Source organism: Sorex araneus, chromosome 8 (genome assembly GCF_027595985.1).
Source record: "Sorex araneus isolate mSorAra2 chromosome 8, mSorAra2.pri, whole genome shotgun sequence".
In the NCBI taxonomy this organism is placed as follows: Eukaryota; Metazoa; Chordata; class Mammalia; order Eulipotyphla; family Soricidae; genus Sorex; species Sorex araneus.
Genome location: NC_073309.1, coordinates 39,362,549 through 39,505,728, shown reverse-complemented (window position 1 = coordinate 39,505,728; position 143,180 = coordinate 39,362,549). Strand labels below are relative to the sequence as shown.

General features: G+C 48.6%; 3 protein-coding genes across 8 annotated transcripts in view; all 3 read right to left on the bottom strand.

The window, feature by feature from the left end:
• Window positions 1–7,969, bottom strand: part of PDCD2L (programmed cell death 2 like) — an 8,451-nt gene extending 482 nt beyond the window's left edge. Inside the window, exons 1-6 of the mRNA XM_004600713.2 lie at window positions 7,841–7,969; window positions 7,594–7,751; window positions 7,206–7,266; window positions 4,116–4,486; window positions 2,245–2,355; window positions 1,502–1,650 (exon numbers count right to left, since the gene is read on the bottom strand). Of these exons, the coding sequence (XP_004600770.2) occupies window positions 1,502–1,650; window positions 2,245–2,355; window positions 4,116–4,486; window positions 7,206–7,266; window positions 7,594–7,751; window positions 7,841–7,948 (958 nt within the window). The 5' untranslated portion in view covers window positions 7,949–7,969. The remainder of the gene's footprint in view (window positions 1–1,501; window positions 1,651–2,244; window positions 2,356–4,115; window positions 4,487–7,205; window positions 7,267–7,593; window positions 7,752–7,840) is intronic.
• A 6,886-nt stretch (window positions 7,970–14,855) lies between these two features.
• Window positions 14,856–43,985, bottom strand: GPI (glucose-6-phosphate isomerase). The gene is made up of 18 exons (XM_004600712.2): window positions 43,805–43,985; window positions 42,852–42,942; window positions 42,451–42,519; window positions 40,687–40,806; window positions 34,449–34,532; window positions 34,177–34,323; window positions 33,339–33,410; window positions 32,597–32,641; window positions 31,348–31,401; window positions 21,687–21,747; window positions 20,230–20,273; window positions 19,958–20,110; window positions 17,998–18,127; window positions 17,826–17,902; window positions 15,876–16,004; window positions 15,648–15,723; window positions 15,477–15,543; window positions 14,856–15,284 (listed from the first exon to the last, which is right to left on the bottom strand). Exons 1-18 carry the CDS (start codon window positions 43,924–43,926, stop codon window positions 15,152–15,154), a joined length of 1,674 nt encoding a protein of 557 aa, XP_004600769.1. The 5' UTR covers window positions 43,927–43,985; the 3' UTR covers window positions 14,856–15,151.
• A 9,174-nt stretch (window positions 43,986–53,159) lies between these two features.
• GARRE1 (granule associated Rac and RHOG effector 1) lies at window positions 53,160–124,281 on the bottom strand. Of its 6 annotated transcripts, none has more exons than XM_055145234.1 (15): window positions 124,235–124,279; window positions 107,221–107,274; window positions 102,590–103,850; window positions 86,737–86,946; window positions 84,542–84,682; window positions 84,234–84,329; window positions 83,959–84,120; window positions 80,820–80,978; window positions 78,319–78,416; window positions 67,699–67,824; window positions 64,919–65,946; window positions 60,856–61,021; window positions 59,576–59,713; window positions 56,181–56,259; window positions 53,160–55,723 (listed from the first exon to the last, which is right to left on the bottom strand). In XM_055145234.1, the coding sequence occupies exons 3-15, from the start codon at window positions 103,073–103,075 to the stop codon at window positions 55,427–55,429; spliced, it is 3,186 nt and encodes a 1,061-aa protein (XP_055001209.1). In that variant the 5' UTR covers window positions 103,076–103,850; window positions 107,221–107,274; window positions 124,235–124,279; the 3' UTR covers window positions 53,160–55,426. The 6 variants fall into 6 exon arrangements, with proteins under 6 accessions (XP_055001209.1, XP_055001211.1, XP_055001212.1 ...); XM_055145236.1 differs by having other exon boundaries at window positions 107,098–107,274; window positions 124,235–124,265; XM_055145237.1 differs by lacking the exon at window positions 124,235–124,279 and adding an exon at window positions 124,080–124,165 and having other exon boundaries at window positions 107,098–107,274.
• Window positions 124,282–143,180: the final 18,899 nt, after the last annotated feature.

Below are 143,180 nucleotides of genomic sequence, written 5' to 3'. Positions count from 1 at the left end.
GAGAGGCCCCCGAGCACAGAGCAGGTGGCAGGCCCCAAACAAAACAAAACAAAACAGAAGATTACTGTGAAGGGGGAAAAAGAGCTAATCTCTGTGAGATACTTGAAACAGACTCGGGCACTGCTGAAAGTTCCCTGTAAAGCAGAGCTTGTTTGTTCGTTGGATGGGCCACACCTGGCAGTGCTCAGGAATGACCCCTGATGGGGCCACAGCTTCATGCAAGGCCAGTGCCTGACCTCCTGTGCCCTCTGGCCCCTCTGGTTCTTTTGTTTGCTTTTGGGGACACACCTGGTGATGTTCAGGGGCTCCTCTGTGGTGCTGATAGGAGTGATCCGTGAGCACAAAGCCAGGAGTATGTCCTGAGCACTGCAGGGTGTGGCTCAACCCCAACCTCCAATTAAAATAAATCATGACAGAGCTGAAGAGATAAAACAGCAGGTAGGGTGCTTGCCCTGTAATTCATAGCTAGTCTGAGTTCAACCCTCAGCAACCCATGTGGCCTCCGAAGCACTGCCAGGAGTGATCCCTGAGCACAGAGGCATGATTAAGCCCAGAGCACTGTCAGGTGTGGCTCACACCCTGCCATAAAACAAGAACATCTCACAATGCCCATGTAAAAGCTATTTTAAAAGGAGTTAATACATTTCAATCTAACGATATTTTAAACTTTACTAATTTTGTTTGGGGGGCCATACGCAGCTGTGCTCGGGGCTTACTCCTGGCTCTGTGGTCAGGGATCACTCCTGGTGGGGGCTGGGGAACCATGGGGTACCGGGGATCAGACCTGGGTTGGCTGCATGTGAGGTAAGTGCCTCAGCTGTTATACTCTCGCTCCAACCCTCTTAATATAATGAACGTTACTTTATTTCTTCGGGCAGGGAGAGGACTACCTCTCAAGCAATGCTCAGGACTCAAGTCACTCCAAGTAGCATTTCTGGCTTAGTGGTAATAGGTTTACCCAGTAACTGTATATGCATATACATGTGTGTATGTGTGTGTGGTGCCTTGAGGGCTGTAACTGGCGAGCCTGGGAGTTAGGCATCAAATTTGGGGCCACAAGCATGTCCGGAATGTGTTCCAGCCTTTGGATCGATCCCTTACTGCCTTGAATATAGAGACAAAAAAAAGTGTGGCCTTAAATCAACCAAAACAGTATCAGTTCTTATGTTGATAGTGTTTCCTTCAAATAATCTCAATTCGGACATAAGTTTCCTTCAAATAATTTCAATCCCTAAATCTGTCTTTCGGTTTTGTGTTTGTCACTACTGCAGGAGGTCAGAGGGTGGGGGGTGGGGGGCCATTCCCAGCAGTGCTCAGGGACTCAATTCGATGCAGTTCCGTGGACTGAACCCAGAACCTCGCAGGTGCTGACTACCTGTGTATGGACTACCTCAGGCACATCCAGAGACTCCAACTTTGGTTCCCAGGGAACAGAATAGAAAGACAGCGCTACCAAGAGTGTCAGGAATGGGCAAACTCAAGCTAGTAAAGGGCGAGTTACCTGAATGGGCACCACTGAGTACGCTGACCAGGGCAGGCATGAGCTGGAACTCAAATGTCCTTTGACCCCCACAGTGGCTGCAGGCAGGAAGGTCAGAGACAACTGAGGGAGGGCACGTCAGAAACAGAGGTTCTCCGCTCCAGGAATACCTAGGTTCCGGGACAAGGTGCCTTCAGTCAGAGCTGTATCTCCCAGCCCCCAAATACATTAAAAAAAAAAAAAAAGATACACACACACACACAATATTTACATAAGCATCCAAATACACACACAAAAAATTAGGTGCATATGATATACTAAAATCTGAACAATGGAGCCGGAGCAATAGCACAGCAGGGAGGGCCTGCACACAGCCGACTGGATTTAATCCCTGGCATTTACATTGAGGGCTGTAACTGGCAGTAAATGCCAGTTACAGCCCTCAAGGCACCACACACCCATATGGTGCCCCAAGTACTGCCAGGAGTCATTCCTGAACCGGGAGTAACCCCTGAGCATCACAGGGTTGTGACCCAAAAAGCAATAAATAAATAAATAAATAAAATAATATCTGAACAATGGCTTGGGGAAAGCTGTGGACACAGCTGTATCTTGCTATGCCTCCCTATGTCCCAACTTCCTATCAATTAGGGCCGGCTGTGACTCGGCAGCAGAGGAACGGTCTCATTTATGTGAGGGTTCATCCATAGCACTGTCCCAAACAAACAAGCAAAACGCCAAAACAATGCAAGGGACACCTTTACCTTAAAATCTGCTCCTGACAGACAGAAATTCTCTTCATGAATTTATAAAATATCTTGTCTCCACTTTTGATTGTGGTCTTCTCATATTTTTCATTATCTTTACTAGAAAAACTGAGAAGCAGAAAATACTTTTTCATTGCCTCTAGCCAAAGAGTTACATATTTAGAAGAACAATTTCCTTCAGAAGATTTTATCAAAGTAACATAAGCATGCAATTCAAATATTAAAACATATTCACATCTTGTAAAGCGTATCAGTAATGCCCTGCCCCACCCTTCTCTCAAGCCCTACTCCACAATCATTTACTTTTTCTTTTCTTCGGGAGAGGGGCACACCCAGCAGTGCTTAAGTGCTTAAGGCTTATCCCTGATGGGATTCAAGGACCTATGGGGTCTCGGCGATCAAACCTGTGACAGTCACATCCACAACATGTAATGCTGTACCATCTCTCTGGCCCCCTCCACAGCCATTTCAACCAGAGATAATACTTGCAATTTAGGGGTCAGAGAAATAACACAGTGATGTATCTGCTTATACATAGCCAAACCTGGTTCAAGCCTCAGCACTCACGGTCCCAGAGCACAGAACTAGGACTTGCCCCAAGCGTGAATGAGGACATCTCCCAAAAGGAAAACACGGTCAGAGACAGTACAAAGGTCAAGGCACTTGCCTTGTGTGTAACTGACCCCACTCTGACCCCCAGCATCTCATATGGTCCCTCAAACACTGCCAGGAATGGTATCTGAGCACAGAGCCAGGAATAAGCCCTGCGAACCACTAGATGTGCCCCCCCACCCAAAACAAAAACAAAACCAAATTTGTGAGGGTTGTTTTGTTACTCCTGGCTCAGGGATCACTCCTGGAGGTGTCTGGGGAACCATATGTGGTTTTGGGAAGCAAAATGGTGTCTGCTACCTGCAAGGCAAGCGCCTTAACCCCCGGACTCTCTCTCCAGCCTCAATTTGTGCTTTAAAGTCATTGGTCATTGTGTCCTGGGTCCTGGACACAGACCTAGGGAGAGTGTGTGTTTGTGTGTCCAACTCAAAACACACACAAAAGACTTTCTCTTCTTTTGAGAATTATGATTTATGAAGTCTTTTAAAACCTACTATTGTTGGAGCCGGAGAAACAGTCCAGTGGGTAGGGTGCTTGTCTTGTACGAGACTGAGCCAGGTTCGGTCCCCAGCATCTCATATGGTTCCGTAACCACCTCCAGGAGGGATCCCTGAGTACAGAGCAGGAAAGCAAGTGCTCTACTGCGGAGCCACAACCCCAGCCGCTGCTCATTCCCTAGAGCCAAGCATCATTTCTAAATTTTGGGTCGAAACCCCATGGGGTCATGTAACTGATCGCACGGGCTGCAAGAACGAACACCCAATGACCAAATTTTAATTTAAAATCAAATGTGTGAGGGGCTGGAGTGATAGCACAGCAGGAAGGGCATTTGTCTTGCACGCAGCCAACCCGGGTTCAATTCCCAGCATCCCATATGGTCCCCCAAGCACCGCCAGGGGTAATTCCTGAGTGCAGAGCCAGGAGTAACCCCTGTACATCGCCGGGTGTGACCCAAAAAGAAAAAATATATATATATATATATGGGGGGAGGAGGGTCAACTACACAAAAGGAGGGCCTTAACCCCTTAAAAGCCCTGTTTGGCCCAACAAGTGGGAAAAAAGCTTAATAAGCCCTGATCTAAAGGAATAATCTGTTCCCAAGGTTTGTAACTAAAATTACCTTATAACCTTATATTCATACTCTCCTTTCCTTCCTTCTTCTTTCTCTTCTTTTGTATTTTGTTGTTGTTGAAATTACACCTGGAAGTTTCCCCCACGGGAGACTTCCTGATCAAAATGGCGACACCCCTCCTCACCTCTGGGAAAGCAGCTCTTCCATGTCAATCCCTTCTCTCCGCTGATATTCCCGCAGGAGACTGTGAGCATGATCCAGAGCGCCCGAGTCTCTGTAATCATCCTCGTCCACCACGCAGATGTAATAGGGCAGGAACTGCGGCTCTGCTGAGGGCAAGGCCTTCCTTTCCCCGTGAGCAGCAGCGGGAAGAGCAGCTTCCGGGGCGGGATCGTGCAGGCGAAGGTGCTGGAGCTGGCCAGTCCAGTCTACATCGCTGGCACCATTGGAAGCACTTCCAGAACCCACAGTGAGCTGCGACGGAGACGCCTCCTCACTGTCACTTCCCCAGTCATCCGCACCTTCACACCAGTCCACAGCTGCAAGGCCCTTTTCCTGTTTCGGGAACGACACTGGTGACTGAAGTGCCGACGCACCGAGACGTCTCCTCCGTCCCGTGGCTTCGGCCACCCATCCCTCCATCTTCCCGAGGGGGCCTTCACACAGGCCCCTTCTTGCCCTCTGGCACATTCAGATTCAACTTCCTGCACCCAATTTTCTCAAAAGCGTGCTGAAGGTGACAGATACTCTCTTGGGAGGCTGTGTGGCAAATAAAGTATGGATTCTTCTTCAACCATCCGTTCCAAACAATTTCAATTGTGCTGCCACGTTTTGCAGAAATGGACAGGAGTGAGGTGTTTTTCCCAGACTATTTCGCAGTTAGGGTTCAAGATAGGATCAGGAGTCTGCTAATCAGGCCATCTGAGAGAGAAGCACAAACTTAAAGACATAAATGTGACAGAGACCATGGGACAGTCTATAGATGGGGACAGAGCAATGCTCTGGGGTCACAGTTCTGACAGCTCAGTGTTTCTCGACAGCCACTCAATTTCCTGACTGCTGGGCAAAGGGAGAGCAGCTCAGAGCCCAGCCAGTTCTTAGCCGTTTTTCTGGCTCGCTGTTGGGGCAGGGGCCATACCCAGCTATGTTAAGGGCTTATTAACCTGGTTTTGGGCCCAGGGATCACTCCTGGGTTATATGTGGTGCAGGAGATCAAACCTGGGTCGACAGGTACCTTGAGCTCTGAACTATCTCTCCAGTGCTCAGTTGTGCTTATGAAAATCAACCCTGTACATACCCCAGCCAGTCTACCCAATAAATTCACTGTCACTGTCATCCCGTTGCTCATCGATTTGTTTGAGCGGGCACCAGTAACGTCTCTCGTTGAGACTTATTGTTACTGTTTTTGGCATATCCAATATGCACGGGTAGCTTGCCAGGCTCTGCCGTGCGGGCTCCATACTCTCAGTAGCTTGCCGGGCTCTCCGAGAGGGGTGGAGGAATCGAACACGGGTTGGCCATGTGAAAGGCGAAAGCCCAACCGCTGTGCTATCGCTCCAGCCCACCCAATAAATTAGTAAAAGTATATTCCTAAGTCTTTCTGGGCAAAAAAAAAAGGTGCTGGGGCCAGTGTGACAGTATAGCAGGCAGGGCATTTGCCTTGTATGTGGCCAACCTGAGTTCCATCCCCAACATTCCATACGGTACCCTGAACACTGCTGGGAATAATTCCTGAGTGCAGAGCCAGGATTAACCCCGAAGTATTGCCAGGTGTGACCCCAAAAGCAAATAAATAAATAATAAAAAAGAAGGTGCATTATGATTATTTATAATAGAACCTTGATGAAGATAGGCAGACCTATCTCCATCATTCCTGGCCATCAAGAACAGAATATAAATTCAGTTAAGGAGTCTGAGGAGATAGTAGTGCAGGTCAAGTCCTTGCCTTGTACTCAGATGATCTGGGTACCACATATGGTCCCCTAAGCCCTACCAGGAGTGATCCCTAGGCACAGAGTCAGGACTTTAAGTCCTGATGAAACTGTATTCTGTAGCTACCAATCTATCTGAATTTTTTTTTTTAAATTTTGGCAGCAGGGGAGGGGTGTGTGTGTCCCACCCAGCCATGCTCCGGGATTACTCCTGGCTCTGCACTCAGAAATTACTTCTGGTGGTGTTTGAGGGATGATATGGGATGCTGATGGCTGAATCTGGGTAATCTGAGTGCTAGATAAGGGCTTACTGTACTATATCTGCTATACTATATCTCCAGCCTGTGAATTTGCAATTCCATAAATTCAGACTTTATATCTAAAGTATGATATATCCATATCCCAGTACACATTCTTACTATAAATTCAAATACATGTATATATAGAATGCATGTAGAAGATATACCCATACTTTTTCCCAATTAAAAATAAGAGGTAGGGGGGCGGGGCTGGAGCAATAGCACAGCGGGTAGGGCATTTGCCTTGCACGCAGCCGACATGGGTTCGATTCCCAGTATCCCATATGGTCCCTTGAGCACTGCCAGGAGTAATTCCTGAGTGCAGAGCTAGGAGCAACCCCTGTGCATTGCCAGGTGTGACCCAAAAAGCAAGCAAAAAAAAAAAAAGGTAGGGGCTGGAGCTATAGTATAGCGGGCAGAGCATTTGCCTTGCATGCAGACAATGTAGGTTCGATCCCTGGCATCCCATATGGTTCCCTGAGCAGCGCCAGTAGGTAGTGATTCCTGAGCGCAGAGCCAGGGGTAACCCTGCTTCCGGTGGGTGTGACCCAAAGAGAAAAAAAAAAAGAAAGAAAAAGAGGTAAAGGGTTCAAGCAATAGTACTGTGTGTAGGGCACTTGCCTTGCAGCACCCGACCTGAGTTTCAAGTCCTGCACTCCATATAGTTCCCCTGATCTCCGCCAGGAATGATCTCTGAGTGCAGAACAAGCCCCTGAACCCAATCGGGTGTGACTCCTTCCCCAGACAAAGCAATAACAAAAAATACATCATAGATCTCAGAGACCTTCAGGTATACTAAAAACTCCAAAGCCCTGGGGGAAACCACCTTCTATGACTGGGAGACTAGCAAATCCACTTGAACACGGCTTAAAGTTTGTCTTCGAGGTGGAGGCTTAAAGCACTCCAGCCAAAGCCAGAGCTCCAAGACCCAATGGCCTTCTCTCCCCGCCCCTGCACCGCTGGTGTGCTCTGCTTCCCCCCAAAAGTCTGAATCGAAGAGCCTGATTCAAAAACATCCTCTGGTTAAGGTGCCAGCCACATTACCTGCGGGTCCAGCGCTGCCTTCTCTCGCACCGGCAGGCTCTGGGAACGGAACACCTTCCAGCTTCGGGGTCAGAGACAAAGGGCAGGGGCCAGAGGGATAGCACAGTGGGTAGGGCATTTGCTTTGCACGTGGCCGGCCCGGGTTCGATCCCCAGCATCCCATAGGGTCCCCCGAGCACCGCCAGGAGTAGTTCCTGAGTGCAGAGCTAGGGCCAGGTGTAATCCCTTGAGCATCACTAGGTGTGACCCAAGAAAAAGACCAAGGGCCGTGAGGGCTCCCGAGCCGCCGCCGCCTGCTCCCCGCCCGCCCCGTTCCCGCGCGCCCGGGGCTGCCCCCTCTGCCCACTCGGTATCATACCCCGGGGGGGGGGGGCAGCTCCCGGCCTACCTGCGCGCCCCGCAGCCCGCGCGGGCACACGCGAACACGTGCAGCAGCCGGTGGAACGGGGAGCCTTCCAGCGGGCAGTACACCTGCACGACCAGGGCCAGCGGCTGCCCGCACGCCGCACACTCGGGCCCGGGCGCGGCCACGGCGGGCAGGGCGTCCTGCGGGGAGGGGCGGCCGTCACACCCCGCTCTGCTCGCCCCGCTCCCCCCACCCCGCGCCGCCGAGCCCGGCTTCCCACCCCCCTCACCGGAACGCCGCCCAGTTTGCTTGCCGTCCAAGCGCTCGGCCCCGAGGGGCGGCCCGACACGGCGGCATCGCGGAGCCCCAGCAGCACCGGTTTCCGCGGGGCCGCCATGATGGACGGCCACGTGACGAGCCCAACTACGGCGGCCGGGAGGGGCGCGGCGCATGCGCACCGCTGCCCGGCCTGATAACCCTCATCTAAGCTCCCTCATCTAAACCCGGCGCTTGAGGATGCGGCCCGCGCTTTGTGCCGACAGCAGCACCTTCGCGGGTGGGTGGGTAACGCGCCGGGAGCCTAGAGGCCTTTTAACGCACTGCTATCTGGAGCACGCACCATCTGTCTTGTCAAGCGCGTGCCAAAGATGGAGTGAAAGCTTTGCATGGGGAATGCCCTCCCAGCCCCCTACCCCTGGCAAAGTCCCAGCATTAACAAGGAGTGTGATGAAAAAAGAAAACTAACCAGAAATAAAAGAGATACTATTCTTATCAAGGAAAAGAAACCCGGGGCTGAAGCGCCTAGGGCACTTGCCTTGCACGAGGCTGATTCCACCCCCCCAACACACACACACACACACACACACACACACACAGAGTCCCCGGAGCACTGTGCCAGATTACTCCTGATGGTGCTCCGCCATGTAGTAGTAGATACTTATGAGCTTAAGGGTTTATTTTTTTAAATGCTACGAGAAATAAACTAGTCCAAGGAGAGCACAAGGCTTAAGGTGTGTGTTGCGTATAGCCAACCCTGGTTCAATTCCTGGCACTACATTGTACTCTGAGCATTCCAGGGGCGGCCCTGGATTCCCCTGAGCACTGACCACTATGGACCTGGAGTCCCCTGAGCACTGCTGGGGCTGGGGAGGGGGCCTTGTGGTCCCTGTCACCTTAAGACCTGTGTAGCAATGCATCCTCAGGCTCTAGCACTGAATCATTAGCCCAATTGACCAAGAATCACTGGGAGGGGTCTCAGGTCCCCGGAACACTTCCTCCCCACCCCACACCCAAAAGGAAATAACAAACTTCCAAATTCTTAATATTCTGGGGCTAGTGATAGTACAGCTGGTAGAACGTGTGCCTTGCAGTTAGCTAACATGGGTTTGATCCCCACCATTCCATATGATTCCTCAATGTGCCAGGAGTGATTCCTAAGTGCAGAGCCAGTAGTAACCACTGGGCTCCCCCCAAACAAAACAAACCTTATAGGGGCCAGAGAGATAGTACAGCAGATAGAGCATTTGCCTTGCACTCCGACCTGGGTTTGATCCCGGGCATCCCATATAGTCCCCCAAGCACTGCCAGGAGTAATTCCTGAGTGGAGAACCAGGAGTAACTCCTGAGCATCGGGGGGGGGGGGGGCCGGTGACCCAGAAAAAAAAACCTATAAAAAAATCTCTCTCTCTCTCTCTCTCTCTCTCTCTCTCTCTCTCTCTCTCACACACACACACACACACACACAAATTTCTCTTTGTGTCACACCCAGCAGTGCTCCAGATTTTTTCTTGGCTCTGCACTCAGGGATCACTCTGGTGAGGAATGCGGGTCCATATGTAGGACCATATGAGGAGGTGCTGGGGACCAAACCAGGCTTGGCTGTATGCAAGCAAGTGCCCTGCCCTCTCTACTATCTTTCCAGCCCCGTATGTATGTATGTATGTATGTATGTATGTATGTATGTATGTATTTTGCTTTTTGGGTCACACCCGGCGATTCACAGGGGTTACTCCTGGCTCTGCACTCAGAGATTACTCCTGGCGGTGCTCGGGGGACCATATGGGATGCTGGGAATTGAATCCATGTGGGCCGCGTACAAGGCAAATGCCCTATCCGCTGTGCTATCACTCCAGCCCCCCGGCCCCTTATTCTTAATACTAGCACTGTAGCACTGTAGCACTGTTGTCCCGTTGTTCATCAATTTGCTCGAGCAGGCACCAGTAGCATCTCCATTGTGAGACTTGTTACTATTTTTGGCATATCAAATATGCCAGGAGTAGCTTGCCAGGCTCTGCCGTGTGGGTAACATACTCTCGGTAGCTTGACGGGCTTTCCGAGAGACAGAGGAATCGAACCCAGTTCAGCCGCATGCAAGACAAACACCCTACCCCCTGTTTTATCGCTCCAGTTCATTCTTAATGCTAAATAAAATAAAATAACCTTCAACAATTACTTTGATCTCTGCAATTGTGTCCATTTCCCTCAGATGCTACGTATTGGCCTAGCTCCTGTTTTTGATTTATCTGTATCATTCCCCCTGCCCTGCCCAGTATGGTTTGCTGTTGTGGTGGGCAGAGGCAGACAACACATGCCTGGCAGTGGTACTTGTCTAGGGCTGCATATCAGGTTGCGGAGCTTGCATGCTCAGCTGTGGTACTCGTAATGTGCTCATCAGGTTCCAACTCCCAGTTGATAGAGTGATGCTGTGGAGCTCATACCTAGGCTTGATATACAGTATCCCATAATGGTCCTCTAATCACTGCCAGGAGTAATTTCGGAATGCAGAGCCAGGAGTAATCACTGAGCACTGCTGGGTGTGTCCCCCCAAAACAAACAAATAAGTACCAAAAAATATGCTCACGGGAGCTTGTATTTCTTGCTAATGGGGCTGGCACATTTGTCTTTGCTTTTCAGCCATGGTGCTTGTCAGTAATGACACTCCTTCCTGAGGTATTCACACACACCTGAATGTCACTTTTGCCCTAAAACAGCAGAGCTGCCAAGGATCGTGCTGGGTGCATGTGATTCATCGGGATTTGAACTCAAGACCATACTTACAAGATTTGGCAGATTCTGTGAGCTCCTGCGCTGTTCCTTTGGGTGTCAAAATTTCTCTTGATCAAAATGTGATTGCAGGGGCTGGAGCAATAGCAGTGGATAGGGCGTTTGCCTTGCACGTGGCCAATGCAGGTTCGATTCCCAGCATCTCATATGGTCCCCTGAGCACCACCAGGGGTAATTCCTGAGTGCAGAGTCAGGAGTAATCCCTGTGCATCACCAAGTGTGACCCAAAAAGCAAAAAAAAAAAAAGTGATTGCAGCATACATGTCATTTACTGAGAATGAGTTTTATTATTTTGTTGTAGTTTTTGAACCACACTGGCGGTGCTCATGGTTTACTCCTGGTTCGGTGCTCAGGGATCATTCTAGGCAGTGCTCAGGGGTTCATATGGAATACTGAGGATCAAGCCAGGGTCAGCCACATGCAAGACAAGTGCCCTACTCTCTCTACTATCTGTGATACTTGTACTATCATTGCATACCCTGGGAATGAATTTTATTTTACTTATTTGTTTATATTTTTGCTTTTTGGGTCACACCCGGCGTTGCACAGGGGTTACTCCTGGCTCTGCACTCAGGAATTATTCCTGGTGGTGCTCAGGGGACCATAAGGGATGCTGGGAATCGAACCCGGGTCGGCCGTGTGCAAGGCAAATGCCCTATCCACTGTACTATCGATCCAGCCCCATGGGAATGAATTTTAAAGAAATTTCAAGATTTGGGACCAGAAAGATAGCCAATGGACTGGAGCACAGACCTGGGTTCAGTCAGGCCTGGTATACACAGTACCCTCAGCACCACCACCACTGACTGTGACCTGCAAACACCAAGTGGGAATATTCTCTAGCTTTCCTAGGAATGCAGCCCCTCCCAAAAAAAGTTTTAGGGCTAATAAGATGACAAATTGGGGGCTGGAGTGATAGCACAGCAGATAGGGCGTTTGCCTTGCATGCAGTTGACCCGGGCTCAATTCCCAGCATCCCATATGATCCCCTGAGCACCGCCAGGAGTAATTCCTGAGTGCAATGCCAGGAGTAATCCCGGTGCACTGCTGGGTGTGACCCAAAGAGAAAAAAAATGACAAATGGGCTTGAGTGCATGTTTCGCATGTATGAGACCCAAGTTTGATCCCTGGCACTGCATGGTCCCAAGAACAACCCTTGACCAAGCCGGGTGTTTGGACCACCGAACCAGCAGTCCAAACACTATTGGGTGTGCCCCACCTCCCGCCAAACACTACTGGGTGTATCCCCCTCCCACAGCCACATGGGGTCCCTTACCTCCAAAAACCAAGAATCTATTTTTTTTAATTAGTTTATTTTTAATTAGAGAGTCATTGTGAGGGTACAGTTACAGATCCATATATCTTTGTGCTCATGTTTCCCCCATACAAAGTTCGATAACCCATCCCTTCACCAGTGCCCATTCTCCACCACCAGTAAACCCAACATCCCTCCCCCCCTCCCCAGTCCCGTCTCCCCCCACCCCACCCTGCCACTATGGCAGGGAATTCCCTTTTGTTCTCTCTTTCTGATTAGGTGTTGTGGTTTGCAATAAAGGTGTTGAGTGGCCATTGTGTACAGTCTCTAGTCTGTATTCGGCCCGCATCACCCTTCCCCCACATGACCTCCAACCACATTTTACTTGGTGGTCCCTTCCCTGAGTTACCCAGAATGAGAGACCAGCCTCCAAGCCATGGAGACAATCTCCTGGTACTTATTTCTACTATTCTTGGGCGTTAGTCTTATAGTCTATTATTCTATATTCCACAGATGAGTGCAATCTTTCTATGTCTGTCTCTCTCTTTCTGACTCATTTCACTTAGCATGATACTTTCCATGTTGATCCACTTATATGCAACCAAGAATCTATTTTTTTCAGCCAGGGAGATAGCTCAATTTATAGGAGTCCAAGTGATTCCTGTCACCACAGGGTTATCTAAGCCCTGTGGGAATATCCAGTACCCAGCCAGGAGTAGTCCCCACTCCAGCACTGCCAAGGGTCCATGTGTGTGTGTGTGTGTGTGTGTGTGTGTGTGTGTGTGTGTGTGTGTGTGTGTGTGTGTGTGTGTATGTGTATGTGTGTGTGCATGCACATGCTATACCTGGCGGTTCTCAGGAGTTACTCCTAGTTCTGTGCTCAGAGATCACTCCTGGGGAACTGAGGACCATATGGAGTGGTGCTGGAGATGGAAGCTGGGTACCACTTCTCCAGCCCCTAAAACTTTTTTTCTTTTTTTTGGCATCCGTCATGAGGTAAGACTCTAGATTGGCCAGGAGAGGGCAGCAGATATCCTTGATGACATTCACAGGAAACGGAACCGTGCTTTCTCCTCCCCGTTTTTTTTTTTTTTCTTTTTGGGTTACACCCCACGATGCACAGGGGTTACTCCTGGCTCTGCACTCAGGAATTACTCCTGGAGGTACTCAGGGGGACTGGGATGCTGGGAATCTTACCCAGGTCGGCCACGTGCAAGTCGAACGCCCTACCAGCTATGCTATGCCTCGTTTCCTCCCCCACCCCACAGTTGTTTTTTGGGGGGCCTGGTGCAGCAGTGCTCAGAAATCCCTCCAGGTGGTCCATTGAGGGGATCACATCAGGGTTGGTCATGTGCAAAGCAAGCATCTTAACCCCTGTACTATCCCTCTGTTCCAGATGCAGTTTAGTAGCATTATTACTTGAGGGCACACCCAGTGGTGCTGATATTTCCCAGGGCTTACTTCCAAGGCACCTCATATGCGGCCAAGTGCTGAGATGAAACCAGGGTCAGCTGTGTGCACTTCTCCGCCCCTCCCCTCCATGCACTTTATAAAATACTTCTTTCACTCCACCTCCCTTTCCCTCAGTGGTGCTCGGAGGTTCGACTGTGTGCAAGCAAGTGTCCAACCGGCTGGACACCATCCTGGCTCTCACCCACCCCCAGGTGTCATGATGACACTCCTTGGTCGTGTCCTGCAAATCCAAATTCTGTTGGGCATCAGGAACCCCAAATAGCAGTGCCACTGGGATGGTGTTTGAAGCATGCAGAAGGGATCCACGAACTCGGTCGCATGCCTATAAGGTGGCTAATTTGCTGCTGGGACCCAGAGACACAGTTTTTTTTTTTTTGTTTTGGGGCCATAGCTGGCAATGTTCAAGGCTTACTCCTGCCTCTGAGACCAGGGATCACTGCTGACAGGGCTCCGGGGATCATATGGGGTGCTGAGGATGGAACTAGGGATGGTTACTGCAAGGCAAGCACCTTCACCCCTGTACTGTCTCTCTGGCCTATTGTCCTACCTAGTGAATAGAGAATATATAATTCCTCGAAAGTCACAGAGCTGAAGAGAAAATAGAGACTTTAATTTTTTTTTTTTTTTTTGCTTTTTGGGTCACACCCAGCAATGCTCAGAGGTTACTCCTGGCTTTGCACTCAGGAATTACTCCTGGCGGTGCTTGGGGGACCATATGGGATGCCGGGGATCGAACCTGGGTCGGCCGTGTGCAAGGCAAACGCCCTACCCGCTGTGCTTTCGTTCTGGCCCCGAGACTTTAATTTTTTTTAAAAAGTTGGGGTTTTTTTTGGGGGGGTGGGTTTTGGGCCACACCCAGCAGTGCTCAGGGCTTCCTCCTGGCTCTGCACTCAGGGATCACTCAAGGGCTCTGGGGACCACATGAGGTACTGGAGATTGAAGCTGGATCAGCTGTGTGCAAGGCAAGCGCCATACCTGTTGTACTATCTCTCTGGAACCCATAGCTAATTTTTTTTTTTAACACACCCAGAGGAGCTCAGGGCTTACTCCTGGTGCTGCACTCAGGGGTCACTCCTGGTGGACTTGAGGAACCACATGGGGTACTGGGGCCTGAACCCTGGTTGCCTGCATGCAAGGCAAGCACCTTTCCCACTGTATTTTATAGCTAACCAGGAGAGATTTTTCGTTTTTTGTTCTTTTTTGGGGGCCACACCAAATGATACTCAGGGTTTACTCCTGGGTCTGCACTCAAGGATCACTTCTGGCGAACTCAGGATAATATGTGGTGCTGGGGATCGAACTCAGGTCGGCCACGTGCCGTGCAAGGCAAAGGGTGGAGGGACTTGATTGGGGAACACGCGCACAGACCCGATCCCTCCCCCTCTCTCCCTTCAGTCCAGGACTGCAGACTTGCTTCCCTTATTATGGCACCACCTCAATGAAGGTGACCGCTCCCCCCGGCCCCCCCAATCCTGCCGAGAGCACCACCTTGGCAGACACACGGTCACGCCTCTCACATGGCCTGAGGCATCTTTATTTTTTTTTTTTCTAGCTGGTACAAGAACAGTGCGGACACAGGGCCAGAAAAGGTCAGTTGTACTAAAACCCTCCAGTGGATCGTAAAACAGCGGGAGCACGAACACAGAGCAGGGAGGAGGGGGGCCATTCCAGACCGGCCTCCCCCGCCAAGGGGCTTTGCGGCCCAAGCTGACCGCCAGACGGTGCTCTGGGCAGGACCATGCAGCGCGGCCTCTGGTGAGGAGGGACAAGGACCAGCGACAACAAGGGTGGCCTCTGAGCGTGGCTTTATTAGCTCTGAGCCTCCCGCTGCTGCTTGATGAAGCTGATGAGCCCATTGGTGGAAGAATCGTGCGTGGTCACCGGCGCGCTGCCCTCTAATTCAGGCTCGATCTTCTTTGCCAGCTGCTTTCCCAGCTCCACTCTGCCAGAAAGGAAAATAATTGCATGAGGAAGACGCCGGAGGAACTGCATGAAGAAGGTGCCCAAGGAACTGCATGAGGAAGGCACCCGAGGACCCGAGGAACTGTATGAGGAAGGCAGCAATTCACAAATTCTCCCCCTCCCCCCACTCCGCTGCCAACACCTCTCGCCCCTCCCCCAAGCAGCCACTTACCCCCACTGGTCATAGCTGTTGATGTCCCAGATGACACCCTGAACGAAGATCTTGTGCTCATACATGGCTGTGGGGACGGCACATGGGGAACATTAGGGGTCCCGTGGCCCAGATGATGGATACCTCCATCTCCCCGCAACTCCCCCTCTCCCGGTGCTGACCCGCACTCACCAATCAAGGCTCCAAGAATGAACGGGGTGAGCTTGGTGAAGACAATGGAGTTGGATGGACGGTTTCCTTCAAAGACCTGCAGAGAACAACCCGGGAAGTGGCACTGTGAGTCCTTCTGTCCATCTCGGGAGAGAAGGCCACCGTGCCCCCAAGGCCGCCCCGCACGTCCTCTCCGTGCCTTCAGCTTCCCCCTCTCGCACGTTGGCAGCCCGCCGGGGTGGTGCTGACCTTGTGGGGCAGGATCTTGTCCACCTCCTTGCTGCTCTTCCCCGCGTCCTGCAGCTCCTTCCGGGCCTCCTCTACGGACTTCCCCTTCATCAGGGCCTCGGTCTGGGCCAAGAAGTTGGCCAGGAGGATCTGGCGGGGAGAGGCATTCAGTCCCCAGTTCCGCTTGGAAACACTGAGCTCTGGGCTGAGGGCCCGGGCCGCCAGCCGCTGCCCTGCAGGACTGTTCCAGTCCCCAGTCTGGCTGCCGGCCCGATCCCAGAGAGCAAGGGGTGGTGCAGGACATCGGGTGACACCAAAAGTAGGTCACAACAGCAGCGCCACACACACACACACACACAATATACACCACATACATCACTTGCCAAAGACCCTTGAGAGAACTGTATCAACTTTTTTCTTCTCTTTTTCTTTTCTCTTGAGCGAGCAGGACTTACTCCTGGCTCTGCTCAGGGAATCGCTCCTGGTAAGCTCCAGGCACCACACGTGATGCTGAGGTTGAACTGGGCTGCACTGTGCACAAGGCGAGCATGTTACCTGCTGACCCTTCATCCCAGACCTTAGCAGCATCTTTCTTGGGGGTTTAGGTTTGCTTTGAGTTTTGGAGCCCCATCTGATGGGGTGTAGGTCATTCCCCACTACACTCAGGGGACCCAGCGGTGCCGGTGATCCACGCCGGGCCTCTTGCACGCAGAGCAGACGCTCAGCCCCTTTAAGCGAGCGCTCGGGCCTCCTCCTCCATCTCTCACGAGCTGGAGTGATACAGGTGTCACCTCTACTTTCTCACTGAGCCTCCTCCGCTCATTTCTGACCTACAGAAGCACAGAGAATTCAGAGCCCGGTCTCTGATGGCCTGGCCTGTACCAGTGTCCCATGCCACTCTGCACCGCTGGGCAGGGCACCCTTGTCAAGACCACCGGGAGCTTCACAACTAGGCGGCTTTGGTGTACGAAGCTGTGGGGAGCCCGAGTGACAGTATGGCAGAGAGGGTGCTTGTCTGCCTTGCATGCTTGTCTGCTGACTTGGGCTTGATCAGCCAGGCACCCAGATGTTCCCCAGCCCTGCCGGGAGTGAGCCCTGCGCATCGCCAGGTGTGTCACAAAAAACTAACACCTAATAAAGAAGCACCTGCATGCAGTCCTGTGGGCAGGACGCGGCTTTCCTGGCTTGCCCCTGGGGTAATGCCCATGGATGTTACCATCCAGGACAAAGGGGACGGGCACAGGCCTCAAGAAAGTTCATCCAGAGGGGCCCAATGCGATTTCAGAAAAAGTACAGTGAGTCCTCACATAAACTTTTTTGCAAGGTTATTTGGAAACTTTGGAAACTAAGTAAAAAAAGAAGGAAAACAGATACTTGGATAATACCACCTTGCTCAGGGGAAACCAGATCACCTCTGCTTCTGCCGGAGATCTGAAAGCACCTCTCTGCAAGCGAGGCAGAGACTTGTCGACAAAGAAAAGGCCAGAGAACCCGAAAACTTGCCAGGGCCTTAGGCAGCCGTCACTGGCCCTGACAGAAAGTTTTGGAGTCACAAAACTCTCTACTCCACATGCAGGAGGACTGGCTTCTGTCGTTGGCACCCTATGGTCCCCTGAGCATAGTGGGGAGTGACCCCCGCTTCCCTCCCCATCATATCTGGCTCCAAAACTCAAAACTCCAAAACTCACTGGCCTACTTTGGTTTGGAGCTATAGTGGCCCAGCTGAGAACAAGGAAACAGAAGGGCGGCCCCGCAACTTCGGCCAACAACCTAGGTGAGCGAGAGCAAGGATGCTGAGGGGCCTGGTCGGAACCAACAAAGATCAGGCACTGTGCGAAGCCACTGAGCTCGATTCACTTTATCAGGTCACGGACAGAAGACAAACTGCACTTCTGAGCCACACAGTGGGTTCCGTGGTTGGGGAGTGCCGTGACCCCCAGGGGGCCAGAGAGGTGTGGTCCAGGCACTTACCTTGTGATGCAGGCCTTTCCGGATGGGGTGCTGGGTCTGCACGGGGATGAGGAAGTCACACGGGATAATCTTGGTGCCTGGGGGGAGGGAGGGGCACTGGGTAAATTCCCCCCAGCCACTGGTGGCCACCCACGTGCCCCATGGGAGTGCCAGTCTGGCCGACAGTGGTTACCTTGGTGGATGAGCTGGTAGAAGGCATGCTGGCCATTGGTCCCTGGCTCGCCCCACACAATGGGGCCTGTCTGGTAGTTCACGCGGGCCCCGGATTTGGTGATGTACTTCCCATTGGACTCCATGTCACCCTACCCGGGGACAGAAATCCAGCCCTGTAGTTGACCTGAGCACGTCCTGCCCAGGACGCAGCAGACACGTCCATCCTGGCCTGGCCCCGTGGGGTGCCCACAGGCTCCTTCTACCTCCTCAAGCCCGTGGGCCCACAGGCACTTTGCTGGCCGGAAGCCAGCATGGAGGATGGGAGGGGAAGAGCAGCAGTTTTAGGGGCACACAGGTGTCACGTCTGGCCAATTCTTTGGTTTGGTTTTGGTTTTAGGGGCACATCGGGCAGCATTTGGGGCTTACTCCTAGCTCTGTGCTCGAGGATTACATGATATGCTACGGACAGAACTTGTGTCCGTCGTGTGTGAGACAAACACTCTATACCCACTATACCATCTCTCCAGTCCTGCTCCACAAGCTGATTTTATTTTTTGGGGGGAGGTCACACCCAGAGATGCTCAGGTGTTCCTCCTGGCTCTGCACTCAGGAATTACTCCTGGCAGTGCTTGGGGGATCGTATGGGATGCTGGGGATCGAACCCATACTGGTTGCATGCAAGGCAAATGCCCTACCCACTGTACTATCGCTCTGGCCCACAAGCTGATTTCTTTTTTTTTCCTTATTTTGGGTCACATCTGGCGATGCACAGGGGTCACTCCTGGCTCTGCACTCAGGAATTACTCCTGGTGGTGCTCAGAGGACCATATGGGATGCTGGGAATCGAACCTGGGTTGCCTGCATGCAAGGCAAACGCCCTACCCGCTGTGCTATTGCTTCAACCCCCACAAGCTGATTTCTTTCTTTCTTTCTTTCTTTCTTTCTTTCTTTCTTTCTTTCTTTCTTTCTTTCTTTCTTTCTTTCTTTCTTTCTTTCTTTCTTTCTTTCTTTCTTTCTTTCTCTCTCTCTCTCTCTCTCTCTCTCTCTCTCTCTCTCTCTTTCTTTCTTTCTTTCTTTCCTTCCTTCTTTCTTTCTCTCTCTGTCCCTCTTCCTTCCTTCCTTCCTTCCTTCCTTCCTTCCTTCCTTCCTTCCTTCCTTCCTTTCTTTCTTTCTTTCTTTCTTTCTTTCTTTCTTTCTTTCTTTCTTTCTTTCTTTCTTTCTTTCTTTCGTCACATCTGGCAATGCACAAGGGTTACTCCTGGCTCTGCACTCAGGAATCACCCTGGCGGTGCTCAGAGGACCATATGGGATGCTGGGAATCGAACCCGGGTCGGCCACGTGCAAGGCAAACGCCCTACCCGCTGTACTATTGCTCCAGCCCCACAAGCTGATTTCTTAAGGGCACAGACTAGGGGTCAGAGAGTACAGCCTTGAGGCTATTGCCTCTCCTAGACTAGGGGCCTTAGGCACCTGGACTCCCCACCTCACAATCCCAGGGTCCCTGTCACGGGGAGGGCAGCTTGCTGGGGTCCAGGGTCAGCAGGACGGGGGCTGTGTCTATGTTAACCAACCAGAGTGCGGTGGGCTGCCCAGAGCCCGTCTGGACCCGCTTAGGGGCTGCTGGTCTCCAGGGCCTTCTGGGGGCTCCAGGAAGCACCCCAGAATGGCAGTCTCCAACTTGCTTTTCTGGAGGGCCGAAGGCAGTGCAAGCCAGACAGGCCCTGGCCCTGGCATGGGTTCTGGCCCGTGACATCCAAGCAGAAACAACCTTGGCCTGGAGCCCAGCCCTACCAAGCTGGCCAGTCCTGTCCCTCCCACCGCTTGCTCCAAGCCAACAGACTGTGGTGGGGGAACGTTCGCCGTGAGAGGGGGAGCAGCGGCGGGCAATGAAAGAAGAGGCCCTGGCAGGGGCCAGAACCTGAGCTCCCCAGGTCCCCCTCCCTGCCTCAAGACCCCAGTCCGAGTTGAGCGGCAGGTACCTGCTGGAAGTAGGCGGCGAAGCGGTGCATGTACTGGTCATAGGGCAGCAGGGCCTGCGTCTCACAGCCGAAGCAGTTGATGTACCAGATGCCCAGGAGAGCCAGCAGCACAGGGGCGTTCTTCTCGAGGGGCGCCGTGCAGAAATGATTGTCCTGGAACCAGAGTGAGTGGGGGGAGTGAGCGGCCTGGAGGGAACAGGGAGGGAGAGACCCAGTCCCCCGCACAGGTCTCCGACCGGCCTGGCCAGAGAACACGGAGCCTCATCACTCACCATCCAGTGGGCCCCCGAGAGCAGCTGTTCAAAGTTGTCAAACCCTGCAACGCGAAAACAGTGTCAGGCTGGAGTACAGCAGGGAGGGCGCGTTGTACCCAGGGCTGACCCAGGTTCCATCCCCGGCACCATGTTTGGTGCCCTGAGGCCTGCCAGGGGCCAGGAGTGATCCCTGAGAGCACTGCCAGGAGTGAGTTGGTTTTTTTTTTTTTTTTTGCTTTTTTTGGGTCACATCCAGCATTGCTCAGGGGTTACTCCTGGCTCTGCACTCAGGAATCACTCCTGGCAGTGCTCAGGGGACCATATGGGATGCTGGGAGTCGAACCTGGGTTGGCTGCATGTAAAGCAAACGCCCTACCCGCTGTGCTATCACTCCAGCCCCAGGAGTGAGTTCTGAGCACTGCCAGGTGTGGCCCCCAAACAAACAAAACAACAAGCAGTGTCAGCAAAATGGTCAAGGGGCCGGAGCGACAGTACAGCAAGCAGGTAGGCCGTTTGTCTTGCAGGCGGTCGACCTGGGTTCAATCCCCAGCATTCCATATGATTCCCCCGAGTGCTGCCAGGAATAATTCCTGAGTGCACAGCCAGGAGCAACCCCTGAGCATCACCAGGTGTGACCTCCGCCCCCAACAGCGCCCCCCCCAGGCAAAAGAGAAAAAAAGAGAAAAAATACAAAAGAAAAATGGTCGGGGCTGGAGCGATAGCACAGCGGGTAGGGCGTTTGCCTTGCACGCGGCCAACCCGGGTTCAAATCCAAGCATCCCATATGGTCCCCTGAGCACCGCCAGGAGTAATTCCTGAGTGCAGAGCCAGGAGTAACCCCTGTGCATAGTCAGGTGTGACCCAAAAAGCAAAAAAAAAAAAAAAAAAAAAAGAAAGAAAAATGGTCAAGCCATCCAGTGGGGGGTGTACAGCCAAGTGAGAGAACGTTGCATTGGAGGATGGGACCACAGAGGCCTCCCAGCCACCAGCCTAGAGCCCTGAGGCTGAGGGGATGCAGCCAGCGGCTGTGAGACTAAGCTTTGAGGGATGCAGACAGGCTAACCCACTAACCCACAGACCCCAAGAAAAAGCCAAGCCCGCTCTGGGTAGCAAAGCCGGGCTCCAGGGCCTCCGGGCTGAGTTCATGGCTGGCTTGCTGGAGGCCTGAGTTCCAGCCCCTGCCACTGCAAGAGTCGGCCAGGTGTGGCCCCAAGACCCATCAGTGGGGGACAGTCCAGTGTGGAAGGTGCTCCATGTGGCTGACCCGGGTCCGGTCCCCGGCACCCATATGGGCGCCAGAGCCCGCCAGGACTGAACCCTGAGTGCAGAACCAGGAGTAAACCCTCAACACTGCTGGGTATGGCCCCAAACTAAAAAAAAAAATCAGTGGCAGAGAGGCCAGCAGCCTATTGGACAGGAGGGTGTCGGGGACACGGTGCCACCTCTGACCTGGAAACAAGGACGGGAACACTCACCCACGTGCAAGGCGATGGAGAGTCCGATGGCCGACCACAGCGAGTAGCGGCCTCCTACCCACTAGGAGAGACAGGAGAAGGGATTGGAGAAGGGTTGGTGTCCCCGCCCCCCTCCCTCCCCACCACCAGCGTGGCCCCCGACAGTAAAGCTCTTCCACAGGTGCAGTTCCGAGGACCGGGAACCAAGCCACACTCTCTGGGCTGCCTGATAGGGCCCCCCAGGGTGGCCCACCCCACCTCAGACCTGTGTCTAACCTCGAGCTGCCATTGCCGATGCTCCCACCTACAGACACAGACACAGACACACACACACACACACACACACACACACACACACACTCATGCCAACACTGAGCACTCCTACCTGTGGCAAGCCTCTCTGAGCACTGACAGACATGGCGCCCTGACCCGAGCTAGCCCACTTTCCTGGGCACTGACGGAGCAGAACCACATACCCCAGAGGGCCACAGTCCTGGGACACTGACAGACACCGGTGCCAGGCCAGCCGCCTCAGACCCTCAGATCCAGCCCCTCTCATCCGGGCCCCGCACTGCCTGGATGGAGTCAGACTCCGCACTGCCTTCCTGGCGAGGGCTGTGTCTCTGGGACTGTCCCAGAGTAAGAGGCCACGGATTTTATCCCACGTAGCTTATTTCCAGCACCACAGAAACGAAGAAACACTTCCTACCTGGGCTCGCCCCGTTCAAGATTCTGACAGGCTGGCTCCTTCGACACTGACAGACCCAGTACCTTACATCCGGGCTATTCCCGACACCTCAGACGGTATGACAGACCCAGTCTCATACCTGTGCCATTCCCGACTCCTCAGGCTGTATGACAGAACCCAGGACTCTGACCTGTGCCAATCCTGACGCCTCAGGCTGCACGACAGACCCAGTCTCATACCTGTGCCATTCCCGACTCCCCAGATGGTATGACAGAACCCAGGATTCTGACCTGATCCATTGACTCCTCAAGCTGTGTGACAGACATACAACCTAACTCTTCATACTTATGTGGTTACCTGGCTCCTGAGGTTGTATGACAGAACCAGCCTCTCACCTGTGCCATTCCTGACTCCTCGGACAGACAGACCCAGCATCTCCTATCTCCTCTGGGCCGTAACCTGACTCCTCAGGCTGCATAATAGACCTAGTCTCCTCCTGCCCTCTCAGGCCATTTAACAGAGCCAGCCTATTATACCTGTGTCATTATCTGACTCCTCGGGCTATGACAGACCCAGCCTCATACCTGGGCCATTTTTGACTCCTTCTGTTGTAGAACAGTCTTAGCTCTCCTACCTGTGCCATTACCTAGCTCCTGAGACCGTGTGCGACACACCCAGCTTCTTACCTGTGCTATTATCCGACTCCTGAGACTGTGACAGACCCAGACTCTTTATTTTTATTTTTATTTTTTTGGGTCACACCCAGCAATGCTTAGGGATTACTCCTGGCTCTGCACTCATAAATTAGTCCTGGGAGTACACGGGTGGAGCACATGGGATGCTGGGGATCGTACCCAGGTTGGCCACATGCAAGGCAAACGCTCTACCCACTGTGCTATCACTCCGGCCCAGACCCAGACTCTTACCTGTGCTTTTACCTGATTTCTGAGACTCTGTGACAGACCCAGACTCTTACCTGTGCTATTACCTAACTCCTGAGACTCTGTGACAGACCCAGACTCTTACCTGTGCTATTACCTGAATCCTGAGGCCCTGTGACAGACCCAGACTCTTACCTGTGCTATTACCTGAATCCTGAGACCCTGTGACAGACCCTGACTCTTACCTGTGCTATTACCTGAGTCCTGAGACTCTATGACAGACCCTGACTCTTACCTGTGCTATTACCTGAGTCCTGAGACTCTATGACAGACCCTGACTCTTACCTGTGCTATTCCTCACCGAAGACTATGTGACAGACCCAGACTCTTACCTGTGTCATTCCTTACTCCTCAGACTGTATGACAGACACAGTACCTCCCATTTAGGCCATTACCTTGACTCCTCAGGCTGCAGGATAGACCTGGCCTCTTACCTGGGCCATTCCCAACTTCTGATGTATGACAGTCCCAGAACCTCCTACCTGACTCCTCGGACTTGGAGAAAGACCCAGCACTTCCTACCTGTGCCATTCCCGATTCCTCTAGCTGTATGACAGACCTCAACTTCCTACCTGGACTATTCCTGACACCTCTCGCTGTATGACAGACCCAGCCTTCACATGTACGCCATTACCTGACACCTCAGGCTGTATAAAAGACCCAGACTCATACCTGTACTATGTCTGACTCTTCCGGCTGTTTGACAGACCCAGGCCTGCTACCTGTATTATCCCGACTCCTCAGGGTAAGTGGCAGACCCAGATCTCATACCTGTGCCATTCCTGACTCCTCCGGACACATGGCAGACCAAGTTCCCCATACCTGTGCCACTACCTGACTCCTCAGGCCATATGGCAGACCCTGCCTCATACCTGTGTCACTCCCGACTCTCCTGATGTCTGACAGACCCAGACTCCTACCTGTGCCATTCCTGACCTCTCAGGCCATGTGACAGACCCAGTCCGTTAGACCTGTGTCATTTACCTGACAACATGTGCCATTCTACCCCTCTCAGGCTGTGTGACAGATCCAGCCTCCTACTTGTGCCATTCTTGACACCGCAGACTATACAACAGAACCAGCCTTCACATCAAGGCCACTACCTGACTCTCAGGCTTTATATGACAGACCCAGACTCATACCTGTAGCATGCCTGACTCCACATTATGTATGACACACCCAGACTCATACCTGTGGCATGCCTGACTCCGCATTATGTATGACAGACCCAGACTTGTACCTGTGCCATGCCTGATTCCTCATCATGTATGACAGACCCAGACTCATACCGGTGCCATGCCTGACTCCTCATCATGTATGACAGACCCAGACTCATACCTGTGCCATGCCTGACTGCTCATGATGCATGACAGACCCAGGCTCGTACCTGTGCCATGCCTGAAATTCTCATCATGTATGACAGACCCAGACTCATACCTGTGCCATGCCTGACTCCTCATCATGTATGACAGACCCAGACTCATACCTGTGCCATGCCTGACTTCTCATCATGTATGACAGACCCAGACTCATACCTGTGCCATGCCTGACTCATCATGTATGACAGACCCAGACTCGTACCTGTGCCATGCCTGACTCCTCATCATGTATGACAGACCCAGACTCGTACCTGTGCCATGCCTGATTCCTCATCATGTATGACAGACCCAGGCTCGTACCTGTGCCATGCCTGACTCCTCATCATGTATGACAGACCCAGACTTGTACCTGTGCCATGCCTGACTCCTCATCATATATGACAGACCCAGACTCGTACCTGTGCCATGCCTGACTCATCATGTATGACAGACCCAGACTCATACCTGTGCCATGCCTGACTCCTCATCATGCATGACAGACCCAGACTCATACCTGTGCCATGCCTGACTTCTCATCATGTATGACAGACCCAGACTTGTACCTGTGCCATGCCTGACTCCTCATCATGTATGACAGACCCAGACTTGTACCTGTGCCATGCCTGACTCCTCATCATGTATGACAGACCCAGGCTTGTACCTGTGCCATGCCTGACTCCTCATCATGTATGACAGACCCAGACTCGTACCTGTGCCATGCCTGACTCCTCATCATGTATGACAGATCCAGACTTGTACCTGTGCCATGCCTGACTCCTCATCATGTATGACAGACCCAGACTCGTACCTGCGCCATGCCTGACTCCTCATCATGTATGACAGACCCAGGCTCGTACCTGTGCCATTTTTGATTCCTTGGGCTATCTTGACAGAGCCAACAGCTCTTTATGCCATTACTTGTCTCCTCAGGCTGTGTGGTGACAGACTCAGCCCCCACACCTGTGCCCTTCCTGGTTATTGAGTCTCTAGAATAACACCGCCAGCACGCCTAGACTTAGCACTGCTGCCTGTCTTCCGGGACACTGACAGACCCAGAAGCTCCTTCCCGGCCTGACCAATCTTCTTGTATCAGTTTCAAGACATATAGGACCACAAGGACTCGGTCCTTCACTTGCCACACTGGCAGTTTTCCCTTTGTATCAGAAGAATCTCAGAACTCCATCCAAAGCTTTCCAACAACTAGTTATTATGGAGCAACTACACAGAACATTCACTGGGAACAGTCCGTCGGGGAGGGAAAGAAGCAGAGCAGGAGTCCGGAAAACACTATGGGTGGGGCCCAGATTGAACAAAATATCCAAGCCCTCCTGTTTGGAAGACAGCGCTGAAACCATGGAAGGCCTGTGAGAGAGTCCTTGAGTTTGGATGTGCAGAGGGAGAGGAGGCTCTGGAGGAAGGCCAGAATGGCATGTGCAAAGGTCCAGGGCAAGAGTAACCTTTCTGGAAAGACAATGAGGCTCCACTGAAGATGCTTTGAGTGACTGAACTTCTCAAGTTTCCCAAGAATTGTGCAGAGGTGAAGGAAGGAGGGCGGGAAGGCAAAGGTGGGAGGCAAGTATGTAGGTGAGGAGAGAAGAGAAAACGGGAAGCACTGCAGGGAGTCTTAGAGGGATGAGGGTAGTGGGGCAGTGGGTGGCTGTCTCGGGAGGCCCAACCCCTCCAGATGATGAAGTGGGAGAGTAAGAATCAAGGGAAGCCCCAAGGTTGGCTGAATGAAGAACCATGAATGGAAGCCAGAGCCCTGCCTCTGGAAAGGGTTTAGGTTTGGGGGAACCTTTCCTGACAGAGCTCCCTGGCCACACTGGGCTGGACCCAGGCTGTCAGTCTCCAGGGGACAGATTCCAAGCTACTACTCTTCACAGACCTACTCGGGTTCAACTCCAGTCTCTCACGCCACAGGGCTACACAGTCTCTCACGCCACAGGGCTACACACTTCTCGGAGAAGGTTCCAGAAGGTTTGGCTAAGACACTTGTGTGGGACGGACCCCGCACATTGCAAACCCACAGCCCAGGATGTTCTTCCTGAGCCCTCGGACACCTCCTTGAGGTCCAGTCCTATTTACACGGGCTACTTCAACTCCCAGCTGCATCCTATATCTGCCTTGGCAGAGTCCGCCCTGCCGGGCCTTGCATCAGCACCTCACCCGGGAGCCACCGACCTCACCGCTCACAAACCCCTCCTGAGAGAGGTGGGTCTACCACCCGTGACCAACCCTTGCCCCCCAAATCCAGGTCTAAATTCTAAGATCTCAGTGGATCTCCAAGGAGGCCCAGGTGCACAGGCCTCTGGCCCCCAGGCCCTGACCCGCAAGAGCCCTGTCAACCCACTAAAGCCCAATGTGCAGCCTGCAGAACTGCGCCCCAGAGCTGTCGGCCTGTCAGCTCAGAAATCAGAGCCTCCGCTCTCACCACCAAGACCCAGGGCCAGGTGCTCTGCCTGATCCCAGCTGCCGAGGGAGCAGCTCTTCCGACATTCGGTCCTCAGCCCTAATCCTCCTCGGGACCGGACACCCGGAAGAGGATACAGAGGCAAAGGTGCTCGCCTTGCACACACCCTCGTTTGATCCCTGGCCCCCCCAAGCAACACCAGAAGTAATCCCTGCGCGCAGAATCAGGAGAGAGCACTGAGCACGGCTGGGTGTGGCCCCAAAACCTAACCAACCCTCCCACTGCAACTGCCCCCCTCCAGCTGGCGATGGGTTTTGCCTACCTGCCTCTGACACTGGGTCCTCGGCCCACACCTACCTGTAGATTGACCCCAGTCAGCCCTATCCTCCATGCTGACCCACGCTCCGCCCCCCACACTGCCTGGGCCGTGGCTCGGCGCAGACCTGAGGGGCCAGTTCTACCAACCTGCCTTAAGACAGTCCTGACTGGCTCCTTGGACTGGACTTAGCAGCCAGTGGGTCCTCCCTGGTCTGGACCTCAGCACCACAGACCTGACCTGGGGGGCCTGCTGTGCCTACCTGGGGCCGAAGGCTGGGTCCTTGGACCACTCCTGGTAGTTCAGCTCTGCCCACCTGTGCCTGGCGCTGGGCTCAGGTCCCCTCTGGACATCTTCACGCCCCGGGCTCTGCCTACCTGTGCTTAGCTTGAGCTCCTGAGGTCACACCTGGTGGGTCAGTTCTACCTACCTCTATTTCATCCTGGCTCCAAGAGCTCATCTGGCAAGTCCGTTTTAGCTACCTAGGTTTGACTTTTGCTGCCCAGATCACACCTGAGGACCAGGTCAGCAGTTCTCTGCTGGATTTGGTCCTCAGATCTCTCCCGGCCAGTTTTACCTGCCTGTGTTAGATGCCAGCTCCTTAGCTCACACCTGGTGGGGGAATTCTGCCTACCTTTCCTGGTTGCGGCTTCTCTTATCTAGATTGGTCAGCAATCTACCTACCCGTGCCCCTGGTGACTTCCATTAGGCCGGCAGGCCGAGGGCTGGAGGGACAGCCCAGGAGGTAAGACATCTGCATGCGCCATAAGGGCCGCGACCCTGGTTCCAAAACACCCGCTAAGCATTGCTGGGTGTGGCCCCCAAACCAACAGGCAAATAACTACAGTGCCCAGCTGGGCTCACCGCTCCTTGGCGACACCTGGAGGCCAGTACTTCCTACCTGTGCTGGGCCCTGACTTCTCCGACAACACTGGCAGGCAGCTCTGCCCACCTGTCCGTGACCTTGACCTCCGACCTCAACACTGCATTCCCTATGTTGGACTCTGGCTCCTACCACGCCTGGAGGGTCAACTTTTCTTACCAGTGGGTGGAAGGTACCTGGCCCATCAGCCCTCACCCGGCTGGACAGCTCAGCCTACCTGTGCTTGCTCCTGACAGGATCCGTCTGATGCTCACCTGGGTCTGACTAGAACCTTCTATGTCTCACCAGACTGTCCCTGTTCGGGGAAACTGATCCTCATCTCAGCATCTTACCTGAGAAGCCCTATGCTTGACAGCTAGACTGAGCCACCGGAGAGACACGGACACACACCTGTCAGAGCCTACACACCTGTCAGGCGTCGGCTCGCCAGACAGGGCCTGAGAACCTGGGGTCAGCCCCGACTCCTAACCTCCTGCGGAGAGGCCGCGGCACCCACTGACTCTGGGTGCTCCAGAGCTACTCACTGCGCCCCAGAGCTCCCCTGACACCCCCAGCTTGCCTCACACCCAGCTTCACTTCACCTTCTCAGGTCACCTGAGACAATCTGTTCTTTCTAGCAGAGCCAACCTCAGCCCCTCTGACCCCCTGACACGACGGTTCTCACCTCCTGTGCCCTGCTGCCAACGCGGGATGTAGCTTGGAGCCAGAGACTGGCTTAAATAGCATGCTGGGCATGCAGGAGCCCCGGGTTTGACCCTCACACCGTGCGGACCCCCAAAGCACTGTCGGGAGCAACCTGAAAAGAACCTCAGCGTGGCTTATCAGGCCGACCACCTCTCCTTGCCCTTCATTCCAAAGACAGGTGCTGAAAAACTCGACTCAACCCACCTGCCGATTCCAGCTCCACTGACTGCAACTGGGGCTTACCCGTCTGAGACCCCGAAGCACGGACGTGCACCTGAACTTCCTCTGGTCTCACCAGCGTCCCCAAGTCAGCTGGGCCAGCCTGGACCAAGTCAACCCTGAGGGTGCAGGCACCGCCCTCACGGCGCGGGGCTGTCTAGGGCCTCAGGTCCACTCTGGGACCCTGGATTTATGCGTCACCACAGCTGCCGAGGCACCACAGAGGACCTGGACCTGATACTGTGACTCTCACTTGTCACATCCAGCTGTCTCTGTTCAGCTTTGACACTTGCACCCTTACCTAAACTCACTTCCAGCTCCACCTGACTCGTCTTGGCTGGTCATCCTGGGTGCTGAGAAACCCAAGTCAGCACCCTGAAGGGTTCCGGACCCACCTTGGGTTGCAGCCAGGAGCCGCCACCACGGGCCAGAAGTCCCCTCCACGGGCCGACTTCTGGGTGCTCCCCCTCACCCTGGGGTGCCTGGGACAGGCCCCCCTACTGTTATCTGCCGTGACTGTTCAGGCCAGTCAGCTCACCGCTGTGTCCCCCACCGGCCCCAGCGAGTTCTCAGACGGAATCCAGTGAGTGTGAGGGACCCACTCGCAGTCTCTGGTGCTCCGGGGCCTTCCCTAACACCTGCATCACCTCTCTGGAGCGACGAGTCACTGCTGCTCGGCGCTGGCTTTTCCAAACCTGCCAGAGGCCCGTGGGCTGGGCCATGGCCACAGACTCACCCTCACCTCACAGAGCTGGGTGTGAGCACCCGTCCCCGACGTACTCGAGTCTGGACCAGTACCTGGGTACCAGTACCGGTACCTTCGTCCGGCACTCGCAGGGTTCTGGGCCTCCTCGCCTGCACCTTTGCTCTTCTGGCTGCGCCCCTGCTCCGAACTCACCTGCCCCCGTTCTGGCTCTCCACACCTCACAGACAGACGGCGCGCGCCGGGGGAGTGCCAACGGCTGCACCTCGTCTGGCGCCGACGCACCGCGCCTCATGCACCTACCTCTGCCTGACTGTCTCCCAGAGCCAGGGCGGTCTCCCTCCGACTGCCTGTCTCCTCTCTCTCACCTGTGGGCCCTGGCTCTCTATCTGTCCCTGCCCCTGGCTCCAGAGACGTCTCCTTCGCCACTCAGCCCCCACTGTGTGCCCCGGGGGGCCCGGAGGGACCCGCCCTCAGTCACCAAGGCCTTTGCGCTGGCCCATGGGCACAGACCTCCCCTGGGCCGGACCTGCCACTCAGGCCTCACTGACCTGTCACAGCCCGTGCATCCGCGCCCTGTTCTCAGCCTCACTTTCCCACCCCGGCCACTCCTTAGGGCTCACCCCTGTGTGCTGGGCAGTCTGGGTCCTGAGGGGTGGGGGGGAGGAGGCAGGTGCCCACCCCCCTTATGAGGAGCCACGTTTTGTTAGAAACTACACCCTCTGTCTCCAGAGCCTGTCGGGGGGGGGGCGGGGCAAACAGAGTGGCTCTCAGCAGCCCTTCCCAGGACGGTACTTAGCCAGACCCCTCCGAGGACACAGCTGACTCAGCACAGGGCAGAGGGCGCAGGGCCTCGGGGCTCCAAAGGTGACATTCTGGCTGTCCTCTCCCTTCCCCCAGCCCCAAGCAAACTGCTTCTGGATCTACTGGCCTGCAAAGAGCCCCAGTGGGAGAACTGCAATGGGACCAAGGCCTCCTGGGTGTGCCCTGCCACCCGGGCCACTGGGCGCACCCACCACCCCCAGCACTGCACCCCTGCACCCCAGCCGCAGCCTTCCTCATGCCACTGATGCCAGCAGCCGTGCATGTGGGTTTGCTGAGCAAGCTCCGGGCCAGGCCTGGGCCCTCCCTCGTGTCACCCTGCCCCTTGGCCTTTACAGATTGTGGCTTCGGTTTGGAGAAAGGTCATCACGGAAATAGCTCTGCCCAGGCCCGCGCAGAGTGAAGGGCGGGCTCAGTGACTCCACAAGGGCTGCGGCTGGCAGGCACCCCGGGAAGTGTCACTAGGGCCTGGCAGTCCTGGGGCAGGGGGAACCCTCGTCCTAACCTGCAGCCGCTCCACCCGCTGCCCTAAGGGCCTCAACTACCTCTCCCAAAGCTGGGCATGCAGCAGGGGCTGGGTTCTGACCTCGCCCTGGGGTCAGTGATCACCGGCCAAGGGCACCTAAGCCAGCCAGCACCGGCAGGTGTCTATACTTACATCCCAGAACTCGAACATGTTTTGGGGGTCAATTCCAAACTCCTTCACTTTGGTCTAAAAAGGGCAAAAGGGAGAGAGGGAGGATGTTAGATGGGTGAGAATGGGAGGGCCCTGAGAAACAGGGCAGGGTGGAGGCAGAGAGCTAGGGTGGGGGACATGGGCGACTCCCCCCAACCCCCCGGCCCTGGAGTGATCTACTGGAAATGTAAGGAAAGGGCCCCTCAGCACCTAGAAACTGGCACCTGGGGAAGTGTCAGCCTCACTTTCCTGGGGTCTGGCAGAAGCCACCATGCCCAGCCAGACAAGTGGCCACATCCCCAGGTACTGGTCCAGCTTTGTTACCAAGGACAGTGGCACAGCCCAGAGCTGGGGTGCTCCAGTTTCTGGGCACACGGGTCAGCAACCCTTTCCAGCAGGTAGGGGGTGGGGTGGAGATGCCTCAAGGCCAGTCTGGGCTGCCTGAGGACACAGAACACAGGGGGGCACTGGGGAAGCGTGGGGCGTGGTGGACAGTGGTCAGGAAGAGCTAGACGTGCCCCCAGCTCTGAGGCAGCCCCCAGGAGCACAGAGCCTAGCAGGGAGAGGTGCGGAGAAGGCGCGGGGCGGTGGTCATGCCTGCCTCACACCCTGGGCTCTCATTGGGGGGGTTTCAGCTCCACCTCACTAACCTGAAACTCCCTGAGCAAAACGTCACCCATCCCTGGGGCTTATCTGAGGAGACAGAGGGTGCACGCCCCCTGCCGCCCCCCTCTTGGATCTCAGGTGACCATGATCCTGCTGACAGCAGAGACACGGGCAAGACAAGAGAGATGTTGGGGAGATGGAGAGACGTGGGGGAGAGACAGAGACATGGGGGAGATAGGAGAGATGCAGGGGAGACAGAGAGACATAGGAGAGACAGGAGAGATGCGTGGGAGGCAGAGAGACATGGGGGAGACAGAGACATGGGGGAGATGGGAGAGACGCAAGGGAGACGGAAAGACATGGGGGAGACAGAGAGACGTGGGGGAGACGGAGAGACGTGGGGGAGATGGGAGAGACGCAAGGGAGATGGAGAGGGAGATGAGAGAGCAGATGAGCCACAATGCTCAGACTGGCGCCCCTCATGGGCGGGCAGTGCCCCCCTCCCCTGCAGAGCCCAGCACCCCCGGCTTGATAAGCCTCGGCCTGCTGGGCATGCTAACATCAATGACCTTGGTGTGCCCAGCCCTGCCGGGGGACAGACAGGAAGCCCACGGGGGCAACTCACCGTGTTGGTGGACAGGGCAACAAAGTGCTTCGCAACAGCAGCAGGCTGAGGGAGAGAGGGAGCGAGAAAGAGAGAATAGAGAGATGGAAAGGGGGGGGAGAGAGAGAGAGAGAGAGAGAGAGAGAGAGAGCCATGTTACATTACAGTGAACCATCCTGGGCCGCCCGCAGGAAGTGATCTGCCCTACCCACTTTCTGGCTTGGCTTCAAGGCTGCCGGGGAGCCCAACGCCAAGAAGACAGAGGGCCCGGGAGAAGGCTCAGAGAGCACATGCTTTGCACGTGGGAGCCCCGGGCTCAACCCCCAGCACCTCAAGCCAGACAAGGCCCCGGGGCTCTCCCTTGCCTAGAACGTGGATTCAGCTGGGAGTAGACGGGCCCCAAAGGCTAAGGGGCCTTCAAAAAAAGGCCGTGGGGAGAGAAAGCACAGTGTGGAGGGTGCCTGCCTGGCATGCAGCCCACCTGTTCCATCCCCAGCACTGCAAATGGTCCCCGAGCACGGCTAGTGGGGACCCCTGAGCACAGAGCCAGGAGTAAACCCTGAGCCCTGCTAGGTGTGGCCCAAACCCCTCCAACAAAAAAAGAAAAATGGGGGATGGTCCAAGCCAGTTAAGCAGGTTCTGCCACATATGGCAAGTCTGGGGCTGGGAAAGCCAAATATCTCATGCAGGAAGAGCGGGCGCCCAAGAGGCAGCTGCCCACGGCAGGGGAAACGCTTACGGGCGTGCCTGCCCCCATACTCACATTCTTGGCTGACAGGAGGAACCACTCCTTGGCCGTCTCCGCATTGGTGATGGTCTCCTGGGTGGTGAAGGTCTGCAGCCCGAGAGACAGTGGCTGGTCAGGCTTGGCATGCCTGGAGTGGCCTTGGGGGGGGGTTCCCTGTCCATGTCCACTTCCACCCCACAAAGTCAGAAAGTCAGGGTGTGGGGGTCTGGTCAGGGGAGTGGCCTGGAAACTGGGCCCTCCAGCGGCCATCTGCCATCTGCCACCCTGCCCCTTGCCTGCAGGTCACCAGGGCCTCCTTCGGGTCCCTTTATAGCCCAGAGCTCAGATGGAACCTTTCCGGGGCCCCGAGGTGAGCAGACAGGGACATCGTGACACAGTCCTGCCGTTATATGGACACAGCTCTGGGTAAGAAAGAACAGAGCAGGGGTGATCTGAAGAGATGTGAAAGGGTGGGTGGGGCACCCCCCAGGGTAGATGTGGGTTGAATGTCCAAGTTCATGGGCCAGTGTGGCCTGGTTACACACAGCTCACGCTTGTTATTCAGGGGGGTAGTGACTCAGAATGGGGTCCCAGCAGGTGGTCAGGAGGGTCTGATGCCTGAGCCTAGGAACCCGCTCCCCCCTCCCCCACACACACAGGGTCTGATGCCTGAGCCTAGGAACACACACACACATACACACATACACACACACACACACACCGCCCTGCCCCAGACATGGTCCCAGGCTTGTATAAGACACACACACACACACACACACACACACACACACACACACATACACACACACACACACACACACACACACACACACACACCACCTCGATGCCCTAGACATGGGTCCCAGGCTTGTACCTTGGATGCAATGATGAACAGGGAGGTATCAGGGTTCAGGGCACTCAGGGTTTTGGAAATGTGGGTCCCATCAATGTTGGAGACAAACCAGACTCGGGGGCCCCCTGCAGAGTAAGGCTTCAGTGCTTCAGTCACCATGAGGGGTCCCTATGAGGAGAAGCAGGGTCAGGCATGGTCAGGCACGTGGCATTCCCCTTCCGCGCCACCACCCCCCCCAACAGGAAGCCAGGCTCTGGGGGGTTCCTCCCGCCCCGAGGCGGCCCCTTCCTCACCAGGTCAGAGCCACCGATGCCAATGTTGATGACGTCGGTGATGGCCTTGCCCGAGTAGCCCTTCCACTCTCCGCTCCGGACGCGCTGGCACGAGAAAGGGAAGATGGCATCAGCCCTCATCCTGAGGACAAACTGCCACTTGCAACAGATGCTTCTGTACCCTCCCACCTTCTCCCAACTTCCAGGCTCTTGTGGGAGCTTTCGGACACCTCAGGGGCAGCTCCCTGTCACACTCACGCCCAGAAGTGAAGCAACAATCCCACCTCACTGTACTGTAGGCGGAACTGGCCAATTGAGGGCAAAATCCCTGCAGAAGCCACTGCATCAAGGCTGGGACATGCGAACTACCCACTCCCGCCGGTGCCCGGGACAGGAACATCAGGCAAGCAGCCAGTCTGGGGGGTGGGGGGCAGGGAAGGATGGAGTTGACTATCTCCTGACGCCCCACCCCCACCAGCAAAGAGAACCAGTGTCCCCTAGCAGGATGCTGCCAAGGTAGAGGGCCCAGAGGGTAATGCACCGCCCCCGCATACTCTGGGATCCTAAGCACTGCCAGGGATCACTCCTGAACAGTCAGGTAGCGCCCCCTAGGCACTGCTGGGTGGGAGTCCCAAACGCAAAAATCAATAAGGAGATAAAATTGAGGCCAGAGAGATAAGGCAAGAAGGCAAGAGGTACAGCACTTATCTTTTTTTTTTTTTTCCACTTTTTGGCTCACGGCTGGCAATGCACAGGGGTTACTCCTGGCTCTGCACTCAGGGATGACTCCTGGCAGTGCTCAGGGGACCATATGGGATACCGGGGATTAAACCCAGGTCAGCCACACGCAAGGGAAACGTCTTACCCACCGTACTATAGCTCCAGCCCCTCTTTTTTTCCCCCTAAGTTTTAGATTTTATTTTATTTTTATAAGCTGCTCATAATAATTTAATATTTAATAATTTAGTAATTTAATATTCCAATGGAGGGATAGTACAGCAGGTAGGGCGTTCGCCTTTCACGTGGCCGACCCATGTACGATTCCTCCGCCCCTCTCGGAGAGCCTGGCAAGCTACCAAGAGTATTGCGCCCTCACGGCAAAGCCTGGCAAGTTACCCGTGCGTATTGGATATGCCAAAAACAGTAACAATAAGTCTCTCAATGAGAGACGTTACTGGTGCCCGCTGGAACAAATTGATGAGCAAAGGGATGACAGTGACAGTGAATATTCCAATGGGCTGGAGCGATAGAACAGTGGGCGGGGCATTTGCCTTGCAAGCAGCCGACTAGGGTTCGATTCCTCCGCCCCTCTCCGAGAGCCCAGCAAGCTACCCCTGGCGTATCCGATATGCCAAAATAGTAACAAGTCTCATAATGGAGACGTTACTGGTGCCCGCTTGGGCAAATCGATGAGCAACAGGATGACAGTGACATGCTAATATTCCAACACCAATCCCACCACTGTTACACCTTCCCACTATCATATTTTGAATGTTTCCACCCTGACCCCCAAAGCCTGTCCCAAAGCAGAACCCAAATAATTTATTTTGTATTCTTGTTATGAATAATCTGCTACAACTCTTGTCTAGTTTATGGCAGACCTCAGTCTCAGTTCAATCCCTGTCACCACATAGTGTCCCATGTGGTCCCCTCCCCCCCGGAAATGCTGGGTTAGGCTTAAGCCTCACCCCTCAAGGAAATAAATAAAGGACACTGAAAAGCTTAAAGATCACTGGAAAGTGCGGTCCAGGAAGAAATCGGTGGGCCTGGCTTCTGTCTAACGGGGTGAAATCCCCCCCAATAAGTCTCCTTGGCAAAGAGCTCTTTAGGTGCAGGGGGAATAAGCAGGCTGGGAAACTGTGCAGTCACAGACACAGGCTGCTTGTCCCGCAAAAACGGCCAATAAAGGCAAAACAGAGACTAGAGGAGTGATTCCTACTAGGCAGAGCCTAATGCTACTGGACTCAGAAAGGCAAGGGTGCACACTCCTCCCTCCTCCCTCCCTCCCCCTCCCCTCCCCCTCCCTCTCTCTCTCTCCCTCCCTCCCTCTCCCTCCCTCCCGCTCCTCCTCCTCCTCCTCCTCCCCCTCCCTCCTCTCCCCCCCCCCCCTGGCTTCTGAGCCACACGTGGAGGTGTTCAGGGGTTACTCCAGGCTCTGCCTTCAGGAATTTACTCCTGGCAGTGCTCAGAAGACCATATGGGATAGCGGGATCAAACCTGGGTGGGTTTTTTGACAAGGCAAACACCCTCCTCACTGCACTATCACTCCAGCCCCTATTCTCTTCTCTTAAAAAATTTATTTTTCTGCAGTGCAGGCATCACCCATGCAAGGCACACTCTAATTCTGAGCTACCACCACCACCTTTTAGAAAAGGTGCTGCCCTTTCTGAAGCATGCATTGGTTCTCTTGAGTCTAATTCACCAAAGCATGTTGGGTGTGTGAGGGGAGATAATGTGTCTCTTTAATTTCTGTCTCCAGGGTCTGGAGATGTGGCTCCCAGCACTGCCTGACGTGCCAAATCCAATCCCAGTGATATTGCTGCTTGGTGCTGGAGGGCTACTCCCAGATTCTTTTGGGGGGCTGGAGAGGGGGGACGGATAACACTGGTGCTTAGGAGACCCATATGCTGTTAGACGGGGCTCCCACACGCAAAACATGCACCTGGTCCCTTGGAGCATCTCCCTTTGGGATCCCCAGTGTCCGCTCTGGTCCAGTTGGCATGTGTGCATGTGTGTGTGATTGTGTTTCCAACAAGCGGTGCACCTACCCAAGTTCATGTCTTCAGACCAAAAGCAACTGTTCCAGCCCTCCCAGGAAATGCAGGTGTCTGAGACTGAGGGAGAAGGTGAGATTTCTAGCTGGTGCTACACTGGGACATGGCCTTGGAGATGGCTAGTCGGATGCTCTGAGCCCAGAGCAAACATGCTGGTGGGCTGTGACAGCTCTGCATAGCTGGGTCTCAGGTCCCAGCCTAGCGCAGTCCCCAGTCTCACTAGAGCTAACCTGTCCAGCCAAAGGATTGCCCACACCCCGCCTTGGGAACAAAGGGTTAACTCAGATAAATTGAGAAGGGCTGGGAAGGTGGTTTATGGGACCTCTGAATCTGGTTAGGTAAACCACTGCCTCAGTGGGGGTCCTGAAACTGCCGGTCTCTCTGCTCCTCCCAGAGGAAATATCCCACAAGATAAATTGACTTTAAGAGACTTTTGTAGGTCTCTAAGTGCAGGGACCCTTTGATATGTAAAAGTTTAGCTTGGTCAGATTAGCATAGATAGGCAGATGTCTGCCCTTGTTTTTCTAATGATGCTTGGTTTAAAGACAAAGACTATGGAAAGCTTGCTGTGAGCAGCATGACCCTTGCTTTCCTCTCTTTGTCTCTCTCTCTCTTTTTTTAAATAATGCAGGAGTACTGCTGTTTATTCAGCCATTGATTAAGCTGACAGAATTAGGCATGAACTCCACATTATTTTTTATGTTTTTAAATGTTTTTACGTTTTTATTTATTTTATTATTTTATTATTATTTTCCCCCCCTTTTGGGTCTGTTTCTTAGTCCTGCACTGAATCCTTGTTTCAGCTCAGTCCTCTGCAGTATTTCAGAGACATCAAAGGTTCACTCCCAAGGCTTGCTAAGAAAGTCCTGGAGGGGCTGGAGTCGTAGCACAGGGGGGTAAAGAGCTTGCCTTGCTTACAGCCCATTGGATAGATCCCCAGCACCCCATGTGGAGTGACTGGCACAGCCAGGAGTAAATCTGGGCATCTGTGGCTTTGAGGCCCTGCCCAGCCCCAACCCTCCCCCAAAAAGACCTGGAGGCCTTTTGCCTTGCACTCAATTACACCAGTAGGAGGGCGAGTCCCCTTGGGTAGAAGCCAAAACCTCCCAGAAGGCAGCAGTAGGTTTGAGTGAGTCACCTGGAGCAGATTCTCCAGCCCCAGATGAGCAGACCTGGGTCCATATCCTTTTTTTCTTTCTTTCTTTTTTTTCTTTTTTTTTTTTGAGGGGTGTTTCCACGCCTCCTCTGCACCTTAGTCCTGGGCTCACACCAGCTTGGCAGCTGTGAAGGCGACATCCAGTCTGGTCACTGGTTTCAGGTATTAAATCTTATCGGTTGGTTTGTTTGTTTGGGGGGCCGCACCCAGCAGTGCTCAAGGCTTACTCCTTGGCAAGGCTCAGGGGAACAAATGGGGTGTTAGGGATCAAACCTGGGTTGACCAAGCAAGCATCCCATCACAACCCATGAGGTGCTAAATTTTGAACTGATTTGCTATAACTCAAGAGTCAAACATGCCCTTTCCCAGACCCCTAAGACTCAGTATCATTTTTTCCCTTTATATAATATGAAAATCAACTGCCCTTGGGGAACTCTCCCCCAGGACAGAAAGAAGCGGTTCTCAAGACTTGATTTCATCATTCAAGTCTTGTTACAATACAGCATCCAGAAGGGGCAAATGTGTAATAAACTGGTATTTGAACGGACGGAGTTTTACAATATACCTCAATTTGGCAACTTCCCCATTCATTCTCACGGTATATTCTGAATCGCATGGCAGGTTCTTCATTCTGATGGGGACCCAGGATCCCAGGATCCCACGGCAACACACATGGATCTTACTGACCTGCCTCTGATAAGGGAGGCCTGGCTATGTTTTCGCTCCTTTAATCAAGGCCCTGAGACATCCTCAATCTTAGTGAACCGTTTGTTTTTGGTGGCGCTGGAGGAGGCACAGCTGGTAGTGCTCAGGGCGTACTCCTGGTTCTGTGTTCAGAGATCACTCCTGGCAGCTCTTGGGATAGAAACTGGGTCGGCTGTGTGCAAGGCCAGCACCTCCCCCACTGAGCCATCTCACTAGCTTCTTGGCGAGCAATCTAAAAGCACAGCTATGGGGAGTCTCCCTCCCCCTCAAACTACTACTACTATTATTTTGGGTTTGGGGACACACTAGGAAGTGCTCAGAGGTTACTCCTTGCACTATACTCAGGGATTACTCCCAGCAGGAGTTGAGGGACCAGTGTGGTGCCGGAGATTGAACCCAGGTCAGCTGCATGCAAGGCAAGCACCTTACTCACTATACTATCTCTCCAGCCCCTCACTGACCTCCAATTATTGCTGACGAGCAACTTCTTTGAACTATAAATAGCCCATCAGTCTGAGTCAGGGACCCCAGCAGCTGCCAGGGAGGCTCTGCGGCCAGCAGTCCTGGACGGCATCGCTGTATTCCCCACACAGCCAGCCTGGCACACACAAGGGGCCAGAAGAGCCCCAGGTTCCAGAGGCACCACACAGCACGGGGTGGAAACACTGGCTCCCAGCTACCCACCACCATTAAGGCACATTCCGGAATCCCGATGCCCACCAGGAGCCCAGCTTTCCTGGCACATGAGGTCCCATGTACGCACGCATGCATGCACGCATACACGCAGCAGGTCATCTCCTGCTGCTTCAGGTCTGAGAATGGCTCCCGGCCAAAGCAACCAGACTTTGTCCTGCAGCTGCACGGGGGAGTCGACTGCTCGAGGGAACACAATGACCCGGGCCTGATGATCACGCACGCCCAGACAGACTGGCACAGGTCCACATCAGCCTACTCCTGCGGGCACCTCCTGGGCTCGATGGGATGGGGGGGGGGCGCAGTGGAGGGACTCCCTGCATCCAGACCCCGGGAGAGGAGGCAGCGCTCACACAGTGATGTGGACACAAAGCTTCCTGCCAAACTGCCAAGGACACACCAGCCACAGGAGCGGAGGTGAGCACATACGCCTGCCTCCCTGGGGTGGTGATGGCCAGGCGTGCTGAGGAGAAGGACTGTGGGAAAATGTCTCGAGGAACTTTCTAGAGGCTCCGTGAGAAGTCGGCAGGGGGACAGCCACACATGTTCCAGAGTATACATTACCTGATGTTGGACTCTGCACCCAGGGCAGAGGGTCAAAGACAGGCCACGAAGACACAGCCTAGTCCCTCCCTCGGGGCCTGTCACTAGGCCTCTGTCACTGGCCCTGTTGTTAACTCTGAAGCCACAAGTGTCTAAAGAGCAGGGAGGAAGTTGCTTCACTGGCCAGTGGCGGGTTCTCTGAGATCGGGACCGGGGCCAGGGCCAGGACCGGCCTCTGTTGGAACCCCGAGGCCAGCTGTCCTCACAGACCTCTCTCCCTGGTCTGCAGGGAGCACCCGGGCCCGGACTCTGAGGCGCTTAAGACTCACCTGAGCTCAGTTCCCCCGAATCCCTCACACACGCCAGCCTGCCCGAGGCAGCGGCTTACCTGGCAGAAGGACTTCATCTTCTCCAAGACCCGGTTAACTTCCGGCATCACGTCCTTGTTGTCCACCATGATGGGGCGGTTGGCGCGGTTGCGCAGAGCCACGTGTAGCACAGCGCGATCCTGGGAGCGAGGTAGGGTGTGAGGACCCCGCCCCCAGGGCAACTGGGCTGGTGCAGGGGGCGAGGGGTGAGGCATGCACTGCCAGCACCCCCTCCTGCCACCCCCCAGTGCATAATGCATGGCAGCAAGGGGCGGGAGGCCACCAGGCGTTGGTTCCGAGCTCAAGGCGCGAACAGCCCAGAGCAGAGACAAGTGAGCAGAGGTGGAGTCACACCCAGGCCAGAGACAAGCACTGAACGGTTCCAGAGGCCCCCAACCGCTCCCACCTACTGGCAACTCTGGCAAAGTGTCCCTAAGCCCCTGACATGGAGCAAGACTGGCAAATACCGCCTCCCTCACCACCCACCTCCATCACACACACAGGAGGCCACTGGCCCCATCTGTCGGTGACGGGCACCAGGCAGCTGGCCTGGTCAGCTAAAGCCAGCAAAGGAATCCTGAGAGCCACCGGTCTAAAGAGCCACGGCAGACAGGGAAAGAAAAGGCTCAGTCTCTTGGGGCCGGAGCGATAGCACAGCGGGTAGGGCGTTTGCTTTGCACGCGGCCGACCCGGGTTCGATCCCTGGCATCCCATATGGTCCCCCAAGCACCGCCAGGAGTAATTCCTGAGTGTAAAGCCAGGAGTAACCCCTGAGCATCGCTGGGTGTGACCCAAAAAGCAAAAAAAAAAAAAAAAGAAAGAAAAGGCTCAGTCTCAGTGCCCTGACAATGCCCTGACTATGCCCAACAACCCCCATGACAACCATCCCCCCAGACCCTGCCCTCTGCCCACTACATCACATTCCATGGCCCAAAGCACCCTCCAGGAAGCCTTCTTGCTTGCGACTTCTCTCAGCCTAGTTAAGCAGTACAAGCCAGGTCTGAGTTTTAAATCTTGGCTCTGGTGCCTAAGCTCTGAGGTCTTGGAAAAGTGACTTGGACCTCTAAGCCTCAGGTTCCTTTGGCATTAAGAGGCTAAGACTCTATTTTTTTAATTTGGGGCCACACCCAGAGGTGCTCTACAGCTACTCCAGGCTCTCTGCTTGGAGTAACCTTCTGGCAGAACTCGGGGTCGCCTCAAGGCAAAGTATATGTTCAGTCTGCTGCAACTCTCTCAAGCCCCCAAGACTCAGCACTGATTATGCCTCCAGGCTCCCGGATCAATTCAGGAGACAGAGCTACCCAGCCTGGCTTTGTCTGGCTTTGTCACAGCTTCTCCTGTCACTCAGGAGCCGGGGCCTGCAAGGAAGCATTCTTTTCACTCATGTCTTGCTTTTCACTAAGAAGACTTGCAATGCGACAGCAGCCAGAGTGACATACAGCAGGGAGGGCATTTGCCTTGCACATGGCTGACTGGGCATCCCATGTGGTCCCCTGAGCAGCGTCAGGAGTAATTCCTGAGTGTTGTAGACCCAGAAGTCACCCCTGAGTATTGCTGGGAGTGGGCCCCCTACCCCCGAAAAGAGCCTGGCAATAAGGATCTTGGAGCATGCTGGACGCCAGATCCCGCCACAGTGCTGGCCACACTGAGACTGGCCTAGAAGACATAGCTCTCACTAAACAATGGTGTTGCCTAACAGGAGGAAGACGCAGCTGATAAAGGCTGAGGAACAGAAGGAGGAAGGGCCTGGAGGGTATGTGGAGCAGAATCCACAGGCCACTCACCTCCGTGAAGTTGATCTTCTCGCCATTGAACATGCGATCCCGGGCGGCCTCCACACCCCTGGACTTGGCCTGGGAAGAGAAGGCACTGAGGTGGGACTCATCTACACTGGCCACCCAGAGTCCCAGCCCTCTAAGCCCCCAAAGCTCGGTGTAGCCCCCAGAGGGGTGACCGTCCAGTGCCTTCCCCTGCTCAGATATCCAACACTGGAGGATTCTGGGAGATGCTGCTCAGAACCCAAGGGGTGGAGGTGGGGACCCCCCAGGAGCCTAGAACCGAATATGGTCATAGGGACTGTTCCTGAGGTCCATGGAGAGAGGGAAGCAAAGATGCCCCAGGGTAGGGGTCGGCCCACCGGGTTGGGGGCGAGGTGGGGGAGGGTGTCAGGGGAATCGGAGCATACCAGGCCCATCAGCATCTGCATCACCTCCTGCGTCACCAGATTCTTGGAATAATCCACCAGGATGTGCCCATTGTTGGTGTTGAGGTCCAAGCTGTGAGAAATGGGCAGGAGCCACTGACCACATACCCCTGGCCCCACAGCGTGCTTGCTGACAGGAGCAGCTGCTTCCAGGAAAAAAACATCCTAGGGAGGGGGGGGTACACCCCAGTGGGGGAGGGGCGGGAGCAGTGGCACTGAGATGGCGCTATCCCCGCAGATCCCAGACCCTCAGCCAGGGGCCGTGCCTCTGCTAAGACAGAGCCGAGGGATGGGGAGACAGAGATGGGGTGCACTGGCCCTCTGGGCCAGGCCTCCTCTCAGGGCTTCTGCTACTCGGGGAGGGACCCAGACGACAGGGCGGGTCACCGGGCTAGCGGGGACCTGTAGCTGGGTCATCAGGGGACCTGTAGCTGCGCCACACATCTCCGTCCCCAACGCAGCGCCCTGCCAAGTGACCCGGGCAGGCTCAGGCCGTGTTCCGGCCCCCTAAGACCTCCTCCAACGCCTGTCTTATTTCCTGGGCGTTCCAGAACGATCGGGGCTGCCTTCCACCGCGGCTCCCAGTCAATCCCCCGGGGCGCGCCCACTCCCCTCGGTCCAGGCATCTGCAAGCAGTAAGCGTGCACTGCGGCAGGCGCCCCCCTCCCCGAAAGGTGGGGCCGCGCGCGGGCAGGAGTGGGGAGGGGCTCCGCGCTCATGACTAAGCAGCCGGGGATCGGCTTCAAGGAGGCATCAAGGACGAAGCGCGGCCCGTCCCCCTACACGCCCCCACCCCGGGGTCGCCGCCCCGGGCTCGCGGCCGGCCTCCCGGTCCCCCCGCCCCGCAGCAGCACCCTGGACCCCCGAGCGCCCAGAGCCGGGGGTTCCGCCCAGAACCTAGAGCGGGGTCAGTCGCCCCGGGCCCGCGCGCGCACCTGAACCTGCTGAACCGCTCGGGGTCCTTCGCGAAAAGGGAACGCAAGGTGAGCTCCGCGGCATGCTCGCGGTGCCACTGGAGCAGCGCCTGGAACTGCGGATCCCGAGTGAGTTCGGCCATGGCGAGAGCTGCAGGGCGCACGGAGCTACGCGCGCGGCGGGCGGGGACGTGGAGGGGCGGGCACGCCGCGGGCTTTTATGGCGCAGGCGCCGGGCAGGCCCCGCCCCCAGTTCGCCGAGGCCCCGCCCCTCACTTGCCAGGCCCCGCCCCCGGACCCGCCCCACCGCCGAGTCCCGGCGACCTTGCCGCGCCCGCTGCTAGGGACCTCTGCAAAAGCCCGACCCTCGCGCCGCCGCCCGGCCTTCCTCCCTCTCCCTTCTCTGGGAGATGTCTGGGTGTGGGAGGGCGGGGGTCAGGCCGCTCTGCTTTATGCAAGCAACCTTTCATTCAGTCACCCATTCTATGATGTGACTCCTTCGATCCCCAATTAGGCAGGGAGAGCCCGGTGAAATAATAGAGTATGTCCTGGGTGGAGCGCCCTGGTGGCCCCTGGCATCACTTGGCCTAGTACTGACCCTCCTAGGCCCTCGCTCCAACTCTCCAGTTAGCTGAGAAGTTGAGACTTGACAGGAGTGCTACCCTACCCCCCAATCTCCTTTCCCCTCCCCCCTCGCAAAATAAAAAAATAAAAAAGGAAAGCCTCCCCTAGAATATGTATGCGTGGTCTGCTAGGTGATGCTAACTGCTGTTTTTGTTTGTTTGTTTGTTTGTTTGTTTTGGGGGGTGACACCCAGCGATGCTCAGGGGCTACTCTTTTTTTTTTTTTTTTTTTGCTTTTTGGGTCACACCCGGCGATGCACAGGGGTTACTCCTGGCTTTACACTCAGGAATCACCCTTGGCGGTGCTCAGGAGACCATATGGGATGCTGGGAATTGAACCCGGGTCGGCCGCGTGCAAGGCAAACGCCCTACCCGCTGTGCTATCACTCCAGCCTCAGGGGCTACTCCTGGCTCTGCGCTCTGGAACTACTCCTGGCGGTGCTTGGGGGACCCTATGGGATTCCAGGATTGACTCAACCCAGATCAGCCGCGTGCAAGGCAAACGCCCTACCGGCTGTAGGCCCCCTTCTGGTTTTTTTTTTTTTCTTTTTGGGGTCACATCCAGCGATGCACAGGGGTTACTCCTGGCTTTGCACTCGGGAATTACTCCTGGCCTCCTTGCGGTGCTCAGGGGACCATATGGGATGCTGGGAATCGAACCTAGGTTGGCCGCGTGCAAGGCAAAGACCCTACCTGCTGTACTATCACTCTAGCCCCTCAGCCCCCTTTTGACAAGACCCGAGAGATGTACAGCTAATAAATAAGGTATTTGTCTTGCACTTGCCTGGCACTCGGTCAATCTGGGTTTGAACCCTGCCAGGTGGGATCTCTGAGCACAGAGCCAGGAGTGAGACCTGAGCACAGCCAGGTGGGGCCCAAACCTCTTCAAAGAAAAGGAAAGCTGAAAAGGCGCTAGACCACACCTCAGAGTGCTCAGTGCACTAATCAAACCTAAGGCTAAGTATGTGCTCTAGCCTCTTGAGTCATCTCTCCTGTGAATCTTGAAGTGACCATTGAATCAAGGCCTGGAAAAGGTGAAGTGTGTGGCTTGTGTTTGTGTGTGTGTTGTGTGTGTGTATGTGTGTGTTCAATTTTTGTTGTTTTCTTCACGGGGGCTTCTTGAAAGAGTACAGGGAAGCCATGAAAGGATTGTTAAGGAGAGAACAAACATCACCTCACCTGTTTCCCAAAGACAGACAACACAGCGGAGATGTAAGGAATATCGAACAGAGGTTTGATACAACCATGCAGACAGATCAGAAAAGAAGGTGGGGTACTGGGTCCAGGTAGGAGGGTCTAGATATGATGATCTGGATAGATTATGGATAGGAAAATGGCAGTTTCCTGGGGATAAAAAAACAAAAAAGGGACAAGTGGGTGTTGGGGTGATGGGAGGGAAACTGGGTGCTTGGAAATGTACACTGGTGGAGGGATGGGTGTTGGAATACTGTATGACTGAAATTCAATCATGAACAGCTTTGTTAAAAAAAAGAAAAGGCACACTCAAAAATAACTTCCAGTTGGACTGGAGAGATAGCACAGCAGGTAGGTTGTTTGCCTTGCATATGGCCATACCCAGGTTCGATCCCGGCATCCCATATGGTCCCCCAAGCACCGCCAGGAGTAATTCCTTAGTGCAGAGGCAGGAGTAACCCCTGAGCATCGCTGGGTATGACCCAAAAAGCAAAAAAATAAAATAAAAATAAAAAAATTAATTCCATCTTTCTACACACGTTCCTAGAATAATGGAATTGCCAGTCTATCTCAGAAGGATGCAAATTGTGGGAAGATCAGGATTTCTTTATCTCTTTTTTGTTGTTATTACATGTTTCTAAAATCTGAAGTGTTGATTGGATATTTAAGTCTATACTATAGGGGAGAGGTTGGCGCTGAGGAAAATCTGGGGTCCTCAGTGAATACAGAGGGGCACATGAGAGTCTGGATGCAAGAGGGTGAATGTAGCGGAGAGGAGAAAAGGCCTGAGAAGTGGATCTCAACAAAACGAGCTTTTCCATCACTGGCTCCCAGGGCTGTCTATTCAGGGATGATGCCCCACACTGATGAAATCACATTTTTCTTTTCATAAAAAAATTGGGGGAGGAGGCTGGAGTGATAGCCCAGTGGTTAGGGCATTTGCCTTGTACTCGGCCAACCCGGGTTCGATTCCCAGCATCCCATAGGGTCCCCTGAGCACCGCCAGGAGTAATTCCTGAGTGCAGAGCCAGGAGTAACCCCTGTGCATCACCAGGTGTGACCCAAAAAGAAAAAAAATTGCGAGAGTGGGGGATTGGGTGGTGGTGGTGGTAGGGAAACTGGGGACGTTGGTGGTGGGAAATAAACACTGGTGAAGGGATGGGTGTTGGAACATTGTATGAATGAAACGCAATCATGAACAACTTTGTAACTGCACATCTCACAATGATTCAATCTGTCAATGTCACTGTCATCTGTAGCTCATCGATTTGCTCGAGCGGGCTCCAGTAACGTCTTTAATCGTGAGACTTATTGTTACTGTTTTTGTCTTTTTTTTTCTTTTTGGGGGTCACACCTGGTGATGCTTAGGGGTCACTCCTGGCTCTGCACTCAGGAATTACTCCTGGTGGTGCACAGGGGACCCATATGGGATGCTGGGAATTGAACCTGGGTCAGCACGTGCAAGGCAAATGCCTTACCTGCTGTGCTATTGCTCCAGCACCCTTGTTACTGTTTTTGGCATATCGATTACACCACGGGTAGCTTGCCAGGCTCTGCTGTGCGGGCGCGATACTCTCGGTAGCTTGCCAAGCTCTCCGAGAGGGGCAGAGGAATCACGGGTTGGTCGCGTGCAAGGCAAACACCCTACCGCTGTGCTACAGTGATTCAATGAAAAAAAAAACTTTCTTAAAGTATGAAGGAAAAAAATTTTTTTCAAACGTATTTTATCTTATTTATTTTTGCTTTTTGGGTCACACCCAGCAATGCTCAGAGGTTACTCCTGGCTCTGCACTCAGGAATTTCTCCTGGCGATGCTTGGGGGACCATATGGGAAGCCGGGGATCGAACCCAGGTCGGCTGCATGCAAGGCAAATGCCTTACCCGCTGTACTATCGCTCCGCCCCCCCTGGAGAAAAAATTTTAAAAGAAGAGAAAAAATAATTGGTTGGGGGGCAGTCGTACTCAGCTGTGCTCAGAGCTTACTCCTGGCTCTGCACTCAGGAATCACTCTTGGCGGGGCCATGTGGGATGCCAGGGATTGAACTCGGGTTGACCATGTGCAAGGCAGGTGCCCTACCTGCTGTGCTTTAGCTCTGGCCCCTAAGATCACAGATTCCCTTGTAAGCCACCGCCAAGTTCCAGGTGGTCACTGCCACTGCTGCGTGTGGCCTGGAGGACCCAGTACCACTGGGGTAACAGGTAAACTCTAGCACCATGGAGCCAGAATAGTACCACATCCTTAGACACTAGCAGTGAACACAGGCCTGGCTGGCCAAAGTATTGTAGGACGGGGTTTGGGGACTCCTGCGTCTCACCTGGAAGAGGCCTGGTCCGCCCCCCCATGGAAAAGGAAAACAGGGACACGTTAAAGATTAAAAAGATGGTCACAGGCCAGGATATGACTCAGCAGGTGAGTGCTTTCCTTGCACATGTGAGGCCCAAGGTACCATCCATGGCATAGGAAGGAGGAAGGCAGGAAGAAAGATGGAAGAAAGGTGTCCAAGGAGATAGTACTGGAATTAAGGTGCTTGCCTGGAATGTGGCTGATGCTGGTTCGATTACCAGCACTGCAGAGAATCTTCCAAACATTGCCAGGAGTGATTTCTGAAACCTACCTCCCCCCCAAAAAAAAAAAAAAAGAGAGAAAGAAAAAATAAAGGAATTGGAGAGATAATATAGTGGATACAGCCTTGTACACAGCTGACTCGGGGTTGATCCCTGGCATCGCATATGGTTCCCCCAAGCCCTGCCAGGAGTGATCCCTCAATGCAGAGCCAAGAATAAGCCCTGAGCACAGCAGGGTGTGACTAAACAAACACACTCACAAAAAAAAAAAAAAAGAGAAAAGAAAAATGAATAGTCACAGATTAAATAATGATCACAGAGTTTTGCAGGAACAGCTCTGACCACCCCGCCCTTCTTTACCCAGAACAGTTTTGGGTAATAGTGCCAATGATTTAATCAATGAGGTGAGAAAAGAGAGTGAGAGAAATGTTAGGGGCTTAACACGGCAAGGACAACTACAAGTTCTACTCATGAGGCATTCTTGTTTTGAGTTATTTACTTTTTTTTTTTTTTACTTTTTGGGTCACACCCGGCAATGCACAGGGGTTACTTCTGGCTCTGCACTCAGGAATTACTCCTGGTGGTGCTCAGGGGACCATATGGGATGCTGGGAATCAAACCTGGGTCAGCTGCATGCAAGGCAAACGCCCTGCTGCTGTGCTAGTGCTCCAGCCCCCCTGAGTTATTTACTTAAGACTTAATGGGGTCTGTGATACAGGTGAGGCAAAAGCGGTGATGGTAGATCTCTGTGTTCACAATTCCCGGGTTCTTTAATATTTTCAAGAATGAAAATACTGAGTAATAAAGAAGCTCAAACTCAGAGTTGGAAAGTAGAAAAGTTTATTTGAAAGTAGAAAAGAAACAAAGCCCTCAAAGGGGAAGAATTTAGTATAGGATTAGGTTAAGGTAAGGGAGTTTTCCGGTGGTCTTGCATTCCTTATTGGTTGGCAAGTGTTTACAAAAGATGCCAGAAAATCACAGCGATGTCTAGCTGGTCTAAATCTCTCTAGACATTCTTGCTCCTTATCTTCGTCTTCCTGGCAGCCTCGGTTCCAGGTCAGAGTTTCATGGTTCTGGAAATCTCTAGGAATGCTAGGGAAGGACTTTGGGAATGACATGTGTGTCGGGTCAAAGGGAGAAAGGTGGAAAGGTGGAAAGAGGAAACTGGCTTCCTTCTTCAGTGGCAAGGTGAAACAAACCTGCCAGGCCTAATTGCCCTTGATCTTAGTTTCTCCATCAGCCTAGACTCCAGGGCAGAGTTTCTGTTCCCGGGAAGGCCCGGGAATGCTGAGACAGAACCTTGGGGGTGGAATGTGTATTAGGTTGATGGGGAAAGAGATGGAACATTTGGAGAGAGGAAACTGTCTCTTTCTCTCTCTCGCTGGCAAGGGGGAAACTGCGGCTTCACCTGGAGTCTTGCAGGATCCGGAAATCAGAGGTGTAAAGGTGGAGGAATAGCGGGAGAGAAGGGGGTGGGGGACTTGCGACAACCTACAAGTCTGGGGTCTGCTGGGCGGGTCCAATTCGCCCAAGGATATTTCTGAGCTACAGTAGCAGGTAGGAGCGCCCACCGGGGATGCTGAATCACGGTGACTGCGCGAGGTCCAGGAGACCGCGCCTCCTGCAACTCCGGAATCTGATTGCCAGCACCCGAGGGCACCCCACTCCCGAGGCGCGGCGCGCGTGTGCGCCAAGGCAGGCTAGGCGGGATCTGCGCGGGGCGGGCGCGGCCGGGAGGGCGGGGCGGCCGCGCGCGCGCACGTTCCCGCGGCGCGTCGGGAGCGCGGAGAGGAACCTGCTCACGGCTCCCGCGGCACGTCCCGGATGGACGCGTGTGCGCGTGTGCGCATGCTCGGGGGAGGGGGGCCCTGGCCGAGCGGGGCGGAGGCCGGCGCTGTTGAGGCCACTGGGCAGCGTGATTAGTTCTGGGTGTGTGCCTACTTTCCCTGTGAAACCACTGATTATAAACATATATAATTAAATATTAAACTTATGTATTAAATATTTGTTATACAGAAATACACTAAATAGTAAACATATTTATATATACTAAATGTTATATATACTTTTAATTAAAAATTTTTGTTTTTTGGGCCGCACCCAGCAATGTTCAGGGGTTACTCCTGGTTCTGCACTCAAGAAATCTTTCCTGGCGGTGCTGGGGGACCGTGTGGGATGACCGGGATCAAACCCAGGTAGGCAGCGTGCAAGAATGCTCTACCCACTGTACTGTCACACCGGCCCCTGTCATATATATCCAATGCCCTTACCACAAATAGGTGTGGGTTTCTACAACAGAATAATCTGTGCTTGCCCATGGGAAATACAGTCCTACCCATGGTGCCTAATTCTTCCTGCAGTTCTGGTAAAACTTTTGGTCCCACATGAGGCTGATTTTAAGTTTAGTTCTATTTTTCTGTTAGTTAACTGCCTAATAACTTGCCTAGCCCCATTCTGCCACTTGCCCCTCACATTCTAGTGAGAGTGACAAATGCAGCAGGAGTCCAAGGAGTGCTAAGAGCTCAATGGAAGACAAAGTTGGTAGAGGCTGTGGTCCCTGGGTGTAGAGCTGAGCCTCAAAGGGAACAGCCAAGCACTCAAGGCAGGTGGGCACTGGGCTGGTGGCAGTGGTAGGGGAAGCTGAGGCCAGAGCTAGGTGAGGACAGGGCTGGTAATAACAAGGGCCAAGGAGCAGGGCCCAGGAATGGCTTCTAGGGTGTCTGCCAAAACAGCAGGGTGGATAGGCGGTCCATCTTAGCGCAGTGTGAGTGCAGAGATGAAGTGGTCTCCCAAGAACTTGAATGCTGTTGTTCTTCCCCCCTTTGTCCAGGACCAGTGGTGCTTAGGGCTTACTCTTGGCGGGGCTCGGAAAACTATGTGGTGCTGGGGTTCAAACCTGCTATATTATCTCCCCTGTCCCCATCCTGGAGACAGCTTTAAGGGCAGAGATTGGTTACTTTTGCAGCCCTAACTTCTAGCGAGGGCCTTCCCGAGTGCCTTGACATTAGTAAGTGCTGAGGTGGAAATTTTACTTCTGGGTCAGGAGAGAGCTCAACACCACACTTGTTTGGGACACAGGAAGCTCGGACCAAACTCCAGCACCATAGGGTCTCTGGAGCACCTCCATGAATGACACCTAAGCAGAGCTGGGAATAACTGCTGAGCATCACTGGGTGGGGTTCCCAAACCAACACTGTGAACAGAAACGATGCTCCAGAAACACTTCTTCCTCACTTGGTCCCTTACTTGCTCAGTTGGAGAATAAGCCATACCCGCATAAGCCACAACAGTTTATAAGCCACACAGTGGCATTAGCCACAGCAACAAGGCCCACGGCTCCTTGAGGGCGTCTCAGCTGTGCTACTGCCAGCAACCAGATTCATAGGCACATGTGCTTGTACAAAAGAGGGGGCTTTTTTGGCAGTTGAGGAACTGGATGTTTTTTCCCTTGTCCCCCACAGGTGACAGCGGCTGCGTGGTAGATGGAGGGCCAGTCTCTCTCATGGCCAGCATGAGTCTCAGCCATACCATTCTCCCAGGAGATTCGAGGTGAAAAAAGTTGTCAGTATGCTTGCAGAGACCTCACTACCACTTGTTTTTTCAGTTGGGCCAAGTACTTCCAGAGAGCTCTTGGGATTCATGTGGAACACCTGTTCTGCTTGACCATCACCCCTCTCCCCGGCCTGCCCACAGCTAGCGTGCACCCAGTGCTACAATACTTTTGTCCCTACCATGGCTAAAATTCCCAAGACAAGCTGGAGAGAGAGAATAGGAGGTTAAGGTGCTTGCCTGTCACGAGGCCAAGTCCAGGCACCACACATGGTTCCCTGAACATAGGTGTGGCCCAACCTCCCTGTCCCCCACCACCAAAATTGGTGGACAGTACTGGGTACTTCTGTTAAACAGGTACATTCCTAAATGTTTCCTCAGCTTGCATTTTGAAGAGACTTTCTACTGTGTATCTTAGAATATTCATGTAATCTTCCCATAATTAGCTCTGTCCTGCAGTGTACTTGGAAAACTCTGGGCCTTGCCCCATGCACAATTCCTGGGTATCTCAGTTGAAAGCAGCTGGATGGCACTGATACCAGTAGGTGATAATGTTCATTTACAGTTTTTTTGGGGGGTGGGTGGGTGCGAGGGTGGGAAATACTCAGTGGTGCTCAGGCATGGTGGTGTGATGCCTGGGATACCTGGTCTAATTACAATGCTTTCACTCTTTTCCTGACTCTTCACATAGACTGTTTTGTAAGTGTATAGGGGAAAAAATATTACAGTGAAGTGTAACTGTGCTCTAAATTAAAATGAACTGAAATTCCCCAATAATCCAACTCCCTCCTACCCCCGCCACACCCCCAACCTGGTAGGGTTTAGGGATTACTCCTGGAAGGGATCTGGGGGTTATATGTGGTGCCTAGGTCAGCTGCATGCAAGGCCAGCACCCTACCTCCTCCAACTCCCCATTTCAGCTCCCCCCACCGCCTCTGTGGTCCTCATTTCCTCTGCTTGGCTGGATGGTACCATCTGGTGAAACTGGTCTGTTCTCTCAATGAGGCTGGACTCTGCTCCAGTGCAGCTCTTGTTCCTGGGTCTGCTCCTCGGAAGGGATGGCTGAGCAGTTCAGTGTCCCCGCTTGGTTGGTGTAGGGTGCTGGCCAAACACATTCTGGTGAAAACCAAGTGATTCCTGCATGCAGATGCCTCTTCCAGTCTTGGCTTTTAGGAAGCCAACAGGCGGTTTGGCAGTTTTTTTCTACTTTCTGTTCTCTCAGCCCAGCTCATCGCATTTTCCCAAACACTGCTCCTCATGCCTTCCTCTGAGAATTCAGTGCTAAAAGTTTAGCAGCCCCCCCCCAAAAAAAAAAAAGTGTAAATGAACATTTTAAGAGGACAGGCCGACATTAAAAACTACCTTGGGACCAATTTTTCAGAGTAATGAATGAATCAACCAGGGTTTCTAATATGTTATCTGCGGCAGATCATTTTAAACAGAGATACAAGATATTAAATGTGTATTTTTTAATAAAGCCAATAGTTATATTACTTATAGGAGCTTTAAAAGAAAGATACAAAATGTAGAGTTCCAGTTTGGAAGCATTAACTATACACACAATGTCCTGCTGATGCCCGAGCAAGGCTGCCGTGCCCGACCATGCAAAGGACACACACTCACACACACATACACACACTCAGACACATGTGCACACACACACTCACGCGCGCTGTGGCAAGATCCCTCTGCCAAGCGCAGCACCTGGAATTACCAGTGTTCAGAGCGAGGTGGTGCTGAGAACACAGCACCTACAAGGGGACCACACAAAGAGCATCACAGTCTCACAACCCAGGGAGATGCAATTACAAAATGTCTTCATAGAGAAAAACAGACCGGAAAATGACAAATAGCAAGGTCAATGTCACCTGCACTGGGGTATCAAGGGCTGACCTCGGTCCAGGGTTAGGTCTTTGAGGAGGCACTATTAAAACAAGGGTACATCAGTTCAGAAAACTCGGAATACCAGGACCTGTGGACACATTACTGAGGGAAATAGAAAACTTTTTTTTTTTTTTTTTTTTTTACAAGTAAAACAGTCACACACAACAGCAACAAAGAAATTAGTGCACACACAGTGACAGCGAGCACGGACGAGAGCCACGCAGGGTCGGTGCAAAGCACGTGCCTGAAAACGTCTATGTACAAAACAGTTCTCTTGTAAACATGGTGAGGCGAATGTTCAGAACCCAGGGTGAGAGGATCGCACGGTCAGGCAGCAATGGCATCCCCACACAGCACGAAGGACAACACCTGAGGCCTGGAAACAACCTGGCAACAGTACTGAGGATTCAGATGGCTGGGCTCAGACACCCTACGGGTCCTCTATCATTAGTGTGTATGTGTGTATATATAAATATATATATGTATATACATACAGATATACATACATATACATATTCTTTTTGGTATTTTTAAATATAAATTTACTTATATCTGTAGAAAAATGAGAACATAAATGTGTTATTACAATCTTTGCTGGAAAAGCTTATATGGAGTTAGAAAGAATAAACCATTTATTAGTAGTTAACATATATTAAAATGGTTTAATGATTTAAGAAAATATAAAAAAAATATTAATACTGTAAAACTTTCATACCAGAAAATATTATGGATTCTTCTCAATTAGACTTTTTCAAAGATGAAATATGAAAAATTTAAATAAGTTTTATATAAAGAACTTTTGTAACCTCAATTAATGTACAGTGGGATGCCTATTCTATATATATCTATTATTATTTCTCAATTTAAGCACCATTCAATTCTTCTGGATCCACTCTGGCTGGGATTGGTTGGGATATTCCTAAATCCACAGGATGTTAATTAATGGCACATGTTAACTCAAAACAAGGTGGTTTTTTTGTCTTTTTTTTTTTTAAAGGACTAATTCCTATCTGCAACACAACTGCTTTCTTGTCTTGAGCCAGCTCACATATGTTACTGTACTTTCAAGTGCAGGTCTGTCTGTGTAATCCCTGACCATACCGCCCACGTTTTGAGGCGGCTCGGATGCCTGTGGCCACTGTGGCAGGCCTGGAGGGTGGCAGGCACAGCTCCGTCCAGGACATGGACCGCAGCCCACTGGCTTATCCCGTGCCCCACCAGGAATATGTCTCCAACATCAGCTCTATAATTCTGCTCTTATAAAGCTGGCAAATGGGGCACCTCCTGAGTGAGGCTGGATGGTGAGGGGTAGCCTATGCTCGGGAAATATCGGTGATTGCTTCTGATCACAAAAGTCCAGGCTTCGCCCATTTTATCTTCACTTGATAAAAAGATAGTGTTGAGAAGACTTCCGGCCACTGTATCTGTCATCTTAAGATAGTCAATCCATTTTAGGCAGGCGGTGTTTTAACTCAGAACATCTCTGAAACCAGCCATATAGTACAGTGACTGGTGCTGTGGGGGAGGAGGCAGGGTACAGAGAACAGTCAGTTTTGCTCACCCAGTGGGACTGCACATGGAAGAGCCCATATTTCTGGGGCTGTGGGTCACCTGCTTCAGCATCACCGTAGGTGCCTCCTTGGCTCGAAGAACCCCAGCACCCCATAAGGAGGGTCAGAAGCCTGTCCCCTAAGGATGCCTTCCAGGTTTGAGAAGCCAGGCCTTAAAGGCTTGGAGCTGCCAACCACCCCCGTTCGGAGGATCCCTACCTAGGACAGGGATGCACTGGGATGCACTGGTCCTTTGGGAGGCTGGTACCAGCCCTGGGTCAGTACTGGGGCAAGTAGGCTGGCCTGCGCTCAGCCTTTCCCGGGAAAGCCTTGAAGCCCTTGGGTGCTGCCTTGTGTGTTGGTGGGGGTGGAGGCTGCGGGGGCGTCTGCATGTAGGCGAAGGAGGTGGTGCTGCAGTCGCTGGTGGCAGCCCACACGGGGGACTGCAGCATCTGCATGGTGTCATTCCACTGGCTGCCCGGGCTGGCGACTGCATAGAGGGGTGCGCTGGGGCTGGGCAGCGGGGAAGGGTGTTGCCAGGGTGCCTTGGGTGGCCACGTTTTGGTTTTGTTATCCTGAGAGACAGAAGAGGGTTCTTAGTGGATTTCTGGCAATCTTGACTTTTTCCCACCTCCCCAGATCCCACCATAGAGATGGTGATGGTGCGCCCTCCCCGCTCCTCACAGTCCTGAGGCAGCATTAGCCAACAGGACCTTGAAATTATATTCATGTCCTATAGCTTCACTGCCCAAGACAGCAGATACTGCCCACACACGGCCAGTGCCTGAGAAGAGAATCTCCAGTTACACTGGTTCTGACCAGAACAAGTGACCCATGGTACCATCTGGACAGCAGAGCCCCTGAGCTTCCTCTCCAGGTGGTCTCAGTGAGCAAACATGTCGACATCCTCTCCACAGAGTCACGGACAACAAGAGGTTTTGAGGCTTTCTTGGAACTTACAATTTGAGCTATTGCTCAGGATCTCTACCCCAGAGGGCCAGCCTCCCCCGGCTGGTGTAGGGCCCCCAGTACCTGGTTCATGTCTTCCTCTGTGGTGAGAAGAGGTGGGGAGGGCAGTGTGCTGGTCTCCTGCTCGCCACTGCTGTGCTTCCTGAAAGAACAGAATGCTCAATGCGGCAGGGCCTGGTTTCCCGCCAGCCTTCCTTCGAGACACCCGGCCTGCTTGACTCTGTGATATTTGCTACTGATTCTAGATTTAAGGTCACTTCGTGCAGCAGGTAGTGTGGGCCCACACTGAATGGTGCATTGAGTTGTGACAGGGCGGGGGTGGAGGCAGAGATGTGAAGACAGGAGCTGATGGCTTTATCAGGACTAGTGCTGGCATTTTGTTCATAACTCATGCCTGGGGCACATGTGAATTCAAAACAAAGGCTGGGGCTGGAGAGACAGTATGTCTGTAAGGCAATTGCCTTGCATAGAGCCAACCCAGGTGTAATCCCCGGCACTCCATAATGTCCTCCATGTACTGCCAGGCAATGATCTCTGTGCACAGAGCTGGAGTAATTATGCTGAGTACTGCCAGGTGTGGCCCCCAAACCAAAAAATAAAAACAAAAGTCAAGGCCGGAGAGATGGCTCAGTGGACTGAGTGCATGCATCCAACCTCAAGTTCTGCAGGGCCCCCCAAATAAAGCTGGGAGTCACTTCTGAGCAGAGCTGGGAGCAACTGCTGAGTACTGTCAGGTACAGGCTCCAAATCCAAAAATCAAACCAAAAAAAAAAAAAATTCAATAAACCCACAAAGGCTCTTAATTACTTCTCACATGAACAAAAATGTATGGGAAATGTGGAATGTAAGAAAACTAGCAGTATGAGAGCTTCTTCATGGTCCTATATGTAGCATCTCATGGTTGGGGGGAGGGGAAGAGAGCAAAAGAGCTTCCGGGGCTTCCTATAGTGAAATCTTACATGCTTGGTCTCTCTGCTTCTCAGGCCCCACTGGGCCCCTTTCCTCCCAAATGACAATTCTTCACCCACCTCATTGTCTTCAATTTTCTGTGGAACCTGACCCCCATAGCAGCTAATCCAACAATCTAATCTGGGGGTGGTGGTGGTTGTTGTTGTTGTTGGTGGTGGTGTGTGTGTTGTGTGTGTGTGTGTGTGTGTGTGTGTGTAAAATGTTTTTTTTTCCTAATTTTTATTAGTGAATCACCGTGAGGTACAGTTACAAACTTATGTTTGCATTTGGTTTACATTCATCCACAAGTGCCCATTCTCCTCCACCAATGTTCCCAGTATCCCTCCCACCACCCCACCCTGCCTCTGCAGTAGGGCATTCCCTTTTGTTCTCTCTCCTGTTGGATGTTATAGTTTGTAATAGAGGTACTGAGTGGCCATCATGTTCGGTCTATAGTCTACTTTTTGTACGCAGCTTTCAACCCAAGTAGGTCCTCCCAACATTCTCTACTAGGTGTTCCCTTCTCTATCTCGGCTGCCTTTCCCCCCCAGCATGTGAGGCCAGTTTCCTAAAATGTTCTTCCTTGAGTAGAATTAAAGTTCCAGAGGAAGGGGTTCTTACTGTGTCTGCTACAATATGAAATGAGTAAGTTTAATTTTGGGGCCTTTGCTTTTTTAACTGTGAACTGGGGAGAAAATATTATTTACATTATGTGGTGGTTGTTATGGGCTGAACTATGGCCTTCCTTTCCACCAATTCCTATGTTGATTCTAACACCCAGAATCTCAGGATGTAACCAGATTTAGAAATATGATGTTTAAAGGAGGAATAATTAGTCACTACCACTGAGACAACAATGAAAAAAAAAAAAGAAGTAATAATTAAAGACAGAAGGCTGTGACTCCATGGCAGAACAAATGCCTCACCTATGTGAGGTCTTGGTTCAATCCCTGGTACAGCAACAATTAAAACAAGAAAGATACAATGATATCAATGGATTCTGTCCAATAAAGCTGGTGCCTTCTTAAAACAAAATTAAGAAACAAGCTGTCACAGAACAGATGCCTCATTTATATGAGGCCATGGGTTCAATCCCTGGCACAGCAACAATTTAACAAATTAAGATAGAATGATAGAATGATGTCAGTGGATTCTATCCAATAAAGGTGGTCCCTCCTGAGACACAGGCACACAGGGCTGACCTTGTGCAGCTAGAGGGGAAGACGGCTTTTTGTAAACTGACTCTGCTGACACCCTGACCTCAGTCTTCTAGCCTTCCCAACTGTGAGAAAAGAGAAAAGAAACTGTTGCTTTAAGTGCTGAAGTCAAGGTCTTTGTTAGCCCTAGGCGAAAATCAGTGCGAGGATGGAGGAGAGGTTTAGGATCCAGGTCTCCTTGCAGAATACATCCAGCAGGTATGAGCAACCCCTGTCACTGCCTCGGATACGGCTCTGTGCTCCTTGATTTGGGTACCTTTCTGCCTTTCCAGATGTGGTGGTACAGTCCCTGTGTGGTGCTGGAAAGAGTGAGGGTGCTAATATTTTTGGGTATAATATTGGGATGAAGAGAAGCTCCCCCTGACCCCCGCAAAGGGAGTGGTAGGGCCATAACTTCCGGAATCTGTGTGCTAATGGTGTCCACTGCCTGGGAGCAGCCGGGCCTCCTTCCCACAGACAGCGCTGAGCCAGGTGGCCCTGAGGCTCTCCTCCTGCCACCTTCGGAGCTGGGCCTCGTGCCCAGCAGGGCCCTGCACTTCCTTCTAACCAAATTCTTTGAGGTCATGATCCATTTTAATTCTTGGACCACTTCTGCAAGTATCTTAGATCTGAACCCACGTTATCATCACATTTTTCACCTCACTCGGAGGCGATTTTATCCACTTTTCTATTTGCCAAAGAAACTCTGGGTCACAGAGGGCCACGCCCTCTTCTGGAGCTGCAGAGAAGGGCTCTGCTCTGCTTAGAACCTGGTAGTCCTGGCACTGCTTGTCCCACAAAAACGGTTGTTTCCTGCCAGCGCAGAGCAGCAACCAAAGATCCTGTCTCCAGAACCTACCTGTGCCTTTCTCACTGGCATTTTGAATTCCATTACAATAAGACCATTTGTTCAGCAAGAACCCTGTTTTGGTTTTTGGGGTTTATGAGTTTTTTTTTTTTTTGTGGGGGGTGAGGTGGAGGTCTGGGTGAGACACAGCCAGTAGTGCTCTCATTCTGTGCTCAGGAATTATTCCTGGTGGTTCTTGGGGTGCCTGAGGATCCAGCGTAGGTCAGCTGCAGGCAAGGCAAGTGCCCTATAGACTGTACTATCTTTCTGCCTTGCCAGGAAAAGTTCAATCTAATAGTAAGTCCCCTGGGCATCAAATCTGAGGGCAGCCAGGGCTGCAGGAAGAGGGTAGGAAAGGGTCCTGTGCCTCTCTTGGGGTTCAATCTAGAGTGACGGTGCACCCGAGCTTCCCCCAGGGGCTCACACTTGTGCGCCCGGTCTTATTTGGTTTAGAAATCTCTGCATACCTTCTCTGCTTGACAGCGGCTACGAGGTCAGGTCCTGAAAACATGGAGAATAAGCTGTCCCCGTTGGCAGAGGATGTTTCATCGCTGGAGCTGGCTGAGTCTCCCTGGGTGCCTGACCAGCCACTGTGCAGACTCTCCCTGGAAGCCAGAAAGAGAAGCAGGTCCCAGGGCTGCTGTAGCCAGCCTGGGCACCAGAGGGACAGCCCCGAGGCCACCCCCAAAGAGCAGTTTTTACACTGCATTTGTCATTCAACCCAAGGTCTCCTGTATCTCTCTTACAAGCATCTGAGCACTACTTCTTTTCCTTTATTTCAAAAGTGGTACACATTCCTCAGAAGAAGTACAAATATCTATCCTCTTCAGAAGTCTGTGGTTTGAACATGAAATTTCATTTGGTGAAAAATATAGCTAAGGGTGACAATGGACTGAAAGCATGTAAGCATGTTCTGCATGCAGGGAGGCCCACATTCAATTTCTGGCACTACCCGGTCCCCCGAGCATGCCAGGGGCAACCTCCACCTCCAGCACTTCCAGGCGTGGACCCCCAGAAAAGAGCGGAGATGTTCTTTAGTTGTCTCTTTATCTTGTAGTAGTAGTTGTAGTAGTAGTAGTAGTAGTAATAACAACAACAACAACAATAATAATAATGATGCAGTAAGAAATGAGAAAAATTCAACCCAGCTGGCGATGAAAATTCAGACTACTTCATGACACTGGCATCTACGCCAGTGGCCCTTTGTTCCTGTAGGTCACCAGGTCACATTGATCACCCGGGCTCTACAGCCATCCTCATCTCAGCTTATAGACAGTGTTTTGGGTACTGTTATTTCACAAACATTGTTTCACAGAATCCAGGCGGCTGCCAGTGAGTGAGCTCAGCAGGCTCGGTGCACGCTCCGCATGCTGGAGACCACGTTCAATCCCTGGTACTGCATGGTCTCCCATGGTCTCTGAGCATCCTGGGAGACACCCCTGAGCAGAGCTAGGAGCAGCCCCTGTGCAATGCTGGGTGTGGCCCAAACACCAACAAAAGTAAAAATGTATTTGCTTAGGTTGAAGAGCATCTTCAAAACCATCAATTTATACCAATTTATCCTTAAGGACACAGCAGACTGCTCAGCATTCTTCAGTCACCAACTGACTCCCTGAAAGTCTGGCCACGTGACACTGCTCTCATCTAGTTGCTGGGAGTTGAACTGCCTGGTGAGAGGCAGGTAGACCATGGCCCTAAGGGGATGCCCGCACCCAAAACCCAGCCTCCTGTCACACCCAGAACTCACCCTTCTGTGAAAAACTCTGGGAAAGGCCAGGTCCGATGGGCATCGTCCATGGGAGGCCAATTGCCCCGGAGGTTGCCTGGGCGGCGACCGTGCTGAACTTGTCTCTTCTGCTGCATTGCCTGGCTCACTCCCGCCACGTAGCGTGCAAACTCTGGATCTGAACCCACTGTGTTAAGATAAAAGGGAATTTCTGGGTTGGGGCCAGCCTGGCCTCTTGTTTCATTCCTTTCCTTCTGAGATTTGTGCTGGTCACATGCGATGAAAGGGAAGTGGTGAGGCACTGGCAGGACTTGGTTTCATGCAGCAGCCTGCTCTGTGGCCTTCCAGGCAGACTCAGAAGCCGGGGAGTGTATGTGTGCAGGTACAACTGGGAAGGACTAAGGGAGCACAGAGGCAGACACAAAAAACAGATGCCATTTCCACAAGGGCCACCTGTGACCCTGGGTATCGAACAGCAGATCTGTTCATGCAGTCTGATGATTGCAAGAGAGCCCAGGAGAACATTTCAGAACATACTCAGAGGTAGCTGAAAACACATTGGACAGTGCACGGTAAGGCTGTGCAGGGCAGTGCACGCAGTAAGACCAGCAGAGACGGCAGTCAGAGAAAGAGTAAACACTGTCTCGGGGTCTATGATAGTAAACCACCCCTTGGTCCAAAGCAGGAAGGACACCAGAGTGTGACTCCATCAGCTTGTCTGTCAGCCACTGCCACAGGACCGCGTGGCTAGAGGAGCCCCTTCTAACTGGTCTCCAAGATGGGCCCTCTGATTCGCCTGCCTTTATGTACTTCCTTTACATGTAAAAAAAGGGGTTTTACAGACAGAGTTTCCAATGGGGTCTGTAGGAAGCTATACCACAGGCATCAAAGTCAGAACCCCCAGAATGAAGAGCTGGGAGGATCTTATCTTAAAGCCATACAGAATGGTTGTCTGGGTGTCAAAAGAAGTCAAAGATAGTAAATTATGCCAAACACTGCTTAAACTCTGAATTTCATTATAAGACTGACAAAAACTGTAGACTCTGAGCACCAGTGGAGAATGGTGCTACACCTGCTGCAGTGGTTGCAGTCAGGTGGGTCTGCTCTTTCACAAAGTGGGACTGTTTGCCCTACCTGTGCCCCTCACCCACCCACTCACCAAGGAGAGCAAGGACAAGCACATGAGTGCCCTAGAAAGAATTCTCAAGTCACAAGCACACCTTTTCCTCCACTCATAATTGACTCTGTGACTAGGGAAAGGGATGAAAAGGCTACAGAACATCCTCTGCATGTCTGAGTCCTGGGTTCTGTCCCCAGCACACACCATCCCCGAGCCACCAGGAATGAGCCCTGAGTACTGAGCTCGGAGTGGCCCCGCAAGCATCATCTAATGTGGTCCAAAATATATATGGAAGTTGGTTCTGGGGAATATTTACCTCCTTCAGTGGTGATATTTCGTCTCTTCAGGATTTTGGCCCAAACCTGGCTGTGCTCAGGGCTTACTCTTTGGGCTTTGTGCTCCGAGATTGCTCCTGGCAGTGCTCGGGGGACTACAGAGGTTGCTGTGGATCAAATCTGGGTTGGCTGTGTGCAAGGCAAGACTTGACCCATTGTGCTCTCTCCCTAACCTCATTTATCGATGTAACTATTTGCTACACATATTCACAACATTTCACAGGACTCCCCTTATGAGGGAAATGTACTTCCACTTAGATATGCCTTTTGCTAAATTAGAGAAAAAAAAAACCAACCCATCTCTAAATATCTCTCTTACACAAAGACACACCTTGCCAGATTCACTATTTTTGGGCCATACCTGCTCAAGGCCTTTCTCCTGGCTCTGCACTCCTGGTAGGGCTCCAAGAACCAACAGATAATCTGGGTATTGAACCCAGGCCAGGCCAGAGCACATGGCCTGGAATCTCACGATTTTCTGAAATTTCACGATTTTCAGAAGTTTTTGTTTTCCTTTTTTTTGGCTCCATCTGGCAGTGCTTGGGGACCATATGCACAGCTGCTAATTAAACCAGATTGGTTATGCAAGGGAAGCACCTTAACCCCTGCACTATCTCTCCAGCTCCTTTCTAGAAGTTTATTTTCAGGTTCTAGGGCCACACACAGTGGTGCTCAGGGTTTCTTATGGCTCTGTGCTCAGGGATCACTCTTGGGGCTCTAGGGGATCATACAGAGTGCTGGGGATCCAACCCTTGTCAGAGAGACAGCTTTAAAGGCTGAGCACATGTTTTGCCATGTTGGAAGCCTGGGTTCAATCTCCAGTCTGATATTGAGCCCCTGAACAGAGCAGCCCCAAGCAACACCAGGTATGGCACAAAATAAATATAAAAACAATATTTTGGTGATCAGAGATAGCACAAAGAGTAGGAAGCTTGCCCTGCATGTGACTGACTCTAGTTTGAAGCCCTGGCACCACATATGGTTCCTTAGATACTGAAGATATAGATACTGAGGAGCCAGAAAGTTTTTTACTGTTTTTTTTTTTTTTCTTTTTGGGTCACACCCGGCGATGCACAGGGGTCACTCCCGGCTCTGCACTCAGGAACCACCCCTGGCGGTGCTCAGGGGACCATATGGGATGCTGGGAATCGAACCCGGGCTGGCTGCGTGCAAGGCAAACGCCCTACCCACTGTGCTATCACTCCAGCCCAAGTCTTTTATTTTTAATAATAGAGAAATATACCTGTATCTATATATTTTTCCTGAGCTAAAAACCAAGAATAACTTCTGAGCATCCCACCCTAAACAACAAAAACATAAGGAAACACTTTCACTTAAAAATACTTTCCTTGGGGGTACTGGAGCAATAATACAGTGGGCAAGGCGCTTGCCTTGACACAGCCAACTCTGTTTCGATTCCTGGCATCCCATACGGTTCCCTGAGCACCACTAGGTGTGCCCCCACCACCCCTAGCCCCCAAAAAATAAACTTAAAAAAAATTTCCCTGGGCTGGAGAAAAGATACAGAGGTTAGGGCATTTGCCTTTATGTGGCTGACCTGGGTTTGATCACCAGCATCCCATAAGAGCCCGCTAGGAGTAATTCCCGACACATAGCCAGGAATAACCCCTGAGCATGCTGGGTGTAGCCCTAGAATAAATTAAAACAACATTTCCCCTATTTCTTTCCTTCCCTTTGTTGTGATTGTGACCAGGGATCACACACAAGTGTGGTGCTTGCTGGGGATTGTACACACTGGTTACCAAGGCAAAGCACTGGGGTCCCAGAAAAGCAGAGTTGCCAGACTGCACTCCACCATGTGGTGGCACTGGGAACCAAACCTGTGACCACACACTTGCAAACTGGGCACTCTGCCACGGAGCTATCACCAGACCCCAGAGGATAAAATTTTTTTGCTTTTTTTTATTTGTTTTTGGCTTTTTTGGGTCACACCTGGTGATGCTCAGGGGTTACTCCTGGCTCTGCACTCAGGAATTACTCCTGGCAGTACTTGGGAGACCATATGGGATGCTGGGGATTAAACCCGGTCGGCCACGTGCAAGGCAACTGCCCTCCCGGCTGCACTACCGCTCCGGTCCAGTATTTCAGGGTTTTTTTTTGAGGGGGAGCCAACCTGGCAGTACACAAGATTTACTCCTGGCTCTGAGCTCAGGGATCACTACTGGAAGTGCTTGGGGGACCATATGGGATGCTGGGGATCAAATCTGGGTCAGCCACTTATAAGGCAAATGCCCTAATCATTGTACTATTGCCCTGGCTCCTGAAAGTCTTTTTTTTTTTTTTTTTAATAAAAAAGAAATACACACACACACACACACACACACAGTATCTCTCCAGCTCCTCTACTTATACTTCACTTTGAAGGCCATATGAACTATGCAACTTTGAGCCTTTCATATATACCTTTGCTTAGCTTCACTCCTGTCCTCTATGAATTGAGGAAAAATATTCCCACTTACCTTCTGAGCGTTCTCACCTGGTGTCACTTCCCACCAGAGTAAGGACTCTGTAAAGTAGTGCTGAGACACGGCCCTTGCCCAGTAAGGCTGTGGAGCACCAGCCCCAGGAAGGACGTGCTCAGTGGTCACCAGGGTGCATGCTCACATACCTGCAGGATCAAAAGGCAGAATCTCTCCCAGCATCCCAAAGACTCCTTCACTCTGGTCACGGTTGGGCCACGTGTTATTTCTCGGTCCCTGAGGTTTCTGTCCCAAAACCTCTGACATCACATTATCCATATAGCTGCTCACCAGCCCCAAGCTGTACAAGTCAGAACTGAGGTCTGCTATGCCAGGCCACTGGCCGAGAGGAGAGAGACCCACTCCAAGAGGCTGGGATGGCTGCTGAGAGGAGCCATGCACCCATTTTCCAGGGGCCCGAGGCTGGGGCGGGACCTGCTGTGGGCCAATGGGTTGTAGCAGGTGTTGGTAGTATTGAACCTGGGGCTGCTGCTTTGGGGACTGCTGCTGAGGAGTCAGTGCTGGCTGGGGTGGCAGAGGTGTGTGTGCCCCAGTCTGGGGTGGCCGCTGCGGAGGGGGCATTGCCAGTGGAGGATGCTGTGGCTGCAGGGCTCCTGCCTTCTGCTCAGTCACCATGGCTGTGGCAGAACTGCGCCTCGTCACCAAGGGGGAGCCCTGATGTGACTGGCCCATGTTAAAGCCTGAGAGAAAGTCTATCACCTCTTGCATTTCCTGATCAGTTGGTAAGTTCATACCCTTTTCATCCTTGCCTTCATCCCCTGGAAGGAAGTTTTCACGCCTCTCCAGGAGGAACCCATTGGCCATCTGATGACTGGAATTTTGAGCTGACTGTGAAGGATCTGTAGTCCGAGGGAAATTCCCGATGTTCAAAATGCCTTGCAAACGTGTATCAATATTACTGGGCATTTTGGCCTTTTCTTCCGAACATCCAGTGATGAAGATGTTTTTGGAAGGGGTGTTTGGGATGGAATAATTCGTGCTACTGCTAGAGGTGGTGCATGAAGCTTTCTTTGTGAGTCGGGATGTCAGCTTGGAGAATGTCCTCTGCAGGCCACCTGAAGATTTGTTTCCATTTCCAGTAGGCAGGTCGCTCTGAGTCCCTAAGTCACAGATCTCCCTCTGGAGCTGGATCTGTATGCAGGGCAAAGCTTGTTCCCTGTACAAATAAAAATGAATTAGGAAAAAAAAAAGACAAAAAATTAGACAGTAAAATAAATCTTTGTCTTTAAGTGAGATTTTTAGCAAGAACAAGACTCCTCTGATTGGTATTTGATTGATTCACTAATTTTACAGTAAAATCAATGAACATCTGAGAGTTTTAAGTGTACATAATCTCATCACTTATCTGTATTTGTTGATAAAAATCTATAGTTATGGGGCTAGAGACAGGAGTTAGGGCACTTGCCTTGCATGTGGCCAACCCAGATTTGATGATACCGGATATGGTCTCCTGAGTACTACAGGTCTCCAGGAGTGATCCATGAGCACTGAGCCAGGAGTAAGCCCTGAACACATGCAGGTGTGGCCTAAAAGCAAAACCAAAATCTATAGTGTCTGACAGGGTGTGAAGACTTCACTAGCCCAAAGAGCTTGTGTAGCAGAGAGATGGCAGATGGGGGCTGGAACTGGTGGAGACTGGGAGCAGCAGATCCAACAGTGGGACAAAAGAAGAGTCTACAGAGGGGTGGGGGACACCACATGAGGTAACACTATGGTCGCTATTTATGGTAGGGGCCATCCCGGAGGGTTGAACCTTTCCTTCCCTTCCCCTCCGCCCCCCAGCTCCTGGCGGGGCTTGCGGGGTCATATGGGCTTTCAGGGATCAAACCTGGGTCAGCCATGTGCAAGGCAAGTGCCTACCAAGATGCACTATTGCTCCAGCCCCCATCTGCACTGGCTCTGTGCTCAGTGTTACTCCTGGAGGAGGGTTAGGGAACCATATATGGTGCTGGGGATTAAATCCAGGTTGGCTGCAGGCAAGGCAAGCAGCAAGCACCCTACCCCTGTACTATTTCTTTGGCTTCTTTCAGAATTTTTCTGAGTACTTTTTCACCAGTCCTGGAAGAGGGCACTGGTGACAGGAAGTGGCTGAGGCAGAAGCTGAGGCAGAAGCTGAGGAAGGTGCTGGCTGGCATGACAATGATTGTCACCTTTGTTCTGTGTGCTCACAGTTTAAGAAAGGAAACAGGCATATGGATAACTAAGACTTAATCTTGCAACTGCCACTTACTTGCAAATTTAAGTAAATCACATAAGGGACATTTTCTAAATATCTGCAAATGGTTTTTGTTTGTTTTTGGGTCTCACACAGTAATGATCAGGGGTTCTTCCTGGTGGTGCTCAGGGCACCCTACGAGATGCCAGGAATGCAACAGGGTCAGCCAAATGTAAATCAAGTGTCCTACCCGCTGTATTATCTCTCCAGCTCCTGTCCTTAGTTCTGAAGAGATTATCAGTTGGGTTAATGACCTTCTGATGGATTTACTCTCAAATAATAAAACAAACAAGGGGAATTTGGGTAACAGCCAGAGAGTGACTCTTTGACCTATTCTTGCAAGTAATTTTTTTTTTTTTTTAGCTTTTTTGGTCACACCCCATGATACTCAGGGGTTACTCCTCACTCTGGAATTACTCCTTGCAGTGCTTGGGGGACCATATGGGATGCCAGGGATCAAACCTGTGTCGGGTGCATGCAAGGCAAATGCCATATCCATTGTACTACTGCTCCAACCCCACAAGGAACTTCTAAGTCTGAAATGATTCCAAAATAAGAAGTTCCCTTGCTTGCATTATTTACCCCAATGCTGTCAATGACTCAAGTGCACTTGCAACCATAAGTGGTCACTGTTCCTGGCTGTGATCAAAATGCGAACCACCATCAATTTTAGGCAACAGCAGAGACACCAACCTCCCCGCCCGCCAGCGGCCGAGGTCCAGCACAGCTGTGTAGAGCACGTCCACCAGACCCAGGGTCTTCTCAGGGTCCAGGCTTCTCTGCAGCAGGGACATGGTGGCGGGGTCTTCTTTCAAGCACCTAGGAATGAACCAGGCTGTCAGTTGGCTGCACGTCTCAGTAAAGGTGCTAAAACACACTTCACACATAAGGCTGTAAAACCCTTACATCCTTATGTCCGAAAATACAAATCAGTCATTCTAAGACCAGTTAGGGAAGGACAGGGCTGCTCTGCGAAAGGAGGAGAAAGCAATAGTACCTGGGTCTTCATGGATTTCTAACCATCTGGTAGAAAGAGAAATATCTGGGAAAAGGCTGTCATCAAGAGGCCGTAATGTCCTCCCTGCCTCCAGCACTGGTTTGGAACCTGGCCTTCCTCTCTGCTGAGGTTCTGGGATGTGCTTCAGTCACTATCCCATAGCAAACTCTTCCCATGCTCCTGCCTGCCCTTCCTCTGTAGCACTTTACATCTATAAGTACAAAATGGGGGTCCCGGCAAGGTGGGGAGATGTGGGGGGATTCAGTGTGCACTATGAACTCATCCTGAATTTCAGGCAAGCAATCAACATGGACTAAACATATTATGTTTTCCCCTTTTCTTTTTCAAATAAATTATTATTTATTTGGTTTTGGGGTCACACTGGCTGTGCTCAGAGCTTACTCCAGGCTCTGTGCTCAGAGATCATTGCTCAGACCATACATGGTACCAGGGATCAAACCCAGGTTCATCACATGCAAGACAAGTGTCTTATCTGCTTTACTAGTTCTTCAGCCCCATCCTCCTTTCTCTCCTTTATCTTTGGGCCACACTTGGTGGTACTCAGGGGAAAACATGGAGCCAGAGGCTGAAACCAGGGTGCCTGTATCACCGCACATATTTCAGTCCTTTGAAGCACCTCACTATTTCCCTTCTGTTTCTTTCTTTCTGGCAAGGCATACTCAGTGGTGCTCTGAGAGCCAGAGTCCTCTAGACAATGCTCTGGGACCACAAATGGTAATGCTCAGGGGCTCATGCAGTGGCAGGAATTCAATGTAGAGTCTTTTTTTTTTTTTTTTTGCCACATCTGATGTTGTTCATGGCTAACTCCTGGCTCTGTGCTCAGGGCTCATTCCTGCTGGAGCTTGGGGAACCTTAATGTGGTGCTGAGAATGGAACCTGGGTGAGTTACATGAAAGAAAAGTACTCTACCCACTATCCTATCTCTCCGGCCCTGCTGTTTTCCCTTTAAAATACTGCCTAGGATGGAACCCAAGCCCTAGGTATACAAGGCATGTACTTTATCATCCCCAGCTGCCTCTCCAGTCCTCGGCACCAACTCTTGCATTTCTTTGCCAGTTCAAACCACTTGAACCCTACAAACTTCCTCAACAAGTAAACAACCTGGAGGCCAGAGAGATAGATAGGTACAGTGGAGAGGGTACTTGCCTTGCACGTGTCTGACCCGGGTTCAATCCCTATTTTCCCATATGATCCCCACTCAGCCCCACCAGGGATGGTCCTTGAACACAGAGCTGGGAATGAGCCAGGAGTACCACTGGGTATGCCCCCCTGCCAAAACAAAAACGAAACAAACAAACCTGTCTACCCCAAACCTGTAAATCAACTAGCTCCGCCATGCCGCATACATCCAAAGGCTCTTCTTCCAGACTGTACTCTGAATCCAAGCATCCATCACCACCCCTTAGTCCTCTCTACTCTAAAATCTCCACCCGCAGTGTCTCAGGACCAATCTTCCATCAGGTCTCCTGCCCTCTGTGTCTGGCCCTGCAAGTCCAACAAGTCCTACCCTTTGCCAAGTGGCCAGTGAGTTTTCTGTGGCACATAGCAAGAACATTTCACTTTTTCACTTGCAGCCCTCACAGCCTATGAGCTGGCCTTTCCTGCTCTCCTGCTGGCCATACATCTCTTCACTGTCATCTGGTCAGTTCTTGCTGCTACCTTGGGTTGGCCTGGTCTCCCAAGAACTGCTTCTCACCATCAGTTCCTCTGCCCACTCAGGACACCTCTGCCTACAGGCCTTTTCAGATGAGATGTTGGGCTCTCTGGGAGTTAAATGGTGAAGCCAACACTTGTGACATCACTATAAGGAGGCAGCATAGATCTGGCTTGAGGAAATGAGCTGGAAACCTCAGAAACACTGGGAAAAAGCGGCAATGGAAGACGGGTCCTGTGACCCAGCATGCAGTCAGACCTTGGATTCTACAAGACAATCGGGCAGTAAATTGGCCAGGGTTCAAGGACTAAATTCTCTCAGTCAACTCAAGAGATGACTCAGATTATTTATAAATTCGCTACACTACATTCCAAAGCCAATTTCTGGTGGAGATTTGGCTGGTTACATGTTTGCCTAGGCAGGGAACATTTATCGGTTATACATACAGGAGTGTTATAGTTCTGGTGGTAATAGTTTTGTAATCTGAAAAATCAACAAATTGACATTCTTATTTTATCAATCTTCAGAGCTGATAGGAAAACAAACAAACAAAACCAACAAAAAACCCTACTGGGATTGAATCCATTCTACAAATCCCCCAGCTGGCGCTACCTGTCGTGAGAATTCCTAGTCCTCAGACCCTGTAAGCCCTGGCTTCCACAACTCCCCTCATCACCTCCTCCATCAAATCTCCAGCTCTGCAGTTCACACCTCAACCTTTGCATCTGCTGTTCCTTCTGCACAGACTGCTCTCCCCATCTGCTCTGTTTGCAGCTCGTCTCAAAACAAATGTATCTCAAAGAGGCCCTTCGTGACTGACCTCCTTATCCGAAATAGATTTCCCTCTATGATGAAAAATTTTCCTCATCATTTTCATATGTTACTCTCCATCACATGACATCATTCTATTCTTACTCCCATCATACACTTGCCAGTGTTGTTCAAATTTAACTGGAAATTCTTATTAGCTGTCCTGTTAGCTGCTTCTTCCCCTTCCCCATTACAAAGTGGGCAGAATCAAGGACCAGGAGCTTGGTATGTATATGTTTGGTGTGTATGCATGTGTGGAGGGGTCAAGGATGGAACACCAAATCTCAAATACATGAGGTATACGGTAACATCACTGCCACGCAAACCTGGCCCACTCTCTGTTTTGCTGATGATTCAATCTCCAATCTCCAAAACAGGGCCAGACAGACAGTACAGGAGGTGAGGCACTTGCTTTTCATGTGGTGGCCATGACCTTGGTCTGAAACCCTGGTTCCCACGTATGGTCTCCTTGGAGCACTTCCAGGGATTACTCCTGAGCAGAGAGGCAGGAGTAGCACTGGGTATGGCTCAAAAGCAATCAACTCCCCCTCCCTCAAAATAAACAATAAAATCCCCAAACAAAAACCAGAGTCCACACAGTGCTTGTTACATAGCAGTATTCAGCATTTGTTGGGGGAAGAGGGTAGGGGGGAAGAATGATAACCTAAATATCACAATCACATGATCACGAAATCCTGTTAATCGTCGATTTCTCAAGTGGGCTCAGTAGCCTCTCCATTCGTCCTTTCCCTCAGATTTTATTTATTTATTTATTTATTTATTTTTTTGCTTTTCGGGTCACACCTGGCGATGCACAGGGGTTACCCCTGGCTCTGCACTCAGGAATTACCCCTGGCCGTGCTCAGGGGACCATATGGGATGCTGGGATTCGAACCCGGGTCGGCCGCGTGCAAGGCAAACGCCCTACCCGCTGTGCTATCGCTCCAGCCCCTCCCTCAGATTTTAGAAGTCTCTCTCGACTTGGTTCTCCCAACAATGTTGCACTGGAGGCTCTTTCAGGGTCAGGGGAATGAGATCCGGCTTGTTACTGGCTTTAGCATATGGATACACCATGGGAAGCTTGCAAGGCTGTCCCATGTGGGCAGGAAACTCTCAGAAGCTTGCTAGTTTCTCCCAGAGGGAGAAGTAGGCTACAAGATATTGCGAGGCCGCAAAGTGGCCGCGCTTCTGGGAGCTTGCTTTTAAGTCTCTGGATGTTGCCCTTTGATGGGATTACACACACCTTGGTTCCTGTGCCGGTACCTTCATGTGTGAGGCCTGTCCGAACGTGTGGAGAGGGGCCTCGAGCATGGCTATGGCTAGGTTCCGGTGGTCTTCGGCTGCCGGGAGCTCTGCTCGGGGAGGGAGGGAAGCTGGAGCCCATCCCCTCCGAGGGGCCCCGGGGGAAGACAGCCAGGTGTGCAGGCAAGAGACTCATGAATGAGGAGTTCTCAGTAAGTGCGGGTCTTAAGCTTGTGTTGATTAAGTCCCTGCCCTTTGTACACGATGTCCGGGGCTGCACGCGCGCTACACTGTGTGCTCAGCGTGTGCCTACCCTACACCGGCAGGCGCGGATAACCCGTTGAACCCCATTCATGATGGGGATCGGGGATTGCAGTTATTTCCCATGAACCTAAATATTACAGCTTAAACTAAAAGTACTACTTTGGGGGGATAAAAACATACTTTACAGCTAGACATTCATTTGATTAAAAGCAAATTCTAATAAATTTGTGTATTGTGGAATTAGGTATCAAACCCAGGACCTCATACATATGAGACATGTGCTATAGTTCTAACAAAGCTTCATTCATAAACAAAACTTTTTTGTCTGTATTTTTTTTTCTTTTTGGGTCATACCCGGTGATGCACAGGGGTTACTCCTGGCTCTACACTAAGGAATCACACCTGGAGGTGTTCGGGGAACCATATGGGACGCTGGGAATAAAACCTGGGTCGGCCACATGAGAGACAAACACCCTACCTGCTGTGCTATAGCTCCAGCTCTGTAATTTGAACCTACCTGGAGTGCTCAGGGGACCATGCAATACCAGGAGCTGAGCCTCAGTACAAAGCATGAACTGTAGCCCTTTAAGACACTTCCAATGCCCAAATTATTATTTTAAAAAATAAGTTAAAAGTTTTACCTCATTAAACTTTTGTAGGTTGAAGAGATCGTCTGATGTGTTGGATCACATGCTTTGCATGTGGGAGGCCAGAATTTATTTCCTGGCACCACATGGTTCCCTAAACACCATTTGAGCATATGTCAGATGTGGTCATCTTCCTCCATCAAAAGCTTAATTCTGGCCACACCCAGGGTGTTCAGGGTTTACTCTTAACTCTACATTCAGGAATCACTCCAAGGTCTGTGCTCAGGGGACCGTAAGTGAGTTTTGAGCTGTGGTTGTCTGCATGCAAAGTAATGCTTTAATCCCTGTACTATCTTTCTCTGCTCTCTCAACTGTTTATATAACCACATTTTCTCTTTAAGCAAAGATCACAGAATAAAGTTGTTTTTATTTTTTTCCAGAATAAATTCTTTACTTGCTTTGCTAAAAATTTAATTTTTCTGAAAGCAAGTCATTTCTATTTGCGTTCTCAGTAAGCACATATTTTGTAATTTGAATCAAACTATTTGAAAAAAAAGGAATTTTGACCGAAAACAACCAGCAGAGGGAGTGCTTGTAAAGATTCAGTTCAGAAAGGTCTTTCCTGGTAAAAAATGAATTAAAGAAAATCAACCGGGGGCTGGAGTGATAGCACAGCGGGTAGGGTGTTTGCCTTGCACGCGGCCGACCCGGGTTTGAATCCCAGCATGCCATATGGTCCCCTGAGCACCGCCAGGGGTAATTCCTGAGTGCATGAGCCAGGAATGACCCCTGTGCATTGCTGGGTGTGACCCAAAAAGCAAAAAAAAAAAAAGAAAATCAACCAGATAGAAAGTTTTGGAATTAACGAGGAGAAGGAGGAAGAGGAGGAAGAGGAGAGAGGGGGGGGGGAAGAGAGAGAGAGAGAGAGAGAGAGAGAGAGAGAGAGAGAGAGAGAGAGAGAGAGAGAGAGAAAAGGAATGTGCCTGCCACAGAGGTGGAGGGTGGGGGGGTGGGGGGTGGCGGGAGAGATACTGGGAATATTGGTGGTGGAAAATGGACACTGGTGGAGGGATGGGTACTTGACCATCGTATGACTGAAATGTAATCAATGAAAGTGTGTAAGTCTGTAATTGTATCTCACAGTGCTTCATTAAAAAATTAAAAAAAAATTAACAACAAAAAAAGTTTTGGAATTAAACTAGTTATCTAGTACTAGCTGCTTGTTTATTTACTTGATTCTGTTTTATGGGCTACACCTGGCTCTGTGCTCAGGGACCACTCTTAGTAGGGCTCCAGGGACCATCTGTAGTGCTGGGGATTGAACCTGGGCGAGCCATCTGCAAGGCAAGTGCCCTAACTGCTGTAATACTAGGTGTTTAGTCCACTCACAGTTCAAACTGCTGTTTTTACAAGAATCTTGGTTGAATTTGGTATTTTTCAATAAGAACCTGAATTTAAAAATAAACTACAATTTCAGGGGCTAGAGTGATAGCACAGCGGGTAGGGCGTTTGCCTTGCATGCGGCCAACCCGGGTTCAAATCCCAGCATCCCATATGGTCCCCTGAGCACAGGCAGGGTAATTCCTGAGTGCAGAGCCAGGAGTAATCCCTGTGCATCACCAGGTGTGACCCAAAGAGAAAAAAAAAAAAACCCACAATTTCAGAAAAAGGGCTAGAGAGATAGCTTAATTGGCTATCTACCTGTTTTACATGCAGATGGCCTGGGCTTGAATGCTGATACTGCATGGAGTGCTCCTGAGCACTGCTCCAAAATTTCTGCCCCCCCAAATTTTCACAAACACAAAAATCTTACATATTTTTTTTTTCTTTTTGGGTTAGATAGTAACCATAAAATACACATATATTATCATTTATTTTAGAAAGAATAGCATATAACATTTCAAGTCAGATTAAACTTTTGGTGGCAGGCTGGGGATGATGGGATTCTTGGCGGTTTCTGGACATGAAGTGAACATCTAACCCCTATGTGATGTAGCAACATATTTTTAAATTTTTGGCAGATTCACAAAAGTGTGAGGCAAAGTGTGTCCTTTTAAAGAAAAGTTATTTAAGTGCAATTTGAATATATTATCCACTTTAGTACACAGGCACCAATATGCCACTGTTTCTTATTCTCTAATTTCCCACTTAAATATTAAAAATACTTTCTATGTAAGTATTTATTCCAATTATAATAATGGAATTTTTGCTTATTTTGTATTTATTTTGCTTATTTATGTATAAATAAGCATTGATATATGCTTATTTTGTATTTAGTTCTTGGTTTGGGGACCACTCCCTATAGTCCTTAGGACTTACTCCTGGCTCTGCACTCAGGGATCACTCCTGGTAGTGCTTGGGGGACCATATAAGGTACTGGGAGTTGAACCTTGGTTGAGTGCATGCAAGGCAGACGCTCTACCCACTGTAATGTTACCTGGCCTCAGATATATGCTCAGTGTTGCTGTTTACTAATCAAACTGTGATGATGATCCCTTTAGCTGAATCTGTATGTACACCACAAGGATAAATTGCTGGACTTTGGGTTTTTGTCTGTTTGTTTTTTTTGGGTCACTCCTGGTGATGCTCAGGGGTTACTCCTGGCTCTGCACTCAGGAAATACTCCTGTTGGTGCCTGGAGGACCATATATGATGCTGCACATAAGGCAAATGCCCAACCCCACTGTACTATCACTCTGGCCCCAAGTCTCTGGTGGTGAAGTATGTAAATGTTAAGGCCACATTTGTTTCTTAGGTTTAAAGTAAGGCCCTCCAAAAAGTCTCTGATTTACCGTTTTATTATATTTTTGCCTGGCCTAAACTTGTGTTACTGTTCTAAAACAATTTAACAACATGCTGAGCAAAACAACATTATCAAGCTTTTAAAAAAACATTTACTATGACTTGGTGAAGTGTAACACATTTTCTTCATTCTTGTTCATGGGCCTTGCCCATTTTTGAGCTGATTCATATAATTTTTTGTTTTTAATAAATTAAAATGATTAAGTGGTGGGGTGGAGAGATAGCTGAATAATAAAGAATAAAACTCCTCAAAGAAAACCAAACAACCCAAACCAAAAACCACCACCACCATTACCAGGGCTGAGGTCAGGGGCACACACATGCCTTGTACTTGAGGCCCTGAGTTCACTCCCCAGCATGGCATGGCCCGCTGACACCCCAGGATGTGGCCCTATTGGCATCCCCAGCATCTCTGGGCCTGAGTAGTGCCATACTGCTGGGCCCTGGCATCAAACTCCATAGCCTGGTTGGACAAGCATTACTAAGAGTAGGCCCTAGGATCCCTGATCATTCCTGGGGAGGCACCCCCTCCCCCAGTAAAATTAATTTAAAAAATAATTAAAGGCTAGGGATAAGCCAAAGGGCTGGAGCACATGCCTGGCAATGCACAGGGTCTGGATCTGGGTCCCAAGCCTGATCCCCAGTACTATGTGGATTCTGGAGCACTGCTGGGTATAGCTGGTGGCTCTGACACTTTCTGAGGAGATCTCTGAATATACAAAACAAAAATGTTTTTTCCAAAAATTTTGTATTAAAAAGAATACTTGGGTAGGATGTGACTCAAGTGGTGGAACATGTCTTACAAGGCGTGCGATTTGACTGTTAGCAGCACATGGCTCTCCAGTGTGGCCATAAGTATGGCCCCACAGCAACAGAGAAAAATAACTGATTTTAAGTTTACAAATGTACTAAAATATTTTTGTTGTTGTTTTGGGCCTCACCTGGAGATGCTTAAGGATTACTCCCTGCTAGGTGTTTGGGGATTCCTGGAGGTACTTAGGGGACCAAATGCCATTCCAGGGATCAAACCAGGGACCAAAGCATGTAACTTTGCCCACTGATCTGTCTGGTCATGATGAAATACTTTTTAAAATAATTGCTTTGTCTGGCCATTTGCAGTGACATTGGTTGGATGTGTAATGAGTTCAAGATCATCACGGTTGTTGGAACAGATGACAAGAGAAAAAGAGGGCGGGTAAGGCACTTGCCTTGCACTTGGCCAACCCAGGTAGATCTCCATATTCCATAAGGTTGCCCAAAACAAAAACAAACAAACAAAACAGCCAACAAAAAAAAAAAACACATTGTTCTCAGCTTTAGAAAAATACGAAGATATCTTAAAGAAAATGACACATACATTTAAAAGCTATGAAATGGGTTTGGAGAGACTACAGCAGATGGGAAGCATGCATGTCTTATCTGTGGCCAACCTACATTTGATCCTAGGCACGTATGGTCCCCTCAAGTCCTGCCAGAAATGATCCATGAGCACACAGCCAGGAGTAAGCTCTGGACACCACCAGGTGTGACCCCAAAACCAAAAACAACAACAACAAATGGTTATGATGCTGGTGGGAATATTGACATATCTAGCCTATCTGGAAGTCTGGTTATTGTTCAAAAAACAAGCAATTGAGCTCCTATAGTCAGCAATTCCTCAGCAATCCCACTCCTCGGAATACACCTCAAGAATCCAAAAGCACAATCCAGAAAAGACATCTACACTCCGACATTCATTGTAGTATTATTCATAATAGCCAAAAATTGGAAACAACCCAAGTACCCAAGAACAGATGACTGGATAAAGAAATTTAGTATATATGCAAAATGGATTACTACTTGACAGTAAGAAAAGAGTCATACAATTTGTAGCTATGTGGATAGGTCTGGAGAGTATCACATTAAGTGAATTTAATTAGAAAGAGAGGGACAGACACAGAATGATCGATCTCATATGTGGGATATGAAGAAACTTCGTAAGGGAGTAACAAAGCCCAACTGGCAATAGAAAGGAATAGCAAGAGAACTGTTTTCAGCAGGAAGCTTGCCATTGAATTGGAGGTGGGAGATAAATTAGGGAAGGGAACATAGGGCAATGGTGGAGAAGAGTGAACATGGTGAAGGGATTAGGACCTTTTATGTCTGAAAATAAACAATAACTGTGCAATTCTGTAATTCATGGTGATTAAGAATATAATTACCTATATAAAAACAAGGCGATAAATTCCTTAACAAAGAAAATATTTTCAGAGACTGGATAGTGAAGTGGGTTGAGTGCATGCCTTGCACACAACCAGCATCCCATATGGTCCCTTGAGCACTGCCAGGAATAATTCCTGAGTGTAGAGCCAAGAGTAATCCCTATGCACTGCCAGGTGTAGCCCCCAAACGGAGAAAGAAAGAAAGAGAGAAAGAAAGAAAGAAAGAAAGAAAGAAAGAAAGAAAGAAAGAAAGAAAGAAAGAAAGAAAGAAAGAAAGAAAGAAAGAAAGAAAGAAAGAAAAGGAAGGAAGGAAGGAAGGAAGAGAGAAAGAAAGAAAGAAAGAAAGAAAGGAAGGAAGGAAGAAAGGAAGAAAGGAAGAGAAAGAAGAAAGGAAGAGAAAGGAAGGAAGGAAGGAAGGAAGGAAGGAAGGAAGGAAGGAAGGAAGGAAGGAAGGAAGGAGGAAGAAAATACTATCTATCGTGATCTAATTAGCATGTAACATTTTTGCTACCTCATTGTTATAAAATAGTTAATGAGACTATTTTTCAGACTTCTTGGCTTCCTCATCCCAGAACAATCATCATGACACATGCCACTAATACACGCACACTGCCCAGCCCATAGACCTGCACTTTAAGCAAGACCTGGCAAACCTACAAGCAAGTAATTTGGCTCAAACAATCTTTTTCAAATATGTACAAAATTCAGTCAGAGCTTAGGTTTCTAGTTAGTTACCATGTTGACGGGACTTGAACCACAATTCTGGAGCCTTCTAAACTGATTTGGGGGGCATAGGCCTCTTTATTTTCAATCTGTGCTGTGTCGACAACCACCTGAGAGAGAAAAACAAAAACAGCTTTCAGAGACAAGACAGATCACACAAGACACAAGAGCATACTGATGCTGAGTGCCTCTGGCAAGAGCCGCTCTCCCCAGGAAGGCAGTCAGGAGGCCTGTGAGTACCACAGCAAGTAATAAAGATGACTGAGTTCTGAGCATGGAATGTACCAAGATCTGGCACACACTTTTACAAACTATAAATATGTTACCTAGAAATTACTTTATTTTATCTTAGTATTTTCTACTTGACGTACTTGAGTGAAATAAAAATGCCTCTGAAAGTTGAACCAATGCTTCAGAAAAGCCCATTTGTAATGATCAGCTAGCAAGTAAATGCAGCTTCATTCTTCTTCAGAGGGGAGAGCCGCCCAAGAAGTGCCAGGACTACTCCTGGTAATACTCAGTGAGCAAGTCAGATAGCTTAATGCTTGGGCCCTGCTGTGCTGGAGCCACAAAGAACAGAGTGGCCAGTGTGTGGGAGGCATGTGGCAGGCATGTGGTGATGGGGATCAAATTTGGGTCCTTTTACATGCAAAGTATGTGCTCCTGACCCCTGAGCTGTCTCCCCAGACTCAGGGAAGTTTTTTCAAGGTAATTTTAACCAGCTGAATTACTTTAGGAGGATGTAGAACCAACCCTTATTTTGTTGCTGTTGCTTTAAAAAAAAATTTTTTTTTTTCTTGGTATTTGGGCCACACCTGGTAGTGCTCAGGGCTTACTCCTGGCTCTGTTCTCAGGGATCATTCCTGGTGGGTCTCTGAGGATCGTGTGTGGTACAAGGTATCAAATCAAGGTTGGCTACATGTAATGCAAGTATCTTACCCACAGTACAATCACTCCGGTCCCAGAATCAACCCTCCTTTCAATGATTCCCTTTTATTTAGAGGAGTTTTCAATAATAAAATTAAATGGGTGACCATTGTGTCCTGTATAATTTAAAGAAGTTGACAAAGCAATGAAATGTATTTTCAAATAACTGAAATAAAAAACAAATTTTTATAAAGAAAATATGAAAAACATAAGAGTATCTCAAAAGCAAATCAGTATCATTTTAAGAGGAAAGCCTTCTGAATGTACAGTTGTTTATCACGATTCCACATTCAGTCTCTAATGGAGCCCATTTCCACTCTTGTAAACAGAGTTCCCACAGCTGGTCTACAATGACCTCTGGAAGAGACTTCCTGCCGTGGACTGGCCATTGTTGGGCCAGGCAGGTGTTTCCTCTCTCCTCCCATCCCCAGAGTCCTACTCTAAAGGCTCTTTGTCCTCAGACACAAAGGTGCCCTAGAATAAAGAGGTAGGGAAATAGGAAGAAGTTTCTGTTCTGTGAATAACATGGCTTTGTTTTTTGTTAAGCCTATGATTTTTTTTTCAAAATAGCCTGTGCATCCTTCTGCATTATTTTGATACTCTCTGGAGAACCTGTCACCATAGATCTAGTTCTAGAAAAATGGTCTTTAGGAATATGGAACATAAGTCACAGGCTCTTCCATGCTTTAGCAGAACTGAGACCCAGGATCCAATGGACTGCATGCACACTCTACATGCGGGAGGCCAGAGACTGATTCACACCACCTTGAGGTTCTCCCCCACCCCCTTCCCGGCACTGTCAGGAGTGACTCCTGAGCACCAAGCTGGGAGTAGCCACTAGGCACTGTCAGTTACGGCCCTCAAACAAGAATAGTAACAAAAAATACACACAAATACACACAAAAATAATTCTATCTCCTTTGAGGGTTCCTACATTAAGGAACAGCTCCTGCAGAAAGGGTAACTTACCACTGTGGACTGACCCATGGATAGGCCAATCTGACAGCACCACCCTTACCTGGGCCCCCTTAGGCCTCATCAGCTGAGGTAAAATGACAGTACCTTCCCAACAGATTCCTTCATAAACAAGGAAGGAAACAGACAAAGAAAAACCTATTTAAATTTTTAAATATCTAGCTGGCTTCCTTTAACTAACTTTGACTGAAATGCTCTATCTTTTAAAAAGGCAGCCATCTAATTCTAGAAATTGAGATCAAGGTTATTTGGGTCAGCAGAGCCAAAGGAAAAGCTGAGCTGTGATTGGCGTTTTTTTTTTTTTTTTTACTTATTTTTGTTAGTTTTTGCCACACCTGGCAATGGTCAGGGCTTACTCCTGGTTCCGTGCTCAGGAAGTGGTGCCTATGATCAAACTCAGATTGGCCACATGCAAGCATGCGTCTTACCTGCTGCACTATTTCTCTGGCCCCCAAAACAAAACAAAAAAAACTTTAATGGCACTCTTCTTCCTTTACTTGTTTTTAATCCGGTATTGACTCTAGCACTGAAGACTTTTAAATAAATCATTCAATATTTTCACACATTTGCCCACATATTCTTGAAATGTCTCTCTTGAGTCCCTCACTCACCAGTCCAGCCTGGCCAAATAGCAGTTGCACAGCAGTCTTGCAGGCACCCCGCCACGTGGAAGGGCACACCTGGTTCAACACTTCTGTCACAGGAAGATCATCTCTAGGTGTGAGTCCATTGTAGCAGCCTGTCTCCTTGATCAGTTGCAACATTGTATGCTGTAGATTGAGAAGAAAAGAGCTCACAATTCAAGGAAAAGTCATGCTGGGCTCTGAAATTTGAAGAAATGCATTTACAGGTATATGAAAGTCATCAAAAGAAAAACTGTTTGCGTAAGGACCACAAAATCACAGTATTTTAAATTCTTCTATAATTATCACCAGATAGCCTTGGAGGTTTTTCGGTTTTCTACAGGCTATATATGGATGCGTGTGTTTTTTCGTTCGTTTTGGGCCACACCTGGCAGTGTTCAGAGGACCATATAGGGTGCTGGGGATGAAACCTAGGTCTGCTGCATACAAGGTAAATATCCCACCCATGATACATTGTTCCAGACTCTGGGTACATATTTATATATATATTTACTTTTTGTACTAGTACAAAGGCAGAATCTCTTGCCCCCGTGCCAGGCTGTCTTCACAGGGGGACCCTCGGAGGGGGGCAGGTTGAATCTCTCTGTGCAGCAAGCAGAACCCCAGCAGCCAAAACCTCCAGAACCCAACCACAGCCATGCTCAAGGCCACTCTCCATACGCTCGGATGAGCCTCACTCATGAAGGAATTGGCAGAGGAACTCAGGTATACAGAACCCGTGGCTGAGATCTCCAAGCTTGCTCAGATTGGGACTGGGCCTCCTCCACCCAGCAACCCAGTTTTCCAGTAGCTTGGTAGTCATACCCACAAACTACCCCTGGGCACCATGTAATCTCATCAATGGCCAAAATCCAGAGACTACAAAACAAAGTTCCCAGAAGAGAGCGATGCAGAATCTCACATGGCAGAGCCTGGCAAGCTACCCGTGGCGTATTCTATATGCCAAAATCAGTAACAATAATGGGCCCCATTCCCCTGACCCTGGATGTGACAGGGACAAGGGAGATGTTACTGGCGCCTGCTTGAGCAAATTGATGAGCTCAAGCGATGATGTCAGTGATACAGTGATACTAGTACAAAATATTAGCATTGCTTAGCAATCTATTTACGTGAATTGTCTGGATATTTTGAAATTCTGAATTCCTCTAAGTAAGGAAATAAAACCATCTGGTAAAAACAAATACTGAGGGGGCTGGAGCGATAGCACAGCAGGTAGGGTGTTTGCCTTGCACATGGCGAACCTGGGTTCGATTCCCAGCATCCCATATAGTCCCCTGAGCACTGCCAGGAGTAATTCCTGAGTGCAGAGCCAGGAGTAAACCCTGTGCATCGCCGGGTGTGACCCAAAAAGCAAAAAAACAAAAAACAAATACTGATCAAAACCTCAATTTTGGGTGGGATGTGATTCAATGATAGAAATGAGCATTTTGGGGGCTAGAGCAGCAGTACTGTGAGTAGCGCATCTGACTTGCATGCGGCCAATGCAAGTTCTGAGCATCGCTGGGTGTGACCCAAACGATCCCCGTACCCTCTCCCCGAAAAATAAAAAAGAGCATATTCATGTATGAGGTTTTGAGTTTGATGTCCTACACAGAAAAATACCCCCAAAATCTTTAACTGTATTTTGGAAGGCCAAATTAGCCAGGCATTTGAGTCTTGAAATCAACTGCATTAGTTCAAATCACAGCTCTATTACTTTCCAGCTGTAAGACCCTGAGTCTTGGTTTCCCTATGTGTCACAAACAGAGAAAGGTAGTAATGCTCACTGTGTGGATTAAGTGAGAAAATACATATGAAGCACTTGACACAATGCCTGGCAAAGATTTTTTTTTTTTTTTTGCTTTTTGGGTCACACCTGGCAATGCACAGGGGTCATTCCTGGCTCATGTACTCAGGAATTACCCCTGGTGGTGCTCAGGGGACCCTATGGGATGCTGGGATTCGAACCTGGGTTGGCCGCGTGCAAGGCAAACGCCCTATCCGCTGTGCTATCACTCCAGCCCCTCAAAGATTATTATTAAATCAAGATTTCTCTTCCTTTTTTTTTTTTTTGTTACCCTGCCACTTGGAATAGCATGCTTGATTTAGCACTTAAATCATAAGAAGATCATTGGATATAATTTAAAACATTCATATTTTAAATATTAAGTTATAATATTTATGATTTATAATTTATCTAGAATATTAGTTGGTTCACATAAAGTCAGGCCACACCAAATGATGCTCAAGAATTATTCCTGGTGGGGCTGGAGCGATAGCACAGCGGATAGGGCATTTGCCTTGCACGCGGCCGACACAGGTTTGATCCCAGCATCCCATATGGTCCCCTGAGCACCGCTAAGAGTAATTCCTGAGTGCAGAGCCAGGAGTAACCCCTAAGCATTGCCGGGTGTGACCCCAAAAGCAAAAAAAATAAAAAAATAAAAAATTACTCCTGGCCTGATCTGTACTCAGGAATTAGTACTGGCAGTGCTTGGGGAAGAACCATATGGAATGTCGGGGATCGAACCCAAGTTGGCTGCATGCAAAGCAAATGTCCTACCCGCTGCACAATCTCTCTGGACTCCCAAGATTCTCTTCTGATTCAATTCACAAAATTCCATTCAGACATTATAATATTGTAAGTTTTACCTTAATGGCCATAGATGCGGTTTGAGTGGAAGAAAATAAGCTTTGCATGTGTAAGGTCCCTGGCACTGCAGAGCTGCCTCCCACCCCCACCTCTTGAATATTATTGGTAGTAGCCTTGAGTTCTGAAGCACTGCAAGGAGTGCCCCTCCAAAAAAAGAGCTTTATGTTAAACATTTGAATAAAGTGATGAAAAGACACAAATTTGACAAATGTCTCAATAAAACATCAGCATAACCTACTTTTATATACTAGTTCACAAGAAGGCTAATGTCTCGTGCCTTGACTTCGGTGCAGTTTTTTAATCTATATCACGAAGCAGAGAAATCTATTTTCTTCCCTCCCCACCATTTCCCCGCATGCAGCCAAGGTTCAGAGAGGGAAGATCTGACTCAGCGAGGCAACTATACTATACTGTACTCTCACACGCTGAACCACATCCATGGCCTTGTTTTCAAGTTCAAACCCAGGACACTACCGTTTTAAGTTTCAGATTGTCTGCGGCCGACTCATTGAAGGAGACCCCTTTGAGGAAGTGCGGTCCTATCTGCACAGGGACGGTGGGGAGCTCGCACTGCATGGGCTGCGGTGGGGTCTGCCTCCGCCCTGTCTGCTGGGCCTCAGCCTCGCTGCAACAGCCCTGGAAAAGATTAGGATGGAGGAAAGAGGCACCTGTGAGGACACTAGTTCACCTAATAAGAAAACACTTGCTATATCGCAGCTTCCTAGAACTTTCCAGAAAGGAAACCATACCTGCAAACTGGCTTCAATCGCCTTTGGGTTCAGGTGGAAGCCAGCTTTCATTGCGTATTCACAGTGACCCAAGCTTTCCAGAGCTATTTTATATGCCTGGAAAAAAACAGTTGCTTTAAAAAGAATCAAATTATACAGTGGATTATAACATGACACTTCAATGAAAATAGAAATTTAACATTCCTGGTTATTAAAATCATTCAGGCCAGTTACTATTTAATTATGTTTCCCAACTGGTTCAACATCACAGCTTTAACTCCCTCCATTCTATCCCTCAGATGTCAGTGTCCAAATTCTGAAAGCCTTACCTGCAAAGCACTGTCAATTTTGATGTTTAGCTCTTTCAGCTGGTGCTCAGGAATTGCTGCACTTTGAGAACAGAAGAGCTGCTGGACTTCAATTCCTGCCAGTCGGCCATCACAGCCTTTGTCTCTTAGTCTAGAGGTCGCCTATAGTATAAACAGTGATGAGCAGGTAAATAAGAGTGCTCAGTACTATTAAAGTGGGAAAAATAAAAACAAGATTCCACCGAAGTAGCAATATAAATTGAACATTTTGGGTTGTCTGTATTATGAAGTGAGCTGCCAAGAATTTTAAAAGCCAAAATCAAGCATCTTACAGAAAAAGTAAAGCTAAAATAAAGTATTACCTTAGTTTAAAACCCTGGGAAAAGACTTGCTTAACTGTAACTTATATACAAGTACCTATGTGAGTAAACTAGAAACCAGTGACATATAACACACACAGATATGTGCGTAATATTTGAATATATAATTTGGTTTTACATTTTATTGTTTTTTGTGCCACACCTGGTGGTGCTCAAAGCTTATTCCTCTGAAAGCTCTGCACTCAGAAATTCCTCTTGACGGTGCTTGGGAGCCCATATCTGGTGCCAAGGATAGAACCTGGGTCAGCCACGTGCAAGGCAACATTCTACCTGCCATACTATTGATCCAACCCTAAATGATGGCAATGATAATGGCCATGGAAACCAAAGGACAGATCTGGGACAACACTTTGAAGATGAGACCTCTGTTGTTTTTTTTTTTTTTTTTTGGCTTTCTGGGTCACACATAGCGATGTTCAGGGGTTACTCCTGGCTCTGCACTCAGGAATCACTCCTGGCAGTACTTGGGGAACCATATGAGATGCCGGGGATCAAACCCGGGTCGGCTGCATGCAGGGCAAACACCCTACCCGCCGTACTATCGCTCCAGCCCCCACTGCTGGTCTGTTTTATAAACTGGATGCAGACATGACACAAAGGCTGGAAGCAGTCTTAGGCTTTCTGCATGAGTGACCCAGTAGGGGACAGCACTTCTGGATAGTACGAAGAACGTTTGGAGAACAGATCTATGGGGAAAAGCGAAGCTGAACCACTTGGAAACGTAAGTGAAGGAAGGAGTGGCTAACAGTGCTGGGGGCCCACAGGAGAAATAGACTGGTCACAGACATTTGTGGCCCCTTTTAAACTGGCAATTTGGTTTTTTTTTTTTTTTTTAAGCCCACAGACTAGAGTTGAGTCCTCAGAAATTTGCTCCTAAGTTATGTTGAAAGAAGCTAGTGGAGATGGAGAGGAGGACTCAAGGCGAGAGGGTCGCTCAGGAAAGCCTGGTTCTTGGATGTGGAGTATTTCTGGGGCTTATTTTGCCTGAAGCGGCTAAATGGAGTCAAAGGGTTCACTGGAACTAGTGACATGGAAAGTACGTGACTTTGACAAGAGAAGGCATGCTCTTGTTCTGTGTAGGAGTAGAAAGTATATTTCAGAAGCTGAATGATGCCATTATACAATGATTCATACTGTGTAAAACAATCTCATTATTTATGGATAACATGCACAAGGAGGAAAAACAAAAAATGTGAAAGTGCACAGAAGCTACACACTCCAAACTTGAAAAATAGTTCTCTCTAGAGAGGAAGGAGAATGAGTAAGTGGAGAGGAACAAGCAGAATCAACAACAGTATTTTCCTATTAATATAAAGTATGAAGAAAATGTGGCAAAAAAGTTAAGATTCATTTGACAGATAAGTCATGTGTGACATTTTCTATAACTTGACATGTTGCTCACTGCTTCCTCTTTCTAGCTTTGCTGCTCTGCTCCCAGCAGGAGGAAGCGCCCTTCCTCTGGGCTCCCACACACCTTTGTTTTCAATGTTAAGGAGTTACTCCTGGCTCTACACCCCTAGCAGTGCTTGGAGAATCAGGCGGGGATCGAACCTGGGTCGGCCGCATGCAAGGCAAATGCCCTACCTGTTTGACGATCTCTCCAGCCCATCCCACACGTCTTTATTACAATCCTTTAACCCTGCTTTTATGAGCCATTCCTCTCCCCCAGACTGTGAGTTTAGGCTGTCACCCTGGAGGCCTGACACATGCCTGGTCCAAAGGCCTCAAAACTCACATTTCTAAACAAATGGTTCCTTTGAAATACAACAGTCAAAGCCCCCCGCCCCCAGCGTCTCCTATTTGAACCCAGGGTGATCATTCTGAAGCCAACGTTACCTCAGCAGCACCCCGCCATGATCGCACAGCTTCCTCCAGTTCAGGGGTGTGGCCCGTGCCAGATAAGCCGCCGCCATTGCCACTGTTCTTTTTCTCTGGCACAACAACTTCAGCAAAGCAAGAGTGAGCCACTGGCTGGACTTTCTGTAATGCTTGGGTCAGAAACTGAAAATGGACTTGCACCACCGTCAAGAAACATCGCCCCAATACCTGTGAAAACAAGACACAGTGATTTTTTAAGTTGTGGGTTGCTACTGCATTTGTGCAATAACATTTCAACTATAAATCTGAGTAGAAAGTAAAATTAATTAGAAATCTGAAATCATAAAAAAGATCAATGCCACCATGCTTTAGAAGAACCTTTGTCCTTATGTTTGGATCTGGGTGTCTAATGTCAGGATATCAAGGCATCTCAACAAACATTCAAATGGGTCTTCAGATGTCTCACCAAACCTCCCTGACTCCATTCTTCCCTCCCTGCATCTGAACTCTGGCTCACACCACCCTGCTTGCCTTTGAGTTCCTGTCAAACCAAAGCAACCCACAATTCCAATTATGTCTAATGCAATATTCAGAAGGCAGAGTAAAAGTCATGTGATTAAGAATATGAAAGGAGGTCATAAGAAGACATTCCTTTGGAAATGGCTAGAGGTTATTATTACTAATTGTATATGTGGTTTAGGGCTAAAACCCAGGACATCACATATTCAAGGAAGCATGATCTACCATGGAGACACACCCCTGGTGCCAGAAACAGGTTATTTTGGTAACAGCGTGGATAACATAGTTATTAACATTACCAGACTTATGAAACAAAGTTGATAGACCAGTCTTATAGGAATTAACACAACATACTGGAGCCATTATTTCTGTCACTACAGAAGAAACTTGCTCAACTGACACAGTAATTGGTTAGTTGATGGAATAGCCCATATTAAAGTAGGAAATTCACATTTAAGACTATACTATATACTTTACTGTGCTAATATATAGTATTAATAATAATTATACCTATATATACAAAAGTGTTATCTACAATAATCATTTAAGATGCATTTACCTGGCAACCTCTCATACTGGCTCAAGCTGTTCTCTGTCAACGTTGCTCCCTGTTTGATTTCTTGTGTTAACCACAGACGTATTCTGATTTCCTACATTTCCCCCCCTTCAGACAGAGCAAGAGGGTTGGGCTAGACTTATATTTCATTCACGCAGGAAATAAGCACCTCCCCCCCATGCCCCAGCCAACACAGGGTCCACCAAACACCAACTGCCAGGAACAACTTGAGGCTCAACTCTCCAGTCCCCTAAAAAAGAGCAAGAACTAGACACTTGGAAAACAATTTGAACTCAGACTGTCTAGATTACTGGCCTTTTCTCCTATGGTTTTATAGTTTTTCTGACACATAAAAATATTTTTTGGGGACTGGAGTGATAGTATAGTATAGCGGGTAAGGTGTTTGTCTTGCATATGGCTGACCCGGGTTTGATCCCCAGCATCCCATATGGTCCCCCAAGCACTGCCAGGACTAATTCCTGAGTGTAGAGCCAGATATAACCTCTGAGATCACCTGGTATTACCCAAAAATCCAAATATATATTGACAGCAAATTTCATTACATTTCAATTTTTTTGTTTCATGGGAGGCAGTGCACATTCGGATAGGTCACCATGGCTTACTTCTCTTAAATCACTTTATTTATTGAGTTTGTTATTCAACTTGTAGGAGCTGGAGCAGGTCAGAATGAAACTAAGCCTCAGACTTCTCACTTCCCAGCACACATTTATTTCATGTGCTGTCCCTTCCCCAGTCCATGGCTCAGAGCTCTGCTTCCTAGAGGCAGGCAAGTTCCCAGAAGGAACACTTACTCCTCTGAATTGTTTCCCTGTGGAATTCACCAGGACCAAATAAAATCCAAAAAAAAAAAAAAATTACACAAATCTTTAACCAAAGTATTCTCCTTCCGTAGTGAAGGATCAGAATTACAGACTGAACCTCCTAGGGTTCTACTCACAGCCCCCCTCAAAGCTCCTACCCACCAATGACTTGTTCCAGAGGGGTACAGAGGAATAAGCAGGGAGTAAACCTAGGCAAAGAATATGCATAGAACGGAGAGCATTATTTACTATTGTACACTGTAAGGTGCTTCATCTGTGCAGAAGACTCCACGGAGGTTAATGTCACTTCATGCTAAAGGCAACATGCTATAGCACCAGCCCCATTTTACAGACAAGACCAAAGAAAGTCATAAAACTTTGTCTGGGGCAGAGTGATAGTAGAGAGGTTAAGATGCTTGCCTTACCTGAGGCTGGACACTGTCTGGTGACCAGCACCACATGATCCTCCAGCATGCTGGGAATCACCTCCAACACAGAGCTGGGAGTTGCTCCAAGGATATGGGGGTTGTGGCTCAGCCTCCCTTTCCTCCAAATGAAAATGTCATTGAGGCTAGTTTCAACAGCCTGTATTAGTAAATCTTTACCTACACCAAGCACTTAACACATAGTGTTTCTGGAATGAAATAAATTGTTTTATTTGCATCTCTGTGTGTCCGTGTGTGCACGCACATATGCACATACATATGGGGTGGGCTTCTCCTGGCACTGCTTAGGGAACCATGTAGTGCTGGGGATGGAACCCAGTGCTCCCACGTGCAAAGAACTCTAGCCCCTTAAGCCATCTCTCTGGCCCCCAATTCATTCACTGTTGCAGAGAACACTAAGGCTGAAGGGGGAAAAGTGTACGCCAATCTCAAGCAGGTAAATTAGTGGTACCACAGAGGCCTGAGAGCAGGTCAGTTGGACTCCAAAAGCTGTGTCCCTATCCACCAGGTTGCTTTGTCTCCCTGTGACGAGATCCAGGAGGCAGTAACAGCAGCAGGTGGAGTAGATACTAACAAGAGAAGAGGCACCTCTGCAGGAATCCTGATGTTGTTTGCCTGGGTGGGAATGTCTTCTCTATCTTCATTAAGAGAGAGAAAGGGACAAGAGGAGCAAGGAGGGCAACCAGTGGCACTGAGGCAACCTTCAGCGCACAAAGCAGCCACTAAAACCAGCTGGAAACAGCAGAATTTGAGAGCAGTGTTAAAAAGGGAAAAGGCAAATGGGGCTTGAGTAAAAAAGAGCAGTTTTTTCTGCCTCTTGAGGAATTCCAATCCCCAAAACATCTGTTTAGTTCTTCAACACATCAGATCTCATTTAAGAATTAAGAAAGCAATCTGACCTAATCTTACCCTTGGCAGTTGCATTTAAAAAAAAAAAAATTTCCATTCACCTCAGTGCATCCAAAAGCTATAGCATTTCAGTCAGCAAGAGTCCATCAAAATTTTGCATTAAGAGAAAATTGGGGGGTATGGGAGGAAGAGCGATAGTACTGTGTAGGGTGTCTGCCTTGCATGCAGTCGACCTGTGTTTGATTCCAGCATTCCATATAGTCCCCCAAGCACTCATGAGTGCAGAGCCAAGAACAACCCGAGCACCACTGGGTGTGGCCAAAACACCCCCCAAAACAAAGCAAAACAAAAAACAAAAAAATTTTCTTTTTTAAAGGAGAAAACTTTTGAAGTGACTTAAAGGTCCTATTGCTGAATACGGACAATCATTAACTCTGCAGGATTCATTTGGTTCTGATTTCAAATGTCCAGAGAGAATTCTGGATTTATATATATATGTATATAAATATATACTTTTTATTCTGGACCCCTCGATGGTAGAAACAATATTTTCCTAACCCCAGAATACGTATCATATCTGCAGCTAAGAGGGATGACTTCATGGATATAATCAGAATACCTTTCCATTTTGATGACTTTTTGCTTGTTTTCTGGACCACACTAGCAGTGCTCAGGCTTACTCCTGGCTCTCTGTTCAGGGGTCATTTCTGGCAAAGCTGACCGTATGCAATGGGGGGATAGAACTCAAACTGGCTGCATGCAAGATAAGTGCCCCTATCCACTGTATTATCTCTCCAGTCCATTTTGGGGACCACACCCAGTGATGCTTATGGATTATTCCTAGCTCTGCACTCAGGAATTACTCCTAGCAGTGCTTAGGGGACCATATGGGATGCTGGGGATTGAACCAAAGATGGCTGCTGCAAGGCACATGCCCTAACCACTGTACTATCACTCTGATTCAGCCCCTTTTTTTGATGACTTTTACATTTTATTAATTTTAAAATTACTATACTTTGAATTTCAAAAGGCATCATTTCTACACAAAATTTGATGGTCAACTCCGCTCTACTTACTTACAGTATTTCAGAACTTGGTTTTAATTCTTCCTCTTTTAAGTCCAGGGTCTTAGTTCTCAACCTCTGCCTATGTGGGAATTCTGGAGTGTCCAAGTCCAAACCCTGTCCCACCAAACCTTGTGATTTTTTTTTTTTTTTTGCTTTTTGGGTCACACCCAGCGATGCTCAGGGGTTACTCCTGGCTTTGCACTCAAGAATTACTCCTGGCAGTGCTTGGGGGACCATATGGGATGCCGGGGATCGAACCCAGGTCGGCCGTGTGCAAGGCAAACGCCCTACCCGCTGTGCTATCGCTCTGGCTCCACCTTGTGATTTTTGACTTCAATCAATAGATTCAATGTCTTACTAAGTCACTTTCTCTTCAGTCTCCCTACATTTCATCTTTCTCTGTCTCTGCAAGGAACAAAAGGCATAGACACTTAATGGCCAACATTTCCAGGGTTTCTAGCACTGAATGAAATCAAGTAGATCTAGACTGACTGTTTTTATAAAACATTCCAAAGCCATTACATCATTTCTTTTCAACCCTTACTTATACCTTAAAATTACATTGGGCTCAACTTGCTCTTTTGTTCTTATGATAATTCCAGAGTCATTACATAATGACCTAACCAAAAGACCAGAATTTGATACAAAGACCTGAATGTCTCCAGGGGAACAGAGAATGTAATAGACCATGCCTGGATTGTGGGAAGTGCTTCATGGATATTGGATTACAGTATAAAAAAGTTAAAAAATAAAAAGGCACCCTGAAAAGAACATGCATACTCTAACCTGAAGAATGACTGCAGTGAATGTTTAAACACTTTAAAAATAAAACCAACAAGGGGCCAGAGTGATAGTACAGCAGTAAGATGCTTGCCTTGCATGAGGCTGATAAGGGCTCAATCTCTGGCACTGCATCTAAGCACAAGCCACTAGGAGTGATCTCTGAATTCCCAAACTAAACAACAACAAAGTAAAACCAACAAAGATTTTTTTTAGCCCATATTAACCTGGAGAGCCCAGAGAAGCTGTCACACTATATGTGACAAAAAGAACTAGGGTGGGAAAGCAAACTAATACACATGGTCAAGAGAGGGCTAAGTCAACTCCAAATGCTAGTAATTCAGACAAGATTACATTCCACTCTTAGATCTGCTGCTTTACAGCTAGTAAAATATCTACAAAGACCTTTCAAACTCTTACACTGTAGGTCAAACTCTGTGGTATACAAAATCTTTTACGTAATATATATGCATATAAATAAATTAGGTGGAAGATGAGCCAAATTAAATATAGCACATATTACCAGGTAGATAATAATCACCAGATGCATATTTCCCATATGCTATGTACCTGTAGAAGATTTTTGTAAAAACTGAATCATACTCCTTTACAAAATGGAACAAACAAACAGAAAGTTTTATTCCCGTGATACTGGGGTCCTGGACACATCCATATCCAAAGAATCTTTCGATTCATAAGTTCAAATATATGGCAATGTTTTTAAGAAGTTGTGGTAGGTGCATTCTCCACCTTGCAGAGAAGCCTGTATCTTGTTATTTTCTTGGTTTGGGGGCACTGCTCAGGGCAGGTTCTGTATTATCACTCTGCTACACTCCCCTTCCCCCTATCTCATTCTGTATCAAATGTTTTATCAGAACTTGCAGGGTTCTCTGCCCTCCCCTAACCTCTCCCAGGGTTAAGCAGAGGTTCTAGAATGGGAGCTGGGTGCTGTCACAGCTGAGTGGGGAAAGAACAAACCAATCATCAGTTAAGGAGTAGGACTGTTCTGGCATCACAGTCCTCATCAAACTTAGTGTCAAGTTTATAATTTTTTTGGTGAAGTAAGTTTTTATTGAATGAAGTTTATTTATAAAGATGGGAAGGAAGAAGATGAGAGTAAGTACGCATTGAAGAGAACACAAGCATTTCCAGATTGGAAAAGGCAAGCAAAGAGACAGACAGATAAGCAAGCAAATAAGTGCTGCTTATGCTTTTTTGTCATGACAACAGGACTGGACTATGTTAGACTGTTCTTATCTTTTCTTTGCCAGTTCATTTTTATTTTATCCAGGAGCTAGTGGCATTCTAGAGCAAGCATGGACTCAAAGGTGTTTCACATCAGGCTAGTTCCATTTTTGGGGGCTCCAGGGTCAAAAAGCAGCCTCAGGAGAGGTTGACACTGCAAACAAGCCCCTATGCATGAAGACTGCGCTGGTCTGACTCAGTGGAGAGGGTCAGGACACAAGCCTGGTGTAGACAAGTCCCAGAACAGACTCTTACCCAGTCCTGTGAAATTTTACAAGCTGACCAGCCTCTTTATGGATTCAGAAAATAATTCAGGAAAGTTAATTTTATGTAAGACTACATTTCTAGGGATATTTTTGGGAGGAGGGGGATGACACTGGCAATGCTCAGGTGTTACTTATTCATGGCTCTGCACTCAGGTCCCACTCCTGGTAGGCTCAGACCATATAGGATGCCAGGGATTGAATCAGGCTCAGCTGTGCACAAAGCACGTGCCCTACCCACTTGGACTATATCGCTCCAGGCCCCTGTAAAATCACATTTTATGGGCTCTTCTATTTTTCCCTCCAGGCTTAAATTTTCCCTCCTATTCATTCCTTTATAGCAAATGATATTCTAAATTAGATTCTCCTATCAGAAGCAACATTGCTGTTTAACCACTAGTCACCAAAATTAGGAATACAAGAACGTTTCTTTTTTTCTTTTTTGCTTTTAGGGTCACACATGGCAATGCACAGGGGTTACTCCTGGCGGCGCTCAAGGAACCATAAGGGATGCTGGGAATCAAACCCGGGTCGGCCACTTGCAAGACAAACGTCCTACCTGCCGTTCTATCGCTCCAGCCCCAGGAATACAAGAATGTTTCTTTGACCTGCTACTGTAGTCCTGCCCTCACAGGCGTCTTTTCTGTCTTTTATTTTCTTCAATTATCTGAAGAGCACTTGCTTCTTATTCATCTCTGTTTCTGATTCAATAGTACTCCCCATGGTACTGTAATTTAAAGTAAGAAACATCTACTTTGGTCTTCTTCCAAGGTTTCCTGGCAGACAGCTCCTAAAATCCTTGGAATTTCCTAAGTGATAAAAGTGTCTTTTCATTATTCATAATGAGTCCTTTCCAAACATACTAAGCTTACATTACTGAGGAGTTTACTTTTGGAAAACCCTTAAGGATAGGGACCAGCCATCAGGACAACACAGTCCTAGAGGTGGAACCAATTACTGATGACCAATGATCTAATCAATTAAGCCTACATAATGCAGCCTCCGTAAGTCAAAGGGAAGGGCTGGGGAGATAGTTTAAAGGACATGCCCGGGTGCACATGCAATGCACACACAAGGCCCAGTTTGAACCCTAGTACCACATAGCCCCCACTTCCAACCCAGCACTGTAGGGTGCAGCCCTGCGGGCTCCCAGCCTCACTAGGACCTAACTGCACTGCATTCATGGGCTCTAGTACCATCAGGCCCACAGAGTTCCATCAAGTATTACCAGAAGTGGCCCCTCCCAACACCCATTTTTCTTTTTAACACAAAAAGCAAAAAGGAGGGGGCTTCACAAGCTTCCACGCTGGTACCTACAGGGAGGGTGGAACACCAGGAGAGTACACAGTAGCACCCATGCCCCTTCCCACACACTCTGTCCTACCCGTTCTCTACCACCTGGATTACTTCTTTCCACAATCAGTCAACTAATTTCTTTCCATGATTCTTTCCAAAGTTTCTTCTTTTACTTAGTAAACTGTCAGCCACAGTTCTCTGAGCAGCTCATATACATTATTAACCTAGCAAATTAATCCAGGAGTCACAGGACCCTGTAATTTATAGCCAGTTAGGAGAAGCTGGACTTACATCAGTGTGTGGGACCTGATGGTAACTCCAGGTGGAGAGTGACAGAATTACTTGTGGTGAGGGGAAAAGAAAACACCTCCTAGGAGGTAAGATAGTGCTAGAAGTGAAGAGTATTCTATGAGTCGGCAGAAAATAGTTTTCCTAAATATTTCCCCTTTGTGCTAGGTAGCTGCTTTGCAAGCACAAATCTCTCCATTAATTGGAGTCCCTTATAAGGTGTTCTGTTATGTTACTATTATTATGCAGTCATAAGCTTATCCTTTTTAATTTAACAATTTTACTTATTTTTTAGGATTATGAATGAGGCAATTTACTAACCTGGCATCATTTATTCTAAGGCTTCCTGTTGGCAGCTGCCATCTGTCTGGCAGTTTTCAGTCTAGATCTCTCTGTCCCTGAAATGTCAGTCTGAGTCCCCAATCTCAGTCCTTTCCCACCATTTTTCACCCCTCTAGGAACTGGAGAACTGGGTAAGTCACATTGTGAGAGCCTCTACTACGGCCCTACTAAGTGTCTGAAGTCTGAAGTGTGACACTGTACTTTACTGAAACCCAAAAGCTGTCCAAACATAGAGGCAGTTTATGTGCCCTACAAGAAATTTTAATACCGATCAGTGTCTTATCAGATTACCTCCTCCTCCTCCATCTTTTTGGGCTGAAATATTTTTTTTTATTTTTTATTTTTTTGCTTTTTGGGTCACACCTGGCGATGCACAGGGGTTACTCCTGGCTCTGCACTCAGGAATTACCCCTGGCCATGCTCAGGGGACCATATGGGATGCTGGGATTTGAACCCGGGTCGGCCGCGTGCAAGGCAAACGCCCTACCCGCTGTGCTATCTCTCCAGCCCCTGGGTTGAAATATTTTGAAGTAAATCCCAGTCAACCAAGATCCAGTACATGTTAAAATGCCCCCAAAATATCTTGTGTCTTAAAAGTTCATCTTACTTGTTTGGTTGTTATCTTTTGTTTGTGAGTCATATCCAACTGTGCTCAGGGCTTACTCTGTGCTCAGGGACCACTCCTGGCAGTACTCAGGGACCAAATGGGGTGCTGGTGATCGAATCCAGGTCAGTTGTGTGCACTGAATGTACCATATCACTGTACTAACTGTCTGGCCCCTAGCTATTATATCTTTTAAGATATACGTTCTAGTTTTATGCTTTCTTCTCAGGCTACTTAACTTGCTGAACAAGTCAGGCCAACTACCAGTATAACACATTCTGGAATTCTCAATGCTTTATTGGGGTGTTGTAAACTTTTGTTCTATACCCGTATTTCCTGACTGGGACTCTGGTCTAGAGGTTTTATTACATTACTTCAGATTTGTGTGTATATGTGTGTATGTGTGTGTGTGTGTGTTGGGAGAAGGTGTAAGAATGGCTGCTGTACAGTCCTCATCAGGAGACATGATCATCTCCCTCATAATCAATGACAGTTACACTGACCAATGGACATTGGGATGAAAGGCTTGGTTCCTTCCTTATAAAGTTCCCCCAAACGGTTTTATCCTCTATTGTTGACAACTACTTGAGTTACTTAATTTCTTATGGTATACAAAATGGTGGGTTTCCTAATTATATCATTTCCTACTTCATAGAACACCAACATTTTTCTAAACAGAAAAACCTCTCATCCATTAGGTCACCCTGAAATACTACATGTGTACTGGAGAAGCTGGAAACTAAATTTCTTTTCTTTTCTTTTTTTTTGCTTTTTGGGTCACACCTGGCAATGCACAGGGCTTACTCCTGGCTCTGCACTCAGGAATTACCCCTGGCGGTGCTCAGGGGACCATATGGGATGCTGGTATTCGAACCTGGGTTGGCCTCGTGCAACGCAAACGCCCTACCTGCTGTGCTATCGCTCCAGCCCAGGAAACTAAATTTCTTGTATTTATCTTTTTAGTTAGCAATTTTCAGAATAATGAATTGATTGCAGTATGTCTTGACCAGCTAAAGTCAAAGGGCCCAGTGCTTCCAGAGCAGCAGATGCCGTGGGCTCCAGTGGTCTCCACCCAAGAATGGTCTGGGTAGACAAGCAAATCCTACTGGCTGTTCACAATAAAATTTCCAGAATCATTCAAATGCCAACAGCTTAATTAATTAGTTTATTCAAAAGGCTAAAATCTGAACACAATTTAATTAATAGAGATTCACCTCAATATTAATAAGCCAAAAAAAAACCAGTTAGGAAGTAGTGAATGTCTGAAAACAGGACTCTCAAGTTTTTTTTTTCTTTCTGGGTCACACCCGGCAATGCTCAGGGGTTACTCCTGGCTCTGCACTCAGGAATTACTCCTGGCGGTGCTCAGAGGACCATATGAGATGCTGGGAATCGAACCCGGTAGGCCACATGCAAGGCAAACGCACTACCCACTGTGCTATCGCTTCAGCCCCAGGACTCTCAAGTTTTTAATGAAGTAAACTTCAGTTTCTAAGTAGTGGCAGCAATCTGGATTTTTCAGCTGGCACACAGAGTTTGGAAATACATCCATAATCTGTTATAGGTGATTTACCAGTCAAAACAAGAACAGTGAATTTATCCTTAGGCCAAAAAAAAAAAAATTTAAAGACCAGCAAAATGCAAATTTAATTCCATTAAGGTTAATGAAAACCACATTTGAAACTAGCTTCTAATATGTTTCATTACAGTTACTTTCTACTAAAAGTATTTTTGGCATATATCTATCTAAATAAATATTCATATGCCTGAATGAAGGTATCTTTTGTTTGTGGACTATACCTGGTGATGCTCAGGGGTTATTACTGATTCTTGAAAGTGTTCACATATAAACTATTTTAAACATATACATATGCAATCAGGAAAATACAAAATTCAGCTGTCAGTGTATCAAACTGAAAGCCAAGGCTTAATTATGTAAAAGTTTAATTTAAAATCTGCCTGCCTGGGGCCGGAGTGATAGCACATAGTGGGTAGGGCGTTTGCCTTGCACTCGGCTGATCTGGGTTCAATCCCCGGCATCCTATATGGTCCCCCAAGCATGGCCAGGAGTAATTCCTGAGTGCAGAGCCAGGAGTAACCCCTGAGCAATGCTGGATATGACCCAAAAAGAAAAAAAAATCTGCTTGGCTGTTCACAAGTTGGTGGTACTTGGAGAGACATTAAAAATGTGAAAAGATATAAACAGGGGGCCAGAGGATAGTACAGGGGCTAAGGTGCTTGCCTTGCTCTACAACCAAACCCAGTTCAATCCCTTACTCAGGTCTCCTGAGAACCACTAGGAGAGATTCCTCAACACAGAGCCAGATATAGCCCCGCCACACCAATAGTTGTGGCCCAAAATCCTATCCCTTCAAAAAGAATATACTCTTCTATCAACTTCTTTCTGACCATGTCCTCTTTCAACTTTGTTCCTGGCCTGTGGTCCCCCTGTCCTACTGGTGGCCACCTAGTCTCATGCCCTGACTCCTCATTTATAGTTTTCACCTGTGTCCCCATGGAACATGGAGGTTTGACCCCCGCCCCCCCCCCCCCCGGACCCACAGAAGGCCATATAGCCCTGGACTGAGAAGCAATGTTCTAGAATACAGTTCACCTGCCCAGAGGTCCAAGCATCCAAACACTGAGGCTCCAGTGCAAAAACAGAGTCCCGAGTGCTATCAAGGGTTGAAGATAGCAAGGGGAAAAGAGGTGCCACTGGTGGCATTTTTCGGGGGTCTTAACAATATATATGTATGTATGTGTGTATATATATATACACATACATACATATATATTGTTGTATATATATGTTGTATAAATACATATATATATTGCTTTGCTTTTTGGGTCACACCTGGTGATGCTCAGGGGTCACTCCTGGCTCTGCACTCAGAAATCACTCCTGGCGGTGCTCGGGGGACCATATGGGATCAAACCCGTGTTGGTCATGTGCAAGGCAAATGCCCTACCCACTGTGCTATTGCTCTAGCCCCAACAATATTTTAAAATTTATATAAACAGACCACAGTATTTCAAACAGCTGCAAGAATTTTCACTCAAATGCCACCTCCTAAATGATGCCTTTTCTAGCTCCTAGTCTAAAATTACAGCTCTCCCTCTTTTAACTACATAAAGGAGGAAACTGGTTTTGTTCACTACTGTATCCACAGTGCCTAAAACAGCACCTAGAGCACGAAGGCAATCAATATGTGTGGAGTGAACGAACACAAGAACAGGTAAAATTTATTTTATTTAAATTGAAAATTTTAAGCAACAGATGTTTATTAAAGAGGTACCTGTGACTTTCTAATAAATAGCAAATAAAGTTATCTATACTTCTTTAACTGTATAAGTGGAAATGAGGGGCCAGGGATGTGACTTGAATGGTGGAGTACTCTAGATTCCTAAGGTCCAGTGAGAACTGATGGGACTGGCCATGGTGGAGCCTTGAGCTCCTTGCCCAAGGGAAACCAGGTCCCACAAAATAAAATTGTAAAAGAAATGTTGTTTGTGGGGCCGGAGCGATAGCACAGCGGGTAGGGCGTTTGCCTTGCACGCGGCCAACCCGGGTTCGATCCCCGGCATCCCATATGGTCCCCCAAGCACTGCCAGGAGTAATTCCTGAGTGCAAAGCCAGGAGTAACCCCTGAGCATCGCTGGGTGTGACCCATAAAGCAAAAAAAAAAAAAGAAATGTTGTTTGTTTGGGGGCCACACCCAGCTATGCTTAGCACTTACTACTGGCAGTGCGCTCAGGGGTCACTTCAGGTGGGGCTCTGGGGATCATATGGAATGCCAGGATCAAACTTGTTCACCCTACCTGCTGGACTATTGCTCTGGCCCCCAAAATGAATTTTAATAATATTTAACAACTCTAGTAAGAAATTTCTGACAAGTAAAACTGAGGTAAATAGCTATCAGTTGAGCTGCTCTGACATTTTATAGAACACCAGAATTAATACAATCACAAAAATCTCCAAACAGAGATGAAAATCAGAAAAGATACAAATAGCAAGCCCTGTGCGGTCTAGCTCCAAAAAATGTTTGGGTATGATGTCAAGTTTTGTACAAAGAACAAATTCAATATGACAAATTGTACTGAATTCACTATTTTGGCTGACTTGACAGTTTGAGACTTTACACAAAGTGCTTAAGTAGAAGCAAATTTCTTATTTTAGACAAAATTCTCTTTTGTATAACCTGTAGGTTCAGTTTCAAGCTACTATGAGTATAGCCTATGGCCATTCTTCCCTTCATATTTGTTCCCAAATTCCATTCTTGGTACAAGACAATTAAAGCTGGTTACAAAGTCCCCTCAAATATTTATGCTGAAAAAATCCTGGCAGTACCTACATTAGGCAGGAAATTCTGCTCTGCCACAGAAAAGAAAGGGAGGTGTCCACCTCAGAAACCAGAAAAGAAATAAACAAAGCAAATATTTTTGGAATGGCAAATTTTCACTGAAAGAGACTCTAGTTAGAATTACTTGCTACAGGGGCCGGAGTGGTAGCACAGTGGGTAGGGCATTTGCCTTGCATGCGGCCGACCCGGGTTCGATTCCCAGCATCCCATGTGGTCCCCTGAGCACTGCCAGGAGTAATTCCTGAGTGCAGAGCCAGGAGTGACCCCTGTGCATTGCCGGGTGTGACCCAAAAAAAAAAAAGGATACTTGCTGCACATATCTCTCTAACACTGGCTGTACATAGAATTGTGCTCTATTTTCAGAGAAAGGCTAATAGCACCTTTCAAGTGTTCAAGGGTGTGCCAAGTAACCATATGTAGTGCCAGGGATCAAACCAGGGCCAGCTGCATACAAGGCAGTTGATTATCCTGCACTATCTCTCCAGTCCCTGAAATTTTAAACAAAGTAATTTTTTAAAATCTAGGGTCTGGAGAGAGAGTACAGCAGAGAATGGGTTTGCCCTGCATGTGGTCAACCTGGGTTTTATCCCCACACCCTATACGGATCACACTATCAAGAGTGATCCCTGAGTCCCTGAGCGCAGAGCCAGGAGTAAACCCTAAGCACAGTTGGGTGTGGCCCCCAAGTAAAAACAAAACCAAAAAATCTAGCAGTGGCACCAATGTATGAATATTTAGCAACTCATTTTCTAATTGTAAAAAAAGGAAAAATGTTAGCTTTGTTCTAAATGAAATCAGATTGCAATAAAATATTCTAATTTTTTTTCTGGGAGGGAAAGAACCTCCCAAGCACAGATTAAGTGGGGCCACTTTTGGCAATACTTCCACCCAATACTGCTCAGATTCAGCAGTGTTGGGGGGGTCACTTGGACCATTCTGGTGCTGCTCAGAGGACCCAGAGGTACTGGAAATCAAACCCATGGCTGCAAGGCATGCACTCCAGCCCTCTGAGTTATCTCCCTAGTTCTAATCTTACATTCTAATCTAGAGCCCTGAAAGAGGGAGACTATTTTATTTAGACTATCTATAACTCTTAAGAAAAGTAGTGAATAAGAATCAAATGCATCCTAAGGAGAACTGTAATTTTTTTTTTTTCCTTTTTGGGTCACACCCGGCAATGCACAGGACTTATTACTGGCTCATGCACTCAGGAATTACTCCTGGCAGTGCTCAGGGGACCATATGGGATGCTGGGATTCGAACCGGGATGGCCGCGTGCAAGGCAAACTCCCTACCCACTGTGCTATCGCTCCAGCCCAGAACTGTAAATTTTTTTTTTTTGTTTTTGGGTCACACCTGGCGATGCTCAGGGGCTACTCCTGGCTCTGCACTCAGGAATTACTCCTGGCGGTGCTCAGGGGACCATATGGGATGCTGGGATTTGAACCAGGGTCGGCCGCATGCAAGGCAAACGCCCTACCCGCTGTGCTATCACTCCAGCCCCCAGAACTGTAAATTTTTAACTGAAAAATAATTTATCCTGTAGGGGCCAGGGGTGTGGCTCAAATAGTAAAGCATATGCCTTACATATGTAGGTCCCTGGATTCAATCTCTAAACACTCATAGCCTCCCCCCGCCCCCCACACTGGTACCACTGGTTGGGCCCCAATGGGATAGAAAGAAAAAATTATCCTGTAAACTTAGAGCACTTAAAGACACTAGATCATGATAATTCACAAATAAAGTTCATAGTTCTATTTGGTATTCTCAGTCCTCACTATGTACTTCCTATAGTATTATTATTTGAAAATTAAATTCCAATTTGAAATTTCAAAGAACATAAAACCACAGGGCTCAGAATGATACTACTGTGGGTATGGTGCCTGCCTTGCATTGCAACAAACCCATGCGCCCTAAATAATTTACTGAGTACTGCCAGGAGGGATTCCCGAGTCAAGAACCAGGAGTAATCCCTGAGCACAGCCAGGTGTGGCCCAAAAATAAGAAATAAAGCAAAGAATGAAACTATAGACTGGTTTGTTTAATAATAGTCTTTAACCTAATTAATTTGAAATGAAAACAATTCAGGGTTGAGTATACACAAATTTTTTATACAAAGAAAGTATCAATAGAAAAAAATGAGGCCTGCTCTTTAAGCCCACGTTCTTCCTTGAAGACATTATCTCGCCTACTTGTCTAGTAGATACTTCTTGCTATTTCCACTCTGGAGAAGTCTAAGTTTTCTCATAAACATCTCTCTTTCTCCTAGTCACACCTTTCCAAATAAGTTTCATCAAAAAACTATCTTGCTTCACCAAAAAAACCAAAAGGAAAGACAACCATCATTGCAGTGATTTGGAAAAGACAAAGGGGACATGCTCACTTACCTCTGGACACATATTTCAACCCCAGTATGACACAGATGATACTTTACCTCAATGTCCTGCAGACTGAATTCCTTCTGATCTGTAAAGTTTGCGGCCCCAGCACTAAGTTCCATCAGCATCTTGGCAATTTCAGGCTTTATGGCTGAAGTTAGCCTACTGGCTGCCTCCATTACATGCTCCTGCACGTCCTTGAGCTGCATAGCCGCCTTTGAGTAGTGAGAATTCCTGAACACAGTGCTGAAGAGATCTGTGAGGAAGGTACTGGCACGGCAGAAGACGTTGAGGGCATCCAGGTACTTGGAAATGCCCTGCTGGATGTCAGCAATGGGAGTGGAGTGGGGCATGGCATGGTGGCAGCTGCCTGCAGCAGTCAGACTGCCCAGGGGGGCAGTGGAGGCCAGGGGAGCACTCAGTGCTCGGCCCAGCTCGGGCATAGGGTACTGCTGGTGCTGTTGCACCTTCTGCTTGGACCCGCCAAGCAGGAAGCGCCGCTTGTAGTCCATTTTACTGTCTTGGGCACTGCAGCAATACATGCGGGAAGGGGACTGTTCAGGGGCCGTGAGCAGGGCGGGGTTCTGATTTCTTTATGTTTTAAAAAAAAACTGTAGCTAGGTATAAAAATAGTGGAGTTCTGCAAACCTAATTTTTAAAAAAGGCATTTCCATGAGGCAGGTGTCCACGTGATCCAATGTAGATAAGAGATAGAACTAACTGTCTTAGTATTAGCAGGACCTTTGACAAAAAATAAGTGTGTCCCAATTGCTGCATAAGAACTGCTAGCATTCCACTCTCTTAAAAAGATGCTTGCTTGAGAAAAATGTTTACTCTAATTGCTTTGCAAGAATATTTCCATACTTGTATTTACAATGGCAGAAAAATAACTTAACTTTAAAAAATGTGATACAGTGTAATATAATGTATCTTCAATATACCAGAAAAATTAGAACCTCAAATCCACAAGCTGATCAACAGCAAGTTTTAAAAGCCAAAGTATTCCACACTAGTCCTTGGGAAGGAAATCAAATCTCTGCAAAATCTTGACAGGGCCTGCCCGCCAAATCTATTTACCTACAAATGCTTCTCAATCCAAACCTTTCTAAATTTCCTTTAGTATTTTTTAAAATGAGTGTTTTTGGGTTTTTTCCAATGGCCTTTGTAATAAATTATAAGTCTTCTACTTTCCTTTTGTTTGCTGAGGTAGTGGTTTCCTTGTAACATTAGTAAGTGCTTCCAGATTGGGATGGCCCTCAATTGTCAAGTCGGAAGCAAGAATGCACAGATGTATTTGTAAGGCCTCTAAGTCATTTCCTGCAAGAGGTGAAATAAGATAAAGTTAGGAAAACTAAAGGACAATGAGTGAAACTGCAATATTAACTCTTGTAATTATATTGGCCACAAAAGTGACCTATAAATAAATCATAGCAGAATATTACAAAAGCAGATATAATGTTGAGAGTTGAATACAAATACTCGAAAATCCCTCAGCTGAGGTAAAACAATGCAACAAAAATAGTTTTATTTGGGCAGGGGAGATAGCTCAATAGGTTAAGCACATGCATTGGACAAAAGAGGTCTGAGAAAGATCCCCAGCACCACATGGTCCTGGGAATACCACCAAAGGCAATCGCTAAATATAGAGTTGGGAGGAGCCCAAAAGCACCACCAGACATGGTCCCAAAAACAACAAAAATTTTGATTTGACACTAAACACACCAAAGGTGAGCTACCAAGTAACATATGGAACAGCACCAAGATTCATGTTTGGGCTTCGTATTGCCTATTTTCTCCTCAAAGTCCTTTCAAATATGCAAGATCAAGAAGATCATATTATAGTCAGAGCTACAAGTACTGCATTCATAAAACCTTTAGGCAGTTTTTTTTTTTTTCCTTTTTGGATCACATCCGGCAATACACAGGGGTTACTCCTGGCTCATGCACTCAGGAATTACTTCTGGAAGTGCTCAGGGATGGGATGCTGGGAATCGAACCTGGGTCAACCACGTTCAAGGCAAAAGCCCTACCCACTGTGCTATGCTCCAGCCCCTACGCAGTTTAGAAGATGTGGAAAAGGGCAAAGACGGGGAGATCAGGAAGGTTGCTACAAACAAATGTTACATTGGGGTAGGCTTTGTTTATAAGATACACAGGTTTGCTAAATGTAAAGAGAAGGTGGGGCTCACTCAGTGAAAGGACCACAGCAGAGAAGGGCTCAAAGTACAACCTGGACAAAGGACAAAGGGAAAAGGTTGGCAGATCTGCAGACAGGATTCTTCTGATCACTGGGTACCAATTTCCTCCTAGAAGTTCAGGAAAGTCTAATGAGATGTACCAGTTTTTACACACTGAGAGTGGGATGAGGCTTTTATAGATGCCTTGGCTCTGGGTAGAATCAAACAATAATGTCTGGACATCTTTCTAGTTTCTTTTCTCTTTTCGGGTTTCTGGGCCATATCTAGCTGTGCTTAGGGATCACTCCTGGGAGGGCTAGGGAGGTGAGGGGGTGCTGGGGATCTAATCAAGGTTGGTTGCGTGCAAGGTAAGTGCCCTACACTGAACTATATTAGTTTCTGGTATCCACCAAAGGAGAAAGTAGTGTGCTGCTTCTCACACTGACCTAGACTGTCCTCCCAAACATACTGGCTCAGATGTGTTTGACTAAATGCTATATTTTGTGAGCACTCACACACAATTTTAAATCTGTTTATTTTATCTTTTTATTGATAACTAGTTTGATACTCAGGGGCTATTTCTGGCTCTGGGCTCAGAAGTAACCCCTGGTAATGCTCGTAACTTACTATTTTCTCTCTTCCCCCCCTCTTCCTTTCTCTCTCTCTGTTTTCCTTTGTAGATAAAAATAAATAGATTCCCCCCCACACAAACAATTTTTAAAAATACACAGACCATTAATTTGTTTCGGTGTTTTGTTGTTATTGTTTGATTCTTGGTTTTTGGGCCACACCCGATGGTGCTCAGGTTTTACCTTTGGCTCTGCAGTCAGGGATCATTCCTAGTGTACACTCAGGCAATCATATGGGGTGCCTGGGATCAAACCCGGGTCAGCCATGTGTAAGGCAAGTGATCTCCCTGTCCCCAGTACCCAATTTCTATGTTTTCTTAAAAATAAATTTTAGAGGGCCTGGAGCAATAGCATAGTGGGTAGGGTGTTTGCCTTGCACGTGATCAACCCGGTTCGATTCCCAACATTCAATATGGTCCCCCGAGCACCGCCAGGAGTAATTCCTGAGTGCAGAGCCAGGAGTAACACCTAAGCATTGCTGAGTGTGACTCAAAAAGTAAAATAAAATAAAAATAAATAAATAAATTTTAGAGCGGAAGAGACATCATAGGATTAAAGCACTTGCCTTGCTCACAGCTAATCAGAGCTGTATCTCTGGCACTGTGTATCGTCCCCTAAGCATCACCAGGTACAGAGTATAGAGCCTGGAATATCCCTGAGTATAGAGCCTGCAGTAAGCCCTGAGCTTACTTTAGGTATGACCAGTAAGTAAATAAGTACTATTTTCACTTTAAAAATTCACCATTTAAAAAAAATAAAATTCAGGGCTGGAGCGATAGCACAGCCGGTAGGGCATTTGTCTTGCATGTGGCTGACCTGGGTTCGATTCCCAGCATCCCATATGGTCCCCCGAGCACCTCCAGGAGTGATTCCTGAGTGCAGAGCCAGGAGTAACCCCTGAACATTGCTGTGTGTGACCCAAAAAGCCAATAAATAAATAAATAAAATTTAAAAATTTTAAAATTCACCATTTATAAATCCACATGCTAATGGAAATCAATACGCGTTGTGAAAGTTTTCAGAAGTTAGTTGTAGCTAAGACTTAAAATTTTTAAGTATTGTACTGACAGGTTTGAACACTGCTTAAGACTCATGGCAAAGGGTATTTTAGTAGATAAGTTTGTTTTTTTTTTTAAAGGAGGGGGATTTAAGCCACACCTGGCAGTGCTCAGAGCTTATTTCTGGTTCTAAGCTCAGGAGATCACTTCTGGTGGGGCTCAGGGGAATATATGAGATGCCAGGGATGGAGCCAGGGTCAGTTACAGGCAAGGAAAGTGCCCTCCTCACTGTACTATTTCTCTGGTCCCAGGAAGTCATATCTTCTCAACATTACACTAATTTGCAAGAGTTCTTAATAGATTAAAATTTAATTTAGGGGGCCAGAAAGATAGCTCAAATAATTGAAGCACATGGACAGTTTAATACCAATGTGGCCCTAAGTACCAACGCAAACCCTGATGGTTTCCAAATTTGCCAGGTGTGGGCCTGGTGGCTCCAGCACCACCCAGCACCGAGCAACACTACTTCACTAGGCTGGAGCAACTAAACATCAAGTCCAAAAAACCAAGTCAACAACTGCCAGGAGTGCCCAAGCCTGACCACCTAGAAGCATTCCCCTCACCTCCAAAAGGAAAATAATGTAACTCAGACCTTATTAAATCATTTAAACTGTTCAACAAATAAAGTCATCAGCAATTTCTATTTCAGAAAACAAAGAACACACTTGAAACCAGAAAGGTTATAAAGGTTCTCTTATACCTGAAACTGGGACGATAACAATGTGGTCATCCTGAGAAAAGCCGAAGCACATCCCTTCAGAGCGCAGTAGAATAGGGTGGCCTTGGAGGCCGGCTGTGTGAGAGATCTGGCTTTGCCACTTACCAGCTATGTGACCTGGGCAAGTTCTTTAACCTCTCTGTGCCTCAGTTTCATTGTCTGTAAAATAGGGACAGTAACAGTAGCTACTGTTATTGAGTTAGGTGGGATTATACATATAAAACATTTAGAATAATGTCTGATATATATTAAGTACTAATATAAATGTCTGATGTTATTGTCATTACTCCCACACAGTAAGTGAAAGAGAACTTCTCATCTCTGCTTGTAGAGGGAAAAGTTACTAACTAGGAAGGTTTTCTAAAGTTAACTACTCTTTGAATTAAGAAATCTAGATATTCCAGAGCAGGCAGCATCACGTTTTAATGATGATATAGGTCTGAATTGTGAACACAAATTCTAAACTCATTTCTGTAATAAAGCTAACAGAGTGAAAAAATAGACCTGTTGTCAGTACTAGTATGGCACAAGGCAGCTTCATTTCAAGACGACATATTCTCTAACCTCCAATGACATCAATAGCAAAGATAGTCACATGAGAAATGAGTAATGAGATGGGCTGGGCAAATCTATTTAAAGGCTGTAGGGCCCGGAAAGATAGTAAAGGGGTTAAGACATTTGCCTTGCACGTGGCTTGCACTCTGGTTTAATCCCTGGCACTGCATATGATCCTGAGAGCCAGGGGCAAGCCCTGAGCACTGCCTGGTTAAGGGCCAAACACAAAAACACCAAAGCTGATATTTTCTAAAAGAAAGCAGAGAAAACTGTAGAACAAGATAAAGACTAACAGAATACTTCCCAGAACACAGAAAGGTGTTGCCCTTTTTCCTGGAAGTGCTAGATACACAGCTTTTAGTCAGGAGCTACAGAAACTAAGAGTTGACCACTTCTATACACCTCAGTCTTTACTGAATTAGCCATCTCTGTAGAGCACCAGAAAATAAAAGAAAAATAAAAACTAGAGGACAAAAAAGAGGAAGTAAAATGAAAAGCAGAATAAATGTTATAAGAAACATGTATTTTAGGTCTGGAAAAGAATACCTAAAAATAAAATCTAACTAGTATCTTCAGAAATATTTCAGAAGATAATCATCAAAGCAAGCAAGGGCTGCAAAGGCTAGGGATGCAGCTCAGTGGCAGAGCATATGCCTCAGGTGTGCAAGGACACCACACATAAACACACATTTATATACTTTTAATACACAAATAAACAAAAATGATCTGTGAGGTATAGAGATCAAAGGAAGTAATTATTTTAATCTACCTTGCTTAGGTATCTTATTATGAAAGCTTCGTGATTACTTCATAAAGTAAATTAACTAGAAAAGTCCTCCCCCTCCCCCCAAAAAGATAATAATAAACCTAAACTGCGGTCGTGGGGAAGGTGTTTGTCTTACATGCAGCCAACCCAAATTCAATCCCTGTCATCCCATATGCTCCCCGGAGCACAGCATAGAGTAACCCCTGAGTACTGGTAGGAAAGGCACCACAGAAAACAAAACAAAAAAATTCTGAAATAGATTGTCGTGATGGCTGTAAACTGTGAAAATATTGAAAAGCCCATCTAATCACACTCTTTTTTTTTTTTTTTTTTTTTTTGCTTTTTGGGTCACACCCAGCGATGCTCAGGGGTTACTCCTGGCTCTGCACTCAGGAATTACTCCTGGCGGTGCTTGGGGGACCATATGGGATGCCGGGGATCGAACCCGGGTCGGCCACGTGCAAGGCAAACGCCCTACCCGTTGTGCTATCGCTCCGGCCCCTAATCACACTCTTTAAATGGTTTTTTTTCTGTAGAAAAAACTGTAATAAAGCTTTTGTATAAAGATGAAATTTAGTTCTATACTGTTTCTCCCCATATGGGGAGTTTCTTTTCCTTTCTCATCTACTTTCCAATAAACTTCTACTTAAAAAAAAATAAAAGTAAAGATGACCCATTCCATAATTCCTGGGGGGGGAGGGACGAAGAGAAACAAAAACTTTCCTCTCTGGCCCCTAAAAATGTAAATTCAAATATTTTATCTTTGATAATGTGAAGACTCTACAGGAAATTCTTTAGGGAGATTAGTAAAGTTATTGTCTATGAAGTTCAAAGCCCAACCATTTCCACATTTTTTGGTCAGTTCGAAATGACACAAGCCATATTTAGAAATGTACTACAGAAAAATGCTTTGAAGAATTTCATTAACAACATTCATGAATTTAAAATATCTATCCAGGCAAAAGAAAATACCAAAAAGATTCAGTTCTTTGCTTTCCCCCTTGTTAAGACTCTACTTTTTTTTCATTCCCTTTATATGATGCCACATTGAAGTCAGGCAACGCCATGGATGCTGATATAAAAAGATGCCTGTTCTCCTACTTATCCCCCTACCTACTGGGCAGTCTCAGTTGCCCTTTTGAGATATTCCTCTAATATAAGCCAAGTGCTATGGTTCCTCAGAGCTCTATGCTTTTTCTAAGACCAAAAAATTCTCTCTGGGAGGATTTCAAACCCATCTCTCTAGCCTAGATCTTTCTCCTGTGTTCTAGATCTGTGTTCAACTGTCTGTTGGACAAGCCCCAAATTAAATGTTCAAAACCAACTCTCTCTTGCTTTAGTGGTGGTTCTTTGCTGTTTTGGTAAACAGCATAATCAACTACCTACTTGAACATGCCAAAAATCTGGACATTATCCTCTACCCCTCAGTCTCCCATGCATCCACTAATCAGTTATTTAGTCATATCCTCTGGCCTCCTTAATATCTCTCAAAATTCTTTCCTTTCTCTCTGACTTCACTGCTTATACCAAATCTCAGGCCATCTTCACCCCTTGCCTGAAACATAGAAGAGCCCTTTGAGCGATCGTCCAAATGCTTTTCTCTAGTAACTATGATCTAGAGTCAATCAGCTCTTTATAACCCACAATGGCTTTCTAATACCTCTCCAACCCCCAGTTGTTTCTTGTACTATCTTCCTTCTCACCATCTAAGTGTGTTCAGTTTTCTACCTGCAAAACTGTACTGGTTTACTCCCTCTGGTGGAAGTCTAACTTAGATACCATCTCTCTAGAAGTTCCTATTGACAAAGACTGAACTATGGTGACTCGATTATATTAACATTCGGTGTGGAGCTCCATCTAAGTTGTATCTTTGCTATACTATACATATCTTTTCTATCTATCTATCTATCTATCTATCTATCTATCTTATTATAATGTGCCACATGACAACTGCCACTTTCTGAATTTCTGTGGCACTTCCAATCCCCAGGATCACTGAGTTTATTCAAGATATTCCAGAGTGCTAAACACACTGTAAATATTGAACAGATATTTGTTGGGATTAGAGTCATTGTTTCTTTCCCAGGTTCTGACACTGCTGTACATTCTTAATTTGCTGATTAGCTTTTGCTCCTGCGTATCAACCAACTCTGAGATAACCTCTTCACTGATTGAAAGATCTGGGTCCTCAGAGTCTGGTCCTCATAGAAGACTTTCTCTCAGTCTTACTCAAGATCTTACTATCCCAATCCCAAGCAACTATTTACTGAAAGATTCAGTATTCAATCCTTAAACACTATGGTTCTTGACAAGTGGGAAAGAGGATGCTGCTACATATATATAACACCACCATCAAGGGGCTATTTGGAAACATACCAGCTGTGACAACTGGAGGAGTGCTAGTGATCAGAAGCCAAAAATACTGCGAAATATCCTACAGTGATGTTTATCAGGACAGACACCTCATTCACCCCAAAAACCAATCATTATCCACCCCACAGGGCAATAGTGCAGCTATAGAGAAACAATAAATGCCTTAAGCACCAATCTATTCAAGTAACAAATACATAACAAATTATTTCTTTCTGGGAAGGTAATACACTTAACAACACTGTAAGACGTTTCCATTTTGAAAAGGGAGTGAAAAATGGCAAGTAAGTGATTTAGAAAATACTATAGCCTGAGGGAGAAATCCAAGGCCCCATCAAACACCTCAGTATAGATAGAGGGTTCCTGAGCTCACTCCAAATCTGCCAGTCAAGGTCCCCACAAAGTAACCAGAAACCCACCTTTCCTTATTTGCAACAAGTTCCTTCGGCCCACTCTTTGACCATGGCAAACTATTTACCAAGACACTTGCTGGGTCACAGGTCATGATTTCCCATGTCTTCTCCCCGTACCTGTTGCCACTGACATAACCTCTTACCTGTCTCACTAACTATCCTCCAGCTGAGCAGTAACCCACCCGCCCACCCCTGGGGTTGGGAAGGACATGTCGACATCTCAAGTCAATCACAGAACCATATTCCTCCAATTCCTACAAGGAGGGAGTGAAAATCCAAAGGTGGAAAATGCTTGAAATGGCTCAGGCCTCAGAGGCCTTGTCTTCCTCCACCTAAAATCAGTGCCTAGCAGAGGCCAGCCAGGAGCTGCCTCATTTCCTGTAATTGCTTGGTAAAAATAGGAAGTGGGGGAGGAAGTTCACAAAGCAGAAACAAAAGTAATCACTGCCTAGCTTCCTGAACACAAATCACTGAGCAGGGAGAAGAATCATTAAAACATCAAAACGGAAAGGCAGGGATGGAGAGCTGGGGCCAGAGGAAAGGAAGTAACATTCTGGGCTCACCAAGTCTAGACTATTTGTGTGCTCAGAAGGCTGTCCCCAAATAAAAAATGTGCAAAACTGGACACTCGTCTACTAAACAAAAACAGCTTCTGAGAAATTTAATGTAGGTCATTTAAAGAATGATGGGGAACAAAGAAATAAAACTCCTGAAACACTAAAGTCCTATGTGAGTTTAAAAATGCTGAGGGGGGTGGGGTGGAGGGGTGGGGAGGCAGAGGAATAGTACAATGGTTAGTGCATTTGCCTTGCACGTGGCCAACCTGGGTCTGATCCCCAGCATCCCACATGGAATAATTTCTGAGTGCAGAGCCAGGACAAGCCCCTGCACACCATCGGGTGTGACCCAAGAAGAAGAAATAAATAAATAAATGGATGAGGATTTGGTTAAAGGAGCATGCCTAGCATGTGTGAGGTCCTGAGTTCAATCCCCTGCAGTACATGACCCAGTAGGAATGGCTCTGGAGATCCTCTAGTACCAAAGACCCAGGCCGGGTGTTGCTAAAGGGGGTGCCCAATAAAAATATCAATGGAAACATTTTAAGGTAAAAGTTGAACAACTTTTTTTCTAGTCAATAAATATCTATTAAAACTTCAATTAAAACAAAACAAAATTACTAAATAACTGATAATTTGACAAAATGCTCAAGTATGGGTTATATATAATATAGCTGGATATATATACATATATATAGCTGGATATATAAACACAAATAGAAAAATACCAAGTAAATAAAAATTCCAAGTAAATAAAAAATGCCATGTAAATAAAATTTACACTAATCAGTGCAACAATCTATCATTGTTAAAATAAAGATGCTTCTACACCCATTTCCCAACCCTGTAAACGGTGGCTGAATGCTATAGGCACCCAGCATGCAAAGGTTAACCCTGCCTGCCACTCAGGAGCTTCTGGTGTAACCAGAAACAACAAACTGCCACCACATTGTGAAGCCTAAGTACCTCTTGTGCTGACACTTGCACTATGACAATTCCTCACAACAAATAGAACACCACTCTAGGAAAACAAAGCAGGCTGTCATCAGCAGATCTAAACTCAACAAATGAAGGAATAATTTCTTTGGGGGCTGGAGAGGTTTTACCACAAAATCAACTAAGCTGAAATTTACTTGCAAAATAACATAGACCCTTTAAAAAAAAAAAAGGCTGGGGTGGCTAAAGAGATAATACAGAGGGTAGGGCAGGACCCCATATGGTCTCCGGAGCTTCACATCGAGTAATTCCTGAGCACAGGGCCAGGAGTAACCCCTGAGCAAGTGGGTGTGCCCCACTCCCTTCCCCCCCACAAAAAGGGTTTTTATTAAAGTGTTGAATAGCAATTAGATAAAAGGCAGGTCTAACTTTATATTGAAAATAATTTTGAGTGGGAAAAGAGGAAGACAAAGTCTAATTTATGTTGTGAAGTTGCTGTATTAGTAAGAAAAGAAGTATTTAAAGGAAAAATCTGCTATGTCCTGCTGAGGACATATCTAGCTCTGATTTTCTGGTAATAAATAAACTTACTACAGTCTAAAGACCCAGGGTTAAGCCTCTTTCTGAACTGAAAGGGCTAGTGCAAAACCTGATGACATTTCAAAAATAAAACAAGTTTTATTTCATTAGAGGTACATTCTGAGTCTCTTCCCCCATCCCCCATAAAGTCTTTGTTAAAACAAATCTTCAAAGGAAGGGGGGGAGAGGAAGCAAACCTTGTCCAGGAAAGGCTTATCTACCAACAACCACCACACATCTCCACAGGATAAACTAAGCTGATTCTCAAAGTTCTGGAAAAGTTTATTCAGGTTAAATGACTAAAACAGTCTGGATCATTAAAATCTTTCACATCAAAAGCACCTAAGCATTGAAAAAATATTCACAACAGGATGCTGATAGAAATCCAAATGTAAATCAAGGAATGAAAGGAACTTAGAGTAAATAATTTCTAAAAATCAAAAAGGCTGAGCACATGCACAGCATACAGGATGTCTGGATTTGATACCCAGCCCCACATGGTCTCCAAGCACAGAGGCAGGAGGAACCCCTGGACACTGTTGGGTATGGCCCCCAAACTAAAACTCATTAAGCACTCATGCAAATTTTTCAAACCTGATTTGTTAAAAATACAAACTTAACATCTACAGAAAAACCTGCAATTTGTGTTACAGTGTAACTAGTTATCATTGCCTAGTTATTGCAAAGACTATCCAAACTTAACAAAGGTAAAACTGGCTGTCCCCCCCTTCCCCGCACCCCACCCTCCTTAAAAACCTGCTTTAGATAAATTTCAGATTCATGACTATTTCAGAACACTGAAAGGAACCATAAAAAATGTTATCAATGTTATCAGTGCAGCTCCCTCCTCCGTGCTGGAAAGACTGACTCTACATTTGCACACACTCAAGAAGAATAGTAGGTTCAAGCCTCCACCCGAAGAAGCCTTCCCCACAAACATTTCAGTAGGTCAATATTTAGCGATGAGGAAATTCAAGGAGTCTCCTCCCCAACCCCCACACCAGGCAGAGAAGCCAGACCCAGAGCACTTCTACCAGAATGGCTTACAGGCTCTGCTGTCACCAAGTCCCCAGCTTTCACATTCATACACTCACCCTTCACATACTGAGGGCCTACTACATCCAGCACTGCTCCGGACAGGGAATATTGTGGTAAAAGATAACCCCAATACCTGTTCAAAGAGCTTAGAATGGGAGAGAAAGGGGCAAAGTTCACACTCTTGCCTAGTAGGCAAGATGGTCCATAAAGAGTTTTCACTCGAATAGATACTGCTGAAGTCAGAACTCACGGGTATGGGTCTGGGAGTCAAAATGCCCTAGAGAGGAATTCCTGCTCTTCTACTGGTAGGCATTCCTACTAGAAGGAATGCCACTATGACTTTAGACATGTTAAACTCCTGTCTTACTTTCTGTAGTCCTGTGGTGAGGATTAAAACATGAAACATAGTACCTGGCACACCTTGAATCTCACCAAAAAGCATGAAAACTAACCATTCAGAAAGAGCCAACGGTCTGTTAGAGAGCAGAGTTTTATCTTCCATTAAATTCGTCCAAGGGCTGGGAGATAGCAAAGAGGCTAAGGCACTTGCCTTAACTGATACCACACTGTCCCCCAAGCATCACCAGATGCAGCCTGGAGGCCCTGGGTACTGCCAGGATGGACAAAGTGACTCCTGACAGCACCGGGACTAAGGAGTACATCAGATCCTTACACCGAACCACCAGACAGGACGGCCGAGAACTCCAGGCAGCCCCTTCCCTCAGGCCTTATACCATCTTATGCCCTCTCCCCCAGATGAGATAAAATCCTTCATTCTTCTGAAGGCCAGGAATCTAGCTGAGTGGAAGAGCCCTTCATTTGCAGCTGTTAGGTTCTGGGTTTTAACCCCAGCACCTCAAAAACAAAAATCTTCATTCTGGCCTACTGTATTACTGTATCACTGTCATCCCGTTGCTCATCAATTTGCTCGAGAGGGCACCAGTAACGTCTCCATTGTGAGACTTGCTGTTACTGTTTTTGGTATATCGAATATGCCACAGGTAGCTTGCCAGGCTCTGCTGTGCGGGCGAGATAGTCTCAGTAACTTGCCAAGCTCTCCGAGAGGCGCGGAGGAATTAAACCCGGGTCGGCCGTGTGCAAAGCAAATGCCCAAATAGCTGTGCTATCGCTCCAGCCTTAATAATAACTACTAATAATTAATAATAAATACTAATAATTAATAATAACTACTAATAATTAATAATAACTAATAACTAGTAATATTAAGCAATAACTAATAATTAATAACTACTAACACTAATAATAAAAATAGTGTTTAAAATTAGTTCTTACCTTCCTGGAACTCCGGCACACACTCCCCAAATCCTAGCAACAAAGTGAAAGGAGTACTGCCTAGTGTCCTCAGAGAGGAAGGAGTCGTGGCTCCTCCCATTTCCCTGTGGCCACTCCCTCCTCTTTCTGCCCTGAGCAGAAGGTTGCAAGCAGAGAATTATATCACATCACAAAGGGCAGGACAAATTTACTGGGACATGAGGAGCTGCATTTGCTCTTACTGTGAGACCCAGGGATAAGACATGTCCCTGTGAGCTGATAACAGAACCTCTTTTGACTCTCCCTAAGTCACACAGGCTGACAGCACTGTGTGAGTCTACAGGCAACTTGCCTGCTTCTGCTCCCAGAGCACCTCCTCTTCTGGGATATATGGTTGGGTGGGTGAAGACTCAGCTCCCAGGTTATAATTACCTTCTCACTAGCTTCCAGTCCCCATAATATTTTTAATAAGAAAATTACAGTTAGCCAGAAGCAGCCCCCTAAAAACACCCACAGTTGTAACATTCCCCCCGAAAAAAAAAGAGAAAATGAGATTTGTTAAAGTAATATCTAGGTCTAATTCCATATTCAAAACTCCCCCATTATAGGGGCTGGAGCGACAGCACAGCGGGTAGGGCATTTGCCTTGCACGCAGCCGACCCGGGTTCAATTCCCAGCATCCCATATGGTCCCCCAAGCACCGCCAGGAGTAATTCCTGAGTGCATGAGCCAAGAGTAACCCCAATGCATCGCCAGGTGTGACCCAAAAAGCAAAAAAAACAAAACAAAACAAAACAAAACCCTCCCCCATTATAATTCTCTGCAATTACCAATTTGAAAAAGCCCATACTGACACAAGGAACGTAATCAAATGGTCTAGAATACTAAAAAAGCAATGCCAGCTAGGAGTCCGGGGCATTGGCTCTGTGGTACAGTGCAAAAGCAACACACATATGACTCTGGTTTCAACCACACAAAAAAAGGTCATTTATAAAAAGCAGAGGGTGCTGCAGCTATAGGTGAGTGAGTAGGGCACTTGCCTTGCACATGGCCGGTCTGGATTTGATCCCCATCATTCTATATATTCCTCCAGGCACTGCCAGGAATAAATCCTAAGTGAAGAGCCAGGAGTGGCCCCTGAGCCAGGTGTGGCCAAGAAACAAAAGTAAAAAATAAATAAATAAATAAAGCAGAGGTCAGGGAAATAGCTCAAAGTGGTGGGACACATGCTGGCCTATGCAGGCTTAATCAATCCTGGCACCACACAGCCTTCCAGGCACTGATACATGCAGCCCCGGTGGCTTCCAAACACCACAGGTTCTGAACTTTCAAGGCTAACATGACACTTTCAGGCCAAGAGAGACAGGCTGAGTATCACTGGGAGTGGCCCTCGGGGCTTCTGAGCTTTGTTCAGGGTGACCCCTATATATATAGATACATCTATGTCTATAGCCCAAAATACATGCAGATACATAAAAACTATGCCAGTTAGGAACTAGTCCTAGGAAAAAAACTCAGTAAATGTGGAGGCCAGTATCAAGGATGTCACCAGTACCACTGTCTACGATAATCAACCTGGAAGCAGCCCACACATCTCTCCTTAAGGGATTCATTAAGTAAATTACACAGGAGCACCTCACAACCATTTTAAAGATCAAGGTAGAGCCACCACATTTCATCAAACCTAAGATGTCATCATTTACAAATCCTATCATTATTTTATGTGTAGAAAACACTGCCATGTAAGGACAACCTGCTGTCACATGGCCCATCTCAATTTCAGGTTACCTCAACTAGCTTCCTGACTCTTTCTTCTCTCAGTCCACAGCATACTAAGTCCCTCTGTGTCTTTTTTCTCTCCTTTTGCTCTTTTAAGAAAATACCCATATATTTATTTAAAAAAAATTTAGGGGCTGGAGCGATAGCACAGCAGGTAGGGCATTTACCTTGCACGCAGCTGACCCAGGTTCGATTCCCAGCACCCCATATGGTCCCCTGAGCACCGCCAGGGGTAATTCCTGAGTGCATTGCCAAAAAGCAAAAAAAAAAAAATTTTTTTTTTAATTGACATTCTATGGTTTATGAGTTTCTCGTGCACATAATTCCAACACTACACCCATCACCAGTGTAGCCCTTCTGTCTTGAGGCCCTCCATCCTGCTCTCTCACCTGCGTGAATCAATTCCTCCACTAAGTTGCCTTTGGGCCTTTGCTGCTATCTTGATGTGTATTTTTAAGTGCCACATATTAAGAAAGATCATTCTGTGACTGCCCATATTTTAGACCACTATCCCTCAGTTCCCACTGAGCCTTTCCCATAGAGGAAAGATCCCATCTAGGGGGCCTCAGCAATAAATAGCGGGTATGATTCTTGGCCTATAGGCAGCCAACGGGGGTTTGATGCCGGCATCACCTACGGTCCCCTGAGCACCACCAGGAGTAATTTCTAAGTGCAGAGCCAGGAGAAACCCACTGACAAGTAGGACCAAAGACAAACATACAGAAACAAAACAAAACAAAAAAAGTTCCCATAGAGCCTTTCCCACAAAGCTCCTGGGCTTTTCTTTCCATGCCAGCCTCCACAGCAATCGCTCATTGTTAACTTTGTGTCCCTTTGCCTCCCAGAAAAAAACTGTAAGCACAGACTTCCCAATCACTGCAGTGCACAGGACAGAATCACAACCACCAACATCATCTGCCAGGTACTATTCTAAGGACTTGACAAATATTAATTTAAGCCTCAGTATAACCCCAGGAAATAAGCACTAATTCCTCTCCCATTTTCAAAGAGTTACCTAAGGTTAATTGTGTCATAAGTGAGAGAGGCAGGATATGAAATCAAATAGTCTGGATAATCAAGTTCTAAGCAACAATCTAAGTAAGTCTTTGCACAGAGCAATTATTTAAAACTTTTCTTTTTCTTTTCTTTTTTTGGCTTTTTGGGTCACACCCAGTGATACTCAGGGGTTACTCCTTGTTCTGCAACTCAGGAATTACTGCTGGCATGCTCAGGGGAGCATATGGGATGTTGAGGATTGAACCCGGATTGGTCATGTGCAAGCTCTACCAGCTGTACTATAGATCCAGCCCCCAAGCTTCCCTTTTGTTTACTAATTTTAACAGAAAAAATAATGCACATAAAGAAAATTCATACTGTAGAGTCAGAGAGCTCAGTGGGACAAAGAATGTACTTTATATACTGGAGACCCAGCAATGATCTCCAGTACTTGCCTGGTGCCCTGAATAAGGTTAAGAGTAACCCCTCTCCCAAGCATAGAAACAGATGTGGTCTCTGAGCACCACCAGGTGTGGCCCCTAAACAAACAAATAAGCAAAAAGAGTTCAAATTGTATAAGCATATGTAAGAAAAAGCTTTGCCTATCTACCAGTCTAGATTTGGGGGGGGGCTCATTCAAAAGGAACTTTCTTTTCCATCATTCCAGATTTCCCCCCAACAATTAGAAACCTATTTTCTTTGTACCTATTATTTTTCATCTTGATTCATTTGGACCATACACAGTACCCAGTGGTTCTCAGGGGTTCCTCCTGGTGACAGATACATAGGAGACCCCATGCCTTCTGCATACAAAGCATGAGCTCCAGCTCATGCAACTCTCCCCCCGCAGTCTCTGTATCTCTCTCTCTTTATTTTAACATAAATGGGCATGTACACACAATGTTCTGTATGGCAATCTTTCCAAGATGGATGCATATCTGCATACATGTATTTGTATTCAATTCTAAAATACCCATATTTCACACTAACCCAAATGGCTTCCTGAAGTTAGGATCCTGGTGAGTTTGGACTTTATCAGAAAACTGGAGTCACAAAGGGCTTTCAATGTTTAAAAGAGGCTAGCTAGCCTTGTAGAAAAAGGGGCAAGAGTCACAGAATAGCGGGTAAGGAATTTGCCTTGCATGTGGCCAACCAGGGTTCAATCCCAGTATCCCAGAGCCCTGCCCAGAGTGATCCCTTAGTGAAGAGCCAGGAGCAAGCCCTGAGCACTGGTGGGTGTGGCAAAAATAAACAAATAAAGAGGCAGAAAGACCTCTCATAATATGAGATGGGGGCCTGTACATAGAATAATTGTACCTAGAATAATTATGAAGACTAAACAAGGATAGTATACACAAAGCACTAAGGACCAAATACGACAAGCACAGTTAATTTTAAGGACCTATTGCTCTGGCCATTATAAGTGCCCAATAAGATATTGTTTCTTCAAGAGCTGGCTCCATGGTCCTCTCTAAACTCATTTCTCTCGTTTCTCTAGTAGCCCTCTCCATCCTTTATGCTGAATCTCCTGCAGCTAACATACATCAACTGTGCTCATCTTTACAACCTATCATGGCCCTACCTAAAAGTCCTCTCCCCTTTCTGGGCTGGGTGCATTCAAGTTTTCCCACAGTACTTAGTTCACACACAGTTCAGTACTGTGCTTCCCTGACAACTGCAGGTGATTTCTCTGGATTAGCAGTTTGGGAAGAGTCTTTGTGTCATAACTTTTCTTCTGGTTTTCAGATTTGTCAAGACTCAGGAGCAACAGATTCAAGGGGACATTAAGTCTATCTCTGCTCAAAGATGACTGATGTAAGAACCAGAGGCAGGTCACTAAGTTTGTAATTACTGACAAGCCCTATACTTATCCAGCACTTACTAAATGCCAAGCAGCTAACAAGGCATTTACAGATGAGGAAACATAGATATAAGTCATTAATCCATGATCAGTAATAGGGGCTTACAGAAGAATGAACTCAACTACTGGCAGGCAACCTCCATATGGAGCCATGTAGATATAAGGCTATGGGTATTAATCAAAGGGTATTAGGGAGCATGGAAGCAAAGTAAGGGAAAGATACTCCTGGCCACTGGCATCACCTGGGAGATACCAAGGTGGTGCAGACGTTCAGTGGATGACTGCACACACAGTTCTTCTTGTCAGAGCAACAGACACACCACACCAATTTCCATACAGACCATCCCAACCCTTTTCTTTTAGAAATGCAGCTTCTCCTCTGAGGACACAAAAAGAAGTTTAAGCATTCTGGCTACGAACACATTCCAATCATGCCTTCCTGAGGTTATAGCTGGGTCAGTTTGGTGAACTTCAAGGTTTTCCTCAAATTCTTTACCCTACATTTATAAAATGCCTTTTGGTGTGTACTTTTTCTATAGATAACTGATCTGTGCTGAACTTATTACTTCATTCTCAGATATTCATATTAAACAAGTATGTAATTGTTCCCAGAATTATATGTGTATACATCCCAGTGACAACAGGAGTGAACAAAACTGCAATATCTCTAAAACCCGTGGAGTTTATTAGGTGCCTCCAACTTCAAGATAATCAGGATACTTTAAGGCAATTGAGTATTGGCTTTCTGTCCAAATAAAGTCCTTGGCCTTTCAGTTCTGTATTCCAATCTTCTAGAAGAGTACTGCACAGCCTGTACTTTAGGTAATCTATAAAAGTGATTAAATATATTAGGTCTCATTTTTTGTCACCCAGGGTGGAACCAGATTATGTCTAAAATTCCTTAAAACACAACCATTTAAATCAAATTGTAGGAAAAAAAAGTAAATGGGATACACAAATCATGAAGGAAGAAGATATGACAAATCAAATATGACAAATCAACTGGTAAGAATCTCAAGAGTCATCAAGGACAGGACACCTTGGTAAATGGTGAAAGGTTCCACTGCATGGAGTAAGTCTGCAGTCAAGAACAAATCTAGAAGTCAGAGGGAGATGAATGACTTGCAGCAGTGCCTGAGCTGGGTCCACTGAGGGGCAAAGAGGTTCTCTACCTAGAAGTCACTTGCTAGATGAGTGAGAAAGAAGAAGTGGAGGAAAGAACAGAGGCATGAAACTGGGCCTTAGAAAATGCATCAGGAAGATGTGGGGAGAAGAGAAGCAGCAAAGACAACTGAAAAGGCACAGTTATAAAATCAAGAAAAGCTCCAAACCACAAACATCTAACTAGAGGAGATTCACAACAGCAAGTAAGTTTATCTGACCATGCCAAATATTTACATTTACAGTTCAAAGAAATATTTACAATTTTAGTTCAGAGAAACAGTAAACGGCCACTGCATATATCAATTAAGGGATCCTCAAAAAGGAAAGACTTCAAAGGGGCGGACAGAGGCAATGTCAGGTTCCTGGGTACAACATGGAGAAGCCCCTGAAGCTCTGCTGGGAGTGACCCCAAGGTAAAAACAAGACAAAACCTGAAACACTATCCCTGGCACATTCACCTACTCTATGAACTTATAATGAGAGAAAATGGCATCCTCTTTCTGTAATTCAAAAATAAAGCAATTCCAGATTCAAACCAATATTCTTTGCCCACTTAGAAAAGTCTTCATTTTCCATGAAGGATAAAATCATAGCAGGAGGGAGTAGATTACCAACCCATGTGGTATCCCAGTGTACTAGCTTTGATTTTTTTGCCCTGCAGCCTTGGAAGACCTGCTTGACATAAAGCTTCTGCTGTATGAGGCTTCAAATTTCCAGCAGAATAAACATTTAGTATAATCTTCAGCATAATCATGTGCAATTTGTTTAAAAACATTTTTAAGGATGCTTAAAAATGCTGTCTTCCAAAAATCAGAGATAATTTTAGATTGAAAAAATCTAAGCTTGCCAAGGGAATCTGAGAACTTTTCTATCTTGGTCTCCAATGCTAACCTACGTATTCATGTGCAAAAATAGAGGAAGATTAGAATCTCAAATGCCAGACTGAAAAGTTGCCACAACAAACCTGAACTCTTCATATGGCATTTGTTATCTTGTCAGCATAACAAAATAAGCAATAAATTAAACATTTTACTGTAAATGGTAAAATGGGGGGGTGAGAATCATGAAATAGTTTCTTGACTTATAAAGAAAAATGATCTTTATTTTGGAAAATAATTTTTTTCAAGTTACTGTGGCTAAGGATACTTTTTCTTAATAGCATTTTCAGTGGTTTTACATAACAAACAATACAAAATATATTATTTCAGTTCTGCTTTAGGGCAGGGATTGGAGTTTGGGATGTCAAAACATGATGGTGGGAAGATGTAATGGTGGTGGGATTGGTGTTTAAATATTAAATGTAATCAAAAAAAGTCAGTGTAATCAAATATTGTAAACTACTTTATAAAAAAATTTAAAGCAAATGAACCAATGGAGAAAACCAAAAACAAAGTGACTGTAGAATTTAAAAAACCAGAATATATAAGATCTATAGATGACCACATTGACTAAGTAGCCCTTTTATAAACATGGCACAAAATAGCAACTACAGCTTTTTCAGTAAAATGTGGACCACGGACCAATCATTTTTAAAAATTCCATATATCGAATCAAGTTTTAAGCTAATAGCTGAAAAAACATATTTTTAAACCCATGAAACAAACGGAATTCTTCATAACATGGGAAAATTTCTTCAAGCGTGTCAACAGAGGGACAAAAATATTCCTTTAAAAAAAAAAGGGGGGGGAGAATGTCACCTTTGACCTCATTTGTAAATTTATACGAAAATAGCACCAGACGAGTCCGCTCTGCAGATCTGCGCGGCCCGTGACTCGCCGGCCACAAGCAGCGAGCTCCCATCCACGCCGCCTCCCGCGGGTGACGCGGGGGCTCCGGCCATCCGCCTCGACCGCCGGCCGGGGCACGCTGGCAGCGGTGGTCAGGGCGGCAGGTGGATGGCTGTCACTCAGTGCGGTGGGAACCCCCCGCGTGGCAGCCCTGCTTCGCCGCCCGGCCGTGGGGCGGGAGCGCGGTCCCCCGCGGCGGCGCCTCGCCACCCCCGCCCCCGCGGGGTGTTTATCTGCCACCTTCTCTCAGGAGGAGCCACCAGGCTCTGCCCTTATCGCACGGGGCCGGCGGGCGGGTCTCCCCGCCCACCCCCCCTCTGCGCAGCGGCGCGCCCCGGGGAAAGACACACCCCTGCCCACCGCCGCGGCGGTCCCCGCAGCCCCCCGCCGCGCCGCCCCCCGGCCGGGCTGGAGCCAGTGAGCTCGGCGGGGCCGGAGAATCGCATTCCACGGCGGCCCGGCCCGGCCCGGCCCAACCCGGCGGGGAAGGAGCGCCGCGGCGGCCGGCCCGCCTCAGGGCCGCGTCCCCCGCCCGGGCGCCGCGGACCCCCGCCGCCCGCAGGCCGTCGGCTTCCGGGAGCGCCGCCCGTCGCCCGCCGCCCGTTCGCCCGTTCGCCCGGGGCTGGCTCGCGGCAGCGCACGCCGCGCCCGGCTCTGACGGGCGCCGACCCGCCCCCACAGCCGCGGCTCTGAGGGGGTCCCTGCCGCCCCTCACGCCCGCGCCCTCCACACACACACACACACACACACACACACACACACACACACACACACACACACACACAGAGACAGACACACAGACACACAGACACAGAGACACACACACGCAGACACGCGCGCGCTACGAGGCCCCTCCGGGCTTCCGTCCGCCCGGCCAGCGCCCCCAGAGACCTGCGTCCTCCACAGCGGACGGGCAAGGGGCAGGGGAAGCCCACGGCCTCGCGGCCTGGCCGCCCGCAGCGCCCCCGCTCGCGCAGCCGGTCGCCCGCCGCCCGCCGCCCGCCGCCGCCCGCACCGGCCAGCGCCCGCTCGCGCCCGGTCCTCACCTGCGACGCGCCGCGGCCCCCGGCGCACCGCCCGGACCGGCTGTGTACACCGGAAGTGACGTCGCCGGCCCGGCCCCGCCCCCGCCCCAGGCGGACGCCCGGGTGGCTGCGGACCCGGCGTCCAGGAGCCGACCCGCCCCTTGCGTGAGCGGGGCCGAGCGCGGCCCTGACCCTCCTTTCCTAGACACCCCCTCCCTGTAAGAAAGGGATGAGCACTGGCTGCCAGAGCCCCCCCCACACACACACACCTCACCCCACCCCTAATCCTCCCGTGTTCTGCCCTCCACCTAGCTGAGCCGCCAGGCTCCCTAGAGCCAGCGGCGAGTTCACGGATTGATGATGGAACTTGATTACTGAGATACTGAACTATCGAGCGCTTACTCGAAGCCGGACCCGGCCAGCCTCTGTAGAAACCAGATGTTTAAACTGCCCTCAGAGGTTTATTCTCTCTAGTGGGGGAAGCACTAACTGTTGTCGAAAATAACGCGTGATGATACAGTGCCAATTGTGACAAATGGTAGGAGGGAAAAGTGGCAGAGGGAGAGAGTCCCCTGACCTACTGAGTGAGAGTCATCACCGGGTTTCTTCGTCCAGGGTGTGAGCAGGAGTTGAGGTCCTAAAGGAGAGAAGGGAACTATTAAACTTAGAAAAGCAGGGAACTGGAGCAATAGTACAGCGGGTAGGGCGTTTGCCTTGCACCCAGCCGACCCTGGTTCGATTCCCAGCATCCCATATGGTCCTCTGAGCACCGCCAGGGGTGATTCCTGAGTGCAGAGCCAGGAGTAACCCTTGGGCATTGCCAGGTGTAACCCATAAAGCAAAAAAAAAAAAAAAAAAAATGCAGGGAAGAAGGGATCTGGTGGGCCTAGGAACAACAGGTGTCTGCAGTGTCTGTTCAAGAAATAAAGGTGTTGAGAGGCCTTGGGAAACTAATCAGCTTTAAAAGCAAGAGATGCTTTTTACCATACTTGTGGGCGGAAAGGGATTACCTGGGCTACATTGTGGTGAAGGAGTAGAGACGGAAAGGCAAGAGCAACATTATTCATAACAGTCAAAAAGGTGAAAGGGGGTTGGAGAGCTCACCGGCAGTCCGCCAGGCTTGTACTTCCTCATATCCCCTGTATTGGGGTGGGGCACACCCAGCAGTGCTCAGGGCTTACTCCTGGCTCTGTGGTCAGGATCACTCCTGGCAGTGCTCCAGGGACCACACCAAGTATCAGGGAAGGAACCCAAATTGCATGCAGGCCAAGTGCCTTACTCCTGTACTTATCTCTCTGTCCCACATCCATCCAACTGCATCAGGGTGACAACAATGCATGCAATCTCCCGTGCCCCTCAACCAGGTGTGTGCAAGCACAGCTAGAGGGGGATGGCCCCACGAGCACCAGAACCAAATGTGAATGACCTCCAGTTATTGCAACAACAACTAAATTAAGGGGAAGAGGGCAGGAAAGGGTACAACTTTAAAAATTTTCATATGAAAACCTCCCAAGTGTCTGATACATGGATGAATCATGAAGACAGTATACGAGAGAACTGAGCAGTCTCTCGAATAGACACCTACAATCCCACGTGCAGGAGGGACTAAAGTCCAATTCGTGGAGACAGTCAGTAGAGTAGTTGCCAGGGAGGGGGTGGAAGGGGAGCTTTGGAGACTGAGTTTCTGTTTGGGAAGCTAAAACAGTAGTCAGGAGATGATGATCACACAACAATGGGAAGGAGCCTAAAGCCATTCGTTATGGCTGATGGGGCCATAGGCGCTTGGGTCTGGTCTATAGGGCTGCACATCTGTGGCAGTGATCACCAAACTATGGCTCCAAATTATTCTCTTTTATTTTTTTGGAGGGGGGGCCATCTCCAACAATGCTCAGGGCTTACTCTTGGCTCTGCACTCAGGGATCACTCCTGGTGGGTTCAGAGGACCCTATACAGTGCCAGGGATTGAATCCGGGTTGGCTGTGTGCAAGGCAACCCTACCTCTGTACTATTGCTCCAGCCTCCAAAACGAACTTTAAAATGATTGAAGTGCGAAGTTTTTGTTTCTGTTTTAATTTTGTTTTGATTTTGGGGTCATGCCTGCCAGTGCTCAGGACTTATTCCTGGCACTGCTCTCAAGGGATCACTCCTGGTAGTGTTCCAGGGATCATGTGTGGTTTGTTTGGTTTTCAATGGGGTGAGGTTGGACTTCCAATAGGTGCCCTGGAGGGGCAATTCTCAGCCAACTACGCTGTGTTCAACACACAGAGCTGGAGATGGTGATGTTGCTGCTCTGGCCCTACAGTGCCAGGCCTTACCTGGGCCATGAAGTTGGTGTTCTGGGGCCTCCAGGGCTGCACCCAGCAATACTTGGGGGACCTTGTGGTGCTGGGAATTGAACCCAGGTCACGCACAAGCTAGGTATGCTCCTTAACCATTGTAGTATCTCCCAGCCCCTCAGGTGGTAACTAATATGGATTTTTTTTTTCTTTTTAGGTCACACCTCGTGATGCACAGGGGTCATTCCTGGCTCATGCACTCAGGAATTACTCCTGGTAGTGTCAGGGGACCATATGGGATGCTGGGATTTGAACCCGGGTTGGCTGGGTGCAAGGCAAACGCCCTACCTGCTGTGCTAGCACTCCAGCCCCCGTATATGGATATTTTTTTTATCACAATAAAATAGTAATAGAGTTCAGTTAGGGGAAAATTTCAATGATCCAAGGAAAAGGTGATCTTTATTTAGACTCAGACATCCTGTATTTGGGGGGTCTTGAACATCTATCAGAGAAAAAAGAAATTGAGGTGTCAGAGAGGTAGTACATCGGTAGGACACTTGTCTTACACTTGGCCAACCTGGGTTTGATCCCCAGCATCCTATATCATCCTCCCAATCCCGCCAAGAGTGATTCCTGAGTACAGAGCCAGGAGTAACCCAGAGCATCGCCAGTTGTGGCACCCTCCCTCAAAAAAAATTTTTTTTTGCTTTTTGGGTCACACCCAGCCATGCTCAGGGGTCACTCCTGGCTCTGCACTCAGGAATTACCCCTGACTGTGCTCAGGGGACCATATGGGATGCTGGGAATCAAACCCGGGTTGGCCACGTGCAAGGCAAACACCCTACCCGCTGTGCTATCACTCCAGCCCCCTCAAAAAAATTTTTTTAATAAAAAATAATTGAATACCTTAGATTTTTGAATCCTGTTATATTCATATGCATATATTAATATATATGCACTATATTCACTGTCACTGTCACTGTCACTGTCATCCTATTGCTCATCAATTTTCTCGAGCGGGCACCAGTAATGTCTCATTGTGAGACTTGTTTGCTACTGTTTTTGGCATGTTGAATATGCCATGGGTGGCTTGCCAGGCTTTGCCACGTGGACAAGATACTCTCTGTAGCTTTCCAGGCTCTTCGAGAATCAAAGCAGAGGAATCAAACCCGGGTTGGCCGCGTGTAGGCGAACGCCCTACCGCTGTGCTATCGCTCCAGCCCATGCACTATATTAATGATATTATTTAAATTATGAAACATGCAGAAGAGAAACGTTAGAAAATAAAAAGTACATAGAGAAGCTCTAAGATTTCCTGCTGTACTGCCTGAATGACCTCCTAACACTTGTGGGAATGTGACCCTCACTTTGGAAGCATTTCCAGATCACGGTGGTGGCAGTGGGGAAGAATACGTTGCAGACCGGCGATGCAATGACTGTGGAGGGTCGGGAAGACAAGAAATGAGCCTTTGTGATAAGCCTTTACAATGCTGAGATGTGGTGAGAAACCCTGAGATCTGCTCCACAAGGTGGAAGACAGGGAGGAAGATCTGAGTTCCTTTAGCAAAATGCCTGAGGAGGAAGCTGTCAGCAGTTGGGCTGAAGTCGGAGCTGATGAGGGTGCTGGAAATAGCCTGCTATCCCTGGTGCTCGAAGGGTCTTTGAAGCTGTGGATGGCAGCTGATGGTTGAGGGGGTTTTGCTGCTGTTTTGTTTTATTTCTTTTCCTTTTGGGGACACATCCAGGTAGGCTCAGGGCTTCCTCCTGGCTCTGTGCTCAGGGATCATTCCTGCAGTGTTTGGAGAATCCTATGGGGTGCCAGGGATCAAACCAAAGTTGGCTTCATTCCAGGAAACTGCCCTACCCACTGTACTATTGATCTAACCCTGAAATTTTCTTAAGCACATCAACTTAGAAAGATGTGGGAGCACCACAGCCAGCAGGGTGGTCTTTGGAGAGCACCATAACCAGAGTGTTTGCCACCCCTGGTGAGCACTTCAACCAAACTCCAGCGCAGTCTCCAGCCATCACAACATCTACACTGCAAAGGGATGGGGGAATCTGAACTTTTTAGAAAGGTTAGGGGCCAGAGTGATAGTTCAGCAGGTAAGGCATTTGCTTTACTTGCAGCTGACCTGGGTTTGATCCCTGGCATCCTTTATGCCCTCACCCCCACCCTGAGCACTGTCAAGAGTGATTCCGGAGTGCAGAGCCAGGAGTAACCCAACTCACCAGGTGTGGCCCCAAAAGAAAAATAAAATAATAAAATAAAAATAGAAAGAGGAGAAAGTCCTTAGACACAGAAGCCTGCAGAAGTATTGATCTGGCAGACGGGTGAGAACTGAAGCCTCCGCATGCACAAGGACAGATGGCACCAACAAGACCATGTGACTAACGTCTCTATGTACCAGTGAGGGGGCCAAGAAGGAGCCAGGCAGGGGTCTCTCGACACTACTCACCCCTGGGATTAGAAGCAGAGGGGAAGCGAGAGGCGGTGGAAGGGGTGAGGCCTCAGAGGGGAGGGGTGTAGCCTTGAGAAATAAGCAGAGGAGGGGTGAGAGGCCCCTCCCCCCAGGACTGCAGCCGTTGAGGGGGAGCACACGTGAGGCCGTCGTGCAGAGGTGTGTGGATGGTGGAGGATGAGCAAGTTCTTTCTGTGTGCACCTGAGCACATTGCTTGGCAGGAGAAGCTGGACCTTCCGAGCAGGGTGTTTCCGGTGATTGATGGGAGGGGGCGGTCTGAAGGACCTTCAAGGAAAGGGTGCCCAGAGTCTGGGGTTCCTGGGGGCAGTGAGAGGGAGGCAGGGGCTTGGGAGGGTCTGGAGAAAGTGACTCTTCTCCTTGACCTCACTTGGCGTCTGTGGCACCAGGTCGAGGCGGCGGGAGGCCGGTGAGCTCCGGGAAGCGCAGCTGCTTTTCCAGCAGCCACAGGAGCTGGGAAGGAGTCCGGGAGGGCTGGCCAGACAGACATTCTGGGCAGGCAGAGCGGCCTGAGGACTGGGGCAGGCTGCAGCGAGGTGGGCCAGGCAGGAAAGGGGTGAGGGTGAGGGTGGTGCGTGAATTAACGTTTCATCCGAGTGGCCACTGACTCCCAGAGGAAGTCTCTGCCCTCCCATCCTGCTCTCCTCTCTCTCTCTCCGCTCTACCTTCCCTAGCCTGGAAACTGCTGTCTTGTCATGGCCTCGGAGGTCCCAGGCTATGAGGGGGTGTGGGTGTGGGTGGAGGGCAATCCTCTGGGCTGGTGCTGGCCTGAGGCTCAAATCCCTTCAGGGAGGAAACTGAGTCCTTCCTCCAGACGCCAGGAAGAAGGGAGCCTGACACCACCTCTGGGGTGACCCAGATTCAGACAGGAGAAGCAGTGTGGGGGAGCCAGGGGAACACTGGGTGGATGGGCCCACCCTGGAGCCTCTGCCCACCTTGGTTATTGGCTGGGAAGGCCTGCCGTGGAGAGAAACATATTTTCCAGGCCCTCCGGTGCCAGAGCTCCAGGGCTCATGACCAGCAAAGGAAGGAAAGGCGTGTCCAGGAAGGGGCCAGACAAAGCTCTGGTGTGAGCAGAGCTGTAGGGGCTGGGAGGAGGGGGGCGGTGAGCACGCAATGGGGTGAGGCAGGGGGAGTTCCACATCATTACACAGCCATTATTTTTTTAATTTTATTTTTATTTTTTGTTATTTTATTTTTGCTTTTTGGGTCACACCTGGCAATGCACAGGGGTTACTCCTGGTTCTACACTCAGGAATTACTCCTGGCGGTGCTCAGGGGACCATATGGGATGCTGGAATTTGAACCCAGGTCGGCCGCATGCAAGGCAAACGCCCTACCCGCTGTGCTATTGCTCCAGCCCCCATTATTTTTTTTTAATTTATTTTTCTATTGAATCACCGTGAGATACACAGTTACAAAGTTGTTTATGATTGGGTTTCAGTCATGCAATGTTCCAAAACCCATCCCTTCACCAGTGTACAATTCCCACCATCAGTATCCAGTTTCCCTCATCCCTGCCCTGTCTGCCTCTACGGCAGGCATCTCTCTCTCTCTCTCTCTCTCTCTCTCTCTCTCTCTCTCTCTCTCTCTCTCTCTCTCTCTCTCTCTTCCCTCTGGGCATTAGAGTGTGCAATACAGGTACTAAGAGGTTATCATGTTTGTCCCTTTACCTACTTTCAGCATTCAGGGTATTTTGGGGGGGAGGGGTCATACCCGGCTATGCTCAGGGGTTACTCCTGGATCGTCACTCAGGAATTACTCCTTGTGATGTGCAGGGACCATACAGAAGGCCAGGGATCCAACCCAGGTCAGATGCATGCCCAGCAAATGCCCTATCCACTGTACCATCACTCCGCCCCAGCATTCAGTTCTTGTCCAGAGTGGTCATTTTCAACTATCATTGTCATAGTGGTCCTTTCTCTATCTAACTCCCCCCTATTTATTTATTTATTTATTTATTTAATTTTTGGGTCACACCCGGCAATATACAGGGGTTACTCCTGGCTCTGCACTCAGGAATTACTCCTGGAGGTGCTCAGAGGACCATATGGGATGCTGGAAATTGAACCCAGGTTGGCCGAGTGCAAGGCCCTACCTGCTGTGCTATTGCTCCAGCTCCTGGCAAGTTTCTAACCATGGAACAATCCTCCAGGCCCTCGTTTCTACTGCCCTTTGGTATTAGTCTCATTACTATGGTTTTTTTTTTAATATCCCATAAATGAGTGCTATCATTCTGTGTCTGTCCCTCTCCCTCTGACTCATTTCACTCATCATGATATTCTCCATGTCCATCCATCTATAAGCAAATTTCATTACTTCAGTGTGTGTACAGGCCCGTGGGTACCGCACAGGCTAGGAAGGCCTGCTCTTGGGGAGTTGGGGAGATCATAGGGTGGGTAGGGCACTTGCCTTGCATGTGGCCAATCCTGGTTGGAATCCCTGACCGGAGACACTTTGCCAGGTTGATTCCATGGCCTGGTGGAGAAGTTGAACTTGAACAGACTGAACAATCCAGTTCATGAGCCAGAGAGAGTATAGAGGTTAAGGAGTTTGCCTGCCATAAGGCCAACCCTGATTTTGATCCCCGGCACTGTGTATGGTTCCTCAGTGCTGCTAGGAGTAACCCCTGAGCACAGAGTCAGGAGCAAGCCCTGAGCACTGCTGAGTGTGGCTCCCCAAATATTCAATGCCTGAGCGACCTGAGGTTTGTCAGTCGACGACGTGGGCTGAGGCTGAGGGGTGTGACAGCTCTTCCCAAGCTGTCTGGCTGGAGAAACTGGAACTCTGTGCCCTGTCCCGAGTGGGGGCGGCCCTGCTCTCGGTGATCAAAATGTAATAGGCAAGCGGCTCATCTCCCAAACAAGAGGGGATTCATTCACCCTGACAAAAGGGCTCTGTGGCCGCAAGAACGACTGTCCCTGGCAGGGCTCCATGCCTGGGAGTGGCTGAGCCTGCACCCCCGGCCCCGCTGCTCCCTCTGGGCACAGTGGGAAGGAGGGCGGCAGCACCCCCGACTCCCCACGACAGTCTGGGCCTCGGAGGCAGGGCAGGGCGGCAGGGCGGCAGGGCAGCTCTCCCACTTCCTGCCCAGCAAAACAGCTGCCCACCTTGGGATGTGCAGAAGCTGGGGGCTGGGGGCTGGAGAACAGAGCGCTGAAGCTGGGGGTGTAGCTCAGTGGAGCCTGAGCCTGGCTGGGGACACAGCTCTGGGTACAGGATGTGTGAGGTCCTGGTGCCACCCCAGTGCCATCACAGAGCAGCATAGCTATAAGGGCAGCGCTGCACAGGGCCTGTCCCACTCACCCCACAGGGACAGCGCTGAGCAGGGCCCCCACTTACTGCATAGGGACCTTGCTGTTTAGGGCCCCCTAACTCTTCCAGTGGGGCTGGACCTAACCTGAACCCAAACCCTTACAACTGCCAACTCCTCTTGTTCTCCACTTAGGGGTGAAGCGAGGCAGCATCAAATTCTACATATAACTTATTTCATTTTGTTATTGTTGCAGGGGCCACACCCAGGCCTGGCAGGCCTCAGGGGCCCACGTGAGGCTTGAACCCACGGCCCTGCCCATGTAAAGCCACTTTGAGGGGCTGGAGTGATAGCACAGAGGGTAGGGCGTTTGCCTTGCATGCGGCCAACCCAGGTTCGATTCCCAGCATCCCATATGGTCCCCTGAGCACCGCCAGGAGTAATTCCTGAGTGCAGAGCCAGGAGAAACCCCTGTGCATTGCCAGGTGTGACCCAAAAAGCAAAAAAAAAAAAAAAAAAAAGCCACTTTGAGCCACATCCGCGTCCCACCTCCACCCCACCCAGGTAATTTTTGTTGTTCTGCCATGTCAAGGATCAAATCCAAGACCTCCCCCATGCAAGACAAGCTCCCCTGAGCTACATCCCCACTGTCCCCGAAGTTTAAAGGGGGGGGGATTTGGACCATGTGCTGTGGTGCTCAGGGACGACTCCTGGTGGTGCTCAGAGGTTCCTATGTGGTGTTGGGGATTCAAACCAGGGTCAGAGGGAAGCAAGGCAAGTGCCTGGACCCTCATACTAGCTCTCTGGTGCCCCCCTCCAATATTTTCAAAGCCACGTCATTAGAAATGTTTGAAAAAGAGATTCATTTATAAGCTAAGATTTGGTTCTTAGCCTCTAAAGATTTCACTACCATGGCTGTGATAAACATTTCAAAACATGGCTGTTAAGATGCAGAACAGAAAACTGCCCTCTCTGGTAACAGTAGTGAGTGAGCCTGCACCAGGCAATCAGCTCTCGGCTAACACACAGGAGCACTGGGACACAGAGAAACAAAAGTTGCCTCCAACAGTTTTGTTAAAAGAAAAAGAAAGATATTTTTTGTTTTGTTTTGGGGATCATACTTAGCTGTGCTCAGGGCTAACTCCTAGCTCTGTACTCAGGGATCCTTCTTGGTAGGGCTCAGGGGGGTCCACATGTGGTGCCGGGGATCTAATCCAGGTCAGCTGTGTGTAAGGGAAGGGCCTTTCACACTGTACTGTTTCTCTGGATACAAAAAAAAAAAAAAAAGAAATTTTTAAAGAATCACCATAGGGAACTGGAACAATTACGTCAGGTAGGATGCTAATTTAACTGCCACCCCCCACCAAAAAAAAAAAAAAAGGAAGTTTTCTTTTTAATTCTTTAAAAAGCAGTACTCAGGTCTTACTCCTGGTTCTGTGCTCTGAGATTATTCCTAGAGGGCTTGGGGGACAGTATGTGGTGTCAGGGATAGAACCCGGGCTGGCCACATGTAAGGCAAACACGCAGCCCACAGTATTCTCTCTGGCCTGGGAGTTTTCTTTTCCCCACTTTCTTTTATTATATCTTCGGGCGGGGGGGCACAACTGGAAGTACTCAGGGCTTATTCCTGGCTCTGTGCTCAGGAATTAGTCCTGGCGGGGCTCAGGGGACCATCTGGGGTGCCAGGGACACAGCTTGACTTCATGGAAGTAAAGCACCTTACCCACTGTACTCTCTCTTCAGCCCCTTCCCCACTTTATATCCTTTTTTTTTTTTTGTCACACTCGGCGATGCTCAGAGGTTCCTCGTGGCTCTAGACTCAGGAATTACTGCTGGTGGTGCTCGGGAGACCACATGGAATGTCAGGGATCGAAACCAGGTCAGCAGCATGCAAGGCAAACGCCCTACCTGCTGTACTATCCCACTCTGGCCACTCCCCACTTTATATCTTTTATTTCTTTTTCATATCTTATTGCACTGGCTTCAGCAGCGAACAAGACTATCAGTGGCGAGAGCGTACACACTTGTCAGTTTCAAGAGCAAAGGGTTCAGGGTTACAGGCATCACCTGTAATACAGGCTGTTTGGCAACTATGAGGTGAAGGAAGTTTCCATCTACTCCCAGTATGCTGAGAATGGCTCTTTCAAATTGTCACTTCCCTTTGTTGTTGCTCTGACGCCCAGGGTGATGCCCTTGGTAGAGTGCGCTGGCAGTCATGCGTGTTATACTGGAAATCACTGTTAGCAAAGTTCTGGGGAGCACCCTCCACGATGTGGGCGGTGCTGGGGATCAAATTATTATTTTTTCTTTTTGGGTCACATCCAGCAATGCTTAGAGGTTACTCCTGGCTCTGCACTCAGGAATTACTCCTGGAGGTGCTTAGGGGACCATATGGGATGCTGGGATTGAACTCAAGTTGGCCGTGTGCAAGGCAAACACCCTACCCGCTGTGCTATCACTCTGGCCCTGGGGATCAAACTCTTGACCTCATGCATGCAAGGCAGGCACTCTGTTACCAAATCACATCTCTGGTTCTGTTCCTATTTTTTTTGTTGTTGGGAGGGTGGGCCCACACCCAACAGTGCTTAGGGGCTACTCCTTCCTCAGTGTTCAGGGATGGATCCTTGATGCCTGCACGCACTGTGGATCACCTCTTTAGCTCCTGCTCTTTCTTTTGGAAAGGCAGCAGACAGTGTGCATATACCCAGACTGCACATGACGAGGGGCCTGGGCAGGGGGCGTCTCCAAAGTTAAACAATGTCAACCCAGGGGCTGGAGCAATAGCACAGTAGGTAGGGCATTTGCCTTGCACGTGGCTGACCCGGGTTCGATTTCCAGCATCCCATATGGTCCCGTGAGCACCACCAGGGGTAATTCCTGAGTGCAGAGCCAGGAGTAACCTCTGTGCATTGCCGGATGTGACCCAAAAAGAAAAAAAAAAAGTCAACCCAGTCTGGAAGGTACTCAAGGGCACATGTCAGGCACAAGGGGCACAAGGGCACTGCCAACCTTCCCACCAACCCTCCCATCACTGCCAGCTCACATGTCACTGCTTGTCTTGGTGGCTATGACAGACCTGCCTTCTGTTCGTGAATCTTTGGTTCTATACTTCCAGGTGCTGAAAGCAAGTACCAGGTAAATGGGAGCTGGAAAAATGCAAAAAAAAAAAAAACAAAAAAAAAACAAAACAAAAAAAACAACCCAAAAAAACCCCCAACAACAACAAACCTGAGCCTTACAGCTCCTTTCCACACTTGGAAAAAGGAAAAATAGCTCCCTCCTGACTGTGCTATGCATGGACCCCAGGATAGCCTCCCCCCACCGTTTAAATTCTCTGGAGGTCTGGAGACTCTTCGAATGTCCAAATTTAAATCAAGCAGCTGCAGGAAGAGCGCAGGGAACTGACCCAGATGCTTGGGGCAGGGAACATGAGTCTTAACGGGGCTGAGGACAGCGGCAGAGAAAACCCCAAGGCAGGTTGGGAGCCGGTTTCTGAGAAATAGAAGATGTACAGAGGCTAAAGGGAGTAGAACCAGGACACACTGGGATGCAACCTGGCCTGGCAAGCCTCGTGAAGCCAGGGAGCCTGTCAGACCCGGCTGCCGTCCCCGAGGCAGTGATAGAACATGACAATCAAATGTGTGTGCTCCAGGTTTACACCGACTGCTGCAGAGAAAAGAAGTGTGGGACTGCAGTGTGGACGGTGACCAACAAAGGGGTTCCCGCAGGGTTCCAGGCCAGGGGGAAGAGCCAGACTCTGGCTTGAGATGTAAACCAAACACAAGTGCTTCCTTTCTGGGGGGGTGGGAGGCGTATACCAGGTGGGGGTTAAGGGCTATGCCTGGCTCTGTGCTCAGAAATGACCCTGACAGTGCTCAAGGGGAACCATCTGAGGTGCTGGGGAATTAGAACCAGGATCTGAGAAATACAAGGGTCCTGGTTCTACTCCCTTTAGCCTCTCTACTATCTCTCTGATCGAAAGGCTTTTTTTGGGTTTTGTTTTAGGGGGTCACACGCAGCGGTGCTCAGGGGGACCTGAGCTCCTGGTTCTGTACTCAGGGATCACTCCTGGCAGGGCTTGGCAGACCATATGGAGAGCCAGGGATCAAATCTGGCTCAGTAGTGTGTGTGCAAGTGCCTGACCCAACGAACTCTCTCTCTGGCCCAAAGATGGTTTTTCCTTCAAGGTTACATTCACGTTCTTAAGCAGTGAGCAACATGATATTTACATCAAAAACAGAATTGGGCAGGCAGGATACTGAGTTATTTCTCAACGAATTTGTGGAGTTCTAGAGCAGATGGTAGATGTGGGGTTACTGGGACAGAACAGAGAGAGGGTGCTGCTGCCAAGAGCATGCCCAGAGGGTGCTGTTGTGCAGGAAGAGCTGCTTGTCTAGAACCCAGAAAGGTGCCAGAGTGTGGGCAGCAGCCAGGCCAGAGATGAGTGAGGAGGCGGCAAGAAACTGGAACACAGGGCTGGAGTGATAGCACAACGGGTAGGGCATTTGCCTTGCATGTGGCCGACCTGGGTTCGATTCCCAGCATCCCATATGGTCCCTCGAGCACTGCCAGAAGTAATTCCTGAGTGCAGAGTGCAGAGCCAGGAGTAACCCCTATGCATCGCCGGGTGTGACCAAAAGGAAGCTGGAGCAGTAATCTTGGCCATGTGTGCCCCACAAGTAGTGCACGAGCCTCCTCTAGAAAAGCCAGTGGGGAAGAAGAAGTATTTCTGTGGGCGTCAGTAGACGCTGGATGTGGGCATCCCCTGCACAAAGCCCACTGGGGTTCAGAGAGCTCAGAGATCACTACCTCCCAGACACACACAGCCCCATTCCCTCTTCCCTCCTTCCAACAAGAGAGAATCCAATCCTCAGATACTTGGATCCAATCAAAGAAGACCATGATTAATGATGGGGATAAGGAAGAAAAAGTGAGGGGGAAAAACAGAATAAAGGAATCATCACTCTTGGATCCGAAAGGGAGACATGATGAACCCAACAGGGTAGAGGACATCAGAGGAGCTTTCTATGAATTAGAGAAATAACCAAAATGGAGAAAATCTTTCAACTAAAATGATTTCTCAACTGAGCTTCCCAGAACCTGGGTTCAAAGCAACAAAGGCCCAGGTGCAGAGAACTCAGGATAACATGTGTATGCACATGAGTGTGTGTGTGTGTGTGTGTGTGTGTGTGCATGCATGTGTTTGTGCATCTACACCTAATGGTGCTCACGGCCTACTCCTGGCCCTGTGCTCAGGAGTGATCCCTGGCAGTGCTCAGCACTGTGTATCTGTGATACTAGGGATGGGAACTAGGGTGGCTGCATGCAAGGAATAGTTTCTAAACCTCTGTACTATCTCTCCGTTCCCTTGGTAACACACACATACAATTAAGTTTTGGGGTTACTCCTGGCTCTGTGCTCAGGAATTACCCCTTGGGGTGCTCAGGGATACCAGGGGTTGTACCTGGGCTGTGTGCAAAGCAAATGCCCTACCTGCTGTACTATGTCTCCAGTCCCCTGAAAACATTTTTTTTTTTTGGCTTCTTGGGTCACACCTGGCGATGCTCAGGGGTTACTCCTGGCTCTGCACTTAGGAACCACTCCTGGCGGTGCTCAGGGGACCATATGGGATACTGGGAATTGAACCTGGGTTGGCCACGTGAAAGGCAAACGCCCTATCCGCTGTGCTATTGCTCCAGCCCCCTTGATAACATTTCTTAACACAAGAGACGATGCTAAGATCCAGAAAACTAGCTGACCTATAACTAAAAAGAATCAGTTGGCTTTTTTTTTTTATTATTTTTGGGTCACACCCGGCGATGCACAGGGGTTATTCCTGACTCATGCACTCAGGAATTACTCCTGGCGGTGCTCAGGGGACCATATGGGATGCTGGGAATCGAACCCAAGTCGGCCGCGTGTAAAGCAAACGCCCTGCCCGCTGTGCTATTGCTCCAGCCCCAGAATCAGCTGGCTTCTAACAAAGCACCAAAGAATGTTAAATAAAGGATAGCAAATGAGTTAAGAATGACTCTTGTGGGGCCAGAAAGATAGTACAGTCGGTAGGGCACGTGCCTTGCATCACATCCCTGGCATCACATATGGTCCCCGGAGCACCACCAAGAGTAATTTCTGAGTGCAGAACCAGGAGAAGCCCTGGAGCATCGTTGAGTGTGACCCAAAAAGCAAAAAAAAAAAAAAAAAAAAAAAAACAACCCAAAAAAACAAACAAAAAAAAAACCAACCCAAAGAACTAAAAAAGGGGCTGGAGAGATAGCACAGCGGGTAGGGCGTTTTGCCTTGCACGCGGCCGACCCGGGTTCAAATCCCAGCATCCCATATGGTCCCCTGAGCACGGCCAGGGGTAATTCCTGAGTGCAGAGCCAGGAGTAACCCCTGTGCATCGCCAGGTGTGACCCAAAAAGAAAAACAAAACAAAACAAAAACCAAAGAACTGAAAAAAAGGATGGCTTTTATGTTTTTTTTTTTCTTTTATGTTTTAAGGAGTGAGGGATTAGTGTTCAGATCTTTCTGTCTGACCTATAGACCTCCATGCCTTACCACATAATGGGACTACGTGCTGATAAGTTGACACTACCATTTTTGGGAATGAAGAGATAGTACAGTGGTTAATAATGGACTTGCTTGTGGCTGGCCCTGCCTCAGCCCTCATCACTGCATAGTCCCCCTAACACCTCTGGGAGTGATCCTCAAACCCAGACATGAATAGCCCCCAAACACCTCAGGGGGTGGCCCCAACCTTGCACACCATAAAAATATACGTATGAACTTAGTGGGGGATGGAAGGTGTACATGCTTTGCGTGTGGAAGACCCAGGTTCAATCCCTGGCACTGCAAGATCCCTCAAAAAAAAAAAAAGGAAAAAGAAAAAGAAACTTAATTTTTTTTTTCTTTTTGGGTCACATCCAGAGATAAACAGGGTTTACTCCTGGCTCTGCACTCAGGAATCACTCCTGGCGGTGCTGGGAATCGAACCCGGATTGGCTGCGTGCAAGGCAATCACCCTCCCCTCTGTTATTGCTCCAGCCCCAGAAACTTTAAATTTTAAAAGTAAAAACAGGGCTTAAAAGATAGTACATTGGGTAGGGTACTTGCTGACCTGAGTTTGATCCTCTGCACTGCATCTGGTTCTCCCCACGCCCACCCCGAAATCAGTGAGGAGTGATCCCTGAACACAAAACCAGGAGTAAGCCCTGAGTCCTACTGGGTTTGGCCCCAAAACAAAAACAAAATAAAAAAAAATATATATATATATTAACAGATGGAGCGATAGCCCAGCGGGTAGGGCGTTTGCCTTGCATGTGGCTGACCTGGGTTCGACTCCTTTGCTCCTCTAGGAGAGCCCGGCAAGCTACCGAGAGTATCTCGCCTGCACAGCAGAGCCTGGTAAGCTACCCATAGCGTATTCGATATGCCAAAAGCAGAACAACAAATTTCACAATGGAGACGTTACTGGTGCCTGCTCGAGCAAATCGATGAGCAACGGGATTACAGTGATACAGTGATATATTAACAGATAATAAATTACACATATACACCGAAAGAAAAAAATAAAATATTCTTAGTGGAAATGTATTTAATTCCAGCCTAGCCTGCCTTATATGTGTATTCCCAGCATTGCTATGCATTGCCGGGTGTGACCCAAAAAGAAAAAAAAAATTCCTTAGAAGAAAATTAGTGTAAATTGTCTTAACTTACCATGGAGACATTAAGAACATTACTAAGATGTTCTTACAGGTTAAGCCTTCTGTGTTAAGTTTGGTCCGTCGAGATTGGTTGCCTTCTATGTAACATCCCATCCTATCTAGTGTGCTACTACTGGATTATCAGTGTTGTAGAGTTTGGAGATGTTGTGTGGCTGAGAAGATGGCCATGCACTGCAGTAAGTCTAGAATTTTTAACGGGTGGTACAACTAGAGTTACATGTTTAACTGGGTGGTGGCTTTGGGGTGTGGGCACGACTCCTGGGGCTTCTGGAAGTATGGGGAGGTGGGGGGGACATAGCCTCTCCGGACTCCAAGAAAGCCTGGAGATTTCAGTTACAAGACCTGCATACCTGAATTTTCATCAGGTTAATTTCTGGGTGAGGCTGGGTGCTGAGACAATGGAATCCAGCCAGAGGCACAGTGGCGATTTTGCAAGAGGCCGCCAGGACTCTGAGTGGACCCAAACTCCTTTTTCTTAATAACATAATTTTTAAAAAGACTTCCTGTAAATAGCAAAGAAACTAAAGTTTCAGTAGAGAAACAATCAAATAATATTTATAATTAGTTCACAATCAAGGAAATACTAATAACCTTATGAAAAAATGTTCCAATTCAAAATGAAATACTGAGAAAATACTTTATCAGATTGGTCAAGAATTTAAAAAATCTGGTACTCATCCTGGTACCCATGAAAGGGGTCACAGGGATACTCAGAAACCAAGCCCTCTGATAGGCAGTCCTATTTCTTTTTTCTTTTTCTTTTGGGTCACACCTGGCGATGCACAGGGGTTACTCCTGGCTCTGCACTCAGGAATTACCCCTGGCAGTGCTCAGCGGACCATATGGGATGCTGGGAATCGAACCCGGGTCAGTCGTGTGCAAGGCAAACGCCCTACCGGGTGTGCTACCGCTCCAGCCCCCAGGCTGTTTTCTATCAGGCTCCCAGGACTAGGCTAGATGCAGATGAGGTCAGTGTAGTGTAAGTCAATGTGGTTTAGTTTCATCCCATGTCCTAAAGGCCTTCTGCAGTGTGCAGAGAGGAAAAGCACTGTTTTGCTGCCATAGTTGAGGGCACCAACCGATCTGATTTACAGTGGTAATGTCTTCCTCCACTGGCCTTTGTGATGGCGGTAGTAGGGTTGCATTAGGTTGCAGTGCACAGACATTGCACAATTGGTTGTGGAGCTGGAAATTGCACTAGACATGTGGGGTGGGGCTGGGGATGGAAATGGCCTCATGCCTGTGAGGCAGGTGCTTGACCACCGAGCCATAGCTCCAGGCCCCTTCGCTGGGACTCTGATGTCAAAAATCAGTCCTGGGTGAACAGATGAATGATGGACAGAGTTCAGGGTATCTGCAAGATAAATGATGGAATGTGGGGTCGAGGTTGGTTGGAAACTGGAGAGAAAAACGAAAGCTAAGGAATACAACGCAGAAATAACCCCCGGTGAGTAGGTAAGCACCAGGCCAGGAAAACGACAAAAGGAACTGTTGACCAGGGAGTGCCGGGACACTGCCTCCATATTTGTTTAGCAAAATAATTTTTTTCACCGAAATAAAATTTTTAAAATTTCTGGTTGGGATGTGGACAAATTAAGGTGGAGAACCAGACCTTATTCACTATTATGCTATTTCTTTTTAAAATATTTTTTATTGAGTCATGATAGGGCATTATAAAGCTGTTCATGATTGGGTTTCAGTCGTACAATGTTCCAACACCTATCCCATCACCAGTGACATTTCTTTAACACCAGTGTCCCCAGTTTCCCTCCCCCCTCCAGCCTGCCTCTATGGCAGATACTTTTCTTTCCCGCTCTCATTTTACGCATTATGGTTTTATTATGCATTTCTCGGGCAAGCCAGTTGGGAGGTGATGAGGTAGTTGAGGTGGACTGATAGGAACCAGGTGAGGTGTGGAGTGATAGTACAGCAGATAGGGCACCTGCCTTGCATGTGGCCAACCCAGGTTTGATCCCCAGCACCTCACATGGTCCTCTGAGCTCCACGAGGCATAATCCTTGAGCACAGAGCCAGGAGTAAACCCTAAGCACTGTGGGGTGCGTTTACCCACCCCTCAGCCCATAACCCACAAAAAGAACCAGGTGAGCCGCAGGCTGAGTGGGAGGGATCAAGGGGGGGGGGCAAGGAACAAGGAGTAGAAACCAGATGCGAGCAAGATTCAGTGTTATCCTGTAGGAGCCTGTTTTTGGACTGGCTCTTGGCTGCCAACTGGAAACCTGAATTCCTGGCAGGTTTTCATCATTCCCAGGCTGATGAGTGGCTCCGTGTTGTGCTTCTGGGACAGTGGGGTTTGGGGTTGTGCCAAGCAGAGGGGCCCCTCTAACCAGGCCCTGATGGAAAACCCCGAGCACTGCGTCTCCAATGAGCTTCCTTGGTTGACAGCATTCCACACGTGTCGTAACAACTTGCTGCTGGGGGAATGAAGTCTGGCCGGTGTGACTCTACTTCCTCAGTCCCCTCTGGAAAGTGAAGCCAGGCTTCCTCCAGACTTGCCTATGTGTATCCTCTCCCTTTGCTGATTTTGCTTAGTATAGCACAGTGGGTAGGGAGTTTGCCTTGCACGAGGCCGACCCAGGTTTGATTCCTCCGTCCCTCTTGAAGAGCTCGGCAAGCTGCTCAGAGTATCCCGCCCGCACGGCAGAGCCTGTCAAGCTACCTACCCGTGGCATATTCGATACGCCAAAAACAGTAACAACATCTCACAATGGAGACATTAATGGTGCCCTCTTGAGCAAATCGATGAACAACGGGACAACAGTGCTACAGTGCATACTTTTACTGTAAAGAGTCACGAGTATGAGTATGCCAGGGGACTCCTGGCAATTATAATCCACACAGCAGCAGTCATCAGGAAGAAAGGTGGGGAGGAAAGGCGTATGTCAGGTTTCCGCAGATGGGCAGTTATCATCAAATGACCATGGCCAGGAGAATGGATAGAAGCCTAAACAGACTAAGGAAAGGCCTTACCAAGAGCAGGGAGAGGGCCGATGACCAGGTCTACAGAGGCGTCAGACACACCCCTCTGCCACCACTGGAAAGGGCAGCGGTGGGGGCGCAGTGGACTTGGTGGGTAAAGGCTACCACCTCAGGATTTGACCTTTCTTTCCCCCTTTCACCTGGGCTACACCTGGTGAAACTTAAGGAGCCTGGAGTGCTCCTGGAGCTAAGTTTGCTCCGAGAGGTGCTCAGGAGTCCATCTGGTTCAGGGA

Bases quoted from the DNA above. Each gene is read 5' to 3' on its own strand.
- GPI (XM_004600712.2), bottom strand. From the start codon at position 43,926: ATGGCCGAACTCACTCGGGATCCGCAGTTCCAGGCGCTGCTCCAGTGG. The intron at 18,128-19,957 runs GTACCTGCCGCT...GTCCCCGGGTAG, and splicing joins TCGCCGCCTACTTCCAGCAG to GGTGACATGGAGTCCAATGG. The intron at 15,724-15,875 runs GTCAGCACCACC...TGTTCTCTGCAG, and splicing joins ACAAGATCCTGCCCCACAAG to GTCTTTGAAGGAAACCGTCC.
- GARRE1 (XM_055145235.1), bottom strand. From the start codon at position 103,075: ATGTATTGCTGCAGTGCCCAAGACAGTAAAATGGACTACAAGCGGCGC. The intron at 61,022-64,918 runs GTATGTGAGCAT...ATCTTAACACAG, and splicing joins TCTGCCTTTTGATCCTGCAG to TGGGTTCAGATCCAGAGTTT. The intron at 59,714-60,855 runs GTGAGTTCTGGG...TCTGGCTTCCAG, and splicing joins CCAGAGTTTTTCACAGAAGG to GGAGAGTCTGCACAGTGGCT.